This window comes from Microcaecilia unicolor, chromosome 1 (assembly GCF_901765095.1).
Source record: "Microcaecilia unicolor chromosome 1, aMicUni1.1, whole genome shotgun sequence".
Taxonomy (NCBI): Eukaryota; Metazoa; Chordata; class Amphibia; order Gymnophiona; family Siphonopidae; genus Microcaecilia; species Microcaecilia unicolor.
This window is the reverse complement of record NC_044031.1, coordinates 13617986-13722945: the sequence shown is the minus strand read 5'-3', so window position 1 is coordinate 13722945 and position 104960 is coordinate 13617986. Positions and strand designations below refer to the sequence as shown.

At 45.8% G+C, this 104960-nt stretch overlaps 1 protein-coding gene across 1 annotated transcript; it reads left to right on the top strand.

Annotated features, from left to right (window-relative positions):
• Window positions 1–18614: 18614 nt before the first annotated feature.
• LOC115466946 (zinc finger protein 260-like) lies at window positions 18615–85712 on the top strand (the record flags this gene model as incomplete). The annotated part of the gene is made up of 4 exons (XM_030198942.1): window positions 18615–18814; window positions 72933–73616; window positions 74640–76260; window positions 85709–85712. Coding segments are annotated over exons 1-4 (2436 nt in total), but the record flags the coding sequence as incomplete, so codon positions are not given.
• Window positions 85713–104960: the final 19248 nt, after the last annotated feature.

The following is a 104960-nucleotide window of genomic DNA, read 5'->3' as shown; positions in this document are numbered from 1 at the left end:
AAATCTTTAGGCATGCTCTGGCATAAAATAAAAACCAATTTTGCAGTTTCTTTTGAGAAGGACATAGATAACCTCACTTTGCCTAAGCAATGCGTAGAATCCTCTGGCCCTAATCCTTGGACCCATAATGTAACTGATGATATTTCCATCCCCTCTGATATTGAAACAAAATGTGATTTATATTCAATTAAGGAAGGGAGCAAGAGAGTTTCTGCATGCACTTGGTTAATGTGGACCATATATAAGAAAGCCTTAAAATAACATGCACAATTGAATGAGAAGTTACTAACCAAAGAGAGAGAATGCATGCAGGTAGACACAGAAAAGGATTTTCTAATCACAATGGCTAGTTGCTTAAATGATCAATTAGACGCCCTTAGAATACATGTGCAAAGGCAGGCAGCACAGGAGACTAAAATGAAAGCCCAAATTTTAGCTTTGGAAATGCAGGCCAGCCAGGTTCCAGACTTGAAGCATTTAATCAGAGAATTAATACTGCAAACGCCACATATAGATGAGAATATTGATCATGTACACTGTCACAAGGAGATAGGAACCTTAAGACAAAAATTACAGGATGCTCGAATGCAGGTCTCAGCCATTACGGGTCTCCCATGTGCCCCTCCAGACCCAAATACAGCTACAGCCATGCCTGTTTCAGCTATGGTAACAGTATCACAGTCCACACCCGTAGCAGGAGGTTCAACTAGAACCATTAGTTCCCAGGCCCCCTCACAGCATCCAAAACCTCAGCACATATATGCACAACCTGTTCTGCAGTCTAATTTAAATGCTCATGAAGCTAAGCCTCCAGTTAAAAGTTCAGCTCCTCAGCACACAGATGCACCACCTGGGCTGCATTCTGATCTAAGGTCCCATAGAAGGGAATCTCTAATAAAGGAATCAGCTCCTCAGTATGCAGCTACTGAAAACCGACAGCAAGCATGTGACATTTTTAAACCTCATGGGGAGAATATTTCATATGGGGAGAACAAACCCACCAGTGTCCTTACGGCAAGAGCATTGCAGATAGCTACCCAGAGCTTTTATAACAAGAGAAACTTGCCACCAGATAAACAGAAACTTATAACTGCAAGTCCTGCTGGACCAGAAACTGACATTCTGTCAGCCCTTCCTGCAATTTAATTCCTAGAAACATGAGGAGACGCATCCAGCCTGGACTGGACTTCTCCACAGCATGACCCACTCTGCAGATGGCAGGGAAATCCAGGTGCTAATTTTTAAAATAGGTTGGACAGGAAAATAGAAAAAGTTTTTGCTATAAACCTTTTGAACACTGTAAAGAATTTAAAATGTAGCTTCTATTGTTCTAAAGAATTTAAAATGTAGCTTCTATTGTGACTATAGTATGTTTGAGAAATAGATGTACCTATATAATATTGTTTAAGGATTCAGAAATGTCTTTTTTTCTGATGAGTGACTCCCACTGGAGTTGAAACTAAAATACTGGGTAAGAAGTTTTAAAAATGCCTCCTTATAATAGGTAACTCCCGCTGGAGCTGAAACTTAATATTGTGCTTTAATGTGAATTAACAAGATATGCTTATCTTTATAGAAAAGAAACTAAAGCTTAAGAAAATAAAGCCTGTCTGCACTGCTCGCTGCTCGCATACAATGGTCTAAGATTATGGGAAGGAACTGTGAACAAGAGAGGGATCCCCCCACCAGAACCAGCCATGTGACCTGCTAAAATTAATGTGAAAGTGTCTTTCTGTCTTTTTCAGAGTTCGAGTTCTACTTATGAGATATTAATATTTTTATGGCGCTAGTAATTAATACATACATGGCTATCTCAGATACTTTTCTAAATAAATAGATCTGATTCTGTTCTACTTACGAGATTAATATTTTTATGGTGCTAGGAATTGATATATATATGGCTATCTCAGATATATTTCTATATTTTAAAAATAAACAGATCTATGTTGTTCTACTTATGAGATAAAAACCATGTATAATTTTGCTAATTGTTGCTTATTTCTAAATGAATGAGACTGTGGTGGTAATCCAAATGGATGCCGCAGGTGCTGCTTTTTGTGCTTTATTAATTTTGCTAATTGTTGCTTATTTCTAAATGAATGAAAATGCTTTGGCAATCCAAGATGGATGCCGCGTACGTTGCTTTTGTGTTCTTGTGTTCTACTTGCAGGTTAAGCTCAATCCTGGATCTGGAATGGACGATCGGAGACCTAAAGGCCTAATAGAGTTCTTTGTTTGTATGTCATGTGGTCTCCATGTTACATGTTTGTTTTATGTTATGGGGCACCCAAGAAACTATACACGGACATTCATAGACCCTCCCTACTAACAGTCCCTCCATTAGTTCACATTGTCCAAAAAAAAAAAAAAAAAAAAGAGACCATTTTTCAGTGGCAGGCCAGCTACAGAAAAGATAAAGTTCTACCAATTGCTATCTAAGCTTATATATTCACATGTGTATATTTGAAATTATGAGCAAAGGTTTCTCTTTACATGATCTATCAGGTACAGTCAGTATAGTGAATGTTTCTGATCACAGCCAGTACGTGCAAAATGCTCTCTCTGGAATGAAATATTGGCTGTGTGCAAAGCACAATTAACATATCTTTTCTAAATTCTTTACAACATTAAACTCATGAGTATTGTCTATTAAAGTGCTACATTAAACACTGCTAAAGCAGATAAATATGGTAACCTTTTACCACACTCATTACCCATAAATAGTTTCTCTCTGAAAAAAAAAAGTTTCTCTCTGAAAAGTATTTAATGGCACTATACCATGACTCTGTTTTTGTTTATTTGGTCAAAATATTAATGCATAGGATTGATAGGAATAATTATTTTGTGTGTAATAGTAACCTAGGAAATTACTATGATAATTGCTTACATATGCCTTTCTTATTTCTAATGAAACAGTAGTATAATAGCTCCACATTTACACTCTTGCTTATGTATTAGAACTATCTGTCCTTTTATCACTGCTGTGAATACCTCAGTTAGCCTCTGAGATAGAGAATATAGGAAAACATTAACAGTGTCAGGATTTTCCTTGGAATGTCAAACGCTGAGAATAGTGACTGAATAGATTGGTCCATCCCATTGCGGTGGTAAATTGGTCAATTGCGCACTCTCATGCTATTGATTTGGCTAGCATACTGGGTAAGATATCCTGTGGCATAAACTTGGGAGCAGCCTATGCCCCTGAGCAGGTGACACAAAAAGAGGTGGTCTCTGGAAATAGAGCAAAATGGCACTTCTGTGGCTGAAGTCATATAAAGTGTACTTGCAATCCTATTTTAAACCAGAGCAAAGCCATACTCTGCCACCTGACTGAATGAAAGCCTAATGAAACTGACCACAGAAAACTTAACCCTAGCTACCTAAATGTAAGTCATGAGTAAACAAAGTAATAATGATGAGTCTTTTTGCTTATAACAGTCATATTCCAGCTAAGGACATATTCCAAGATTCATAGTAGATGACGGCAGGAAAAGACCTGCACGGTCCAGTCTGTTCAATGTCCATTATTAAAAGATTCACCTCTTCCAATACACATGCCCATGTAAACAGTTCAGTATCTTTGCTATTATTCTTTTGAATTATGCTACTGTATTAGGTTAGAGTTAAAGTTTTTTTTTTGTAGCCTTTATAGTTTATTTTTATGGTTCTTCGCTCCAAATTTTATGTTAATATTTGTCACTTAGAACCAAGAGAGGGAGTGTTATGGTATAAGCCAATCATCAGAATTAAATGTGTAGCATGATGTTGTGTTGGATCAGATACATATATATACACCAATATATTTGTGCAGCTTTTATATACTTGACACTGCAGCAGAGAAAATAGTTTCATTTCAAGCCCCTCTCTCCCTATCCCTTTTTCTGGGAACTTCTGATAGCAGGGATAGTTAATTACAAACACTTAACAAAGACAAAAGAGAGATATATAACTCTCTCTGCCCTCCCACCTAAAAAGACTGAACAAAAGCTTGACTAAGGTGGGTACCTGGACGCTCATCAGGACAGCTCTGAAAACCAAAGACCCAAGAGACAGAAAGGCTGGAGAAGCCATTGAAGACAAAGAACTCAGAGGAAAAGCATAAACAAGACATTTGCTTGTCAAAGGTATACCTGCCCCTCCCATCAGCTTTCAGACATGTGCAGAAAGGAAGGACTTATAATGTGGTCATGTGAACAGACTACATTAACCATAATGCCTTGCAAAATATCCAGGACATGCACACACCATGCTTCTCTGCTAACATTATAAAAGGCCTGGAAACAGCCCAGCTCGCTCTCTTGGGACCTGCCTCCTCTTGGGACCTGCTGCTCTCTTTGGGGTCCGCTGATGCCTTGCTCCTGAACATGTGCTCATCAATCAGCTGGACCACAGCATGCTTGTAACAAGGACTTGTAAGTTAACCTACCTGCTACTTTGTTCTATTTTATGCACAAATTCTCTGTTCTAAGATCCTTTTAAAAACCTACCTCTCGTGTGCAATTGTATATTAAATCAATCTTTTTGAAGCTAAAAATACGGTCTCTTTGTGTTCTAGAGTATATGGTATCTTTTATATATACTTAATTTATTTAATTTATTGCAATTATCACCTTTGGTAATTGGTGGAGAAATTAATATCCTAAAACTTATAAATACAGCACCTGCTCTTAAATTATAAATAGTAGCGAGTGCTGTAGAGCTCTTTCCCCCAAGACAAGGAAACACTCACAATGCATCATTCAGGAACCAAATCATTTCTATGCATTGACTGTGGCAAAAGTTTCAGGTTGAAGAAATACATGATAATGCGCCAGAGAATCCAGACAAGCCATTTGCATGTACTTAGCTAAAAGCTGCACTGAGAAGGGAACACTCACAAGACACTGGAGAATCCACACTGGTATGAAACCATTTACCTCCTCCGAGTGTAGTAAAAGGTCCCGTCAGAAGGTACTGTGGCACTGTATGGCACTGTATGGCACTACTTATGTACTTATGTACATGCCATACTGGGAAAGACCAAAGGTCCATCAAGCCCAGCATCCTGTTTCCAACAGTGGCCAATCCAGGTCACAAACACGCGGCAAGATCCCAAAAATGTACAAAACATTTTAAACTGCTTATCCCAGAAATAGTGGATTTTCCCCAAGTCCATATAATAACAATCTATGGACTTTTCCTTTAGGAAGCCGTCCAAACCTTTTTTAAACTCTGCTAAGCTAACCGCCTTTACTACATTCTCTGACAACGAATTCCAGAGTTTAATTACACGTTGAGTGAAGGAAAATTTTCTCCGATTCGTTTTAAATTTACTACATTGTAGCTTCATCGCATGCCCCTTAGTCCTAGTGTTTTTGGAAAGCGTAAACAGACGCTTCACATTTACCCGTTCATCTCCACTCATTATTTTATAGACCTCTATCATATCTCTCCTCAGCCGCCTTTTCTCCAAGCTGAAGAGCCCTAGCTGCTTTAGCCTTTCCTCATAGGGAAGTCGTCCCATCCCCTTTATCATGTTCGTCGCCCTTCTCTGCACCTTTTCTAATTCCACTATATCTTTTTTGAGATGCGGCAACCAGAATTAAACACAATATTCGAGGTGCGGTCGCACCATGGAGTGATACAAGGGCATTATAACATCCTCATGTTTGTTTTCCATTCCTTTCCTAATAATTCCTAACATTCTATTTTCTTTCTTAGCCGCAGCAGTACACTGAGCAGAAGGTTTCAACTATCATCAATGACAACACCTAGATCCCTTTCTTGGTCCTTGAAACCTAACATGGAACCTTGCATGACGTAGCTATAATTCGGGTTCCTCTTTCCCACATGCATCACTTTGCACTTGCTCACATTAAATGTCATCTGCCATTTAGACGCCCAGTCTCCCAGTCTCGTAAGGTCCTCTTGTAATTTTTCACAATCCTCCCGCGATTTAACGACTTTGAATAACTTTGTGTCATCAGCAAATTTAATTACCTCACTAGTTACTCCCATTTCTAGGTCATTTATAAATATGTTAAAAAGCAGCGGTCCCAGCACACACCCCTGGGGAACCCCACTAACTACCCTTCTCCATTGAGAACTGACAGTTTGAACTTCGTGGGTGTGGCTTGGATCTCTTTCAGGGAGAGAAAACTAACAACTTATAGCAGCAGCTTCAGAGAGCATTTTCCATCTCACAGATAGGCTGCAGAGAATACCTTCTCCTGCTTTAGACTTAGCCTGGCCTCAGAATGACATCCTATAGTATATCTCCTATCAAACTGAGCTCTCTTTTTCATCAAGCACTGCCATTTCCTCCCCTCACCCTCCCCACTGACAGTTTGAACTTCGTGGGTGTGGCTTGGATCTCTTTCAGGGAGAGAAAACTAACAACTTATAGCAGCAGCTTCAGAGAGCATTTTCCATCTCACAGATAGGCTGCAGAGAATACCTTCTCCTGCTTTAGACTTAATCCTACCCACCCTACCCCTCTACCCACCCACCCCTAGAGTGACATGTCTTATATAACCTCCCTATCAACCCACTCATTACTTTACCTCACCCATTTCTATTCTTCTATCACCTTCTCCCACTACTCCAACCAGAGTTACACCTAATCACACTGACCACCCTTCAACATCTTCTGTCCTTCTGTGACTGTTCTCTTGTGCTTGACTGCTTAAATATTTTAAATTTAAATGCTTTACTTTTTGTCTATTAGATTGTAAGCTCTTTGAGCAGGGACTGTCTTTCTTCTGTGTTTGTACAGCGCTGCGTACACTTTGTAGCGCTCTAGAAATGTTAAATAGTAGTAGTAGAGAATACTGACCATTTAACCCTACTCTCTGTTTTCTATCTTTTAACCAGTTTTTATTCCACAATAGAACACTACCTCCTATCCCATGACTCTCCAATTTCCTCTGGAGTCTTTCAGACGCCTTCTGAAAATCCAGATACACAATATCAACCAGCTCCCCTTTTTCCACATGTTTGTTCACCCCTTCAAAGAAATGTAGTAGATTGGTGAGGCAAGATTTCCCTTCACTAAATCCATGATGACTTTGTCTCATTAATCCATGCTTTTGAATATGCTCTGTAATTTTGTTCTTAATAATAGTCTCAAACATTTTGCCCGGCACCGACGTCAGACTCACTGGTCTATAATTTCCCGGATCTCCTCTGGAACCTTTTTTAAAAATCAGCATTACATTGGCCACCCTCCAATCTTCCGGTACCACGCTCGATTTTAAGGATAAATTACATATTTCTAACAATAGCTCCGCAAGCTAATTTTTCAGTTCTATCAGTACTCTGGGATGAATACCATCTGGTCCAGGAGATTTGCTACTGTTCAGTTTGTAGAACTGCCCCATTACATCCTCCAGGTTTACAGAGAATTCATTAAGTTTCTCCGACTCATCAGCTTCGAATACCATTTCTGGCACCGGTATCCCATCCAAATCTTCCTCGGTAAAGCCTGAAGCAAAGAATTCATTTAATCTTTCCGCTACAGCTTTGTCTTCCCTGATTGCCCCTTTTACTCCTCCGTCATGTAGCGGTCCAACTGATTCTTTTGCCGGCTTCCTGCTTTTAATATACCTAAAAAAAATTTCCTATGTGTTTTTGCCTCCAACGCAATCTTTTTTTCAAAGTCCCTCTTAGCTTTCCTTATCAGCGCTTTGCATTTGACTTGACATTCCTCATGCCGTTTCTTATTATTTTCAGTCGGTTCCTTCTTCCATTTTCTGAAGGATTTTCTTTTAGCTACTACTACTACTATTTACTACTATTTAGCATTTCTATAGCGCTACAAGGCATACACAGCGCTCACTATTTAACCACGCCGGCTGTCGTTTGGTCTTCCGTCCTCCTTTTTTAATACGCGGAATATATTTGGCCTGGGCTTCCAGGATGGTGTTTTTGAACAGCATCCACGCCTGATGTAAATTTTTGACCCTCGCAGTCGCTCCTCTAAGTTTTCTTTTCACCGTTCTTCTCATTTTACCATAGTCTCCTTTTTTAAAGTTAAACGCTAACATATTTGATTTCCTATGTATATTTACTTCAAAGCTAATATCAAATCCGATCATATTATGATCACTGTTGTCAAGCAGCCCCAGCACCATTACCTCCAGATCTTGGGCTCCACTAAGGACTAGGTCTAGAATTTTTCCTTCTCTCGTCGGTTCCTATACCAGCTGCTCCATAAAGCTGTCCTTGATTTCATCAAGGAATTTTACTTACCTAGCATGTTCCGATGTTACATTTACGCAGTCAATATCGAGGTAATTGAAATCACCCATTATTATTGTGTTGCCCAGTTTGTTTGCGTCCCTAATTTCCTTTAACATTTCTGCATCCGTCTGTTCATCCTGGCCAGGTTTTCCCCTTTATCCTTTTCCCCTTTACACATGGAATTTCAATCCACAGTGATTCCAAGAAGTGTTTTGTTTCTGCAGAATTTTCAATCTATTTGATTCAAGGCTCTCGTTAAAATACAATGCTACCTCTCCACTAATTCGATCCACCCTATCACTACGATATAATTTATACCCCGGTATGACAGTGTCCCACTGGTTATCCTCCTTCCACCAGGTCTCAGAGATTCCTATTATATCTAATTTTTCATTTAGTGCAATATATTTTAACTCTCCCATCTTATTTCTTAGGCTCCTGCCATTCGCATATAGACATTTCAAACTGTGTTTGTTGCTGCTATTTACATTATGCTTAGTACTTGACAATACTAATTTGCAACTCAGTACACCTCAAAAAACGCCAGAGAAGCCACATAGGCCCGAATCCATTTACATGTACTGAGTACAATAAAAGCTTCAGTTAGAAGGCAAACCTCAGAAAGCACCAAAGAATCCGCACAGGAAGGCATATATAAATATCTATTAGTGGAGAAAGAAACAACTGTAAAGCAGAAATTGTGGAGACAGAAAATCAGTAATCACTATTATAGGAGACTTCCTGTATTATCAAATAACTTTGTTATTGTAGAGTGGCCTCGTAAAGATCTTCAAAAACTAGATGTTTGAATGAGACAACTCCTCCATGCCCACAAGGTCTTCTGTAAGAATTTGTGCATCTGAGATTGTAAATTCCTAGATCTAAAAGAGGGTTTGTTATTATAGAACTCTGTTACACTGAGTTGGGAAGGTCACTCAGGTAAAGTCATTCTTTTGTTATTTATGAGCTTGCCGATTTCTGTCCCCAGAAATTTCTTTGTGAAATGAAGATCAAGCATCGTATGTTAAGTCTGGTATAAGAAAAGGCCCCTTGTCAAATCCCATCTACTTTTTACACCCAAGCAGCTCGGCAGTTTGGGCCTACCAAATCTGCCATGGTATTCTTGGTCTGCCTGTTTAAAAGCACTTCATTGTTGGATGAATCCCTTTGCTCAGTCGCATTGGGTCTGATTGGAGGAGTCTCTAACCTCTTCTTATACCCTTTTAGCCAACACACATAATTGGTCTCCATTGTTATGCCATCACCCCTTTATTTATCCAGGCACAGGTAAAGTCAATAGGAAGGCAGCAGGTCAAGAGAGTAATCCAGGAACAGGCAAAGTCAGTAGGCAAGCAGCAGGAAAGAGAGTAATCCAGGCACAGATAAAGTCAATAGGCAGGCAGCAGCAGGTCAAGAGAGTAATCCAGGCACAGGCAAAGTCAGTAGGCAGGCAGCAGGCAAGAGAGTAATCCAGGCACAGGTAAAGTCAATAGGCAGGCAGCCGGTCAAGAGAGTAATCCAGGTACAGGCAAAGTCAGTAGGCAGGCAGCAGGCAAGAGAGTAATCCAGGCACAGGTAAAGTGAGTAATCCAGGTACAGGCAAAGTCAGCAACGAGGGACAAAGTAGAGAAGAAGCAAACTACTGAGCAAGTAACACCTACCAAAGTAGAAGCCGAAGCATGGAGTCCAGGGAGAGCTCAGCTGATAAAATGCTGGCGTCTGACATCAGCAGGGACCAGCAGAGAGAAGGAGCACAGCCATAGGACAAGAGCAGGGGAAGGAGGAACCAGAAGACCAATAGGAGAGAAGCAAGGGAAGCCAGGCAGAGAGCCAGGTGCATGGAAGCAAAGCAATCAAGGAGCCTGCAGCCAGAGAAGAACTACACACACATGGCTCAGGGCTGTGCCAGTCAAATGTGCGTGTTGACGGGACCCTGCGCAACCTGAGGACGCTGCTTGCGTTGAGGTAGGGGACATGACAACTCATCTATATACAAACAGAGCTGGGAGGAAAAAAGATTTTTCTAAAAAGATTGCCTTTTACAACCACAAAGACTTGAAGAATAAATAAATATGTACAACAGAACTGAACAATGTTGGCACATTTAGACTGTCTTTGCTCAGAACTTCTGCATGAAGGAAGTGCTTCCTCATTATTCAATACCTGTCTTTGGTCCATCAAGCCCAGTATCCTGTTTCCAACAGTGGCCAATTCAGGTCACAAGTACCTGGCAGAAACCCAATTCTTAGCAGCATTCCATACTATCAATCCCGGGGCAAGCAGTGGCTTTCCCAAGTCTGTCTCAATAGCAAACTATGGACTTTTCCTCCAGGAACTTGTCCAAACCTTTTTTATACCCAGATACTCTAACCGCTACATCGTCCGACGAAGAGTTCCAGAGCTTAACTATTCATTGAGTGAAAAAATGTATTTCCGTTTAACTTCCTTGAGTGTCCCCTAGTTTTTGTACTTTTCAAACAAGTAAAAAATTGATTTACTTCTACTCATTCTACAGCACTCAGGATTTTGTAGACCTCAATCTTGTCTCCCTTAATCTGTCTCTTTTCCAAGCTGAAGAGCCCTAACCTCTTTAGCCTTTCCTCTTACGAGAGGAGTTCCATCCCCTTTATCAGTTTGGTCGCTCTTCCTTGAACCTTTTCTAATTCCGGTATATCTTTTTTGAGATACGGCGACCAGAACTGAACACAATACTCAATGTGTGGACGCACCATGCAGCGATACAAAGGCATTATAATATTTTCAGTCTTATTCACCATCCCTTTCCTAATAATTCCGCCACTGCACATTGAGCAGAAAATTTCAGCGTATTATCTACGATGACACCTAGATCTTTTTCTTGAGTGCTGATCCCCAAGGTGGACCCTGGCATTAGGTAACTATGATTTGGTTTATTCTTTCCAATGTGCATCACCTTTCATTTGTCCACATTAAATTTCATCTGCCATTTGGATGCCCAGTCTTCCAATTTCCTTAAGGCCTTCCTGCAATATTTCTCAGCCCGCAAACTGATCAAGTATAAGTGCTTTGTGTGGAAATAGAGATGAAGACAAGTGTTTTCTGTGAATATGAGGTTTTCTCCATCTTCTTCTGACAAACTGTCTTTTCCTGTGCAGCTTCCTCTTTCTGAATCTCCTAGAACAAAGACAGTTGATAGTGAGCACCAGAAAAGACAAGGGGAACTGTTGAGAAGTGGCTGCCTAGTATCACCAGACACTTCTGATCACTTGTGAACACAATTTGTAATTACAGATTACGACTTCAGCTTTTGAAGGAGAGTTTGAAGCCTCTCCAACCAAAGCTAGAAAGGCAAGGAAGACAGTGAAGAGTCAAGCCCTGGTGGGGGAGATGGTGTTTCAAAACAGGTGACGAGTTTAAAGAGATAAAGAGTACACTTGAACCGATGTCTGTATGTGGTATAATGGGGATGGAGGTGGGGAAATAGAAGACCAGACATGTTAACTTAGGGAAAGAAAGGAAGAGAATGAGTGGAATGAAAAAATATAATGCCAAGAGCTCACCTTGAGAAAGCCATGGGTACAGATGCTGACAACCAGATGTATTGCAGTAAGGAAGGTCATGAGGAGTATTGGGGGCACCCACAAGGTCAGGGGAAGAGATCTGACCTACAGAGTACGGTGGAGTGTGCTCACAGCTCCGGAGGTTACTTGAGAATGGTTGCTGAGAGCAACATCCTTCCTCTTTTATAAGATACAAGCAAAAAATGCCCGTTTCTCCAAAAATGAAACGGACCCTAGGAAGGCTCGCGTCTAAGCGATTCCTCATCTCTCCCCTGCCCTCCCTTCCATGTCCAGCGATTCTCCCCTGCCCTCCCATCCCATCCATGTCCAGCGGTTCTCCCCTCCTATCGCATCCCCTCCATGTCCCGCCCTCTGACGTAATTTCCTCTTTCTGCGAGGGCGGGACACTGAGAGGGAAGGCTGGAGGCGAGCCAATTACGTATACCTCATTTACATACTGTAGGGGTATTTACCTGAGATTACGGTTACGAACCCAGCCAGCCAGGCATCCAGGGATGCAGATTGACGAATTATTAGGAGATAGGTACTATGCTAAAACTGGAAATACAGTGAAACAGAATAATAGAATTCAGTAACATCCAAAACTTACTTTTATGATTTAATCATCTTTATTAAAAGCAAAACATTGTTGGTTGATAAGCTTTACACAGAACAAGAAAAAATAGTAAACCATCCAACTTGGCACATTAAAAACTTTTACTTTTACCCCAAGAACCCTTCCCCTCCCGTACTCCCCTCCCCCCCTATAAGCCCACCTGACTGTTTCCACCCGCCAAAATAACAACAGATGTACATATCAGTAGGATCCAAAGCAGTACAAAACAAGTCATAAATAAATTCACATAGCAGACAGCCAACAGATTTATTTTCCAAAATAATTAACTTTGTATGAACTTGGTGGCTAATTCTGTGCTGCTTGCCATTTTGTGCTATGGACGTCATCTACTTAGATTTCAGCAAAGCTTTTGACACGGTTCCCCACAGGAGGCTCTTGAATAAACTAGAAGGGCTGAAGATAGGACCCGAAGTGGTGAACTGGATTAGGAACTGGTTGACGGGCAGACGCCAGAGGGAGGTGGTGAATGGTGTTCGCTCGGAGGAGGGAAAGGTGAGTAGTGGAGTGCCTCAGGGATCGGTGCTGGGGCCGATTCTGTTCAATATATTTGTGAGTGACATTGCCGAAGGGTTACAAGGTAAAGTTTGCCTTTTTGCGGATGACACCAAGATTTGCAACAGAGTGGACACCCCGGAGGGAGTGGAAAACATGAAAAAAGATCTGAAGAAGCTAGAAGAATGGTCTAACGTTTGGCAATTAAAATTCAATGCGAAGAAATGCAAAGTGATGCACTTAGGGAGTAGAAATCCAAGGGAGGCGTATGTGTTAGGTGGGGAGAGCCTGACAGACACGGACGGGGAGAGGGATCTTGGGGTGATAGTATCTGAGGACCTGAAGGCGATGAAACAGTGCGACAAGGCGGTGGCCGTAGCGAGAAGGTTGCTAGGCTGTATAGAGAGAGCTGTGACCAGCAGAAGAAAGGAGGTTTTAATGCCCCTGTATAAGACGTTGGTGAGGCCCCACCTGGAGTATTGTGTTCAGTTTTGGAGGCCGTACCTTGCGAAGGATGTTAAAAAAATGGAAGCGGTACAAAGAAAAGCTACGAGGATGGTATGGGAGTTGCGTTCCAAGATGTATGAAGAGAGACTTGCTGACCTGAACATGTATACTCTGGAGGAAAGGAGGAACAGGGGTGATATGATACAGACGTTCAAATATTTGAAAGGTATTAATCCGCAAACGAATCTTTTCCGGAGATGGGAAGGCGGTAGAACGAGAGGACATGAAATGAGATTGAAGGGGGGCAGACTCAGGAAAGATGTCAGGAAGTATTTCTTCACGGAGAAGGTGGTGAACGCTTGGAATGCCCTCCTGCGGGAGGTGGTGGACATGAAAACGGTAACGGAATTCAAACATGCGTGGGATAGGCATAAAGGAATCCTGTGTAGAAGGAATGGATCCACAGAAGCTTAGCTGAAATTGGGTGGCGGGGGGGAAGAGGGGTTGGTGGTTGAGAGGCTAGGATAGGGGAGGGCAGACTTATACGGGGTCTGTGCCAGAGCCGCTGATAGGAGGCGGGACTGGTGGTTGGGAGGCAGGAAATACTGCTGGACAGACTTATATGGTCTGTGCCCTGAAAAAGACAGGTACAAATCAAGGTAAGGTAAGATATGAGTTTATCGTGGGCAGACTAGATGGACCGTGCAGGTCTTTTTCTGCCGTCATCTACTATGTTACTATGTATTTTGGCGGTGTATTGTTTGCCTAACGTAAGAGGCAGACATTGTCATATAATTAACATTTTAATTTTATTTGTATTTGGGTAATGACTGAGAAAAATACTATTAAAAATTTTATAATCGAAAGGGGCGCCCAAGTTTTGCTGAGGACGTCCTCGTAAAACGTCCCGGCGAAGGGGCGGGGAAACCCGTATTCTCAAAACAAGATGGGCGTCCATCTTTCGTTTCGATAATACGGTCAGGGACGCCCAAATCTCCACATTTAGATTGACCTTAGAGATGGTCGGCCCCATTTTTCGGCGATAATGGAACCTGAGGACGCCCATCTCAGAAACGACCAAATCCAAGCCCTTTGGTTGTGGGAGGAACCAGCATTCGTAGTGTACTGCTCCCCCTGACATGCCAGGACACCAACCGGGCACCCTAGGGGGCACTGCAGTGGAGTTCAGAAATTTCTTCCAGGTACATAGCTCCATTACCCTGTGTGCTGAGCCCCCCAAAACCCACTACCCACAACTGTACATAGCCCATATGTGTGAAGGGGGGCATCTAGATGTGGGTACAGTGGGTTTGTGGTGGGTTTTGGAGTGCTCACATTTTCCACAACAAGTGTAACAGGTAGGGGGGGATGGGCCTGAGTCCGCCTGCCTGAAGTGCACTGCACCCACTAAAACTGCTCCAGGTACCTGCATACTGCTGCGATGGACCCGAGTATGACATTTGAGGGTGGCACGACATATTTTTAAAGTTGTTTTTTGAAGGTGGGAGGGGGTTAGTGACCACTGGGGGAGTAGCGGGAGGTGATCCCCGATTCTCTCTGGTGGTCATCTGGTCAGTTTGGGCACCTTTTGGTGCCTTGGTCGTAAGAAAAACAGGACCAGGTAAAGTCGTCCAAATGCTTGTCAGGGATGTCCTTTTTTTTTCCATTATAGGTCGAGAATGTCCATGTGTTAGGCACGCCCAAGTCCTGCCTTCGCTATGCCTCTGACACGCCCCTGGGAACTTTGGTCATCCCCGCGACGGAAAGCAGTTGGAGATGCCAAAAATCGGCTTTTGATTATGCCGATTTAGGCGACCCTGTGAGAAGGACGCCCATCTTCCGATTTGTGTCGAAAGATGGGCGTCCTTCTCTTTTGAAAATAAGCCTGTTGGTTAACTTCTGCTGTATATCAACCAGTAGTAAATACTAGTAATAAACAATATTAAGTGTAGGGTTACCATATTTGCGGAGACAAAGAGGACAGAAAAAATAAAAATGGTTGCTATCTTTGCTAAAGAAATATTGAACTGTACTTAATGAACACACATCAAAGTGACTTACTTACAGTACAGCAGTAGACATTCTACGTTTCAAGAACTTCCGGAGTTGAGTTTGACCGAGTCTGAGCCTAAGCGTACTTATCATAAGAGTGTATATCCCTTCGGCTGGCTTCTGAGATACGTGTGAAAGTCTTTGCATGACATATGCTTAAAATCGGGCTGCAAGAACAAAATTCCTTTGACAGATTCAACCAGCAGGGGCGCAGAGAGGGGATCAGCAATGCCTTTTTCTCTCTTTAGCACCCCATGTGTCCAGACTGACTCAGTGGCGTTCCTGGGGGGGGGGGCGGTGGGTGCGGTCCGCCCTGGGTGCACGCCGCTGGGGGGGTGCCACGCGCCTGTCGGCGCCACTTGTTCCGTGCTCCCTCTGCCCTGGAACAGGTTACTTCCTGTTCCGGGGCAGAGGGAGCATGGAACGAGCGAAGCCGACAGGCGCGCAGCACCCCCCCCCCCCCCAGCAGGTAAAAATGCACCCGGGGGGGGGTGTCGTTTTGCCGGGGGGGGGGGAGATGTCATTTCGCCGGGGGAGGCGCTGCACCCTGGGGAGGGGGGGCGCATTGGCGATCCACCCCGGGTGTCAGCCGCCCTAGGAATGCCAGTGGACTGACTAATTAGCCAGAGATGGTTTCTAGTATTATGTGGGTAGGTGTGTTGGTCATAGGCACATAAAAGAAAAAGGACATTTCCCTAAAAATTAAAAATCCTGTACGACATATCTGAAGAGGACATGGCCTCTTAAAAGAGCACATATGGTAACCCTAATTAAGTGCATTTTTGTAATATACTACTGCATTCTTCAAAATAGAAGGAGCAAGTTCCCACAAACCATCTAGGCACAGGTAAAAAAAAAAAAAGCTTTCAAATGCTCCCAGGTTTCAACCTAATACATGTTAAATGTGGGATATGAATGTCATAAATAAATAAATAAATAGAAAGAAACTCTGAATGTTGAGCACCTGATTCTCATTAACATGATGTCTGTTTTAGTGGCCCATTACTAGGAGAAAATCTATGCACAAACGTAACACATGCTATGGTGTCCCTATAACCAGCCCCTCCCAATGACAGAGTGATTCCATTTATAATAAGTTACTACTCTACCTATGAAAAGTTATCCTCTGTGTACACCCGTGTGCTGCTGGCATGTTTGAAAATATATGTGAGATTAAATAAAAATGCTGCCAACAGTAAAGAATGACAACGTAGATGCAGCAGCTCATAGGTTTGCTTGCTTTGGTTTGAGTATATGTGGATGACGGCTGCGCGGGGAAGGGAAAACTCAGTCTAACCTAATTGGTTTCAGCGTTTTGACGTCACTTCATCGCCTGTCTATTAAACCTCCTTGCAAACTACTACTCTACCTATAAAAAGTTATTGTTATATTTCCTCTGTGTATATCCGTGCGCTGCACACGCTGAAATGTTTGAAAATATAAGTGAGATTAATTAAATTAAAATGCTACCAACAATAAATGGCTTCAATATCTTAACGTCTTCCTGTCTCGTCAACTAATTTTCCTGGCTGTAGCTGACTCCATGCCTTCCACTGATTGGTCACAAGACTCCTGAGGGCGGGGAGAGGAAGCCAAGCGATGGGAGGTTACGTTGAGAACTTCTTGCACTGATTGTCCACAAGAGTCTAGGAACAGCAGAGAACAGAAGGGGCGGAGAAAGAAGGAGGAGCTTCAGCTCTCTCTGGCACTGATTGGTCAGAATCTTCAGGGGTAACAATAGAGGGAGGAGTTTCAGCCCTCCTCCTCCCTATATCTTCCTGTTTCTTTTCCTCTTTTTATGTGCGGGAGCTGGAGGTGTGGGGAAGGGCAGGAGGATGGCTCTTGGGGTTTGTGCTGAGCAGGTAGGAGACTGGCAGGAGGTGGGCAGCAGGGGATGCAGTGCCTGGCAATGCCACACACACACAAGAAGAAATGAGCCTGGCACTGCTCAATCCATTCCCTGCTGTAGCCCCTCAGGCTCTTCTTCCTCATTCTCCTCCCCTCACTGGCAGGAGGTGGGCAGCAGGGGATGCAGTGTGACACACACACACACACACACACACACACACACACACACACCACACACCACACACACACACACACACACACCACACACCACACACCACACACCTTCTTTACCAGACTCTCACTTTCAGCTTTACATTCTCCCTCTCCCTCTGTCGCTTTCTGACATCTCTTTACCTTCTGCTTCCTCTCTCTCTCTCCCTCTGACTGTCGCTTTCCTGCCATCTCTTTACCTTCTGCTCTCTCTCTCACTGTCATTTTCTGCTTCCTGCCATCTCTTTATCTTCTGCTTCCTCTCTCTCTCTCTGACTTCTCCTCTTGCTCCTCCACCTGTGTAGAGCATCAGGGAAGGAGGGAAATGAGGGGTAATGAACAGGACAAGTTAGTCAGTGTAACAGGAAGGTGGGTGCATGCTGAGGGTGGAGGGAGAGTTTAGGGAGTGAGGAGAAAGGGCAAGCCGAGGAAGGGGCGCTACATGAGGGGAGTAAACTCTGAAAGTTTGGATGAGGGAGAAGGAAAGAAAGCTGGGGATGCGTCGGTGAAGCATGTGAGTGGGGTACCATGGCTGAATTTTGAGGATTCCATAGGGCGAAGGAGTTGGGTGTATGTATGTTCCGAGGGAAGGAGACAGAGAGCTGGGAAGATGTATTGACGGGATTCAGAAAGAGCTGTGGGGACACTGTGTGTGGGTGGGGGTGGGACAGCTATGATGCTGTGAATGTTGGGGAGGTTGAGAGAACTGTGGTGGGTTAGGGGGAGGGACATATTGTGAGAGCTGTGGAAATGTACTGGGGCAAGAGGGTTTTCAAAAAGAACTAATGAATGCAGTGGGATAGATATGAGAGAGAGAGAGCTCTGGTTGTTCATACTGGGGGGGGATCATATTGCCAGAGAGGTATGGGATGTGTGTGCTCTGGGAAGAATGGAGAACTGGCAGAGGAGGTGGGGTTGCTGGAATGAGAAAAAAGAAAGCTGGGAGAGCAGAGGGGGTATCGTCCTTCTTAGGGAGGGATTCATACTAGTTCTAGACTGAGAATGGTGGGGGGGGGGGGGGGAAATCAAGCCTGATCTGGGAGTCAGCTTAGGTGGAGTCAGTCCTGGAGCATAGAAGAGAGGGGTGTTTTTGTTGGGGAAATTCTACACAAAACAGAAAAAATGTGCACAGTGACAACCCGAAAACAAAGACATGAGGGTGATAATATGTCAGGAGCTGAAATCTAATGAATTCTGAGCACCTCCTTGTGTCCCTGAGTGTGTTTCTGGTTTGTGTTTCAGATGCGGGTGACGTTTGAGGACATTGCTGTCTCTTTCTCCCAGGAGGAGTTGGAGTATTTAGATGAAGGGCAGAAGGAGCTTCACAGGGAGGTGATGAAAGAGAATTATGAGATCCTGATGTCTCTAGGTAAGGATTTCCCATTATTCTTAAAATCTCTTCTCGGGCAGATTAAGGATTGACTGGCAGCAGGTGAGTCTCAGTCCAGGATACCCGAGTGACTGATAATGAGTGATGGTGAGATGACCCACTCTATATACAACGCAAGCAAGCAAGAGGGAATCAGCAACACAAACCAAAAAAACACAACAGAAAAAGTCCAGTGGACCATGGTTGGACCAGGGAGGCGAAGCCTTAGGCTGAAGGAAGTGAAGTTTTTTGAAAGACCCGAGACAGCCAGTGTTCTGGATGCATGCAGGTCCATTTGCTCAGTGCACCTGGCCAAATTTCCATGTCAAGGGTCATGAGTTCTCATTGTCCAGGGCATTACCCACATAGAACAATAAAAAATGAAAACTAGACTTGCACTGAGACTTAAATCTAAGTTTCCTAGGAGTGGCCTAGTGGTTAGGGTGGTGGACTTTGGTCCTGGGGAACTGAGGAACTGAGTTTGATTCCCACTTCAGGCACAGGCAGCTCCTTGTGACTCTGGGCAAGTCTCTTAACCCTCCATTGCCCCATGTAAGCCGCATTGAGCCTGCCATGAGTGGGAAAGCGCGGGGTACAAATGTAACAAAAAAAAAATGAGGCTCAATGATGTCACTGTGTTCCAGTGACGTCATCGATGCATTCCAGCTTCGTGAAAACGGGCACTGTAACAATGTGAGTAGATCTGGTTGCCAGGATGTCAGGAAATGATAAAAAATGGTCCAAAAGCCTGAAAAACCTAAAAATAGTGACTAAAAAATGTGTACTCAGTTACAAAAAAAGGTTGAATTGTGAAAAATAAAAAATTAAAAAACAGAAATTAAAAGTAAAGGTGAAAAAGCTATGTTACAACCATAGTGGTGTTAAAGGCATAAACACTGAAGATCAGATCATCCAAGGAGCCTTCTCTCCATGATCTGTTTGCCAGCACCAGAGAGGTGGCTGCAGTACAGAGAAGACACCGGTAAACTCCAGGAAGGGGGAGAAGCCAGACCGCGGCCGGTGTGGGGGTAGAAAGGAGCAATGACGCTCCATAAAAAGTGCCACCTGAGGTCCCATCCTCAGTTGGCCTAATGGTAGGGCTGCCACTGTTGTTCATGTAGATGTGCTTAACACCTACGCCTTACTGGACACATTGTCTAATCATGAACCTTCCATTCCTTTCTAAGATAGTAGGATATGTCATCCTGAACCATCTTACTACCTTTATTGACCATACCCATGTCCTTCATCCAAAGCAGACTGACTTTAATAGACTTTGTAATACTAAAATTGACATTATCGGTATTCTGAATATCATTTAGGCTACCTTGCACAGTGACCAGTCTGTCTTCTTCTTGTCTCTCAGTCGTCTTTGATCTGATAGACCATCAGCTGCTGTTAGATAGACTGAGAGATATAGGGATATCCGATAAGGCCAGGAAATGTTTTTTCTCGTACCTGTCTGATCGTATATATCTATTCTCATGGCAGGGAGATATTTCCATGCAGTGTACATCACCTGCAATCTATGTCAAGGCTTTCTTTGATCTCCGACTCTTTTTAACATATTCCTAACCCCATTAGCAACTCTCATACAAACGTAGGAGTTAATTCCTTTGTGTGGATGATATTCAGATTTTGGCCATTTTAGATCTTAGCTGGGCTCAGGACCTAACAATACTAGTTTCTAAACTGAAGACCATCTCGAAGTGGTTGCAGGTTAATAGGATGCAGTGTAATCTTAATAAGATTAAAGCAGTATTATTCTCTTGTAATATAAAGAACATATCTTTAGAATCTGTCACCCTCTGAGGAACACGGGTTAAGATAGCTGAGACCACAAGAATTGTGGTTGTAGTTATAGATTCCGATTTGAATTTCCACCCACGTTTCCTCAGTTGTTACAAAATGTTTTTTTGCCTGTGCCAGATTCGTTCAGTTCAGTCTCCTAGAGTTAGAAGCCCTTCATATGCTTGTGCACGCCATGGTACTCTCTTACCTAGACTACTGCAATGCTCTGTTCAAGGGACTTCGTCAAAGAGAATTCAAACACCTTCTGCTCATTCAAAATAAAGCTGTTAAGCTGATTACTGGGGGCCGTAAATATGATCACGTTATGTGAGTCCTAAAGGCAGAACACCGGCTGCCTGTTGAATTACATATCATCCATAAAATTCTGTTTTTAGTACATAGCATTCATCACTCAAGAGGACTACTTTTCCTTTCCTGCTATCTGATTCCCTACTCCAGCTTATAGACCCATCGCTCTATGCAGCAAAACCTCTTAGTATTCTAAGTCATCTTTAGGGACTTGATCTTCAGCATCACTGGCCCTACATTATGGAATAGCCTTCCTCTGTAGTTACATAGAGGGCATTTTTGACATGACGTCTAAATCCAACTTTGAATGTTTTTCAAAAAACGTCCAAAAATTGAGTAGTGACCATAATCATTTTCAGAATGTGTATCTTTTCTTTTTTTCGTTAATGGCCATTTCTTAGACGTGCTAACTGTGTCTATCTTATTGGTCTATTTTCGAAAAACAAAGTCCAACATACTACTACTACTACTACTACTACTACTACTACTACTACTACTTGACATTTCTAAAGCGCTACTAGGGTTATGCAGTGCTGTACAATTTAACATAGAAGGACAGTCCCTGCTCAAAGGAGCTTACAATCTAAAGGACAAATGTACAGTCAGTCAAATAGGGGCAGTCTACATTTCCTGAAAGGTATAAAGGTTAGGTGCTGAAAGCGACATTGAAGAGGTGGGCTTTGAGCAAGGATTTGAAGATGGGTAGGGAGGGGGCTTGGCGTAAGGGCTCAGGAAGTTCATTCCAAGCATAGGGTGAGGCGAGGCAGAATGAGCGGAGCCTGGAGTTGGCGGTGGTGGAGAAGGGTACTGAGAGGAGGGATTTGACCTGTGAGCGGAGGTTACGGGCAGAAACGTAAGGGGAAATGAGGGTAGAGAGGTAATGAGGGGCTGCAGACTGTGTGCATTTGTAGGTAAGAAGGAGAAGCTTGAACTGTTTGCGGTATCTGATTGGAAGCCAGTGAAGTGAACTGAGAAGAGGGGTGATATGAGTATATCAGTTCAGGCGGAATATAAGACGTGCAGCAGAGTTCTGAACAGATTGAAGGGGGGATAGATGGCTAAGTGGGAGGCCAGTAAGGAGTAGGTTGCAGTAGTCAAGGCGAGAGGTAATGAGAGCGTGGACGAGAGTACGGGTGGTGTGCTCAGAGAGGAAAGGGCGAATTTTGCTGATGTTAAAGAGAAAGAAGCGACAGGTCTTGGCTATCTGCTGGATATGCGCAGAGAAGGAGAGGGAGGAGTCGAAGATGACTCCGAGGTTGCAGGCAGATGAAACGGGGAGGATGAGGGTGCCATCAACTGAGATGGAGAGTGGAGGAAGAGGAGAAGAGGGTTTTGGTGGAAAGACGATAAGTTCGGTCTTGGACATGTTCAGTTTCAGGTGGCGGTTGGACATCCATGCAGCAATGTCGGATTAGCAGGCCGATACCTTGGCCTGGGTCTCCACGGTGATGTCTGGTGTGGAGAGATATAGCTGGGTGTCATCAGCATAAAGATGATACTGGAAACCATGAGATGAGATCAGTGAGCCCAAGGAAGAGGAGTAGATTGAAAAAAGAAGGGGTCCAAGGACAGATCCCTGGGGAGCTCCAACAGAGAGCGGGATGGGGGTGGAGGAAGATCCATGAGAGTGTACTCTAAAGGTGCGGTGGGAGAGATAGGAGGAGAACCAGGAGAGGACAGAACCCTGGAACCCAAATGAGGACAGTGTGGCAAGAAGTAAATCATGATTGACAGTATCAAAAGCAGCGGATAGATCAAGGAGGATGAGGATGGAGTAGTGGCCTCTGGATTTGGCAAGGAACAGGTCATTACAGACTTTAGAGAGTGCCGTTTCTGTCGAGTGTAGAGGGCGAAAACCGGATTGAAGCGGATCGAGGATGGCATGAGAGGAGAGAAAATCAAGGCAGCGGCTGTGAACAGCACGCTCAAGTATTTTGGAGAGGAAGGGTAGGAGGGAGATGGGGCGGTAGTTGGAGGGACTGGTAGGGTCAAGTGATGTTTTTTTGAGGAGAGGTGTGACTACGGCGTGCTTGAAGATGTCAGGGACAGTTGCAGTGGAGAGAGAGAGGTTGAGGATATGACAGATGGAGGGGGTGACAGTATGAGAGATGGTGTTAAGTAAGTTGGTGGGGATGGGATCAGACGAACAAGTGGTGCATTTCGAGGAGGAAAGAAGCCATTGGGATGTAGGAGAAGCTAGCATTCTTAGTAGACTGCCCACACAGACATTAAATTTCAAGTTTATCGTCAATACCAACTAAGCGGCTTACAGACTAAGAAAAGAAGAGAGGAGAAAACAATACAGAGAGAATAGGAAAAGGGGGAGAACTACAATAATTATGATATAAAACAAGGGTGGGTGAGCACATTAGGAAGGGAAGTAATTTCAGAGCCAAGAAATGCCAGGGCCTAGGAGAGAGGCAGCAAAGGGTAATGGAACGCCTCCAAAAAGAGGAAAGCTTTTAGGTCGGTCTTAAACCATTCCAAAGAAGATTGTGATCTAAGTCACTCCGGAAGGATGACATGGTTGTATTTCCGAGTGCTGTGAATACGTTTACTACTACTACTATAAATCATTTCTATAGCGCTACCAGTCGTACGCAGCGCTTCACAAGTGAACATGAAGAAAAGACAGTCCCTGCTCAAAAGAGCTTACAATCTAAATCAGGACAGACAGACAGGACCAAGGGTAGGACAGACAGAAGGACACATAGGGAAAGAGACTATTGAAGAGAGGAAGACAAGATAAAGGTTACGAGCAAGTGACAAGTTAGGAGTCAAAAGCAGCATCAAACAGGCCTTTAGCCCGGATTTGAAGGCGGCCAGGGATGGTCATGAATTATATTAGTGATCCTTGGACTTGCATTATTAAATCTAGGAATAAAATGGGTTCTGCTGCAGATAACTTGAGCTAAGCTTTAGTAAAAGACCTTCTATGTTAGTTGAATGTTCTAATGCATGCTTATTAGGTATATACTACTACTACTACTTAACATTTCTAGAGCGCTACTAGGGTTACGCAGTGCTGTACAGTTTAACAAAGAAGGACAGTCCCTGCTCAAAGGAGCTTACAATCTAAAGGACGAAATGTCAAGTTGCAGTATTATGAACCATCTTTAAACAGTGAAGATCCTTCAAAGTAAGTGATTTTTAGAGAGAGTAGACATACATATGCAGTTAACCCAAGGGAATGTATCGGAGTTAAGAGCAGTGCTAAGAAGATGTTAGACAGTAGAGGGGCCAATCAGGAGTGAGTCCCAAATATTCCCCTGCCTATCCAGCAGAATCATAACAAATCTGATTGGCTTGTCAGGGGCTGAGCCAGCAGACGTCAGAAGCCTGATCCATTTAAGCTGCCTTTCCTCTGCAATCATTGCTTTGGCGTTGATTGCTCTGATTGCTTGCTGAAGCCAGTTTGCGCTTGGTCGCTTGTGTTCACGTTGGAGTTTAGCCTTTCTCCTCGTGTTTGCTTATTCTGTGTGTGTGTGTGCTGGGTTCTCCCAGCATGAGCCTGATTGCCTCACTCCCCACACCTGGTTTGCTTTCTCCTTCTCTAGCGTAGTGCTGTCTAGGGTAAGCTTGTGCCTTGAGTTGTTTCAGTTTGTTTAACTTTCTCTCCCTCGGTGTTCCCTTTGTTGTGCTGAGCTTCTACTCTGCTCCCTGTGGTTCTGCCTTCCCCTGTCCTTGTATCTACCAGCATCTTCAATCCCATAAACTCGAGTTTCTAATTCGCCCAAGTGAGTGATAGTCTGAGACACAAAAGATTCCAAACGGCTTAATTGGCTAGTAATCGAGGGTGTAAAGGACCCGGGAACCCTGTAGAACTAGAGAGCACATCCTTTTTCCTCAAGGCATCACTTGGTCTCCCTAAGAAATTTTAATTAAACAACTCTATAATGCTAAGATACAGACAGCAGTCCAGCAGCAAGGGGGGTACTATCCAGTCATTTACATTGTGTCACATGTATGATGATCTCCCAGTTGGTGAGAGGTTAAATGTGTGTGCTCGTTGCAAAAGCTCCTAGCTCTCAGAGAACAAGTCCGTTCTTTTGAGGCTAGAGTAGCAGACTTGGAGGAGCTGACAGAGAGGTATATAGAAGAGGCGTACAGGGATGTTTCTGTTTCCACATACAGTTCAAACTCCCTTATTGACTTATAAGTGCATTCACTCTGCAGCTCAGTACCTCTCCACTCTCATCTCTCCCTACACTCCTCCCCAGGAACTCCGTTCACTGGGTAAATCTCTCTTATCTTCACCCTTCTCCTCCACCTCTAACTCCAGACTCCGTTCCTTTTATCTTGCTGCACCATATGCCTGGAATAAACTTCCTGAGCTGGTCCGTCAAGCCCCATCTCTGGCCGTCTTCAAATCTAGGTTAAAAGCCCACCTTTTTTATGCTACTTTTAACTCCTAACCCTTATTCACTTATTCAGTACCTTTATTTTATCATCCCCACCTTAGTAATTCCCTTATCTCTTATTTGTCCTGTTTGTCTGGACTAATTAGATTGTTAGCTCCGTCGAGCAGGGACTATCTCTTCATGTTCAAGTGTAAAGCGCTACTTACGTCTAGTAGCTCTATAGAAATGATAAGTAGTAGTAGTAGTAAGTCCCACCTCCAGTCTGGTATACATCCAAGGGTACTCAAAGAACTCGAGTATGACATTGCTGACTGCTGTTATTTATTTATTTATTTATTTGTTGCATTTGTATCCCACATTTTCCCACCTATTTGCAGACTCAATTTGGCTTACAATATTACATCATGGCAGGCGCCAATCAAGACTAGATAGACAATTGGTTACATACAAAGAAACTTGTGTAACATAATGGATATAATCAATTCAGTAAATCAGAAAACAGTCAAACTATCAAGTAAGTAGTGATACATTGGAGTTCCTATTATTGATTATTATGGTAAGCCTTGTTAAAGAGAAAAGTTTTTAGTGTTTTTCAAAAGTTGATTAAGTCGAGAATAGTTTTCAGATCGAGTGGTAATGCATTCCACAGCTGAGTGCCAATATAAGAAAAGCAGGTCTTGTTTTTGGTGGCAGTTACTTTATCTTGCCTCAGGCTTTAGTCACTGATCCACCTTAGACAAAGTTCTTCAACAATAGAGTTGCCATCATTACACTACACATCCTAAGTTCCTTCCTAGAAACATAAGAACATAAGAGTAGCCATACTGGGTCAGACCAGTGGTCCTTCTAGCCCAGTATCCTGTTTTCCAAACAGTGGCCAAGCCAGGTCACAAGTACCTGACACAACCCCAAAGAGCAGCAAGATTCTATTCAGAATCTCAAAGAGTAGCAACATTCCATGTAGAACCCCAAAGAATAGCAAGATTCTGGAATCCTAAAGAGTGACAAGATTCCATGCAGAACCCCAAAGAATAGCAAGATTCTGGAATCCTAAAGAGTGACAAGATTCCATGCAGAACCCCAAAGAATAGCAAGATTCTGGAATCCTAAAGAGTGACAAGATTCCATGCTTAATTGGGTAGTAATCAGATCAAATCAGGCTCGTTCTACTGCCACAGTTATTTGTTGAAGTTGTTATTGAGATGGACTTGGGGAAAATTCACTGCTTATTTCTAGGATAAGCAGCATAAAATGTATTGTACTGTTTCTTGCCAGGTACTTGTGACCTGGATTGGCCACTGTTGGAAGCAGGGCTTGATGAACCTTCGGTATGTCCCAGTTTGGCAACGCTTATTTTCTTATTCTTTGCATGTTGAAATATTTGGACTGTTTAAAAGGGACTCTTTATTAAAATATTTTTATAGCATTTACTTGTTTTTTTCCTCCTTAGTTTCTATTATACTTACTGTTGTAGACATTGTACATTCCGTGAGGATCTTACCCTTCTATTGCGCTTATCCTCAGATACTGAAAGATCCTTTGAGTCTCTTGATGCCTGTCATCTGAAGCACCTGACCTGGAAGGTCTTGTTTTTGGTGGCAGTTATTTTATCTTGCCTTAGTCACTGGCTTATCTTGGCTTATCTTGGCTTTAGTCACTGATCCACCTTAGACAAAGTTCTTAAACAATAGAGTTGTCATTATTTCACTACACATCCTAAGTTCTTTCCTAGAAACATAAGAACATAAGAGTAGCCATACTGGGTCAGACCAATGGTCCTTCTAGCCCAGTATCCTGTTTTCCAAACAGTGGCCAAGCCAGGTCACAAGTACCTGACACAACCCCAAAGAGCAGCAAGATTCTATTCAGAATCTCAAAGAGTAGCAACATTCCATGTAGAACCTCAAAGAATAGCAAGATTCTGGAATCCTAAAGAGTGACAAGATTCCATGCAGAACCCCAAAGAATAGCAAGATTCTGGAATCCTAAAGAGTGACAAGATTCCATGCAGAACCCCAAAGAATAGCAAAATTCTGGAATCCTAAAGAGTGACAAGATTCCATGCAGAACCCCAAAGAATAGCAAGATTCTGGAATCCTAAAGAGTGACAAGATTCCATGCAGAACCCCAAAGAATAGCAAGATTCTGGAATCCTAAAGAGTGACAAGATTCCATGCAGAACCCCAAAGAATAGCAAGATTCTGGAATCCTAAAGAGTGACAAGATTCCATGCTTAATTGGGTAGTAATCAGATCAAATCAGGCTCGTTCTACTTCCACAGTTATTTGTTGAAGCTGTTATTGAGATGGACTTGGGGAAAATTCACTGCTTATTTCTAGGATAAGCAGCATAAAATGTATTGTACTGTTTTGGGATCTTGCCAGGTACTTGTGACCTGGATTGGCCACTGTTGGAAGCAGGGCTTGATGGACCTTCGGTATGTCCCAGTTTGGCAACGCTTATTTTCTTATTCTTTGTATGTTGAAATATTTGGACTGTTTAAGAGGGACTCTTTATTAAAATATTTTTATAGCATTTACTTGTTTTTTTCCTCCTTAGTTTATATCATGCTTACTGTTGCAGACATTGTTCTGTTCATTCCGTGAGAATCTTATCTTTCTATTTACTGCTCTTTTGCTCTGATATTGAAAGATCCTTTGAGTCTCTTATTACCTGCCATTTGAAGCACCTGACCTGGAAGGTCTGGTTTTTGGAGGCAGGGTGACTGGATTCAGGCTTTAATAACTGATTCACCTTATACAAAGGTTTTGAGCCATACAGCTGTCATGTCTACACATCCTAAGTTCTGTGATGTTTGGGGTAGATTATAAAATAATATGAAGAAATATCAAACTATATAAATGAAAAGAAATCCATATTGCATTGTTTGAAAGTAATCTCTGAACTGACAGTCTGGGCCGAGTTAGGAAGTGTCCCCTTAATGTTCACCACACAAATAATTAGCATTTAAAGGAGGGTAACTGTTCACAGCACAAATAATTAGCACTTAAAGGAGGGTAATTTTATAAAAGGTTGACATTGGGAATGTGATAGAATTTAATAAAATCCTGAGTGGTGTGGAATAGTTGTTTAATTTCTCAAACAGTACAAAAACAAGAGGACACACCGTACAATTAAAGACCAACAGATTGAAAACAAATGATAGGAAGGTTGATTGTTGCGGTTGTCTGGGTTTTGCCGCTTCTGAATAAGTGAACCAACATTTCATCCAAGACCTGGATAACCACAACATCATAATGCCAGCTGCGGAAGCCTAAGGGAATGTTCACATGTAGAGCATAATTAAGGTGTGGACTTGGTTGCTGGAAAATGTGGATTCAAAAGAGATTTGAATGTTTCTGGACGAAAGTCCATAAAAACATTTTTAGTCAAGTAGACTTAAGAGAGCCATTGCTCGTCTCTGGAAAATGAACCATGAGAAATAGATCTACTTTTTGGGATCTGCCAGGCACTTGTGACCAGACTGGCCACTGTTGGAGACAGGATCAGGACTCGATGGCTATTCTTACGCCTATGTGGAAAGACCAAAAGGAGCTTTTGAATATCAACTTGAATGTGATCATATATTCTATCTCCATCTCTGGTAATGATCAGCAGCGAGGGGGGTGGCAGATTTACAAAGGGGTATTGTATTAATAAACTGGTTAAATCGTTCTACAATAATCTACAATGCTCTTTTATTTATTTTTTTATTTTTATATTTTACTAGGAAAAAAGGCCCGTTTCTGACACAAATGAAATGGGCGCTAGTAAGGTTTTCCTCGGAGTGTGTGTGTTCTACAGAGTGTGTATGAGAGTGAGCTTGTGATAGAGAGAGAGTGAATGTGTGAGTGTGTGTGACAGAGAGAGTGAGACTGCGTGCGAGAGTGTGTGTGTGAGAGTGAGAGTGTGTGCCAGGGGCCCCCTCCCTCCCTCCCAGTTTCAGGGTTTGCCTGCCCCCCTCCCTCCCAGTTTCAGGGTCCACCTGCCCCCCCTCCAAGTTCCAGGGTCCGCCCTCCCTCCCACCCACCCAGTTCCAGGGTCGTTTCCCCCCCCCCTCCCTCCCAGTTTCATGGTCACCCCCTCCCTCCCTCCCTCCCTCCCAGTTTCTGGGTCCGCCTGGCCCCCCTCCAAGTTCCAGGGTCTGCCCTTTCTCTAACCCAGCCAGTTCCATGGTCGTTGCCCCCCTCTCTCTTTCTCTCTCCTAGTTCCAGGATAGTTGCCCCCTCTCTTTCCCCCCCTTCCCCTCCAGCCACCCACCTGCAATGTTGTGAAGCTGACAATGTGGCTTCATTGAAGTGAAGGGTTCGTAAGGTTTGTCAGATTCGTCAGTCTGTCACCATCTCTTGGCCCCGCCCTCACGCCTCTGATAGGTCCACCGCCCTCAACGTCAAAACGTGATGACGTCGAGGACGTCAAAACGTGATGACGTCAAGGGCGGCAGACCTATCAGAGGCGCGAGGGCGGGGCAGAGAGAGATGGTTACAGAGCGACGAACCTAACGATCCTTATGAACCCTTCACTTCAGTGAAGCCACGGAGTCAGCTTCAGAACGTTGAAGGTGCCTTTTATTATAGTAGAGACAAGAAGATGATCCCAGAAACAGTAATACAAAGACGCATGACTGCAAGCTCAGTGAGAAGCCTGAAGGGGGAAAGATGTTCTCAGAAAGAGAGAAAGAGGAGACTCCTTCCTGTTCTGACTGGAGAGAAAAGGCAGAAAATCAAAATAAACAAAAGCATTCAACAGGAGGCTCAGCTCTGTGTGAACACAGTACTGGGGAAGAGGAGAGAAACCAGATGACAGATCAAAGCTGTTTATGTGATCTATGTGAGATGTTCCTCAGTGATCTTTTAACTATGAAATCACATCATAGACCTGATACTGAAGAGAGACCATCTACAATTACGAACTATGGGAGAAACGTCTGTCAAAAGAGAGAACTACAGGGACAACAGAAAATGTGCATAAAAGAGACACATTCTGTATGTTCCGAGTGTGGGAAAGATTTCAGTAGGAAGAAGGAGCTACCACAACATGAAAACATTCATAAAACTAGTACAGAATATGGTGAAAACTTTAGCAATAGAGAAAACATTACAAAATACCAGAAAAGCAACATTGATGAGAGATTATCTTCATGTCCTGGTTGTGACAAAAGCTTCAATGAGGAAGAAAACTTCATAAGAAGTGCAAAATTCTACCTATGAGAGACACTAGTTTCCAATACTGAATGTATGAAAAGCTTCAGTCATGGAGATAAAGATCAAACTGGTGAAAAATTAATCGCTTGTACTAAAGCTGAAAAAGTCTTTTGCAGGAAGGCAAACTACTTGCAAGACCAGAAACACAAGAAATTGTATACTTGTGCTGACACTGGTACAACCTCTTTTTGGAAAAGAAACCTCAAAATGCACAAGAGAATGCACAAAGGAGTGAAACCATTTAACTGTACTGAGTGTAATAAAAGCTTCAGGCGGAAGGCAAACCTCACAATACACCAGAGAATCCACATGGGTGTGAAGCCATTTGCATGTACTGAGTGTGGTAAACACTTTACTACGAAAGGAGCACTCAGAACACATTGGAGCATCCATACAAAACTGAAACCATTTTTCTGTACTGAGTGTAATAAAAGCTTCAGTCGGAAGGCAAACCTCACAATACACCAGAGAATCCACATGGGTGTGCAGCCACTTATATGTTCTGAGTGTGGTAAGAGCTTTACTGACAAGGAAATACTCACCATGCACCAGAAACTTCATTCAGGAGTAACATCATTTCTGTGCACTGAGTGTGGCAAAAGCTTCAGGTTGAAAAAATATGTGATAATACACCAGAGAAGCCACACAGGACTGAAACCCTTTCACTGCACTAAGTGTAATAAAAGCTTCACTCAGAAGGCAACCTCACCACACACCAGAGAATCCACACAGGAATAAAACCATTTATCTGTTGTGAGTGTAATAAAAGCTTCAGTTGGAAGATATACCTCACCATACACCAGAGAATCCACACAGGAGTGAAACCATTTAACTGTACTGAGTGTAATAAAAGCTTCAGACAGAAGTCAATCCTCACAATACACCAGAGAATCCACATGGGTGTGAAGCCATTTATATGTGCTGAGTGTGGTAAAAGCTTTATTGACAAGGAAACACTCACCATTCACCTGAAAATCCATTCAAGAGTTAAACCATTTCTATGCACTGAGTGTGGCAGAAGCTTCAGGTTGAAAAAATAGATGATAATGCACCAGAGAATCCACACAGGAGTGGAGCTATTTGCATGTTCTGAGTGTGGTAAAAGTTTCACTCAGAAGGGAGCACTCCAAAAACACTGGAGAATCCACACAGGAATGAAACCCTTTAACTGTACTGAGTGTAATAAAAGCTTCAGTTAGAAGGCACATCTCATAAGACACCAGAGAATTCACACAAGAGTGTAGCCATTTACAAGTACTGAGTGCGCTAAAAGCTTCACCAAGAAGGGAACATGCAGAATACACTGGAGAATCCAAACAGGAATGAAATCATTTATTTGTACTGAGTGTAATAAAAGCTTCAGTCATTAGACAAGCCTCAAAAGAGGCCAGAGAATCCATTCAGGAGTAAAACCATTTCTATGCATTGAGTATTGCAAAAGCTTATGGTTGAAAAAATAGATGATAATGCACCAGAGAATCCACACAGGAGTGGAGCTATTTGCATGTTCTGAGTGTGGTAAAAGTTTCACTCAGAAGGAAGCACTCCAAAAACACTGGAGTATCCACACAGGAATGAAACCGTTTACAGTTTACTGAGTGTAATAAAAGCTTCAGTCAGGGTCATGAGCACGGATGGCTGGCTGAATCCATAGCTCCGTGGCACCCCCGCTATTAGCGATATTAGCTCTCATCCACCTTGAAAGCGAATGCTACATACCTGTAGAAGGTATTCTCCGAGGACAGCAGGTGATTGTTCTCACTGATGATGGGTGACGTCCACGGCAGCCCCTCCAATCGGAAACTTCACTAGCAAAGGCCTTTGCTAGTCCTCGCGCGCTCATGCGCACCGCGCATGCGCGGCCGTCTTCCCACCCGAACCGGCTCGTGTTCGTCAGTCCCATAAGTAGCAAACAAAGTAAGGGAAGACACAACTCCAAAGGGGAGGTGGGCGGGTTTGTGAGAACAATCAGCCTGCTGTCCTCGGAGAATACCTTCTACAGGTATGTAGCATTCGCTTTTTCCGAGGACAAGCAGGCTGCTTGTTCTCACTGATGGGGTATCCCTAGCCCCCAGGCTCACTCAAAACAACAACCATGGTCAATTGGGCCTCGCAATGGCGAGGACATAACTGAGATTGACCTAAAAAAATTTACCAACTAACTGAGAGTGCAGCCTGGAACAGAACAAACAGGGCCCTCGGGGGGTGGAGTTGGATCCTAAAGCCCAAACAGGTTCTGAAGAACTGACTGCCCGAACCGACTGTCGCATCGGGTATCCTGCTGCAGGCAGTAATGAGATGTGAATGTGTGGACAGATGACCACGTCGCAGCTTTGCAAATTTCTTCAATAGAGGCTGACTTCAAGTGGGCTACCGACGCTGCCATGGCTCTAACATTATGAGCCGTGACATGACCCTCAAGAACCAGCCCAGCCTGGGCGTAAGTGAAGGAAATGCAATCTGCTAGCCAATTGGATATGGTGCGTTTCCCCACAGCCACTCCCCTCCTATTGGGATCAAAAGAAACAAACAATTGGGCGGACTGTCTGTTGGGCTGTGTCCGCTCCAGGTAGAAGGCCAATGCTCTCTTGCAGTCCAATGTGTGCAGCTGACGTTCAGCAGGGCAGGAATGAGGACGGGGAAAGAATGTTGGCAAGACAATTGACTGGTTCAGATGGAACTCCGACACAACCTTTGGCAAGAACTTAGGGTGAGTGCGGAGGACTACTCTGTTATGATGAAATTTGGTGTAAGGGGCCTGGGCTACCAGGGCCTGAAGCTCACTGACTCTACGAGCTGAAGTAACTGCCACCAAGAAAATGACCTTCCAGGTCAAGTACTTCAGATGGCAGGAATTCAGTGGCTCAAAAGGAGGTTTCATCAGCTGGGTGAGAACGACATTGAGATCCCATGACACTGTAGGAGGCTTGACAGGGGGCTTTGACAAAAGCAAACCTCTCATGAAGCGAACAACTAAAGGCTGTCCTGAGATCGGCTTACCTTCCACACGGTAATGGTATGCACTGATTGCACTAAGGTGAACCCTTACAGAGTTGGTCTTGAGACCAGACTCAGACAAGTGCAGAAGGTATTCAAGCAGGGTCTGTGTAGGACAAGAGCGAGGATCTAGGGCCTTGCTGTCACACCAGACGGCAAACCTCCTCCACAGAAAGAAGTAACTCCTCTTAGTGGAATCTTTCCTGGAAGCAAGCAAGATACGGGAGACACCCTGACAGACCCAAAGAGGCAAAGTCTACGCTCTCAACATCCAGGCCGTGAGAGCCAGGGACCGGAGGTTGGGATGCAGAAGCGCCCCTTCGTCCTGTGTGATGAGGGTCGGAAAACACTCCAATCTCCACGGTTCTTCGGAGGACAACTCCAGAAGAAGAGGGAACCAGATCTGACGCGGCCAAAAAGGAGCAATCAGAATCATGGTGCCTCGGTCTTGCTTGAGTTTCAACAAAGTCTTCCCCACCAGAGGTATGGGAGGATAAGCATACAGCAGACCCTCCCCCCAGTCCAGGAGGAAGGCATCCGATGCCAGTCTGCCGTGGGCCTGAAGCCTGGAACAGAACTGAGGGACTTTGTGGTTGGCTCGAGATGCAAAGAGATCTACCAAGGGGGTGCCCCACGCTTGGAAGATCTGGCGCACCACTCGGGAATTGAGCGACCATTCGTGAGGTTGCATAATCCTGCTCAACCTGTCGGCCAGACTGTTGTTTACGCCTGCCAGGTATGTGGCTTGGAGCACCATGCCGTGACGGCGAGCCCAGAGCCACATGCTGATGGCTTCCTGACACAGGGGGCGAGATCCGGTGCCCCCATGCTTCTTGACGTAATACATGGCAACCTGGTTGTCTGTCTGAATTTGGATAATTTGATGGGACAGCCGATCTCTGAAAGCCTTCAGAGCGTTCCAGATCGCTCGTAACTCCAGAAGATTGATCTGCAGATCGCGTTCCTGGAGGGACCAGCTTCCTTGGGTGTGAAGCCCCTCGACATGAGCTCCCCACCCCAGGACAGACGCATCCGTGGTCAGCACTTTTTGTGGCTGAGGAATTTGGAAAGGACGTCCCAGAGTCAAATTGGACCAAATCGTCCACCAATACAGGGATTTGAGAAAACTCGTGGACAGGTGGATCACGTCTTCTAGATCCCCAGCAGCCTGAAACCACTGGGAAGCTAGGGTCCATTGGGCAGATCTCATGTGAAGGCGGGCCATGGGAGTCACATGGACTGTGGAGGCCATGTGGCCCAGCAATCTCAACATCTGCCGAGCTGTGATCTGCTGTGACGCTCGCACCTGCGAGACGAGGGACAACAAGTTGTTGGCTTTCGCCTCTGGGAGATAGGCGCGAGCCGTCCGAGAATCCAGCAGAGCTCCTATGAATTCGAGTTTCTGCACTGGGAGAAGATGGGACTTTGGATAATTTATCACAAACCCCAGTAGCTCCAGGAGGCGAATAGTCATCTGCATGGACTGCAGGGCTCCTGCCTCGGATGTGTTCTTCACCAGCCAATCGTCGAGATATGGGAACACGTGCACCCCCAGCCTGCGAAGTGCCGCTGCTACTACAGCCAAGCACTTTGTGAACACCCAGGGCGCAGAGGCGAGCCCAAAGGGTAGCACACAGTACTGGAAGTGCCGTGTGCCCAGCTGAAATCGCAGATACTGTCTGTGAGCTGGCAGTATCGGGATGTGCGTATAGGCGTCCTTCAAGTCCAGAGAGCATAGCCAATCGTTTTGCTGAATCATGGGTAGAAGGGTGCCCAGGGAAAGCATCCTGAACTTTTCTTTGACCAGATATTTGTTCAGGGCCCTTAGGTCTAGGATGGGACGCATCCCCCCTGTTTTCTTTTCCACAAGGAAGTACCTGGAATAGAATCCCAGCCCTTCTTGCCCGGATGGCACGGGCTCGACCGCATTGGCGCTGAGAAGGGCGGAGAGTTCCTCTGCAAGTACCTGCTTGTGCTGGAAGCTGTAGGATTGAGCTCCCGGTGGACAATTTGGAGGTTTTGAAGCCAAATTGAGGGTGTACCCGTGCCGGACTATTTGAAGAACCCACTGATCGGAGGTTATGAGAGGCCACCTTTGGTGAAAAGCTTTTAACCTCCCCCCGACTGGTAGGTCGCCCGGCACTGATACTTGGATGTCGGCTATGCTCTGCTGGAGCCAGTCAAAAGCTCGTCCCTTGCTTTTGCTGGGGAGCCGATGGGCCTTGCTGAGGCGCACGCTGCTGACGAGAGCGAGCGCGCTGGGGCTTAGCCTGGGCCGCAGGCTGTCGAGAAGGAGGATTGTACCTACGCTTGCCAGAAGAGTAGGGAACAGTCTTCCTTCCCCCGAAAAATCTTCTACCTGTAGAGGTAGATGCTGAAGGCTGCCGGCGGGAGAACTTGTCGAATGCGGTGTCCCGCTGGTGGAGCTGCTTTACCACCTGTTCGACTTTCTCTCCAAAAATATTATCCGCACGGCAAGGCGAGTCTGCAATCCGCTGCTGGATTCTATTCTCCAGGTCGGAGGCACGCAGCCATGAGAGTCTGCGCATCACCACACCTTGAGCAGCGGCCCTGGACGCAACATCAAAGGTGTCATACACCCCTCTGGCCAGGAATTTTCTGCACGCCTTCAGCTGCCTGACCACCTCCTGAAAAGGCTTGGCTTGCTCAGGGGGGAGCGCATCCACCAAGCCCGCCAACTGCCGCACATTGTTCAGCATGTGTATGCTCGTGTAGAGCTGGTAGGACTGAATTTTGGCCACGAGCATAGAAGAATGGTAGGCCTTCCTCCCAAAGGAGTCTAAGGTTCTAGAGTCCTTGCCCGGGGGCGCCGAAGCATGCTCCCTAGAACTCTTAGCCTTCTTTAGGGCCAAATCCACAACTCCAGAGTCATGAGGCAACTGTGTGCGCATCAGCTCTGGGTCCCCATGGATCCGGTACTGGGACTCGATCTTCTTGGGAATGTGGGGATTAGTTAGAGGCTTGGTCCAGTTCGCCAGCAATGTCTTTTTTAGGACATGGTGCATGGGTACAGTGGACGCTTCCTTAGGTGGAGAAGGATAGTCCAGGAGCTCAAACATTTCAGCCCTGGGCTCGTCCTCCACAACCACCGGGAAAGGGATGGCCGTAGACATCTCCCGGACAAAGGAAGCGAAAGACAGACTCTCGGGGGGAGAAAGCTGTCTCTCAGGAGAGGGAGTGGGATCGGAAGGAAGACCCTCAGACTCCTCGTCAGAGAAATATCTGGTGTCTTCTTCCTCTTCCCACGAGGCCTCACCCTCGGTGTCAGACACAAGTTCACGGACCTGTGTCTGCAACCGTGCCCGACTCGACTCTGTGGAGCCACATCCACGATGGGGGCGTCGAGAGGTAGACTCCCTCGCCCGCATCGGCGAAGCTCCCTCCGCCGACGTAGTCGGGGAGCCCTCCTGGGAGGCGACGGCAGCCGGTACCGCATGCGGCACCGACGCCGGAGACCTCACCCCGGGCGATGGACCAGCCGGCGCCACGCTCGACGGTACCGGTGGCGCAAGCACCGCCGGTACCGGAGGGGTAGGGCACAACAGCTCTCCCAGAATCTCTGGGAGGACGGCCCGGAGGCTCTCGTTCAGAGCGGCTACAGAGAAAGGCATGGAGGTCGATGCAGGCGTCGACGTCAGAACCTGTTCCGGGCGTGGAGGCTGTTCCGGGCTGTCCAGAGTGGAGCGCATCGACACCTCCTGAACAGAGGGTGAGCGGTCCTCTCGGTGCCGATGCCTACTGGGTGCCGACTCCCTCGGCGACCCAGAGCTCTCGGTGCCGACACGGGAAGGAGACCGATGACGATGCTTCTTCGACTTCTTGGAACGAAGCATGTCACCGGAGCTTCCCGGCACCGATGAGGAGGACGTAGAATCCAGCCGTTGCTTCCTCGAGGCCGAAGGAGGTCGGTCTCGGGGGGGCTGTACCGCAAGAGCCCTCAGGGTAGGGGGGACCCACCCGAAGGCTCACCGCCACCAGCAGGGGAATGGACAGCCCTCACCTGCACTCCAGACGAAGCACCACCGTCCGACGACATCAGCAGACGAGGTCCCGGTACCACCGACGTCGACGCAGCTGTCCGATGTCTCAGCGCCGATGCAGAGGGCCGATGCCTCGATGCACTCGATGCACTGGCGGCCGAGGATGAAGGTCTGGACGCTGAAGACGTCGATGCACTCGATACCCCCGGTGCCGATGTCGACGAAGAGCCCGTGAACAGAACGTTCCACTGGGCCAATCTCGCTACCTGAGTCCGCTTTTGTAAAAGGGAACACAGACTACAGGCCTGCGGGCGGTGCCCAGTCCCCAAGCACTGAAGACACGACGCGTGCCTGTCAGTGAGCGAGATGACCTGGGCGCACTGGGTGCACTTCTTGAAGCCGCTGGGAGACTTCGATGTCATGGGCGGAAAAATCACGCTGGCGAGATCAAAAGTCGAAATGGCGGAAAAGGCACCACAAAAACAAGGGGAAGAAAACTTCGACCCGAGGCCTAAAAGTGGCCTACCCCGACGACGAAAGAAAACTTACCGGGGCGAAAAAGCTGGAAATATCGGGGGAAAAGAGACCGAAGAGTCCCTTTCCACACACAGAATGGTTTTTGTTTTTTTTTTTAACATGAAGAGAACGCGCGAGGTCGACTTTGCGGGGCACGACACGGCGAAAACACGACCGTACCGAGCGTGGACAAAAGAAGACTGACGAACATGAGCCGGTTCGGGCGGGAAGACGGCCGCGCATGCGCGGTGCGCATGAGCGCGCGAGGACTAGCAAAGGCCTTTGCTAGTGAAGTTTCCGATTGGAGGGGCTGCCGTGGACGTCACCCATCATCAGTGAGAACAAGCAGCCTGCTTGTCCTCGGAGAATCGTGGCTTTAACCCTGCCTGAGTTCTTTGTAGTATTACCTGTGTGGAATCGAGTGCTCGATCCGCTGTTATGTTGGCGCTACGTAAAGAGAGTTTGCGGCTGTCTAGCAAGTCGGCTGGAAAGGCTCCGAGGTGCCATGTTGCATTCGAGTGCATTTTGCGCTCCAACTCTGACTCGGCACTGTCCACAACCGAGGCGTGCTCTGGGAAGGCATCCCGAGGGTTGACAAAAGATTTAACCTATTGCCTTACCGGCATTAGAGATGAGATCAAGGCGTCCAAAGAAGAGATACTGGAGCGCATGGATGTCCTCTGTGCTGATTTGCGGGAACTAGGTGGCCATGTTGAGGAGCTTGAGGCACGTGTTGAGGCCCAGGATGAACACCTAAACGTGTCGGATGTCCGTTTTACTAGCTTAATGGCCTCATACGATGAACTACAACACAAACTGGATGATCTGGAGAACCGCAGGCGACGTAATAATCTCCGCCAGCGGGGGGGTCCCTGAATCGGGTGACAAAGAAGAAGTGCCTGTCATCGCCTGGCTGATCTGCGGGAAACTGCTGGGATCAGAGGATTTTTTTATAGAGAGAGCCCACAGATCGCTTGGTAAACTGGCTAATAATCGACCCCAAGACACTATAATTTGCTTTGGTTCATATGCTGTAAAGGAACAAGTGCTACAGCAGGCTCGCCAGCAGAACAGTGTGGAGTACAACGAGGCGAAAGTTACGGTGTTCCAGGACTTATCTCAATTTACTTTGATTCAACGGTATGCAATGAAACCTGCATTAGATGTTTTGCGCCAGAACAAGATCCCATATCGGTGGGCTTTCCCATTTGCTCTTTGTTTTACAGCTGGGGGGAAGCTGCACCGGCTTCGCCTTCTACCAGAGGTTTGGAAGATCTTAATGGAGACAGGTCTGCCGAAGGCTGAAGCGCCTCTGGTCGATATGAGTTCAACTGCAAGAGCCAAACTCCAACAATGGAAGAGAGTTGTCAGCAAGTCTATGAACACTTGAGTAGTTTCTGGCTCTCTATGCATAGTTTAGCAGTCTGTTTCTGTACAGGAGCTAATTGTACTGTTAAAGGGCTATTGATTATTTGCCATTTGGGAAGGTAGCAGGGGTATGAAAAGGGGGTGAGGATGATGCGAACGTGTGTGTGTGCTGGTGGGGCATTGTGCTTGGGGGTCAGGGTGGTTTAGAAAAAGGGGAGATGATTGTGCTGGGTGGGGGTGGGTAGGAGGTGGTTCGGGTGATGCTATGGTTGTGGTGGGCTTTCCTCTTGTTTTCCCAGACAGAGGTGTTGGGTTCCTGTCTGGTGGCTACTTGGTTGGTGGGGGAAGAAGATGGGAGGTGGGGGGGGGGGGTCTCTGCTCGGGGTTAGAAAGGGAGAGGGGGGTTTGGGGGGAGTCTTTTTCTCTGTCTATCTCTCACACTCAGCCGCTTTTTTTCTTTTTTTTTGAACTGGGCTTGTTACCTTGTTCCTTGTTCTTTAGCTTACTCGTATTGCTGAATAAATGAGTATGGATTTAAAATTTTTTACATATAATGTCAAGGGTCTAAACTCTAATTCTAAATATTAAAGCTTCCACCTGATACAAAATTACAATGGTGTATGGGGAAAAGCCTCAAAGAGCTCCCAGATCCAATATCAATCCGTCGGAGCTAAAATAGACCGTCAGGTCTTCTCTTCATCATAGGCAAAAAAAACCCTTTTAGGTGGCCCTCGATGAATTTCTATAGGCAAAAACCCATTATGAGCAGCCCTAAGTATATTTCTACTGGGTCTGCAGTAATTTATTCAAAATTTTTTGTTTCTCTAGAATAAGAATTTTTTAAGGAAAATAACATATTATGTTGCAATGCACTTAGCTTAATTGCTTGAGATTCAATGCTACTCCTGCTTCATGCTGTGTTGTTCCTTGTTGAATTACCCCGAGCCGACGTTGGCCAGCGTTTCGTTGCTTTTTCAAGGTCTCGGGTACTTACTGCGGGATACAAACACAAGAGTTAATATATTGCAACTTAAACTATTGAACAAAAATTCTTACTATGAAACCAACAGCATAGTACTTGGAACTCGTTGCACGGCATTTCGAATGTAGCTAGTCTGACCTAGAGAGACATCACTCAACTGGTATAAGTAAAATATCTGACGTCAGACGCTGACTACTCATTGTCCAATCAGGAATTTTGGAGAAATACTACCATTGGATATTCTAAAAGAAATAACACCAATCCAATCGAGAGTTTAGACCTCGCGGTTCTAAAGAGTGTAGTTTAAAGATCCATCGTTGTTCAGCTTGTAATAATTGTCTTTGATGATCGCCTCCTCGCGGGGATTTTAAAAGTTCTTGTAGGACTAAACATTTCAAATCTTTAAATTCATGTCTTAGATCAGTGCAATGTTTGACCAAAGGTAGACCTATTTTATGTAGACTTATGGCGCTTTTATATTCAATTATGCGCACACGTAAAGGTCTTGAAGTTTGTCCTACATATATCTTCTTGCATGGACAAAGTAGACAATATATTACTGAACTCGATCTACACGTGGTGTTTATCTTAAGTTCATAAATCTTCTGATCCACCGGGTTAATGAAAGTGGAAGTCTCTAACATAGTGGAGCATACAGAACAACTATTGCATTTAGTGTGACCTGTCCAAATAGGCGATGGGACTCTGTTCAATGTACAGCTGGACAAAGAAGCTCTTTTAAATTTCTATTCCTGCTATACGCTAATCGAAGCTGTGCATCTGCAAATTGCGGGTGAGTTTGGATGAGCTTCCAATGTTTCCTCAGAATAGCTGAAATACGAGGCGAAGTGGAATTAAACTGAGTAACATAAGTAAAAATTGATCGATCAAATTTTTCTCTCATTTCTGAGGGGTTCGCATTTATAAGATGTTCTCTATGATTATAGCGTGCTCTTCTATATGCATGTTTAATCACCGATTTGGGATAACCTCGAATTTTCAGTTTATTGAACAACGTTCTGGATTGATTTTTAAAGTCTGATTCTTCCGAGCATATCCGACGATATCTCAAAAATTGTGATAAAGGTAGACTATTTTTTAAAGCAATCGGATGACTGCTTTCGTAATCCAAGAACGTGTTTTTATCTGTAATTTTGTGGAACACGGTCGTAGCAAAACTGTTGCCTTCATTTCTAATTAATACATCTAGAAACGTAATTTCTGTTGTATGTATATGTGAAGTGAATTTTATATGCAGATGATACATGTTCAAATCGATTATAAATGAATCCAATTCTTGAACATTTCCAGTCCATAGCATAAAAACGTCATCTATGAACCTGGTCCATACGCCTATGTCCTTGTAATATCTTGATGGATACACAAATCTCTCCTCAAAAGCTCGCATAAAAAGATTTGCAATGGAGGGGGGGCCATCGTTTGCACCCATCGCTACTCCTGAGATTTGTTGGTAAATCTTATCTTCAAAAAGGAAAAAGTTTTTTTCATTGCTATTTTCGCTAAAGACACTAAAAAAGTAGTGGATACTCGAACCGTCTAACCTTGATTGTAGATAATGTTGCATCACTTCTAAAGCTTCCTCTTGTGGTATTACAGTATATAAAGATACCACATCTAGTGTGACCATTATTGAAGTACTGGCTAAATGATCTTTAGCTGTTAATAGACATAGAAATGTTGTAGGGGTCTTTAAGTAAGATCTACCCTGAACCACTAAAGGTTGCAAAAAGCAATCAACAAAAATGGATAGTGGTTCTAAAATGGACCCTCTACTGGAAATAATTGGTCTTCCTGGGGGGTCTATGGTTGATTTGTGAATTTTAGGCAATGTGTATAGAACAGGTATCATAGGTGTCTGTGAATTCAGAAAATGAAACTCTTTCTGAGTAATCATACCATTGGCATAAGCTCCACTGGTTAATCCAATCCAAAAATACATTCTTTTAACCCTGGTGTTGGATCCGTGGTTAATAGTTTGTAGTCAGTAACTTTATGCAGTTGTCTATTTATTTCTGATACATATTGTGTTTTATCTTGGATCACAATGGCACCCCCTTTATCGGCTCTTCTTATTATAATATTATTGTAGCCTGTAAGATTCAATAGCCCTTAAATTCGTTCTTGTTAGGTTTTTATTATTTCTATGTCTAGTTTTTTTCTAACTTTTCCAGATCTTTTAGAACTAGAAGACGAAAGATGCTACTAATGGATCTAAAGGGCCTGGGGGGGACCAGCTTGATTTAAGCTTAACCATAGATTATCTTGGAATTTCTCTCGCATCAGCAAAAAATAATTTAGATTAATTTTCTTATGAATTTTTCTAACTCAATACGTGTTTGGAATGGATCACATCTATTTGAAGGCACAAATGAAAGTCCTTTAGAGAGTAGCTTTAAGGGTCTAAACTCTCCACAAAATGTCAGAAACTATTTAAGGAACTAACGTTCCAAAAATCACATGTTGTATTCCTACAGGAGACTCATTTAAAGCGGGAACATGAAAAGTTATTAGCTCATCATCATTACCCACGTCTTTTGTGCCTCCGCTGCTGATGCATTGAGAAAGCGGGGGGTTGCTTTCCTAATTCATTCATCTTTACAGGTCCAAGTGGTTAACGTTCAGCGGGATCCTGCCAGTAGATTTTTATGTCTACAGGTTCTATTGAATAACCATGCTCTCTCTTTGATTGCTGTATATTGTGATAAGTTATGTGATAAGCAAGAGGCTGTCCTATCCGGGGTAGGCCACTAGAGGGCGCTAGTAGGAGAATATGTGGAGGTCGCTAGGACCGGGGAGAGCCCTGGGATGTCCACAGGTGTGGGAGGTTATGGGCTGGGTCCTGTGTAGCTAATTAACCACTTTATACCCCACCTGAGTGTGAAAGGAAGTGAAGTGAGCTGGCAGCAGAAGAAGAGAGATCCCCCTGGAAGATACTGGCTAACCTTATGGACTTGTGGTGGACTGTGTGTCCAAAGGAGAGAAGCAGGCTGAAAATCCTGGGGTAAGAAGTCCCTAAAGCATTTAGTGTTGGACTGTGTGTCCTCAGTACTTATAGGAACTGTGTGTTCAAAGAAGGAAGGACTGTGTGTCCAGGACTGTGTGTCCAAAGAAGGAAGGACTGTGTGTCCAAAGAAGGGGGGGGGACTGTGTGTCCCAGTACTGAGAGAAGCAGGCTGCAAAGCCTGGGGTTGGGAATCCCCAAAGTATTGAAGTTAGGACTGAGCCCGTGTGTCTGTGTGGGGAGGCTCAGTGTGAAGACCTATGAAAGTATAAAGTATTAAGCTAGAACAAGTGTGCCCAGGGGCTGGAATAAAGAGTTGCCTGAGAAATATGCTGTTGGTGAGACCTGTCTAATTTGCTTAGTGAGAACCAGGTCACCCTGAGCGAGAAGGGGTAGCACACTAATCTGCATATGATCTGCATATTGAGAACCAGGTCACCCTGAGTGAGAAGGGGGATATCACAATATGCACCCAACAAATCTCAAGGTATATTCTTTGCAAAGCTTGGTAAAGTTTTACAAGTCTGATCCCTATGGTAATTGGTCTTGGAGGTGACTTTTAATGCTTCCTTGACCCGTCCTTGAATAGGTCTGGAGGGGCGCGAAGTCTGATGTTATAAATTCTAAAGCCCTAGTGGAGGAGTGGCCTAGTGGTTAGGATGGTGGACTTTGGTCCTGAGGAACTGAGTTCGATTACCACTTTCAGGCACAGGCAGCTCCTTGTGACTCTGGGCAAGTCACTTAACCCTCCATTGCCCCATGTAAAGCCGCATTGAGCCTGCCATGAGTGGGAAAGCACGGGTACAAGGTAACAAAAACAAAACAAACTAGGAGATTTGGTAAAGACGCTAGCAGTGTGTGACTTGTGGAGACTGCAATACCCAAGGGTGCACGACTATTCCTTTTACTCACATCCACACGACTCCTATTCTCATATAATGAAGATACATACCTGTAGCAGGTATTCTCCGAGGACAGCAGGCTCAATATTCTTACACATGGGTCGTCGTCCGCGAAGGCCCAGGAGACGGAAGAAACTTCAAAAGTTGGAGAACCTTCCCGAATGTTCCGCCGCACATGTGTGGGCAGCTTCCCGCCCGTGATGCAAACATGCAGTGAATGATCAGTTTATAAAAAGCAAAACAATATAAGTGAAAACAACTCCAATTGTAAGAATATTGAGCCTGCTGTCTCAGAGAAATACCGGCTACAGGTATGTATCTTCATTTTCCTCCAAGACAAGGCAGCTCAAATATTCTTACACATGGGGTATCCCTAGCCCCCAGGCCCACTCAAAATAATAAAGATTGGTCAATTGGGCATCGCAACAGCGAGGACATAATATAGATTGACCTAAAAGAACACAACTAAGTGATGAGGCAGCCTGGAACGGAACATAAATTGGGCCTAGTAGGGGTAGAGTTGGATTCTAAACCCCGAACAAATTCTGCAGCACCGACTGCCCAAAACCGCTGTCGCGTCGGCTATCATGCAGAAGGCAGTAGTGAGATATGAATGTGGGACTGATGACCATGTTGCAGACTTGCAAATCCTTCAATGGAGGCTGACTTTCAGTGAGCCACTGACGCAGCCATGGCTCTAACATTGTGAGCCATGACATGGCCCTCCAGAGTCAGTCCAGCTTGGGCATAAGTGAAGTAAATGCAATCTGCTAGCCAGTTAGAACTGGTGCGTTTTCCGATGGCAACTCCCCTCCTGTTGGGATTGAAAGAAACAAACAATTGGGCTTGACTGTCTGTAGGGCTTTGTCCGCTCCATGTAAAAGGCCAATGCTCTCTTACATTCCAAGGTGTGCAAACTTGTCCTCACCGGGGCAGGTATGTGGACGGGGAAAAAATGTTGGCAAGACAATTGACTGGTTCAGATGGAACTCTGACACCACCTTCGGCAAGAACTTAGGGTGAGTGCGGAGGACTACTCTGTTGTGATGAAATTTAATATAAGGTGCATGCACTACCAGGGCTTGGAGCTCACTGATTCTACAAGCTGAAGTAACAGCCACAAAGAAAATGACCTTCCAGGTCAAGTACTTCAGATGGCAGGAATTCAGTGGCTCAAAAGGAGGTTTCATCAGCTGGGTGAGAACGACATTGAGATCCCATGACACTGGTGGAGGTTTGACAGGGGACCTTGACAAAAGCAAACCTTTCATGAAGTGAACAACTAAAGGCTGTCCAGAGATAGGCTGACCTTATACACGTTGATAATAAGCACTAATCGCACTAAGATGGACCCTTACTGAGTTGGTCTTGAGACCAGACTCTGACAAGTGTAGAAAGGTATTCAAGCAGGGTCTGTGTAGGACAAGAAAAGGGATCTAGGGCCTTGCTGTCACACCAGACGGCAAAACCTCCTCCATTTAAAAGAATAACACCTTTCGTGGAATCTTTCCTGGAAGCAACCAAGACTCGGGAGACACCCTCTGAAGCCTAAAGAGGCAACTTCTAAGTTCTCAACATCCAAGCCGTGAGAGCCAGAGACTGGAGGTTGGGATATAGAAGCCGACTCCTCGTTCTGGGTGATGAGAGTCGGAAAACACTCCATCTCCACGGTTCTTCAGAGGACAACTCCAGAAGAAGAGGGACCAGATCTGATGGGGCCAGAAAGGTGCAATCAGAATCATGGTTCCATGGTCTTGCTTGAGTTTCAGCAGAGTTTTCTCTACTAGAGGTATGAGGATACGCATACAGAAGGCCTGTCCCCCAATGTAGGAGAAAGGCATCTGACACTAGTCTGTCGTTGGCCTGACGTCTGGAACAGAATTGAGGGACTTTGTGATTGAAGTGAGTGGCAAAAAGGTCCACCGAGGGGGTGCCCCACACTCAGAGGATCTTGCGGATAACATCCATGTTGAGGGACCACTCGTGAGGTTGCATGATGCTGCTCAACCTGTCGGCCAGACTGTTGTTTACGCCTGCCAGATATGTGGCCTGGAGAAACATACAGTGATGGTGGGCCCAAAGCTACATTAGGACGGCTTCCTGACACAGAGGGCGAGATCTGGTGCCTCCCTGCTTATTGGTGTAATACATAGCAACCTGATTGTCTGTCTGAATTAGGATGATCTGGTTGGACAGCTGATCTCTGAAAGCCTTGAGAGCATTCCAGATCACTTGCAATTCCAGGAGGTTGATCTGAAGACCCTTTCCCTGAAAGGACCAAACCCCTTGAGTGTGAAGTCCATCTACATGAGCTCTCCACCCCACGAGGGATGCATCTGTCTTCAGCACTTTTTGTGGCTGAGGAATTTGGAATGGACATCCCAAGGTCAGATTGGATCGAATGGTCCACCACTGAAGGGATCTGCAAAACTCGGTGGAGAGATGGATTACATCCTCTAGATTCCCTGTGGCCTGGCACCACTGGGAAGCTAGGGTCCATTGAGCTGATCTCATATGTAGGCGTGCCATGGGAGTCACATGAACTGTGGAGGCCATGTGCCCTAAAAGTCTCAACATCTGCCGAGCTGTGATCTGTTGAGACGCTCGAGCCAGGACACTAGGGCCAGAAGATTGAGACGTCCGTGTATCCAACAGAGCTCCAATTAACTCCAATTTCTGCACTGGAACAGCATGGGACTTGGGATAATTTATTACAAACCCCAGAAGCTCCAGCAGTTGGATACTCATCTGCATGAACCGTAGAGCCCCTGCCTCCGAAGTGTTCTTCACCAGCCAATCGTCGAGATAAGGAAACACATGTACTCCCACTCTGCGTAGCAATGCTGCGACAACTGCCAAGCACTTTGTGAAGACCCTGGGCGCAGATGCTAGGCCAAAGGGCAGTACTGAAAGTGCTGAGTTCCCAGCTGAAATCGAAGGTACTTCCTGTGAGCTGGAAGTATCGAGATGTGAGTATAGGTATCCTTTAAGTCCAGAGAGCATAGCCAATCGTTTTCCTGAATCATGGGAAGAAGGGTGCCCAGGGAACCAATCCTGAACTTTTCTCGGACCAGGAATCTGTTCAGAGCCCTTAGGTCTAGGATGGGACGCATCCCCCCTGTTTTCTTTTTCACAAGGAAGTACCTGGAATAGAATCCCAGCCCTTCTTCCCCTGGTGAACGGGTTCGGACCGCATTGGCCTTTAGAAGGGCGGAGAGTTCCTCTGCAAGTACCTGCTTGTGCTGGGAACTGAAGGATTGAGCTCTTGGTGGGCAATTTGGAGGCTTGGATGCCAGATTGAGTGTGTATCCTAACCGGACTATTTGAAGAACCCACCTGTCGGAGGTTATAAGAGGCCACCTTTGGTGAAAAAATATCAACCACCCCCCGACAGGCAAGCCGCCCGGTACGGACACTTTTACTGCAGCTATTTATTTAATTATAGCATTTATATCCCACAATATTCCCACCCATGGGCAGGCTGAAAGTGGTGTACAACAGTCTACAAAAAGATACAATTCTGCAAACAAACAATCAATATCGTAAGAGAGAAAGGGAAAGAGCAAGGTGAGAAAAGGGGAAAGAGTAGCGGTGATCAGTATGTCGCTACGACAGTTGTAATTCAGAAGGAAGAGGACACCAGGCGGGTTGGAGCGTATGCTCTACCAAAAAAGGAAGGTCTGAGGCGCTTCTTGAAGATCCGGGTGATCAGGAGTACGTTTGACCAATTGAGGCAGCCCATTCCACAATTGAGTGCTAAGATAGGAGAAGGTGGATGCATAGGTGGTCTTATACTTGAGGCTACAAAAAACTGGGTAAGGGAGATTTAAGTACGACAGGCTGATTTGTGAGAGTTCCTAGGTGGCAGGTTAATTAGGGTGTCCATATAAGCAGGGGCTTCACCATAGATGATTTTGTGCACCAGAGTGCAAATTCTAAAAGCGATTCGGTCCTTCACAGGAAGCCAGTGCAGCTTCTCATGCAGTGGCCTTGAACTATCAAATCTCGATTTACCAAAGATGAGCTTGGCCGCTGTGTTCTGGGCAGTCTGTAGTTTTTTTAGGAGCATATCTGTGCACCCCCCATAAATTCCACTGCAGTAATCAAGGCGGCTTATGACTAGTGATTGAACTAAATTGCGGAATACTTCTCTAGGGAAATAAGGTTGTATACGTTTAAGTTTCCAAAGAGAGAAGACATTTGCCTGGCTGTAGAGTTCGCTTGTTGCTCCAGGGTTAAGGTTGTATCAACAATGACACCTAATATTTTTAGGGGACTCCGAGATTGGCAAAGAGTGGAGGAGTGGCCTAGTGGTTAGGGTGGTGAACTTTGGTCCTGGGGAACTGAGGAACTGAGTTTGATTCCCACTTCAGGCACAGGCAGCTCCATTGACTCTGGGCAAGTCACTTAAACCCTCCATTGCCCCATGTAAGCCGCATTGAGCCTGCCATGAGTGGGAAGCGCTGGGGTACAAATGTAACAAAAAAAAAAAAAGACAAGCCCAGGAGTGATTATGCTGGGGGCGTGAATTTGTTATAGAGAGAGGAGAGAATTAGACAATGAGTTTCCTCAGTATTGAGCTTGAATTTAAATGAGTTGACCCAGTCAAGCATGGTGTGTAATCCTAGTCATATTTCATTGGTAATTTCGCTTAGGTCTTTTTAAAAGGAATAAAGATAGTGATGTCATCTGCATAAATAAACGGGTTGAGCCCAAGTTTGGAAAGGGCCGTGGCCAAAGGAATCAACATTATGTTGAAGAGAGTTTGCGAAAGTGGAGAACCCTGTGGCACACCACAGTCTGCTTTCCAAAGAGGTGATAAGCTAGTGCTGGAGTTAACTTGGTAAGTTCTTGAGGTTAGAAAGCCTTTCAACTAGGCTAAAACATTTCCACTGGCTCCAAAGTAATCAATGAGCCGCAATAAGATGTTAATGGTTCACCATATCAAAGGCACTAGACATGTCGAACTGTAAAGCAAATTCTATTTCCAGCAGCTATTTCCCTCTTAAAGTTGGTCAGGAGAGTGACGAGTACGGACTCAGTACTATGGAGCGGACGGAATCCCAACTGTGAGTCATGCAAAATATTGAACTTGTCCAAATACTCTTTGAGTTGTTTATTCACCATGCTCTCCATCAGTTTCACAAAACGTGGAATAGATGCAATCGGCCGATAGTTGGACAGGTGATTGCTTTTTTTCTTGGCATCTTTGGGTACTGAGGTAAGCAAGATGTTTCCATAACTTACTGGGAACTTGCCATTACCAAGCATGAAGTTGAAATGTAGCATCAGGTCAGTTAGAAAGCAGGTAGGGGCACACTGGAGTAAGTAGTTTGGGCAAACATCCAGCTTGCAATATTTCCTGGAAAAATCTGCGGAACTCCGCCTTAACGGAATCTACAGAAAGAGGTGAGAAGCGTGAAAACGAACGGTCAGCTGGATGCTCACCGAATCCTGGATCTAGGCCACTAATAAAATCACTAATGCTGCACTGGAGCCAGTCAAAAGCCCGTCCCTTACTTTGCTGGAGAGCCCTAGGGGCCTTGGACGCACGGCATTGACAGGAAACATCCTTACTTCAATCGGTGGAGTAGGATCAGAGGGAAGCCCACAGGACTCTTCCTCCGAAAAGTACCTGGGGTCTTCCTCTTCTCCCCATGAGCGCTCCTCTTCGGTATCGGACAGAAGCTCCCTAACAGCAGCCCAAACCCGAGCCTGCCTCAACGCCGAGGATCAACGACCTCGTGGGGGGTGTCGAGAAGTCGACCCCTGCTGGACTCCGGTGAAGCTTCCTCCACCGACGTCGACGAGGGAGTCGACCGGGTGGCAACCCGCTCTGGTACATCAAGCAGCACCGAGGGCGGGACCTCCTCACAGGTGATGGCACAGATGCCATCTCTGCCCTCGGTACAGGAGCGCAAGCACCCCCGACACAAGCAGACTGACGAAGCAACCCTTCCAGAAGCTCTGGAAGAAGGGCCCGATGCATGCATCGAGAGCTGCCATCGGAAAAGGCTGTTGGGCCGGTGCAGGAGTCAGTGCCAGAATCTGAGGGGGCTCGAGAGCTGGGTACCAGGCTGCCAGACGACCGAAGCATCGGCACCTCCTGAATGGCGGTGAGCGATCCTCCCGGCGCCGACGCTTCTCGGGTGCCAACTCCCTCGGTTCCCCGGAGCTCTCGGTACCATGCCTGGAAGGAGATTGATGACGATGCTTCTTTGCCTTCGCTCGCGCCCGTCATCGAGACTCCTCGGTACCGATGAGGAGGACGTGGAATCCTCATGCCTTCTCGGGGCCGGGTCCAACGAAGGTCGGTCCCGGGGGGCCTGCCTAGCCGGGTGGAGACCCACTCAATGCCTCACTGCTCCCAGCTCGAAGCGGTCTTTCGGCAGCCATTACCTGGACTCTCGGTGTCGCTGCTTCCCTGACGCCGATGCCACCAACCTCGGTACCGATGTCGATGCCGACGTCGAAGGACCAGACCGATCAGAAAAAAGTCTCTCACGCTGAGCCTCTCGAGCCACCTGGGTCCTTTTCTCATTAACTACGCAGCTGAAGATGATCGGGCCCAAGACACTGGAGCACCACGCGTGGGGGTCAGTACCCGAGATGGTCCGGTGCAGCAAGTACAGCGTTTGAAGCCGCTGGGAGTCTTCGATGACATGGGCGGGAAAATAGCGTCCGCGAAATCAAAAGGCTGAATTGTGCCAATTAAAAAGGCCAAAAAAAGGTAAACAGACACAGCTGAGCAGCCTAAAGGGCGGCCGCAATGGAAAAGAAAGGAAACTTGAAAAAGTGAGAAAAAACTAAAAAAATAAGGGGAAAAGACTTTTTTTTTTTTAATTTTATTTGAGAAGGTGAAATAAAAGAAGAAAAAAGGGTGCGATAAACGTGAAAAAAATGGTTCTTCCTGGGCCAACAAAAACAAGGGAGTAGCGGCGAGCACAACTCTCTTGAAGCGCGGATGAAAAAGAACTGATCACTGCACGTTCGCATCGCGGGCGGGAAGCCGCCCACGCATGCGCGGTGGATTGACCCGTGCAGCGGAACGTTCGGGAAGGTTCTCCAACTTTTGAAGTTTCTTCTGTCTCCTGGGCCGTCACGGACGACGACCCATGTGTAAGAATATTTGAGCCTGCTTGTCCTCGGAAAATGATTATGTACTAATGGATGTATCATTGGCTCAGGGTAGTTGTCTTTCTGGAATTAGCCCATTACTGTCTCTCGGATCATCCCCGGTTTGGGTGCAGTTGTCATCTTTTGTGAGAAAGACCGGGATAGTAGGTGGACTTTGAATGTTTCTTTGTTAAGAGATGAGAGTGTTGTAGCTAATATCGCACACTTTTGAAGGAGTATTTAGACATGAATTTAGCCTCTGGCTCGTCTATGGAGATTGTTTGGGATGCGTTGAAGGCAGTCTCTCGGGGGGTTTTCTTACAACAGGCTGTGGTCGGGCTTGGGGCCCGGCGAAAGGAGATAGCTGACTGTATGTCTCAATTATCTTTCCCTGGAGAATACTCATAAGTCTATCCCTCGACGGCTATCCTGAGGAAGATTCAGGCTGTTCCGGCTGAGACTAGATAATATCTACACAGATCAATTGCAATTTTTCAGGGTCAACAGCAGCTTACTCAGTACTTTAAATCATAATAAACCGGGTCGTTTCAGTGGCCCTCAAGTTGAAGCAGCGTAGAGCTGATCGTACAATCTTAGCGAGGGCAAAAACACTATGTGTCCAAATCCTTTCGCGATCGCCAGAAGTTTCAGTCTTTCTACCAATCTTATACCTCGCTGACTCTACAAGTAGCCTAGATACTATTTGGTCCTTCTTATCCTCTCAGACGATCCTTCCTTGTCAGAGGAGCAGCGTTCTATGTGGATGTGCTATCCAAGTAGATGAAGTTGTTAAAGTTCTAAGGATTGCCACTGAAATTACCCCAGGCTTAGATGGTTTACCGAACGACTTTTATAAGATGTTTAGAGGGAGTTGGCCCCTTTTTTTGGTGGAAATTCTTAATGGTATTCGAGACGGCGAGAATCTCCGCCCATCTATGCTGGAAGCTTTGGATAGCTGTGATCTGAAACCTGGCAAAGACAAGACGGAATGCGCTTCCATACAGAACCCATTTCCATTCTCAATCGGATATAAAGATATTAGCTAAGGTCTTGGCAAATCGACTAGCCAAGGTCCTTCCTGGCTTAATACATCCCGACCAAGTTGGATTTGTTCCACAAAGGCAAGCAAAAGATAATGTACGTAGAATTTATTTATTTGTTGCATTTGTACCCCACATTTTCCCACCTATTGCAGGCTCAATGTGGCTTACATAGTACCGTCAAAGGCGTTTGCCCAGTCGGTGGATACAAATACAAAGTTGTATAGTGATCGTATGAGGTATAAGTGGAGGGTCAGAATGGATGAAGATTGCGTGATGTCCTGTTCAATCATAGTCATGCTGTGTTGGTAGGTGAAGAGGGTTACGTGGGGTCGTTGCGTTCACTACCAAGGCACCTCTTCCTCTTCAACCCTTCAACCCTCTCCCTCAACCAACCAACCCAGGCCTCTTTCGCCTCCTTTCCTGATATCACTGAGGAGGAAACCGCCCGCCTTCTTCCTCCTCGAAATGCACCACTTGTTCCTCTGATCCCATCCCCACCAACTTACTTAACACCATCTCTCATACTGTCCACCCCCTCCATCTGTCATATCCTCAACCTCTCTCTCTCCACTGCAACTGTCCCTGACACCTTCAAGCATGCCGTAGTCACACCTCTCCTCAAAAAAACATCACTTGACCCTACCAGTCCTCCAACTACCGCCCCATCTCCCTCCTACCCTTCCTCTCCAAAATACTTGAGCGTGCTGTTCATAGCCGCTGCCTTGAGTTTCTCTCCTCTCATGCCATCCTCGATCCACCTTCAATCCGGTTTTCGCCCTCTATACTCGACAGAAACGGCAACTCTCTAAAGTCTGTAATGACCTGTTCCTTGCCAAATCCAGAGGCCACTACTCATCCTCATCCTCCTTGATCTATCCGCTGCTTTTGATACTGTCAATCATGATTACTTCTTGCCACACTGTCCTCATTTGGGTTCCAGGGTTCGTCCTCTCCTGGTTCTCCCCTATCTCTCCCACCGCACCTTCAGAGTACACTCTCATGGATCTTCCTCCACCCCCATCCCGCTCTCTGTTGGAGTTCCCCAGGGATCTGTCCTTGGACCCCTTCTTTTTTCAATCTACTCCTCTTCCCTGGGCTCCTTGATCTCATCTCATGGTTTCCAGTATCATCTTTATGCTGATGACACCCAGCTATATCTCTCCACACCAGACATCACCGCAGAGACCCAGGCCAAGGTATCGGCCTGCTTATCCGACATTGCTGCATGGATGTCCAACCGCCACCTGAAACTGAACATGTCCAAGACCGAGCTTATCGTCTTTCCACTAAAACCCACTTCTCCTCTTCCTCCACTCTCCATCTCAGTTGATGGCACCCTCATCCTCCCTGTTTCATCTGCCCGCAACCTAGGAGTCATCTTCGACTCCTCCCTCTCCTTCTCTGCGCATATCCAGCAGATAGCCAAGACCTGTCGCTTCTTTCTCTTTAACATCAGCAAAATTCGCCCTTTCCTTCTGAGCACACCACCCGTACTCGTCCCACAGCTCTCATTACATCTCGCCTTGACTACTGCAACCTACTCCTTACTGGCCTCCCACTTAGCATCTATCCCCCCTTCAATCTGTTCAGAACTCTGCTGCACGTCTTATATTCCCGCCTGTAACTGATATACTCATATCACCCCTCTTCTCAGGTCACTTCACTGGCTTCCAATCAGATACCGCATACAGTTCAAGCTTCTCCTTCTTACCTACAAATGCACTCAGTCTGCAGCCCCTCATTACCTCTCTACCCTCATTTCCCTTACTTCCTGCCGTAACCTCCGCTCACAGGACAAATCCCTCCTCTCAGTACCCTTCTCCACCACCGCCAACTCCAGGCTCCGCTCATTCTGCCTCGCCTCACCCTACTGCTTGGAATGAACTTCTGAGCCCGTACGCCAAGCCCACCTCCTACCCATCTTCAAATCCTTGCTCAAAGCCCACCTCTTCCATGTATGCTTTCGGCACCTAACCTTTATACCTTTCAGGTAAATGTAGACCTGCCCCTATTGACTGACTGTACATTTTTCCTTAGATTGTAAGCTCCTTTGAGCTGGGACGTCCTTCTATGTTAAATTGTACCGCACTGCGTAACCCTAGTAGCGCTTTAGAAATGTCAAGAAGTAGTAGTAGTAGTAGTAGTAGGCCTTTTTGAAGAGGTAGGTTTTTAGTGAATTTCCTGAAGTTCAAGTGGTCGTGGATATTTTCACAGCTTTTGGGAGCCCATTCCATAGTTGTGCGCTTATGTAGGAGAAGCGGCTGCGTAAATTGCGTATTTCAGTCCTTTTGCAATTGGGTAGTGTAGGTTTAGGTAGGATCTTGACAATCTGACTTAACTGGTTAACTTACTCCATGTAGCTACAAATTCTAAAATCCCGATGTGCCTTTTGGGCCTCGATGTGGAGAAGGCTTTCGATCGTGTACATTGGCCCTTTATGTTCAGTGTCATGGAGCGAATGGGGTTTGGATCGGGGTTTAGGGGTTGGACCCAAGCAGTTTACAACTCTCCTAGAGTGTGTGTACGAATTAATGGTGGGACTTCTTCGATGTTCTCCTTGTTTAGGGGGACGAGGCAGGGTTGCCCTCTCTTGCCAATGCTGTTCGCTTTGGTTATGGAACCTCTTGCTATAGCAATTCGGTCTAACATTGATATTTGGGCGTTGAAGTGGGTGGTCAGGAGTATAAGCTAGCAATGTTTGCTGATGACATCTTGCTTTCTTTAACCAAACCGTTAATCTTTATGCCTAATTTGCTTAAGCTTCTGGCGGAATACTCAGCAGTGTCGGGTTTTAAGCTTAATATGGCTAAGTTGGAAGCTATGGCCATTGGTATTCCCCATCCAAATCTACAGGCCTTACAGCAAGCTTTTTCTTTCAGGTGGGTCACGCGAGGTATTAGGGGATTCTCCTTACTCAGAATTTCTCTGATTTATTTTCAGCTAATTACCTTTCTCTTTTATGGGAAATATATAAGGATTTAGAGACTTGGAGTTCTCTTGATTTGTCATGGTTTGGCAGGATTGCTTCGTTGAAAATTAACATGTTACCTCGTTTGTTGTACCTTTTTCAAGTTCTCCCTCTTCGTCTGTCGTGCAATTTCTTATTGGGTATCCAAGATCGCTTTTTCCGTTTCATCTGGGCAAATAAAAAGCCCCATCTCTCAAGATCTTTGCTATATAGGGATCAAAAAAAGGGGAGTTTAGGTGTCCCTAATTTACAGTGGTATTATAAGATGGCCCAGGCTTTGGCTGCAATAGAATGGTTTCATGCTAGTTCCTATAAACGATAGATCTGTCTGGAACAGAATTCGATAGGCTCATGCCCTCTGGGTTCTTTGATGTGGATTCCTCGCAGTAACCGTTCGTTGGGTCAGACCTTGTGTTCTTCTATTGTGTCCACACTTCATTACTGGGATAGTCTCTTTGTTAAGCCGGATTGGGTCTTTTCTGAGCTTAGTCTGATAACTAACAATCCCCTCTTTCCACTTGGCTCTGTCCCAGGGCCATTTCAGCACTGGTTTTCGGCTGGTCTAAAGACATGGGGTCAGTTTTTTGATGAAGATGTGATTATTCCTTTTAACGTATTGGCTAAAAAATATATGCTCTCTCCAGCACTTCATTGTTGGATAAATCCCTTTGCTCAGTCGCATTGGGTCCGATTGGAGGAGCCGTTATACCCTTATAGCTTATCTTTTTGCCAACACACATAATTGGTCTCCATTGTTATGCCATCACCCCTTTATTTCTTCTGTTCTTCTTAGCTGGAGGAAGGTTTGCTGTCTGAAATCTGTTTCACCTGCCTTGACTCCCCTTATGCCTCTCCTGGCTAACTCTCATATAAGGACTTTGTGCTTACCTAGTGATCTAGCTAATTTTCCTTTGGCCAAGTTATTCCTGCATGGTAATCTATGGACTATATCTGATATTTTCTGCACATTCCAAGTGATGCTTTCGTTCTTTCAGTATTTCCAAATTCGCCATTTCATTTCACTTACTGTTCCTAATTGAATGCATTACTCGTTCATTGTTATTTTTTGAAGAGGATCTCTTTCAACGTCTTTCTCTACAAAACTTTATATCACTCTTTTTTAAAAACACCTTTCTGACTCTTTCACTCTGCCATTTTCACTACATGGATCTTTGGGGAAAGCTGGTAGGAAAACAGTGTATCGAGACTCTCGTATGGTCTTATTCTTTCCACTCTTCTGTCTCACTGACACTAATACTCAACTGAGAATTCTCTATTTATCTCACTCTACATGGCATACATAAGTGGCAGATGCAGTCCTCTCCCTTATGCTTTAGGGGATGCCCCACCCAGGAAGATATGGTACATATGTGGTGGATATGTTCACATATTCAATCTTTTTGGAAAATGAAAATTACTTGCATTTCCAATTTACTTCAGATTTACATCATCCCACTGGACCCAGCTTTCATTCTCCTTGAAATGCCTCCACTCGATTTAGCTTTTCATAAACATTTAGATTTAATCAGATAGTTGTTGCTTGTTGCCAAAGTTTGCACAGAAATGGAAAAATTCAGCATTGCCATCCAAACATTTCTCTGATTAGGTAAAGTTTTGGAGAATTGCTGGATTGGAAGACTAGTCTGGCTACAGAAATGTAAACCCTGGAAAATACTCTCTTCTTGAACCCCTCTCTTTCGGGCTCCTACACTCGCTTAACTTAGTCCCTTGATGGCATCAACTGATAGGATTGAGTATATAAATGTTCTTCTTTACTACACCGCTAATGATAAATAGTAGTAGTAGTAGTACATGCTATATGTTTTAAAACATATACCTGTACTGTTTTGTGGCTTATGCTTCACTTCCTGACCTTCCTGGACTATATTTCTTCTATCTGCTCCTTCTTTTCTATTGGTTCCCATGTATACGGAATTGGTTATTGATTATATTTTGCAGCCTTTCTGAAAATGCTTATAATGTTCATTATTTTATGTATTTTTGATCTGCTGCATCATTATTATTCTGGCTATTCTGATAATAAATTATTTGAAAATAAAAGCAGAAATCTGTGACACTGGTCAATCTACTGTCATAGGTCCCCAGGCTTATTTAATGGCAGCATCAGATCCCAATAAACAAAAGGTATTGAAATATGTATGAAGACATCTAGAATCCTTCTGATGAGTAGAAGGAATGGGTGAAAATCTTACCAATACCAAAGGGGAAGAAGCAACAGAAAAAACATTTTCAAGCAATTGGATCAGCAGGGGAGAAACAACAAGTGACAAATGCATAAGTACAGCGGGAAATAAAAAGTGTTACTCCAGGAACTATTTGTGGATCAAACACGGACACATGAATGGTTAAAGAGAGATGAACTGAAACCTAAGGATGAGCAATTGATAGTTGCAGCTCAAGACAGTGGATTATAGACAAGATGGTTCACAGCAAGCATTGGAAAAAACTGATGCACCAGACGTTTGTAGATTCTGTAAGAAAGAGCTGGAAACTGTTACTTAAGCTAAGTGCCATAATATAATTTAAGGAATAATGCACCAAATGTCTGACCTAAAATAGTCTAGTGCTGGTATTTTGAGGGGAAAATTTTTGAGTAAAAATTTACTATAAAAACTCCAAAAATTAAAAAAGAACACAAAAAGAAACAACAGAAGAGAAAATTAGAACGTCTGCGAGAGGATTAAAGGAGGCTTTGACCAATGATATGACCACAGTCCAAGATGAGCTGAAATTAAGCTTGTTTGCTTGCCACCAGCTAAGGACATTTGAGGACATTTCCTCCCAGTAATAAAATAAGATAAAATAATATTATTTGACAGATTATCGCAGGGGGACTGTCAATATTATTATTATTATTTATTACATTTGTATCCCACATTTCCCCACCTTTTTGCAGGCTCAATGTGGCTTACATATAACCGTTAACGGCATTAGCCGATTCCGGTCTGAACAAATACATAGTATGAATGAGTACAAAGTGATATTGTGGTAGAATGAGGTACATGTATGGTAGGTACAATTGGGGGGAACTTAGGGAGGGAAAGGGGGAAGAAGAGTCAGGTAAAGAGTAGTTACTTACCTGTAACAGGTGTTCTCCGAAGACAGCAGGCTGCATATTCTCACAAGTGGGTTACGCCACGTCGGCCCCGGAGGATTTTAAAGCAAAATCTAAAAATCTCTTCTACGGCGTTCCGTCGCGCGAGCGATCACACTGCGCATGTGCGCACACCTCTTCCCGCTCGCCGTGCGGACACGCCCCTCAGTTAAATCCAAAAGATGGAGGAGACAACTCCAAAAGGGGAAGGTGGGAGGGTTTGTGAGAATATGCAGCCTGCTGTCTTCGGAGAACACCTGTTACAGGTAAGTAACTACTCTTTCTCCAAAGACAAGCAGGCTGATATTCTCACAAGTGGGGTATCCCTAGCTTCCAGGCTTACACAACAAACACAACAACACAACAAACAGTGGTCAATTGAGTCTCGCAACGGCGAGGCCAGAATAAAATTGACCTGAAAAGAAGAAACATCTAAATGAGTGTAGCCTGGAACAGAACAAAAATGGGCTTAGGAGGGTTGGAGTTGGATTCTAAACCCCAAAGAAGTTCTGCAGCCCCGACTGCCCAAACCGACTGACGAGTCGGTTATTGCTGAAGGCAGTAGTAAGATGTGAATGTGTGGACTGATGACCACGCCGCAGCTTTGCAGATCTCTTCAATAGTGACTGATCTTAGATGAGCCACCGACTCAGCCATGGCTCTAATTTTGTGAGCCGTGACATGGCCCTCTAGAGTCAGTCCAGCTTGGACAAAAATGAAGGAGATGCAATCTGCTAGCCAAGAAGAAATTATGCGGTTTCCGACAGCAACTGGCATTAAAAGAAATAAACAACTGGGCGGACCGTCCGAGGGAGCTCGTCTGCTCCACGCAAAAAGTGCGGAGCTTGCTTTCGCCAGGGCTTGTAAGATGAGGGAGAAAGAATGTTGGCAAGACAACTGACTGGATCAGCTGGTACTCTGATACCAGCGCCAGTAAGAACTTTGTCTGCATGCAGAGAACTACTCTGTTAAGATGAGAAGTAAGGTAAGGCGCTTGAGCTACTAGAGACCGAAGCTCACCGACCTTACGAGTTGAAGGAACAGCCACTAAGGAAAAGGACCTTCCAGGTCCAATACTTCAGATTGTTGGATTATTTGTAGTAAATAATTAGCAGATTTTAGTACACACAGCTTCAGCTTTAGAAATGTTAATTTCTTTCTTCATCTCTCTCTCATTCACCCCTGAATAATTCACTGCTGAGTCACTTTAAAGTTGAAGTAACAAAACATCTGTTTACTCACAGTTTGTAGTTAGATTATAATCAGACAGGCTTATATATACATATTACTATACATTTGTATTATCAGCTCCTTCCATGTGCTTAGATGGTAATGGATGCTCACACCACCATAGATCCTCTCAGGTTAGGAGAGATCATGAGCTCCATGTGCTCCATGTGCTGCATGTGCTGCATCTAACCCCCACAGGAAGTTGCATAGCTATGTGACCTCTCTAAGTAATTCACATCAGAGGTCACAGAGTAATCCAGAGAAATAATAGGTGACAGGCAATGCATGTAAATACAATTACATTCCAACAAACCCCTTCTCATGCATAACTGTCATGCAATTATTTATTCATACAAAGTCCAAGCTTTATACGCAGATTCACAAAATGTTCTCTGGGTAACGGTTTGGTCATGATGTCAGCTGTCATCTCACTGGTGTGACAATAGTGTAGACTGATGACCCCTTCTTTCGCCAACTCTCGCACGTTGTGGTATTTCGTTTCGATGTGCTTGGTGCGTGACTGAACCTTGTCATTCTGTGACAGTCGGATACAGCTCTGATTATCTTCCATTATCTGGATTGGTCTCTGTTCAGCTATTCCGAAATCCAGCATAAGTTTTTCAATCCACATCAGTTCTCTGCACGCTTCTGATACGGCCACATATTCAGCTTCTGTAGAAGACAAACTCACAATACTTTGTTTATGACTGGCCCATGAAATTTGTACATTTCCATACATAAACACATATCCACTTGTGGATTTATAATCAGAATGATCCCCTGCCCAATCTGAATCACAGTAACATATTAGTTTGGATTACTATTGGCTGAAATCTTTAATTTACAATCAATGGTACCCTTTAAATACCTTACCATCCTTTTAACTGCAGTCCAATCTGATTTGGTAGGTGAGCTGACCCTTCTGCTCAAAATTCCTACTGCATTTGCTATATCAGCCCTGTATGTGGTAGCTAGATATAAAGCTTACCTATGGCTGATCTATATTGGATGTTATCTGGTAAAGGTTCTCTTACTGTTTCATCCTTCAGAAAATCAGTGATCATGGGAGTGCTTACAACTTGGGCATCTTGCATACTTAAACTTTCAATAAGCTCATTTATTTTCTGCTTCTGGCTTAGAAGATAAGAACCATCATTTTGTTTCTCAATTTCTATACCAAGATAGTATGACACATTACCAAGTTCTTTTATCTCAACATTGTGGTTTAACATTTTACAATGTCCTTGTACTCTTGCTCACTTTTGCTTGCAATGAGCAGATCATCAACAAAAGCTAAAATGTATGCATATTGTCCATTTGTGCACCTAGTGTACAAACATTATCTGCTTCACCTTGCTTAAATCCTAAATTTGTCAATATTTCATGCAATTTTTCATTCCAACATTCTGCACTTTGCTTTAATCCATAAAGACCTTTGTTTAATTTACACACTAGCTGTCTTTGTTTTGTATTTATGAAACCTGTTGGCTGTTCCATGTACAAGTCTTCAGTTATATCTCCGTGAAGAAATGCTGTTTTCACATCAATGTGGTTGACCTTGCATGCCTTTTGAGACTGCAATGCTCAGAAGTGTTCTGATTGTCGTGTGTTTCACTACAGGTGCAAACACTTCATCAAAATCTTCTCCATATTTTTGAAGATATCCCTTTGCCACTAATCTGGCTTTTATACCTTTCCACTTTTCCTTGTGCATTTCCTTTTTAACTTGAATACCCATTTGCATCCTATAGCTTTCTTGCCAGGAGGTAATTTTGTAAGAATCCAAGTATTATTTTTATCCAATGCATCAATTTCTTCTTGTGCAGCTTTATGCCATTCAGCAGCTTCTTCTGCTGGCATTTTCATCAATCTCATCCCATGTTAAGGCTCTTGAGCTTCTGCTGACTTTGGTTAGGTAAGACAGTCTTGGGGGTGGAACACTTTGTTTTCCCCTGGATGAGCGTCTGACAACAGGTTGGTCTGACCATGTCGCCGCAGCCTCTAAATCTGAGAGTTCGTCATCCAATTGATTCCCCTTCTCCAACTGTAGCTGTCTTCTTCAATGATCCTTTCTGTGTCTGTTTCCTCTGCCTGTTCCTCGTTAGATACAGATGAGTTGCTTTCAGACATCTGCCTTGGTATGGCATTTATATACACTGGCATGTCTATTATGGTTCTAGTTTCATATTCTGGATGATAAGGCTCATCTGGGATAATCCAGCCTTTATCAACCCTCTTGCTTTCATCAAAATATGTAACATGTCTTATGCCAACAATACCAGTTTTCAGATTCAAAATTCTATATCCTTTGTGTCCTGGAGCATAGCCAACTAAAATGCCCCTTTCTGTTGTGGAATCCAGCTTATGCCTTCTTTGCTTTGGTTCATGAGCATATGCTGTACTCCCAAATGTTCTTATGTGTGACAGGTTTGGCTTCCTACCATGCCATGTCTCATGTGGTGTGCGCTCAGCGCCTTTAGTTGGCATTCTGTTTTGTAGGTACACTGCTGTGAGAATGGCTTCCCCCCATAGTCTTTTAGGGAGATTGCTATCTGACAGCATACATCTGGTCATTTCCACAAGTGACCTAAATTTTCTCTCTGCAACAGAATTTTGCTCTGGTGTATAAGCTACTGTTGTGATATGCTGAATGCCTTCTTGTTCTAGAAATGTGCGCATGCTTTGTGAAGTGAACTCACCACCATTGTCGGTCTGAAGAACCTTTGGTTTTCTTTCAAATTTATTGCTCACCATGGCTACGTATTTCTTCAGCATGTCTGTGACTTGACTTTTCTCTTTCAGCAAATAGGCCACACAATATCTAGAGAAATCATCCAAGAATATTAGCACAAATCTGTTATTTCCCAATGATGGGATATTAAACGGTCCACATAAGTCACTGTGTATTAAGTCCAGCACTTTATTACTCCTATTTCCTGTGTATGCAGGAAATGAGGGTCTCACACCTTTTTGAGTAACACAGTCTATGCATTTCTCCATTTTACCAGCATCTGCACTTATCTGAATGCCGGTGGCCAGTTGCTTACTGTAAAGATCCTGGATCACCTTAGAATCATGATGTCCCAGGCGGCGGTGCCAGATTTCCAGACTACATTTACCATCATTCTTCCTTACTTGCGCCATATGTGAGGCTTCACCTGAAATGTTCAGCTTATAAACATCATTATGCATAAAAGCTTCAGCATACACTTCATCATTTTTAGAGATTGTGCACTTACTGTTTTCAAAATGAATCACAAATCCCTTCTTATCTAATGTAGATACACTAAGCATATTACAAACTGCTTGGGGAATATACAAGACATCACTTACAGGAATTTCTTTAACTTCATTAGACACTTTGCATTTTAAGAATCCAATACCTTTTGCTTGGATCTTAGCAGTCCCTGCGTTTGCAGTTTTAAGAATTCCTTCTTCTGGACACATTTCCTGAAAGAAATCCTTACAATTGGTTAAATGGCATGTGCTCCCTGAATCCAAAATCCAAGTACTTTCATTTGAATTATTATTTACCATAGTCAAAGATTTTTCTGCCATTAGAAAGCCCTTGTGTTTATCTTTGTCCTTCATACATTTCCTGGTTTGAAAATTCTTTAGTTCCATTGGCTTAGGTGAGCTAGAGGGAGTGTTTTGTGTTTCCTTACACCATTTAGATACATGTCCCTCCTTTCCACATGAGTAGCAAATCAGCTTGCCCTTGGGTGGAGTTTTCCCATAGCTCCGCCTTCCTCTGTTCTTTGCCAAGAAATTTGTTTCATTTCTCTCTGACTGACTTTGAGAACACATCTCCTCAGAATCATTTATTATGCATTCCTGCCTTAGTTTTGATGTTGCCTGTTCAAAAGATTGCCCTTCAATGGCCTCATTTACAGACCTAAAAACATCAAACTTCTTTGATAGTGAGGTAAAAAGAAATGCTCTTTTCAATGCATCACACATGGGAATTCCAGAAAGTTCTAACTTTTGAAATGAAGACATAAGATGCATAATGTGATCATTACATTTACTTTTATCCCTTAATTTGGTTTCATTCAACTCTGCCAGCCAAATTGGTTGCTGCTTTGCATATGTAGTTGCATACATAGTTCTCAGTTTATATAAAATGTCCTTTGGTGTATCTTTTCCCTCCACTAATATGGCTTGTTTCTCTGAGAGAGCTTCCAAAAGCATGCACTTCACATAATAGTTTGCATTGTCCCATTCAGCCATATTTTCAGCTGTTCTGTCTTGGTCTAAGCATATATTTAATCTTTTTGCTCGAAGGAGACATATGAATCTTAGTTCCCACTGCCGATAATTAAACTCAGTTAATCTAGGCACCTTGAGAGAATAGAAAAATGGTGAATTTCTTCCCTCAGCCATTTTCTTAGCCTTCTGTCTGCTGTGTGGGGGGAGAGAGAGACAGACTGATTCTTTCCTTTAAAACTTAAGAGAAAAATGTGGCCTTTTTTTTCTGCCTGGTAATATTTCTCTTCTTTTCAATTCCTGGACCCTGGGCCCATAACCCTTTTGTTGGATTATTTGTAGTAAATAATTAGCAGATTTTAGTACACACAGCTTCAGCTTTAGAAATGTTAATTTCTTTCTTCATCTCTCTCTCATTCACCCCTGAATAATTCACTGCTGAGTCACTTTAAAGTTGAAGTAACAAAACATCTGTTTACTCACAGTTTGTAGTTAGATTATAATCAGACAGGCTTATATATACATATTACTATACATTTGTATTATCAGCTCCTTCCATGTGCTTAGATGGTAATGGATGCTCACACCACCATAGATCCTCTCAGGTTAGGAGAGATCATGAGCTCCATGTGCTCCATGTGCTGCATGTGCTGCATCTAACCCCCACAGGAAGTTGCATAGCTATGTGACCTCTCTAAGTAATTCACATCAGAGGTCACAGAGTAATCACAGAGAAATAATAGGTGACAGGCAATGCATGTAAAATACAATTACATTCCAACACAGATGGCAGGAATCCAGTGGCCCGAATTGAGCTTGCAGCAGCTGGATGAAAACGACATTGGGACCCCAAGATACTGGATAAGGAGTGATAGGAACTCTGACCGAAGCATAAGAGCCAACTGTCAAAATTATTGTGGGTGCTAAGCCCAACAGAAATAATCTCCCCTAGACACATAGAAGGAATTCTCTCAATATTGGGGGAGAAATAAACCTCTCGCGAAGTGGACAGCTAAAGGCTGACCTTTCACACGTTGATGATAAGCTCTATTGCACGAAGATGAATACTGACAGAGTTGGTCTTGAGACCAGACTCAGACAGGTGTAGAAAGAACTCAAGCAAGGTCTGTATAAGACAAGATGCAGGATCTAGGGCCTTGCTGTCACACTAGACGGCAAACCTCTTCCATGAAAAAGAATAACACCTCTTTGTGAAATCTTTTCTGAAAGCAAGCAAGAGTCGGGAGACACTCTGGAAAACTCAACGAAACCCCACTCTCAACATCCAGACCGTGTGAGCCAGAGATTGGAGGTTGGGATGTAGAAGTGCCCCCTCGTTCTGCGTAATGAGAGCTGGAAAACATTCCAACTCCAGAAGAAGAGGGAATCCTATCTGACGCAGCTAGAAAAGAGCAATCAGAATCATGGCTCCACAATCTTGCTTGAGAAACAGCAAAGTCTTTTCCACCAGATGTATGGGAGGATACGCATACAGAAAACCTGTCTCCCAAAGAAGGAGAAAGGCATCCGATGGTAGCCTGCCGTGAACCTGCAGCCTGGAACAGAACTGAGGGACTTTGCGATTGGACTAAGTAGCAAAAAGATCCACTGAGGGGTCTTTCGAACTATAGGCATGCTCAACTGTAGCATTATCCTGCTCAGCCTGTCGGCCAGACTGCTGCTCACACCAATTAGATAAGTGGCTTGGAGAAAACATGCCGCGTTGCGGGCCCACCGCTACATCTGCATGGCATCCTGACTCAGAGGGCAAGATCCAGTACTCCTTTGTTATCGAGTACATCACAACCCGATTGTTTGTTGAATTAAAATAATTTGGTTGGATAGCCAGGAGGGATGCAACCTTCGTCAGCAGCTTTTGACTGAGTAAGGTGCCTCAGAATCAAAATAGAGAGAATTAACCACCTCTGAGGGGAATTCCGAAGACTGGCGAACAGTTGGGTTACATCCTCTAGATACCCTAAACTTGATACCACTGGGAAGCTAGGAAGCAATGAGCGGATGTCATGTGCAAAAGTGCCATGGGAGTTACATGAACTGTGGAAGCCATGTGTCTAGAAGTCTCAATATGTACTGTGCTGTAATCTGTTGAGACGGGCAATCATCGTGTTAAGGGAACACATGCACTCCCAGTCCATGAAGATACGCTGCAACAACAGCCAGGCACTAGGAAAGAAACATACTCTGGATGCAAAGAGAGTATAAGTATCCTGTAAATCCAGAGAGCATAACCAATCGTTTTCCTGAAGTATGGGAAGAAGGATGCCCAGGGAAAGCATCCTGAACCAAATCCGTTTAGGCCCCTTATGTCTATGATGGGACGCAACCCACAAGGAAAAAGCTGGAATAGAATCTCAACCCTTCTTGCCCTGGTGGAACGGGCTCGACTGCATTGGCGCTGAGAAAAGCAGAGAGTTCCTCTGCAAGTACTCACTTTTGATGGAAGCTAAAGGATTAAGCTTCCAATGAACAATGTGGAGGGTTTGATTCCAGATTGAGAATGTATCCTAACCGGACTAGTTGAAAAAACCCCACTGGTTGGAGGATAAAAGAAGTCACCTTTGGTGGAGAAAATTTAAATTTCCCCCCCGACAGGCAGATTGGCCGGTACGGACATTTTTTTTATTTTTTATTTTTAGAAAAAAGAGAAGCTTATATGCTTTGTTTTCCTTTCAGGCACAGCCCCTTGTGACTCTGGCAACTACTTAACTTTTCCTTGCCCCAGGTACAAAAAAGTACCTGTATATATAAGCCACAATGAGCCTGCCATGAAAGGATCAAATGAAAAAAAATAAAATAAAAAAGAGATTTGACTCCGAGGACCTGAAGAAAACACGAAGCACTAACGAACTCCGTGTCTCCTCAGACGCGGAAAAAGAAAAACTGAGGGGCGTGTCCGCACGGCGAGCGGGAAGAGGTGTGCGCACATGCGCAGTGCGATCGCTTGCGCGACGGAACGCCGTAGAAGAGATTTTTAGATTTTGCTTTAAAATCCTCCGGGGCCGACGTAGCGTCACCCACTTGTGAGAATATCAGCCTGCTTGTCTTTGGAGAATGTCCGTTACGGTCTTTGGTTACATTGTGTCGCAAGTGTCCAGGTATTTGGGTCGGTGGGGTATGCTCTTCTGAACAGGTCTGTCTTTAGTGCTTTCCGAAAATTTAGGTGGTTGAGCGTAGTTTTTACTGCTTTTGGTAATGCGTTCCATAATTGTACGCTTAGATAGGAAAGGCTGGATGCATAGTTGGATTTGTATTTGAGTCCTTTGCTGCTTGGGTAGTGGAGGTTTAGGTATGATCGTGCAGATTTTGTTGTGTTTCTGGTTGGCAGGTCGATAAGGTCTGTCATGTATCCCGGTGCCTCACCATAGATAATTTTATGGACAATAGTGGTTCTTCAGCTTGTTATAGAGTCTTAGGTAGCGATATCGCTGAAGTGAGTCTATGATATTAATAAAATACTTCCTGACATTACTCCTGAGTCTGCCTCCCTTCAACCTCAATTCATGTCCTCTAGTTCTGCCACTTTCCCGTCTCCGGAAAAGGTTTGTTTGCGAATTAAATCCTTTGAAATATTTGAATGTCTGTATCATGTCACCCCGTTTCTCCTTTCCTCCAAGGTAGGTCGGCAAGTCTCTCGTCATACGGTTTGCAACGCAAATCCCATACCATTTTTGTAGCTTTTCTTTGCACCGCTTCCAGTCTTTTATATCTTTAGCAAGATACGGCCTCCAAAACTGAACACAATACTCCAAGTGCTGCCTGAATGGTTTGAATATGTGGAAATCCACAGAAATTTAAAGGTAGCTATAAGTGGTTTTGAGGGAAAGGTAACAACAGCAGTTTCCACTAAACTACTTATGCAGATTTGCCAATTGCCCGTGAGGGAACGTTCTGTTTTAATTTTACTTAACAAAGAATATATAATTGGAATTGACCCTTTGAAGTGGTTGGTTTTAAATTGAAGAGATGGGCAATATTCATTTGGGAGACCACAACATATACTTGCTCAACCCATAATAGTGGGTAAATTACAAATGTCTTCAGTTCAGCTGCCAATTGTAACTAAAATTATTTGGATAGAACAATATGGAATACCTGGGGGACATCATGAAATACAGAATACTCTTCAAGATTTGTTGGAAGCTGGGGAATTAAGATACTCCACTTCCCCATATAATAATCCAGTCTGGCTGTAGAAAACAATGAGATGGTAATTGGGGTATGACAATGGATTATAGAGAATTGAACAAGTACACTCCTCTTTTGACTGCTGCTGTACCAGATGTGATTGTACTGATAGAACGAATTCAAACACGTGGCAGGAAATAGTATGTGATAAATGATTTAACTAATGCATGTTTTTACCATACCGATTAAAGACTAAAATCATGACCAATTGCTTTTTCCTGGGGGAGGGGGGAAGGGAAGAGACAATATACCCTTACCAGGTTAGCACAGGATTATCTGCATAGTACTACAGTCTGCCACCAAATTGTGGCAGAATATTTAGATGAAGTATGTTTACCTGCCCACATGCAAATATCTTATTAAGTAGATCATATGATTCAGAGAGAGAATGAAGACATTCATAAGGAATTAGAAAAAGTGACTGAAATAATAAAGAATCATGGTTAGGAAATTAACCCTGACAACATACAAGGACCGCCCAAACAGTGAAATTTTTAGGAATAAATTGGAATGCGGGGAGGGGGGGGGAGTGCAGGAAATCACTCTGAAAGCAAAAAAAAAAAAAAATATTAGATTTTTCAATTCCTACCACCAAAAATGAAACACAACGTATTGGTCTGTGAGTTTTTCTGTATTCCAAGAACGCCAACTCTTTAGCCTTTATTTTCTCAGCCACTTGCTTGGACAACCATATCGGTTTCCCTTTTCTCTTGTTTTTATTTACTCTCCTTACATAAAGGTTTGTAGCCATATTTATAACTTCTTTCAGCCTGGACCACTGCCTTTCCACTTCTCGTATATCCTCCCAGCCCATCAGCTCTTTCTTCAGGAATTTCCCCATTTTACTAAAGTCAGCATGTTTGAAATCCAGGACTTTAAGTCTCAGTGAGTCAGCCAAATCCTCTGTCAAAAAAGTTCTCTGGGAGGGGCTAGCAATGACACAGTTTGATAAAAACAATTAAATTCAGGTAGAAACTAACTTTTCTCCTTTAAATCTAAGTATTCCCAAGAATTATAGCAGTTTCATCAATGGAAATGCAAATTAAACCAGTTGTAAAACTAAATCTGCTTTTTTACCTGGGACTAACAATGGAAAGTAAACCTGGCAGAGCTAGTCCTCAGTATTGTAGCAAAGTTAGAATACTTCAGCAAGAGTTAACAGGGGGAAAGATAAGAAGCAGTTTGAAAAGCCTAGAGAAAGGTTTGTTTGGGGTTCTTTTGTCTTTTTTTTATACAGTCTGGGTTAGAAGACAGAGAAGTACACCACAATACGGATTCATTAAACAATAAGCAATAAAGTCTAGGGAATAGATATATCAGGTAGCTAAGCCTGTAGCCAAGAAGTTGAGAAATTAAGAATGAAATAACATAAAACACTTAGCAGTATTATGGGTCAGATCCAGCACATGGAATGCTTCAAAGTAGTCTGTTTCCCTGTCTATACTAAGTCCTCCTGGAAAATGGTACCAAAATAAAAAATGACCCTTTGTTCCATCCTGAAGAACAGGTCATCCAAGGAGCCTTCTCTCCATGATCTCTTTACCAGCACCAGAGAGGTGGCTGCAGTACAGAGAAAAAGCCGGTAAACTCAGGGAAGTGGGTTGAGGAAGGGGGAGAAGCCAAACCACAGCCGGCGTAGGGGGTGGAAAGGAGCAATGCTGCTCCATAAAGAGTGCCACCTGAGGCCCCTGCCTCAGTTGGCCTAATGGTAGGGCCGCTACTGTTGATCATGTAGATGTGCTCAACACGTGCACCTTACTGGAGACAGTGTCTCATTATTGTCTAATCATGAGCCTTCCATTCCTTTCTAAGATAGGACATGTCATCCTGAATCATCTTACTACCTTTATTGATCATACCCATGTCCTTTATCCCAAGCAGACTGGCTTTAATAGACTTCGTAATATTAAAATTGACCCTGTCAGTATGCTGAATATCATTTACGCTTCCTTGGACAGTGATCAGTCTGTCTTCTTCTTGTCTGTCTGCCATCTGTGATATCATAGACCGTCAGCCGCTGTTAGACAGAGATATAGGGATATCCAATAAGGCCAGGGAATGGTTTTTCTCGTACCTATCTGATCGTATATATTCAGTCTCATGGCAGGGAGATATTTCCATTCGGTGTACCTCACATACGATGTATCTGAAGGCTCTCTTGGAGCTCTGACTGTTTCTAACATATTCCTAGCCCCATTACCAAGTCTCATACAAACGATGGAGTTAACAAGACAGGAGCTGAACTCTGGAAACCAAGATGGCACTGAATGTACTCCTGCTAAAGCCCCTCATGAGCTTGGAATGGACTCCGGAAATAATCTGTGAAGTGAAAGCAGCTGTAGATGCTGCTATTGATAAAAAAAATTACGACAGTTCTTTGACAAAATTGATAATGCTCATGAGTGCTGAGATAGTTTGGGCCTGGAACTTGAGGCGGACTCTCTGCATCGGGTGGAGACTAGGCAAGACACCATGGAAAAACAAGGCCCTGGTAGACAAAATCGAAGATCTGGAAAACCGGGCTAGACGTAATAACCTGCACCTGGTAGGCATTCCGGAGAGTTTCCAAGAGGGAGATTTGTTGCACTATCTGGAGACTTGGTTATTGCATTGTCTGCACTTAAGTGCATACCACGGACCATTCCGGATTGTGCAAGCTCATCATCTGGGTGCCCGTGTTGTGATCTTAAGGGTCCTGAACTTTGCCCACCAGGTGGAAATTTTGCGGGTGCTATGGGCTGGCAAAACTTTGCAAGTGGACAATCGTAAGATTTTGTGCTTTCAAGACTATTCAGTCGCGGTTGCATCCAGCCGTTGTAAATTCGGTGTAATATGCACAGCATTGTTTAAGTGCCAGATCCGCTTCACACTTCTTTATCCAGCCCATCTCCGGGTGATCCACAAGGGCCATACAGTTTTCCATGACACCCCTGTGGAGACACGGGCCTTTTTGGATTTGATTTACATCGGAATCAGGAGCCTGATTTTATAGCTCGGATTAATCACTTTCTCTCTAGTCTCTATCAGAGGCTTGTTGCATGTGGTCTAGCTATTTCAGCGTCCCTACAGTGTGGACGCTATCCGAGAAACTTAATGAGGGAGTAATTTTGTTGGCTTGGGATCTGTTGTTTTGTGATCTCCAGTCTTGCTTTGGGTTTGACTGCTGAGTTGAGCATCCCTCAAACATACCATCCCCAAACCTAGTGAAGAGCTAGGTTTGGGGGATGATTTATGTGTAAGAGCTTGGATTAGAGGGGGGGGAGATTGGTTCACAGGGGAGTCTTTCTCTGGATATGTGTAAGACTGGGTTAAGGGTTTTGGGGGGAGGTTGGGTGGGAAGGTTGTTTTGGGGGTTAGAAGTTGTACTACAGGTTTGCTTGTGTGGATGGCTGCAAGTAAGGTGTGTTTTGTTAATGGTCTGTGTTATGATGTGGGGGGGAACCTGGGCACTGGGAGTCCCTGGGAAAATCTGTTCTTTTTGTGCTGGATGAGTCTTGAGAGTTTGTTCTTGGAATGTTGCAGGTATTAATTTGCCCATTAAGAGGACAAAGATCTTACAGGAGCGAATGGAAAAGCCTATCTTCAGGAAACCCACCTAAATGATGAGGAACATCAAAAATTGAAGCGTAGTTGCGTGGGGGTAGTACATTATTCATCTGGTACTAACCATAGTGCAGGGGTGGTACTCATGATCAGTATATCAATACCATAGCAGATTCATAAGGTGCTGGTGGGACGGGAGGTGCATTGGACTGTTCAGAGCTGATTCTTAATATCTGTGTCCCTAATGTTTTCGCTCTCTCCTTCTTTCAAACACTGATTAAAGTTGTGACGCCATATCTACATTTCCCTCTTTTAGTTCTGAGGGGCCTTAATATTGCAGTGGATCCTTCTGTGGATAGGAAGGGCGGAGGGAGCCTTGTTGATCTTAGAACCAGTCGGGGCCTTCAGTAGTTATGAGTGATCAGCTGCGTTTGCTCATGCAACACCTGAAGCGTCTTATACGTTACATTTCCCCCGATTGGGCCTTTCTGGCTCAAATGGTGGCAACGGCAGAATGCCCATGTTGTACAGCTGAGCCGGCTACATTAGTGCTTCTGCTCTGGGCCTGCTCCTTAATAAAACTTTTCTGGGTGTGGGTGGAGATGCATCTTTCAGTAATACTGGGTAGACGCGTGCCTCTCTGGGTGGACATTCAGTTCTTGAAATTTTGTTTCCTTGGGTCTGTGATCGGGCCCTAATTGTCTGCTGCATAAGGCTTATTTTTTAATCCAGATAGAATATTTGGATGTGTTGGAGACAGGCTGCTTGGAGGAATGAACTTGTCGATCTAATGAAGACTGGACACCAGTCAGCTGCCTCCTGGAGCCTGGAAGTCTTTTCAACAAATGTGGTCCTCAGGGTGGGATCGCTTGCCACATCATGCTCATAGCTACTTGCTGAACCTACACCTTGAAGTATGGACTTTAGGAAAGGGTGGAGGGTGGTAAGGTTTTGCTCTATTATTTGCGGATCAGACTGCCGTGAAGAAACAACATGTGCGGTCTGATCCCTTGCAGTGAATGTGTGTGGGGGGATGAAACTTGAAAAATTACCACTCTATACTGTTATACCTCTTCTTACAGATATTATTGTTCTTACCATTGTTTGATTCTATTACAAAAAAGAAATATCAACTTGATTGTGGGGGCGGGGGGGACAGATTTACGAAGTGTTTTTGTATTACTAAACTGTTCTCCTACAATAATCTGCAATGCTCTTATATATTTATTTATTTATAGAAAAAGATGATCCCAGAAGGAGTAATACAAAGACTCATGACTGGAAGCTCAGTGAGAAACCTGAAAGGGAAAATATGTTACCAGAAAGAGAGAAAGCGGAGACTCCTTCCTGTTCTGACTGGGGAAAAAATGTAAATAAACAAAACCATTCAACAGAAGGCTCAGCTCCGTGTGAACACAGTACCAGTAATATCATACAGATGAGAGATCAAAGATGTTTATGTGATGCATGTGAGATATTCCTCAGCGATCATTTCACTCTGAAATCACATCCTAGATCCGATAATGAAGAGAGACCATCTACATGTACGAACTATGGGAAAAACGTCTGTCAAAAGACAGAACTACACGGACAACAGAAAACGTGCATAAAAGAAACATATTCTACATCTTCTGAGTGTGGAAAAGGTTTTAGTAGGAAGAAAGAGCTAGTGCAACATGAAATTATTCATAAAACTAGAATGTATAAAAGTACAGAATATGGGAAAAGCTTTCCCAATAGAGAAAACATTACAAAATACCAGAAAAACAACACTAATGAGACACTAGCTTCATATCCTGGTTTAAGTTTTAGTGTTCTCAGTCTCCCTCTGCTGGTAGGAGAGACACTAGTTTCCAGTACTGAATGTATGAAAAGTTTCAGTCATGGAAATACTTTCACAGATTATAATAAAGTGCAAAATGGTGAGAAATTGATCACTTCTACTACACCTGAAAAAGTCTTTTGCAGGAAGGCAAACTTCTTGAAAGACCAGAAAAAGAAGAGATTGTATACTTGTGTTGATAGTGGTACAAGCGCTTGTTGGAAAACAAACCTCACAATGCACAAGAGAAGCAACATAGGAGTGAAACCATTTAACTGTACTGAGTGTAATAAAAGCTTCACTCAGAAGGCATACCTCAGAAAACACCACAGAAGCCACATGGGAGTGAAACCATTTTCCTGTTCCAATTGTGGTAAAAGCTTTACTGAGAAGGAAACACTCCGAAGGCACTGGCAAATCCACACAGGAATGAAACCCTTTCACTGCACTGAGTGTAACAAATGCTTCAGTCAGAAGTCAACCCTCATACTACACCAAAGTGTCCACACAGGAATGAAGCCCTTTAACTGTACTGAGTGTAATAAAAGCTTCAATCGGAAGTCAAAGTTAACAATACACCAGAGAATCCACTTGGGTGTGAAGCCATTCACATGTACTGACTGTGGTAAAAATTTCACTGAGAAGGGAAACCTCCAAATACACCAGAGAATCCACACAGGAATTAAACCTTTTCACTGCACTGAGTGTAATAAATGCTTCAGTCAGAAGTCAACCCTCATACAACACCAGAGTGTCCACACAGGAATGAAGCCCTTTAACTGTACTGAGTGTAATAAAAGCTTCAATCGGAAGTCAAAGTTAACAGTACACCAGAGAATCCACTTGGGTGTGAAGCCATTCATATGTGCTGACTGTGGTAAACGTTTCACTGAGAAGGCAAACCTCAGTATACACCAGAAAATCCACACAGGATTGAAACCCTTTCACTGCACTGAGTGTAATAAAAGCTTTAGTCAGAAGGCATACCTCAAAATACACCAGAGAATCCACACAGGAATGAAACTCTTTCACTGCACTGAATGTAATAAAAGATTCAGTCAGAAGGCATACCTCACAAGACACCAGAGAAGACACACAGGAATGAAACCCTTTCACTGCACAGAGTGTAATAAATGCTTCAGTCAGAAGTCAACCCTCATACTACACCAGAGTGTCCACACAGGAATAAAGCCTTTTAACTGTATTGAGTGTAATAAAAGCTTCAATCGGAAGTCAAAGTTAACAGTACACCAGAGAATCCACTTGGATGTGAAGCCATTCATATTTGCTGACTGTGGTAAAAGTCTCACTGAGAAGGGAAACCTCAATATACACCAGAGAATCCACACAGGAATGAAACCCTTTCACTGCACTGAGTGTAATAAAAGATTCAGTCAGAAGGCATACCTCACAATACACCAGAGAATCCACACAGGAATGAAACCCTTTCACTGCACTGAGTGTAATAAAAGATTCAGTCAGAAGGCATACCTCACAAGACACCAGAGAAGACACACAGGAATTAAACCCTTTCACTGCACTGAGTGTAACAAATGCTTCAGTCAGAAGTCAACCCTCATACTACACCAGAGTGTCCACACAGGAATGAAGCCTTTTAACTGTACTGAGTGTAATAAATGCTTCAGTCAGAAGTCAACCCTCATACAACACCAGAGTGTCCACACAGGAATGAAGCCCTTTAACTGTACTGAGTGTAATAAAACCTTCAATCGGAAGTCAAAGTTAACAATACACCAGAGAATCCACGCAGGATTGAAACCTTTTCACTGCACTGAGTGTAATAAAAGCTTCAGTCAGAAGTCAACCCTCACAAAACACCAGAGAAGACACACAGGAATGAAACCCTTTCACTGCACTGAGTGTAATAAAAGATTCAGTCAGAAGGCATACCTCACAATACACCAGAGAATCCACACAGGAATGAAACCCTTTCACTGCACTGAGTGTAACAAATGCTTCAGTCAGAAGTCAACACTCATACTACACCAGAGTGTCCACACAGGAATGAAGCCTTTTAACTGTACTGAGTGTAATAAAAGCTTCAATCGGAACTCAGAGTTAACAGTACACCAAAGAATCCACTTGGGTGTGAAGCCATTCATATGTGCTGACTGTGGTAAAAGTTTCACTGAGAAGGGAAACCTCAATATACACCAGAAAATCCACACAGGATTGAAACCCTTTCACTGCACTGAGTGTAATAAAAGCTTTAGTCAGAAGTCAACCCTCACAAAACACCACAGTGTCCACACAGGAATGAAACCCTTTCACTGCACTGAGTGTAATAAAAGATTCAGTCAGAAGGCATACCTCACAATACACCAGAGAATCCACACAGGAATGAAACCCTTTCACTGCACTGAGTGTAATAAAAGATTCATTCAGAAGGCATACCTCACAAGACACCAGAGAATCCACACAGAACTGAAACCCTTTCACTGCACTGAGTGTAATAAAAGCTTCAAGTGGAAGGAAGCCCTCAAAATACACCAGAGAATCCACTTGGGTGTGAAGCCATTCATATGTGCTGACTGTGGTAAAAGTTTCACTGAGAAGTCAACCCTCACAAAACACAAGAGAATCCACACAGGAATGAAACCCTTTCAGTGCACTAAGTGTAACAAATGCTTCAGTCAGAAATCAACCCTCATACAACACCAGAGTGTCCACACAGGAATGAAGCCCTTTAACTGTACTGAGTGTAATAAAAGCTTCAATCGGAAGTCAAAGTTAACAATACACCAGAGAATCCACACGGGATTGAAACCCTTTCACTGCACTGAGTGTAATAAAAGATTCTGTCAGAAGGCATACCTCACAAGACACCAGAGAAGACACACAGGAATGAAACCCTTTCACTGCACTGAGTGTAACAAATGCTTCAGTCAGAAGTCAACCCTCATACTACACCAGAGTGTCCACACAGGAATGAAGCCTTTTAACTGTACAGAGTGTAATAAAAGCTTCAATCGGAAGTCAAAGTTAACAATACACCAGAGAATCCACTTGGGTGTGAAGCCATTCATATGTGCTGACTGTGGTAAAAGTTTCACTGAGAAGGGAAACCTCCAAATACACCAGAGAATCCACACAGGAATGAAACCCTTTCACTGCACTGAGTGTAATAAATGCTTCAGTCAGAAGTCAACCCTCATACAACACCAGAGTGTCCACACAGGAATGAAGCCCTTTCACTGTACTGAGTGTAATAAAAGCTTCAATCGGAAGTCAAAGTTAACAATACACCAGAGAATCCACACAGGATTGGAACCCTTTCACTGCACTGAGTGTAATAAAAGGGTCAGTCAGAAGTCAACCCTCATAAAACACCAGAGAAGACACACAGAAATGAAACCCTTTCACTGCACTGAGTGTAATAAAAGATTCAGTCAGAAGGCATAGCTCACAATTCACCAGAGAATCCACACAGGATTGAAACCCTTTCACTGCACTGATTGTAATAAAAGCTTCAAGCGGAAGGCAGCCCTCACAAAACACCAGGGAAGACACACAGGAATGAAACCCATTCACTGCACTGAGTGTAATAAAAGCTTCAGTCAGAAGTCAACCCTCACAAAACACCAGAGAGTCCACACAGGAATGAAATCCTTTAACTGTTCTGAGTGTAATAACAGCTTCAGTCAGAAGTCAACCCTCACAAAACACCAGAGAGTCCACACAGGAATGAAACCCTTTAACTGTTCTGAGTGTAATAAAAGCTTCAGTGGGAAGGGAAACCTCAACATACACCAGAAAATCCACACAGGAATGAAACCTTTTCACTACACTGAGTGTAATACAAGTTTCAGTTGGAAGACAAAGTTCACACACCAGAGAATCCACACAGGAATGAAACCCTTTCACCTCACTGAGTGTAATAAAAGCTTTTGTCTGAAGGGAAACCTCAAAATACACCAGAGAAAATGAAACCCTTTCACTGCACTGAGTGTAATAAAAGCTTTTGTCTGAAGGGAAACCTCAAAATACACCAGAGAAAATGAAACCCTTTCACTGCACTGAGTGTAATAAATGCTTCAGTCAGAAGTCAAACCTCAGAATACACCAGAGAATCTCCATGGGTGTGAAGCCATTCAAATGTACTGAGTGTGGTAAAAGTTTCACTGAGAAGGGAACACTGGGAAGACATTAGAGAATCCACACAGGAATGAAACCCTTTCACTGCACTGAGTGTAATAGATGCTTCAGTCAGAAGTCAACAATCAACACCAGAAAATCACACAAGAATTAAACCAGTGGCGTAGCCAAACCTGACATTTTGGGTGGGCCCAGAGCTAATATGGGTGGGCACTATGTATATATAGGTGTGAGTAGTTTTTTGGGGGGATCCTAAATAATTTTGAATAAACAGTCTGCCCAACAGCTGTCCTACAGCAACATAAACCACATACATATTCGGAACCTATGTTGCAAACCTTAAAACCACCATACCGAGAATACAAAACACTCAGGACCTATAGAGCAATTCCACCATACCATAAGCAGTCATTTCTACGAGTCACACAAGGAAAAGGAAAGCATCTTAAACACTCCAGTGAGCACTAGAACATCAATTCACCTATTGTAAAATGAAACCAGACAGAATAGTACAGATCGTCGATCCTGCACAGTCAATGCCAACCGAAAGCCATGTTTTTTTCACAAATACACCCTAATCCACTATAAAATAAGTAATCATAAACTTTCTATTTAGACAAAAATTAAACTGAACCCCCAAGATGCCAGACTCTGCATACAATGCAACACCACAGAAACAGAAAATGTCCCCTAGTACTGTGCAAAATATAAAGACAGCAGATGTGAATTTGAAAAAACTAACAAATACCAATCACCACTTTACAAATTAACAAACAGAAATAAAACAAATATAGAAAATAAGGTAAAATTATGTATCATACCTGATAATTTTCTTTCCATTAATCATAGCTGATCAATCCATAGACTGGTGGGTTGTGTCCATCTACCAGCAGGTGGAGATAGAGAGCAATCCTTTTGCCTCCCTATATGTGGTCATGTGCTGCCGGAAACTCCTCAATATGTCGATATCAAAGCTCCATCCGCAGGACTCAGCACTTAGAGAATTACACCCACAAAGGGACACTCTGCCCAGCTCACCACCGCCGAAACTGGGGAGGGGAATTAACCCAGCTCATCCCCACACAAGTGGGGGAGGGGAATCCGTCCAGCTCATCCCCGCGGAGCGGGGGAGGGACACCACCCCGCCGATGCGGGGGGATCTGGCTTATCCTGCAACCGCAACCGCGGGAGGAGCTGACTGACCCTAACACCGCCGAAGCGGGAGGGGTACAAAGCTGCCCTACAGCCGCACGAAGCGGGAGGGAGTGCCGGCAGAATTTAGGTCTCAATCCAGCCCCGAAAAAGGAGGGGAGAGGAATACAGCAGCTCACTGTAACACAAAATCGTCTCAACTCCTGAAGAATCCAATTGAAAAAACTTGAACACGAAGTCCTCCTGAACAGGAACTGAAGACTAAACTTGAACCTGAAATGCAACCAGAATAAAAACAGTACAGATATCTGGGAGGGGCTATGGATTGATCAGCTATGATTAATGGAAAGAAAATTATCAGGTATGATACATAATTTTACCTTCCATATCATCATGATGATCAATCCATAGACTGGTGGGATGTACCGAAGCAGTACTCACCCAGGGCGGGACATAGAAATCCCTGACCGCAACACTGACGCTCCAAACCGGCCCGAGCAGCCACAGTCAAGCGGTAATGCCTGGAGAAGGTATGAGCCGATGCCCAAGTTGCCGCCTTGCAAATCTCTTCCAAGGAGACGGACCCGGCCTCCGCCATCGAGGCCGCCTGAGCTCTAGTGGAGTGAGCCTTCAGCCGGATAGGCGGCACCTTCCCTGCGGCCACATAAGCCGCTTCAATGGCTTCCTTGACCCATACTTCCAAGTATCTGATGATGACTCGTCTCACATCTAGATATTTGAGAGCAGAGTACTCCTCTGGGTAGTCCTCCCTACGAAAGGATGGGAGACAGAGCTGCTGATTCACATGGAAGCGAGAAACAATCTTGGGCAGGAAGGAAGGCACTGTGCGAATAGACACTCCTGCCTCAGTGAACTGCAGAAAGGGCTCTCGACATGATAGCGCCTGGAGCTCGGAAACTCTTCTGGCTGAAGTGATAGCCACCAAAAAGACTGCTTTCAATGTCAGGTCTTTCAGAGATGCCCTCGACAAGGGTTCAAAAGGTGGCTTCTGCAAGGCTCTTAGCACTAGATTGAGATTCCATGCAGGTACCACTGAGTGCAGAGGAGGGCGCAGGTGATTAACTCCCTTGAGAAAGCGCACCACATCTGGCTGCGAAGCCAGGGAAGCACCCTTCAGGCGGCCCCTGAAGCAAGCCAGAGCCGCTACCTGGACTTTAAGGGAACTGAGCGACAGGCCTTTCTCCAGACCTTCTTGCAGGAACGCCAACACTGAAGAAATTGGAGCAGTGAAGGGAGAAAGGGAGCCTGCCTCACACCACGATGCAAAGGTACGCCAAACCCTGGCATAAGCAGTAGAAGTAGAGCGCTTCCTCGCTCTCAGCATAGTGGCGATGACCTTGTCTGAGAAGCCTTTCTTCCTCAGACGCTGCCGCTCAATAGCCAGGCCGTAAGACCAAAGGGGGAGGGACCCTCCATCACCACGGGACCCTGATGCAACAGGCCCTGCTCCGCTGGCAGTTGCAGAGGTCCGTCCACTGAGAGCATGATCAAGTCCGCATACCAGGGACGTCTGGGCCAGTCCGGACCCACCAGGATTACCCGGCCCGGATGCTTTGCCACCCGGTCTAGTACCCTGCCCAACATGGGCCAGGGCGGGAACACATAGAGAAGCTCCTGTGTCGGCCACTGTTGGAGAAGAGCATCTACTCCCAGAGATCGAGGGTCCAATCCTCTGCTGAAAAAGTGCGGCACTTGGCAATTGGCCGATGACGCCATCAGGTCTAGGCTCGGCTGGCCCCAGCGCTTCGTGATGTCCAAGAACGCCTGAGCCGATAGCTGCCACTCTCCGGGATCCAAGGTATGGCGACTGAGAAAGTCCGTCTTGACATTCATGACTCCAGCAATGTGGGCCGCCGACAGCTGTTCCAGGTTCGCTTCCGCCCACTGGCATAGATTCATGGCCTCCTTGGCTAGAGGGGCACTCTTGGTACCTCCCTGGCGTTTGACATAGGCCACAGCCGTGGCATTGTCCGACAGGACCCGTACTGGCTTCAACGCCAGTACCGGGAGAAACTCCAAAAGCGCCAACCGAATGGCTCTGAGTTCCAGGAGGTTGATAGACCACTTTGCCTCTGCAGGAGACCAGAGCCCCTGCGCTGTCCTTCCCAAGCAATGGGCTCCCCAGCCCGTCAAAGAGGCGTCCGTCGTGACGACAACCCACTCCGGGGTCAAAAGAGGCATTCCTGTGGACAACTTGTCTGTCCTCAGCCACCAGCTCAGCGCCTTGCGCACCGCTAGGTCCAAGGGAAGGCGCACAGCGTAATCCTCCGACACTGGAGTCCAGCGCTGCAGCAGAGAGCGTTGTAGTGGTCTCATATGAGCCCTGGCCCAGGGCACTACTTCCATCGTGGCTGTCATAGAGCCCAACAGCTGCACATAGTCCCAAGCCCGAAGAGGAGAGGCTACTAGGAACTGGTCCACCTGAGCCTGAAGCTTGACAATCCGATTGTCCGGCAGGAACACTCTGCCCACTTGGGTGTCGAAACGAACTCCCAGATACTCCAGGGACTGAGTCGGGCGCAACTGGCTTTTCTCCCAGTTGATGATCCACCCCAGGGAGCTCAAAAGAGCAATCACCCGGTCTACAGCTCTGCCGCACTCTGCATAAGAGGGGGCTCGGATCAACCAGTCGTCCAGATAAGGATGGACTTGTACTCCTTCCTTTCGTAGGAAGGCCGCGATGACCACCATTACTTTGGAGAAGGTCCGCGGAGCAGTAGCCAACCCGAACGGGAGGGCTCTGAACTGGAAGTGTCGGCCCAGGACTGCAAAACGCAGAAAGCGTTGATGAGGAGGCCAGATGGGAATATACAGGTAAGCTTCCTTGATATCCAAGGATGCCAGGAACTCCCCTGCCTTCACTGCCGCTATAACAGAGCGGAGAGTCTCCATTCGGAAGTGCCGAACTTTCAAGGCCCGATTGACCCCTTTGAGGTCGAGGATAGGCCGTACAGAACCTCCTTTCTTTGGTACCACAAAGTAAATGGAGTATCATCCCTTGCCAAGCTGATCTTCTGGCACCGGAACGACCGCACCCAGGCGGATCAGATTGTCCAAAGTCTGCTGCACTGCCACAGCTTTGACCGGAGACTTGCAGGGAGAGTGTACAAACCCGTCTCTTAAGGGTTGGCAGAACTCTAGCTTGTAGCCGTCTCTGATGACTTCCAGCACCCAAGCGTCTGAAGTTACCCTGGTCCACTCGCCCAGAAACGAGGACAGGCGTCCTCCAATCTGCACTGGGCCATGGACCAGGGCCCCGTCATTGGGTACGAGACCCTGGGGGAGGACCGGAGGAAGCACCTCCAGGACGGCGGTCTCTGCAAAAGGAATGCTGCTTGGGGGAGAAGTTCCTCTTGAAGGAAGAGGGGGCAGAGGAGCCCGACTTCCCTGGGCGATACTGACGGGCTTCCTGAAACCGTCCTTTGGAGTTACCGGGGCGAGCACTGGCCCGAGCCCTGACCTCTGGTAACCTCTTGCCCTTAGACGTGCCGAGATCGGTCACAATTTTGTCCAGCTCAACCCCAAAAAGCAGCTTGCCTTTAAAAGGCAACTTAGCCAGGCGAGACTTAGAGGCGTGGTCCGCAGACCAATGCTTCAGCCAAAGCCACCGCCGCGCAGAGACTGTCTGAGCCATACCTTTAGCTGAGGCTCTCAAGACATCATACAGCAAGTCTGCCAAATAAGCCAAGCCCGATTCCAGGGCCGGCCAATCAGCCCTCAAGGAAGGATCCGAGGGGGAAGCCCGCTGCACAATCGTCAGGCACGCCCTGGCCAAATAGGAGCCGCAAACTGAGGCCTGCAAACTTAAAGCAGCCGCCTCGAAGGACGACCTTAAAGCCGCCTCCAATCTTCTGTCTTGGGCGTCCTTTAGGGCCGTGCCACCTTCCACCGGCAACGCCGTTTTCTTAGTCACCGCAGTGATTAAAGAATCCACGGTAGGCCAAAGAAAGGCCTCCCGTTCACCTTCAGGCAGAGGATAGAGGCGGGACATAGCCCTAGCCACTTTGAGGCTCGCTTCTGGGACATCCCATTGAGCCGAAATCAAGGTGCGCATGGCCTCATGCACGTGGAAGGTTCTAGGCGGGCGCTTCGTCCCCAGCATAATGGCGGAGCCAACAGAGGCTGAGGGAGAGAGGTCCTCCGGAGAGGAAATCTTCAAAATGCTCATGGCCTGCACTAACAGGTTGGGCAAATCCTCTGAGTGAAAGATCCGCGCTGCAGAGGGGTCATCCGCTCCATCCGAGCGGGAATCCATCTCCTCCAAGGAATCCCCAAAGGACCGTTGGGAGAACTCAGATACGCTGCCCTCATCTACATCAGAGCAGACAGAGTCCTCTAGGGCCTGGAAATCCACCCGAAGGCATTTGCTTCCGGAGGCCTCAACCCCTTTATCAGACAGGGGTGCAGGGGCAGCGTTTTGCATAAGAAAAGCCTGATGCAGCAGCAAAATGAACTCGGGAGAATCCCCCCGAACAGTGCACTTCTGCAGCTTGGGCCACGGCCCTAGCCGCACCCTCAACCGGCGCTCGCAAGAGCGGGGGAGAAACGTGCTGCGCATCCAAAATGGCATCCGGCGCGAAACTCTGAGAAGGAGCCGCGCGGGAAGAATGGCGCTTAACTTTGGCCGCTTTCTTACCATCGCCCGAATCAAGGGCGACCATAGTATTAACGTCTCCCAGCTCGATGGCGGCCCAAGAAGAAGCCATCCGAGCAGAGTGGCCAGCCAACATGGAGTGGGCGAGCAGCGGGGGATGGGTGCTTATGGCGGGAAAAACCGCCGCACCAGAGGAAGAACCGGGACACTGACCGGCCTCCAAACTGATGCTTAACAAAGGCGATTCAGGTTTTGAAATCCCCGCTAGACGCACCCACGCGGTCCAGGGAGCGAATCCTCGCGCCCTTGCCCTCCGACGCCATAAGCCACGTGGAGACCGAACGGGGAACCCCCTGCCCGCTATAAAAAGGTAAATTACCTGCCTTCTCGCTCCGAGCTGTAACGAACTGGTGTCCCAGTGAGCAGCTGCAATAAACGTTGAAATAAACGTTGAAATAAACGCCCCTAAAGACGTCCAAAAATTTTTTTTTTAACGGAGCCAGCGGGAGGGGGGAGAAAAGGAGGGACCTGGCACCACCAGGTTTGCACTTGCTCAAGAAGAGCCCTCAACCCCAGGTACTCAACAAAACCTAAAAATTAGGCTTGGAGACCTAGTCAGAGCTGCTGCTGTGTGTGACCACCACCTGCTGAGATAGAGAACATACTGAGGAGTTTCCGGCAGCACATGACCACATATAGGGAGGCAAAAGGTTTGCTCTCTATCTCCACCTGCTGGTAGATGGACACAACCCACCAATCTATGGATTGATCAGCATGATGATATGGAAAATCTATCATCTCTAGTCTTGATTATTGTAACCTGCTTCTCACCGGCCTCCCTCTTAGCCATCTCTCTCCTCTTCAATCAGTCCAAAACTCTGCTGCGTGACTCATTTTCCACCAAAGTTGCTATGCTCACATTAGCCCCTCCTTAATTCACTTCACTGGCTCCCTATCTGTTTCCATATTCAGTTCAAGCTTCTCTTATTGACCTATAAGTGTATTCATTCTGCCACTCCACAGTACCTCTCCACTCTCGCCTCTCCCTACGCCCCTCCTCGGGTACTCCGTTCTGTAGATAAAGGTAAAATTATGTATCATACCTGATAATTTTCTTTCCATTAATCATAGCTGATCATCCATAGACTGGTGGGTTGTGTCCATCTACCAGCAGGTGGAGATAGAGAGCAATCCTTTTGCCTCCCTATATGTGGTCATGTGCTGCCGGAAACTCCTCAGTATGTCGATATCCAAGCTCCATCCGCAGGACTCAGCACTTAGAGAATTACACCCACAAAGGGACACTCTGCCCAGCTCACCCACCGCCGAAACGGGGGAGGGGAATTAACCCAGCTCATCCCCACACAAGTGGGGGAGGGGAATCCGTCCAGCTCATCCCCGCGGAGCGGGGGAGGGACACCACCCCGCCGATGCGGGGGGATCTGCTTATCCTGCAACCGCAACCGCGGGAGAGCTGACTGACCCTAACACCGCCGAAGCAGGAGGGGTACAAAGCTGCCCTACTGCCGCACGAAGCGGGAGGGAGCGCCGGCAGAATTTAAGTCTCAATCCAGCCCCGTAAAACGGAGGGGAGAGGAATGCAGCAGCTCACTGTAACACAAATTCGTCTCAACTCTTGAAGAATCCATTGAAAAACTTGAACACGAAGTCCTCCTGAACAGGAACTGAAGACTAAACTTGAACCTGAAATGCAACCAGAATATAACCAATACAGATATCTGGAGGGACTATGGATTGATCAGCTATGATTAATGGAAAGAAAATTATCAGGTATGATACATAATTTTACCTTCCATATCATCATGCTGATCAATCCATAGACTGGTGGGATTGTACCGAAAGGCAGTACTCACCCAGGGCGGGACCTTGAAATCCCTGACCGCAACACTGAAGCTCCAAACCGGGCCTCCGCCCGAGCAGCCACAGCCAGCGGTAATGCCTGGAGAAGGTATGGGCCGATGCCCAAGTTGCCGCCTTGCAAATCTCTTCCAAGGAGACGGACCCGGCCTCTGCCATCGAGGCCGCCTGAGCTCTAGTGGAGTGAGCTTTCAGCTGGATAGGCGGCCACCTTCCCCCGCGGCCACATAAGCCGCTGCAATGGCTTCCTGACCCATCTTGCCACTGTAGGCTTAGAGCCTGCAGACCCTTACGAGGACCTGCAAACAGGACAAACAGATGATCCGATTTCCGGAAATCATTGGTCCACTTCCAAGTATCTGATGATGACTCGTCTCACATCCAGATATTTGAGAACAGAGTATTCCTCTGGGTAGTCCTCCCTACGAAAGGAAGGGAGACAGAGCTGCTGATTCACATGGAAGCGAGAAACATCTTGGGCAGGAAGGAAGGCACTGTGCGAATAGACACTCCTGCCTCAGAGAACTGCAGAAAAGGCTCTCGACATGAGAGTGCCTGGAGCTCGGAAACTCTTCTGGCTGAAGTGATAGCCACCAAAAAGACTGCTTATCAACGTCAGGTCTTTCAGAGATGCCCTAGACAAGGGTTCAAAAGGCGGCTTCTGCAAGGCTCTTAGCACCAGGTTGAGATTCCACGCAGGCACCACTGAGTGCAGAGGAGGGCGCAGGTGATTAACTCCCTCTGGCTGCGAAGCCAGGGAAGCACCCTTCAGGCGGCCTCTGAAGCAAGCCAGAGCTGCTACCTGGACTTTAAGGGAACTGAGCGACAGGCCTTTCTCCAGACCTTCTTGCAGGAACGCCAACACTGAAGAAATTGGAGCAGTGAAGGGAGAAAGTGAGCCTGCTTCACACCACGCTGCAAAGGTACGCCAAACCCTGGCGTAAGCAGTAGAAGTAGAGCGCTTCCTCGCTCTCAGCATAGTGGCGATGACCTTGTTTGAGAAGCCCTTCTTTCTCAGACGCTGCTGCTCAATAGCCAGGCCGTAAGACCAAAGGGGGAGGGATCCTCCATCACCACGGGACCCTGATGTAACAGGCCCTGCTCCACTGGCAGCCGCAGAGGATCGTCGACTGAGAGCCTGATCAAGTCCGCATACCAGGGACATCTGGGCCAGTCCGGACCCACCAGGATTATCCGGCATGGATGCTTTGCCACCCGGTCTAGTACCCTGCCCAACATGGGCCAGGGCGGGAACACATAGAGAAGCTCTTGTGTCGGCCACTGTTGGAGAAGAGCATCTACTCCCAGAGATCGAGGGTCCCGTCCTCTGCTGAAAAAGCGCGGCACTTGGCAATTGGCCGATGACGCCATCAGATCTAGGCTCGGCTGGCCCCAGCGCTTCGTGATGTCCAAGAACGCCTGAGCAGATAGCTGCCACTCTCCAGGCTTCAAGGTATGGCGACTGAGAAAGTCCGCCTTGACATTCATGGCTCCGGCAATGTGGGCCGCTGACAGCTGTTCCAGGTTCGCTTCCGCCCACTGGCATAGATTCATGGCCTCCTTGGCTAGAGGGTCGCTCTTGGTACCTCCCTGGCGGTTGACATAGGCCACAGCCGTGGCACTGTCCGACAGGACCCGTACTGGCTTCAACGCCAGTACCGGATGAACTTCAAAAGCGCCAACCGAATGGCTCTGAGTTCCAGGAGGTTGATAGACCACTTTGCCTCTGCAGGAGACCAGAGCCCCTGCGCTGTCCTTCCCAAGCAGTGGGCTCCTCAGCCCGACAAAGAGGCGTCCGTCGTGACGACAATCCACTCCGGGGTCACCAGAGGCATTCCTGCAGACAACTTGTCTGTCTGCATCCACCAGCTCAGCGCCTTGCGCACTGCCGGGACCAAGGGAAGCGCACAGCATAATCCTCCGACATCGGAGTCCAGCGCTGCAGCAGAGAGAGTTTGTAGTGGTCTCATATGAGCCCTGGCCCAGGGCACTACTTCCATCGTGGCCGTCATAGAGCCCAACAGCTGCACATAGTCCCAAGCCCGAAGAGGAGAGTCTACTAGGAACTGGTCCACCTGAGCCTGAAGTTTGACAATCCGATTGTCTGGCAGGAACACTCTGCCCACTTGGGTGTCGAATCGAACTCCCAGATACTCCAGGGACTGAGTCGGGCGCAGCTGGCTCTTCTCCCAGTTGATGATCCACCCCAGGAGCTCAAAAGAGCAACTACCCCGGTCCACAGCTTTGCCGCACTCTGCATAAGATGGGCTCGTATCACCAGTCCGTCCAGATAAGGATGGACTTGTACTCCTTCCTTTCGCAGGAAGGCCGCGATGACCACCATTACTTTGGAGAAGGTCCGCGGAGCAGTAGCCAACCCGAAAGGGAGGGCTCTGAACTGGAAGTGACGTCCCAGGACTGCAAAACGCAGAAAGCGTTGATGAGGAGGCCAGATGGGAATATGCAGGTACGCTTCCTTGATGTCCAAGGAAGCCAAGAACTCTCCTGCCTTCACTGCCGCTATAACAGAGCGGAGAGTCTCCATGCGAAAGTGCCGCACTTTCAAGGCCCGATTGACCCCTTTGAGGTCGAGGATAGGCCGGACAGAACCTCCTTCTTGGTACCACAAAGTAAATGGAGTAACGTCCCTTGCCAAGCTGATTTTCTGGCACCGGAACGACCGCACCCAGGCGTATCAGGTTGTCCAAGGTCTGCTGCACTGCCACAGCTTTGACCGGAGACTTGCAGGGAGAGATTACAAACCCGTCTCTTAAGGGTCGGCAGAACTCTAACTTGTAGCCATCTCTGAGGACTTCCAGCACCCAAGCGTCTGAAGTTACTCTGGTCCACTCGCCCAGAAACGAGGACAGGCGTCCTCCAATCTGCACTGGGCCATGGACCAGGACCCCGTCATTGGGTACGAGACCCTGGGGGAGGACCGGAGAGCGTACCTCCGGGACGGCGGTCTCTGCGAAAGGAATGCTGCTTGGGGGAGAAGTTCCTTTGAAGGAAGAGGGGGCAGAGGAGCCCGACTTGCCCGGCGGTAACCGACGGGCTTCCTGAAACCGTCCTCTGGAGATACCGGGGCGAGCACTGGCCCGAGCCCTGACCTCTGGTAACCTCTTGCCCTTAGACGTGCCGAGATCGGTCCACGATTTTGTCCAGCTCGACCCCAAAGAGCAGCTTGCCTTTAAAAGGCAACTTAGCCAGGCGGGACTTAGAGGCGTGGTCCGCAGACCAATGCTTCAGCCAAAGCCAGCGCCGCGCAGAGACTGTCTGAGCCATGCCTTTAGCCGAGGCTCTCAAGACATCATACAGTAAGTCTGCCAAATAAGCCAAGCCCGATTCCAGGGCCGGCCAGTCAGCCCTCAAGGAAGGATCCGAGGGGGAAGCCCGCTGCACCAACGTCAGGCATGCCCTGGCCACGTAGGAGCCGCACACTGAGGCCTGCAAACTTAAGGCAGTCGCCTCGAAGGACGACCTTAAAGCCGCTTCCAATCTTCTGTCTTGGGCGTCCTTTAGTGCCGTGCCACCTTCCACCGGCAACGCCGTTTTCTTAGTCACCGCAGTGATTAAAGAATCCACGGTAGGCCAAACAAAGGCCTCACGCTCACTTTCAGGCAAAGGATAGAGGCGGGACATAGCCCTAGCCACTTTGAGGCTCGCTTCCGGGACATCCCATTGAGCCGAAATTAAGGTGTGCATGGCCTCATGCACGTGGAAGGTTCTAGGCGGGCGCTTCGTCCCCAGCATAATGGCGGAGCCAACAGGGGCTGAGGGAGAGACGTCCTCTGGAGAGGAAATCTTCAAAATGCTCATGGCCTGCATTAACAGGTTGGGCAAATCCTGAGCGAAAGATCCGTGCTGCAGAGGGGTCATCCGCTCCATCCGAGCGGGAATCCGTCTCCTCCAAGGAATCCCCAAAGGACCGTTGGGAGAACTCAGATACGCTGCCCTCATCTACATCAGAGGAAACAGCGTCCTCTAAGGCTTGGGCATCCACCCGAGGGCGTTTACTTCCGGGGGCCTCAACCCCTTTATCGGACAAGGGAGAAGGGGCAGCGTTCTGCATAAGGAAGGCCTGATGCAGCAGCAAAATAAACTCGGGGGAGAAACCCCCCCAAACTGTGCAATTCAGCAGCCTGGGCCACAGCCATAGATGCACCCTCAACCGGCGCTCGCAAGAGCGGGGGAGAACCATGCTGCGCATCCAAAATGGCGTCCGGCGCGACACTCCGTGAAGGAGCCGCGCGGGAAGAACGGCGCTTAACTTTAGCCGGTTTTTTGCCGTCGCCCAAATCAAGGGCGGCCATGGCATGAACGTCTCCCAGCTCAAGGGCGGCCCAAGAAGAAGCCGTCCGAGCAGAGTGGCCGGCCAAGATGGCGGAGGCGAGCAGCGGGGGATGGGCGTTTATGGCGGGAAAAAACGCCGCGCTGGAGGAAGACCCGAGACACTGACCGGCCTCCAAACTGACACCCAACAAGGGCGAATCAGACTTTAAAACCCCCGCATCCCCACTAGAAGCGCACACGCGGTCCGGGGAGCGATTCTTCGCGCCCTCGCCCTCCAACGCCATAGGCCACGTGGAGATCAATCGGGGAACCCCCTGCCCGCTATAAAAAGGTAAAAATTACCTGCTTCTCGCTCCGAGCTGTAACGACCTGGTGTCCCAGTGAGTAGCTGCAATAAACGGAGCCAGCGGGAGGGGGGAGAAAAGGAGGGACCTGGCACCACCAGGTTTGCACTTGCTCAAGAAGAGCCCTCAACCCCAGGCACTCAACAAAACCTAAAAATTAGGCTTGGAGGCCTAGCCAGAGCTGCTGCTGTGTGTGACCACCACCTGCTGAGATAGAGAACATACTGAGGAGTTTCCGGCAGCACATGACCACATATAGGGAGGCAAAAGGATTGCTCTCTATCTCCACCTGCTGGTAGATGGACACAACCCACCAGTCTATGGATTGATCAGCATGATGATATGGAATCTCTCTTATCCGTCCCCTTCTCCTCTACTGCTAATTCTAGACTCCATTCCTTTTGTCATGCTGCACCTCACGCTTGGAATAGACTTCCCGAGCCTGTGCGTCTAGCCCCGTCTTTGGCCGTTTTCAAGTCCAAACTTAAAGCCCACCTCTTTACCACTGCTTTTGACTCCTAACCACTACTCACTTGCCCTGTCCTTTAACCTCACCTATTTATCCCCTTACCCTTAATTGTTCTGTCTGTTTACCTGTCTCATCTAGATTGTAAGCTCTTTGAGAAGGGACTGTCTTTTTTGTGTATGGTGTACAGCGCTGCGTATGCCTTGTAGCGCTATAGAAATGATAAATAGTAGTAGTACTGCATGCTATATGTTTTAAAACATATATCTGTACTGTTTTGTGGCTTATGCTTCCCTTCCTGATCTTCTTAGACTATATTTCTTCTATCTGCTCTTTCTTTTCTATCTGTTACTATTGTTCCTAAATATATGGAATTGGTTATTGATTATATTTTGCAGCCTTTCTGAAAATGCCTGTACAATTTATAATGTTCATTATTTGTTGTATTTTTGATCTGCTGCATTGTTATTATTATGGTTTTTATTATGATAATAAATAAAGTTATTTGAAAATTAAAAAAAAGAAATCTGTTACACTGATCAAACTACTGTCATAGGCCTCCAGGCTTATTTAATGGCAGCATCAGATCCCAATAAACAAAAGGTATTGAAATATTAATAAAGACTTCTAGAATCCTTCCGATGAGTAGAAGGAATAGGTGAAAATCTATCTGTCTGCCTATCCAGCTAAGTCAGTGGGTGGCGGTAAGGTCTGAGACTCAAAATGGATGCGCACAAATTTTCATTTTGCTGCCTGTCCATTTTCGGTCAAAATAAAAAAAGGCATTGTTACAGGTGCGCTGAGAAATGATTCTGCACGCATCCAATACATGTGGCTACACTACCACAGGCCATTTTTCAGCACATCTTAGTAAAAGGACCTCGAAAGGAATTGTGGAAAACCCAAGAGATTATGATAACCTGGGGCATCCTCATCCTGATGGATGATAAGCTGGATGCAAGGAAACTGGACATATTGGTAAAAGAGAAAAACACCAGACTGGTAATAATCATAGAACTGTCAGTCCCAAGTGATTACTCTGTGAATCGTGAGACGATCCTTAAGTACCAAGAAATGCAGTCTGAAGATTTCCCATCGCTTTGGGAGCCACAGGCTTGAAAAAAATATTCAAACACAACTGCATAGGTTGACTATGTAATATTTTATGAGGCTGGCAGGACATATTTTTAAAGATGTTTTTCTGAGTGTGGGAGGGGGTTAGTGACCACTGGGGGAGTAACGGGGAGGTCATCCATGATTCCCTCCAGTGGCCATCTGGTCATTTTGGGCACCTTTTTGTGCCTTAGTCGTACGAAAAACATGACCAGGTAAAAACGTCCAAGTGTTCGTCAAGGACGTCCTTGTTTTTTTCGATTATGGGTGAAGGACATCCAAGTGTTAGGCACGCCCAAGTCCTGCCTTCGCTATGCCTCCAACACGCCCCCTTGAACTTTGGCCATCCTTGCGACGGAGTGCAGTTGATGACGTCCTAAATCAAGCGATTTTGACGTTTCTGTGGAAAAGACGTTCATCTCCCGATTTATGTTGGAAGATGGACTTCTTTCTCTTTCGAAAATAAGCTCCTAAGTCTCTCCTTGTATGTCTTGTAACGCAAATCCCATACCATTTTTGTAGCTTTTTTTTGCACCACTTCAAGTCTTTTTACATCTTTAGCAAGATATGGCCTCCAAAATTGAACACATTACTCCAGGTGGGGCCTCATCAAAGAATTGTACAGGGACATCAATACCTCCTTTCCTCTGCTGGTTAAACCTCTCTATATACAGCCTAGCATCCTTCTGGCTATAGCCACTGCCTTGTCACACTGTTTTGTTGTGTTCAGATCCTCAGATACTATCACTCCAAGATCCCTCTCCCTGTCTGTGCATATCAGACTCTCACCGCCTAACACATAGGTCTCTTGTACGTCACTTTGCACTTCTTTGCTTTGAATTTTAATTGCCAAGCATTAGACCATTCTTCTAGCTTCTGCAGATCGTTTTTCATGTTTTCCACTCCCTCCTGGGTGTCCACTTTGTTACAAATCTTGGTATCATCCGCAAAAAGGCAAACTCTACCGTCTAACCCTTTGGCAATCTCATTCACAAATATATTGAACAGAATCGGCCCCATCACCGATCCTTGAGGCACTCCACTACTCACCTTTCCCTCCTCCAAGTGAATTCCATTACCCACCACCCTCTGGCGTCTGTCCGTCAACCAGTTTCTAATCCAGTTCACCACGATGGGTACTATCTTCAGTCTGTCAAGTTTATTCAAGAGCCTCCTATGAGAAACCATGTCAAAGGCTTTGCTGAAATCTAAGTAGATTACATCTATCACATATCCTTGATTCAATTCTCTGGTCACCCAGTCAAAGAATTCAATGAGATTCATTTGACACAATTTACCTTTGGTAAAACTACGTTGTCTCTGATCTTCTAACTTATTGGATTCCAAGAAATTCACTGTCCTTTCCTTTAGCATCGCCTCCAATAATTTTCCAATAACTGAAGTGAGGCCTACCGGCCTGTAGTTCCGATATTCTTCTCTGTCACCACTTTTGTGAAGAGGGACCACATCCACTCTTCTCCAATCCCACGGAACCTCCCCTGTCTCCAAGGATTTATTAAACAAATCTTTACGAGGACCCGCCAGACCTCTCTGAGCTCCCTCAATATCCTGGATGGATCCTGTCCAGTCCCATGGCTTTGTCCACCTTTAGATTTCCAAGTTGTTCATAAACACTCTCTTCCGTGAACGGTGCTATATCCACTCGTTCTCATATGTACTTTTGCCAGTCAATCATGGTCCTTCTCCAGGATTTGCTTTTTCTTCATCATTTTCCACATAGTGGTTCGCAGCATCTTTCAGTCTCACAATTCCATTTTTAGTCTTCCTCCTTTCACTAATATATCTTCTTGTATTTCTAGCCATTTGTTCTTCCACTTGTGCTTTCGCCAGACGTATCTCTCTCTTGGCTTCTTTCAGTTTCATCAGGTATTCCTCTCTGTGTTTCTCTTCTGTATTTCATGAACGCAAACTCTTTAGCCTTTATTTTCTCAGCCACTTGCTTGGAGAACCAGTTTGGTTTCTTTTTTTCTCTTGCTTTTATTTACTCTCCTTACATAAAGGTTTGTAGCCATATTTATAGCTTCTTTCAGCCTGGACCATTGCCTTACCACTTCTCGTATGTCCTCGTAGCCCATCAGCTCTTTCTTCAGGTATTCCCCCATTTTACTACAGTCAGCATGTTTGAAATCCAGAACTTTGAGTTTTGAGTGACTGCCTTCCACTTCAGCTGTTATATCAAACCAAACTGTTTGATGGTCACTGCTGCCCAGGTGGGCACCCACTCGGACATTTGACACACTTTCCCCATTTGTGAGCACCATATCAAGCGTCGCTCCCTCCCTCGTGGGTTCCATCACTATTTATCTAAGCAGAGCACTTTGAAAAGCATCCACGATCTCTCTACTTCTTTCCGATTCCGCAGATAGAACTTTCCAATCCACATCCGGCAGATTGAAATCTCCCAGCAACAGCACCTCTCTTTTTTCCCCAAGGTTTGGATATCTGTAACCAGATCTTTAACTAGTTCAGGGGTTTTCAACCCAGTCCTCAGGGCACACCCAGCCAGTCAGGGTTTTCAAGATATCCCCATTGAGTTCAATAGGGATATCCTGAAAGCTTCACATCTGTCCGCTCCACCCCACTCATTATTTTGTAGACCTCTATCATATCACTCCTCAGCTGCCTTTTCTCCAGGCTAAAGAGTCCTAGCCGTCTTAACCTCTCCTCATAGGGTAGTTGTCCCATCCCTTTTATCATTTTTGTTGCCCTTCTCTGCACCTTCTCCAATTCCTTTATATCTTTTTTGAGATGAGGGGACCAGAACTGAGCACAATACTCCAGGTATGGTCGCACCATGGAGCGATATAACGGTATTATAACATCCTCATGCTTGTTTTCCATCCCTTTTCTAATAATACTCAACATACTGTTCGCCTTCTTAGCCGCCGCAGCACATTGAGCTGAAGATTTCAACCTCCTATCAACGATGACTCCCAGATCCCTTTTTTGGTCCGTAACTCCTAAAGCGGAACCTTGCATGACATAGCTGTAATTAGGGTTCCTCTTTCCCACATGCATCACTTTGCACTTGTCAACGTTGAACTTCATCTTTCATTTGGACGCCCAATCCCCCAGTATCATGAGGTCTTCTTGTAATCTTTCACACTCCTCCTGCAATGAGACGACCCTTGATAACTTTGTGTCATCTGCGAATTTAATTACCTCACTAGTTACTCCCATCTCAAGGTCATTTATAAATATGTTAAAAAGCAGCGGTCCCAGCACAGACCCCTGAGGGACCCCACTAACTACCCTTCTCCATCGAGAATAATGACCATTCAACCTTACTCTCTGCTTCCTATCTTTTAACCAGCTCTTAATCCATAATAATACACTGCCTCTGATCCCATCTCTCCAGTTTCCTTTGGAGTCTTTCATGAGGCACTTTGTCAAATGCCTTTTGAAAATCTAGATATACAATATCAACCGGCTTCCCTTTGTCCACATGTTTGTTCACCCCCTCAAAAAAATGCAGTAGATTTGTGAGGTAAGACTTCCCTTCACTAAATCCATGCTGACTTTGTCTCAGTAGCCCATGCTTTTGTATGTACTCTGTAATTTTATTCTTAATAATAGCCTCCACCATTTTTCCCAGCACCGACGTCAGACTCACTGGTCTATAATTTCCCGGATCTCCTCTGGAACCCTTTTTAAAAATCGGTGTTACATTGGCCACCCTCCAATCTTCCAGTACCACACCCGATTTTAGGGATAAATTACATATTACTAACAGTAGCTCCACAAGTTCATTTTTCAGCTTTATTAATACTCTGGTATGAATACCATCCGGTCCTGGTGATTTACTACTTTTCAGTTTGCAGAACTGCCCCATTACATCCTCCAAGTTTACAGAGAAATCATTTAGAGCTAGATGCATCAACCAAACGTTAAAAAATCAAAAACGTAAAAGTCCTTAACGAATTTAAAAAACGAACAATGCACCAAAAAAACAAGTCGCACATGTTCGGTGCGGTATTGTAAAGTACAATGCATCAAACTGGTGTAATCCCTGTCGGTAATCGGCCCCTAAAGCATGCGCAGAGCAGCCAAGCGTTATGCTTGCTGCTCTGCACATGCCACAAATGTAAAAAAAAAACCCAAAAAAACCCCCAAAATACAAACACGTGGATCAGGAGGGGGCGTCCTGTATGGATGGCCTTGCCCCGTGCCCGAGGTCGCCGCTGCTCCCTGCTTCCCCCCTGCATTAAATAAAAAAACAAAACAAAATTCAAAACTTTAGCAGCCCCGGGCCCCCCTCCCTTTCAACTCTTTCTCCCCACAGCTCCACCTCTGCCTTCCGCCATCCTCCGCACCCGTGCCCCGCCGCCACCCCTGAGGTCATCGCTGCCGCTTTCCCCCTCCACCGGGAGAGAGGACAGTTGCTGGGTATGGATGCAGGGGAGGGAGGAGAATTGCTGGACATGGATGGGGGAGAGGGCAGGGGAGAGAGGACAGTTGCTGGACATGGATGGAGGGGAGGGCAGGGGAGAGAGGACAGTTGCTGGACATGGATGCAGGGGAGGGCAGGGGAGAGAGGAGAGTTGCTGGATATGGATGGAGGGGAGGGCAGGGGAGAGAGGAAAGTTGCTGGATATGGATGCAGGGCAGGGGAGAGAGAATTGCTGGACATGGATGCAGGTGAGGGCAGGGGAGAGGGGACAGTTGCTGGACATGAATGCAGGTGAGGGCAGTGGAGAGTTGCTGGACATGGATGCAGGGGAGGGCAGGAGAAATTCTGGATGGATGGAGGAAAAGGAAGGCAGGAAGGAGATGCACATGGATGGAGGGGAGAGAGGAGAAATGCTGGACATGGATGGAGGGGAGGGAAAACATAGGAAGGATATGAACATGGATGGAGGGGAGAGAGGAGAAATGCTGGACATGGATGGAGGGGAGGGAATAGAGGAATTGATATGCACATGGATGGAGGGGAGGGAAGAGAAGAAGTGAGATGAACATGGATGGTGGGGCGGAGAGAGAGGAAAAATGGTGGACATGGATGGAGGAGAGGGAAGAGAGAGAGGAAGGAGATGCATATGGATTGAACTCTCTCCTCAAGGTGCCCCCTCCCCCAACTCCCCCTTCATTATCTCCTCAGACCCTTGCTGAATTCTTTCACAACAAGGTTCAAAAGATAAACCTTGCTTTCTCTACCTCACCACCTCTCCCTCCACTAGTCCGTCCCCTTCTCTCTCCTTCCCCTCATTCCCTTTCCTCCTTTCCTGAAGTTACTATTGAGAAAACTACACTTCTCCTTTCTTCCTCAAAATGTACCACCTGTTCCTCTGATCCCATTCCCACCCACCTTCTTAATGCCATCTCTCCTACTCTTATTCCTTTTATCTGTCACATTCTCAACCTCTCACTTTCCACTGCAACTGTCCCTGCTGCCTTTAAACATGCTGTGGTCACACCTCTCCTTAAGAAGCCTTCACGCGACCCTACTTGTCCCTCTAATTACCGACCCATCTCCCTCCTTCCTTTTCTCTCCAAATTACTTGAGCGTGCTGTTCACCGCCGCTGCCTTGATTTTCTCTCCTCACATGCTATTCTTGACCCATTACAATCTGGTTTTCGCCCTCTCCACTCAACCGAAACTGCGCTTACTAAAGTCTCCAATGACCTATTACTGGCTAAATCCAGAGGTCAATATTCCATCCTCATTCTTCTTGATCTTTCCGCTGCTTTTGACACTGTCAATCACAGCATACTTCTCGATACCCTGTCCTCACTTGGATTCCAGGGCTCTGTCCTTTCCTGGTTCTCTTCCTACCTCTCCCTCCGCACCTTTAGTGTTCACTCTGGTGGATCCTCTTCTACTTCTATCCCTCTGCCTGTCGGCGTACCTCAGGGTTCTGTTCTTGGTCCCCTCCTCTTTTCTATCTACACTTCTTCCCTTGGTTCATTAATCTCATCCCATGGCTTTTCCTACCATCTCTATGCTGATGACTCCCAAATCTACCTTTCTACCCCTGATATCTCACCTTGCATCCAAACCAAAGTTTCAGCGTGCTTGTCTGACATTGCTGTCTGGATGTCTCAACGCCACGTGAAATTAAATATGACCAAAACCGAGCTTCTCATTTTCCCCCCCAAACCCACCTCCCCGCTCCCCCCCATTTTCTATTTCTGTTGATGGCTCTCTCATTCTCCCTGTCTCCTCAGCTCGAAACCTTGGGGTCATCTTTGACTCTTCTCTCTCCTTCTCTGCTCATATCCAGCAGACCGCCAAGACCTGTCGTTTCTTTCTTTACAACATCCGTAAAATCCGCCCCTTTCTTTCCGAGCACTCTACCAAAACCCTCATCCACACCCTTGTCACCTCTCGTTTAGACTACTGCAATCTGCTTCTTGCTGGCCTCCCACTTAGTCACCTCTCCCCTCTCCAGTCGGTTCAAAACTCTGCTGCCGGTCTCATCTTCCGCCAGGGTCGCTTTACTCATACTACCCCTCTCCTCAAGACCCTTCACTGGCTCCCTATCCGTTTTCGCATCCTGTTCAAACTTCTTCTACTAACCTATAAATGTATTCACTCTGCTGCTCCCCAGTATCTCTCCACACTCGTCCTTCCCTACACCCCTTCCCGTGCACTCCGCTCCATGGATAAATCCTTCTTATCTGTTCCCTTCTCCACTACTGCCAACTCCAGACTTCGCGCCTTCTGTCTCGCTGCACCCTACGCCTGGAATAAGCTTCCTGAGCCCCTACGTCTTGCCCCATCCGTGGCCACCTTTAAATCTAGACTGAAAGCCCACCTCTTTAACATTGCTTTTGACTCGTAACCACTTGTAACCACTCGCCTCCACCTACCCTCCTCTCTTCCTTCCCGTTCACATTAATTGATTTGATTTGCTTACTTTATTTATTTTTTGTCTATTAGATTGTAAGCTCTTTGAGCAGGGACTGTCTTTCTTCTATGTTTGTGCAGCGCTGCGTATGCCTTGTAGCGCTATAGAAATGCTAAATAGTAGTAGTAGTAGTAGTAGGGGAGTGAAGAAAGAGGAAAGAGATGCATACTGACAGAGATGAGGGAAAGGGAAAAGAGCAGAAAAACTACACATGCATGGAGAAAATAAATGCTGGATGGAAAGGGGGGGGCAGATGCTGGATGGAAAGGGGGAAGAGAGGGGGCAGATGCTGGAAGGAAAGGGGAGAGAGAGAGGGGGTAGACGCTGGATGGAAAGAGGGGGAGAGTTAAGATTGAGGAAAGAAGAAACAAGAGACTGGGACCAACAAAATTAGAGCTGTAAACAGCCAGACCACAAAGGTAGGAAAAAATGAATTTTATTTTTAGTTTAGGATAAAGTAGTGTGGTAGCCGTGTTAATAAATACAGAAAATGCAGGCGTGGAACTTGGAGAGAAGAGGGGGGGGGCAATAACTTGGAGGGGAGGAGAGAGAGAGAGGGAGGAGAGGGAGGGGGGGGCCTGGAACTCGGAGGGGAGGAGAGGGGAGGAGGGACACACTCTCTGTCTATCACACTCTATCTCTGTCACACACACACACACTCTCACACACACACACAGAGGGGCATAATCGAACGCGAACGCCCATCTCCATGGGCGTCTATGTCCGAAAACGGGTATGTGAAGAGGCGGGACAGACCGTATTATCAAAAAAGATGGGCGTCCATCTTTCATTTCAAAAATACGGTTTGGACGGACCAAATGCCATGGATTTGGTCCCTTCTGAGCGTTTTTTTTTTTTTTAGCGATAATGGAAACTAAAAACGCCCAGCTCAGAAACGTCCCAATCCAAGCCATTTGGTTGTGGGAGGGACAAATGTACAACACTACCATAGCTCTTAGGGGTGAAGGGGGCAACTACATGTGGGTACAGTGGGTTTTAGAGGCCTCCCATTTACCACCACAAGTGTTATAGGTGGGGGGGGGGGGTATGGGCCTGGGTCTGCCTGCCTGAAGTGCACTGCAGTACCCACTAAAGGTGCTCCAGTGACAGGATTTGTTGCTGGTGTATAACCTTGGCACAGCAGTTGACACCTGAAGACTAATCTCGCTGAAAACGTCCTTTATTTGAATAAGCACGTTTACTTAGTTAACTGCAGCTCAGAGGTTGTGCCCCACTGGCAACAAGTCTTGCTGGTACTGAGATGAGCAGTAGGTCTGAGCTGGCAGAATGGTGTACAATGCCCTCTTTCAGCAACATTCAAGGTAAGAACTAAGTGCTGTAACGTGGCTAACACATGAAAGGGATCTAAAACTGGCTTACACAAATGGCCACTACCTCATGGACTACCGGAAACGAAACAGGGCACATTCTGACCCAGTAAGCAGAGGGAAAAGCGCAATGGGAGTAGAACCTACCAACTATCAACACAGTGAGCATTTAACACAAGCTAGTGGAATCACGGAGCCCAATACCCTACACCCACCACAATGCATTGCTGATGTGACTCTGTAGTGCCCTTAACAGAAAAGGTGTCACACTCACCCGAGACCCACATCAGAACCAGGGAAAGGCTGTCAGAGGATAGAACACATTCTGCTGTCATGGAGGTGGGTACGGCATTTGAGGCTGGCATACAGCCTGGCAAAAAAAGTTTGTAAAGTGGGGGTTTTTTTGGTGGGAGGGGGTTAGTGACCACTGGGGGAGTCAGGGGAGGTGCTCCCCGATTCCCTCCGATGGTCATCTGGTCAGTTGGGGCACTTTTTTGGGACTTGGACCTGAAAAAAAGGGTCCAAATAAAGCGGACCAAATTCTCGTCAAAAACGCCCTTCTTGTTTCGATTATAAGCTAAAGATGCCTATCTCTCCTCGGCCGATAACCATGCCCCGGTCCCGCCTTCGCCACGCCCCCGTAATCTTTGTTCAACTCCGAGATGGACTGCAGTTGAGGACGCCAAAAATCGGGTTTTGATTATACCGATTTGGGCGCCCACGGGAAATGGACGCCCATCTCCCGATTTGGGTCGAAATATGGGCGTCTTTCTCTTTCGAAAATAAGGCAGACAGTCTCTCTGTCTCTCTCTCTGTCTCACACACACACTTTCTCTCTCACACACACACACTCTCACATACACACTCTCTCTCAAACATACACACTCCGAACAAAACTTTGCTAGCGCCCATTTCATTTGTGTCAGAAACGGGCCTTTTTTACTAGTTAACTAATAAAATGCTTCCCATTCCATAGGTGCATTGAGATTATTTGGAGTTGCAGTTTGTAACCGAAAATTCCATCTCTGCTCATGTTGATGAAGAACTTTTGAAATATCTCCTCTTCTTCCATTATTTCTAATTTCGTTGATAGCCGTACACTTCATTTCCTCAAAAGTGTGCTGAAATTCTTGACAGTGTTTAACTAAAGGCGCTTCAAGTTTCCTTGTCGATATACAATCTTTGGGTTTGATCAATCTGGTTTTTAACATCCATTTAGTTTGTTCTACATGCTTTAAATTACACAGACAAATGTTCTTGTATATCACAGCTTTTGAAGTGCATGAAGTTGAGCATCATAATTTTATCAAAAGAATGATCATTCACTCCAAAAGTGGAGAAGCTTCCATGGTCACTGTACAAATCACACATTTATCACACTTCTGATACCTGGCTTGAATATCATTATACTTTGTCCAAATGTCCAAACGGCATAACATCATATCAGATAGATTAGTGCTATGGGAATATGCTACCATGCAATGTGCTTTTTCAAATATATCATGAACTGAAAGCACTTGCCAATGTTTTATTTTTTAAATGTTTTTATTAACAAGAGAAATACACTGATTACACAATACAAACACCACTGATGCATAAATGTGGCATAAGATACGGATAATTATTACAACAAAATATGAACAAACCAGTACAGTCTGTTACTGTATACTATACCCAGCACTCAGATTCCCAGAGACCCATAGCCTTGCCCTTTGCTTCTAGTAAGATACACATTATGCAGAATTTTGATTTGAATTTCATGGAGCCCACATTGGGAATGATCTGAAATGCCAAGAGAAAACAACGAGAGAGCTTCTGCTCCGTTACCGCCATCCCCAAATGTGTACTCCACTGCCCCCACTAAGTGTGACAAAAAAGGGGAAGGGCGCCATGCCTTGCCTAAATAGTAACACTTAGAGAGTTGGTTATGCTCGGTAGGCATCTGCATAAAATCTGCATCCAGAGCAGTAAAAGAGGAGTACTGTCTGTCAGGACTTTTCAGAGCATGGAGACGATGCCGAAGTTGTATATAAGAGTAGAAAGGGAGTTGCCTGATAGCTTGACAAGTAGAGAAAGAAGGGTACTGGCCCCTGCCCGCAGCAATCTGGCCTACATATCGGCACTCCTTCTGATTCCACAATGTAAAAGGGACCTACCCTATCCTGCGGGGAATCCCGGATTATTCTGTACTTTCCAGAAAGGGAGACGGCCAGTCACTCCCCCCAACTGGGTACGCCACCAATCCCAGGCCAGCTTAAGCAGTCGCAAAAGCGGGGACAATTTGACCCAAGACCCCTGGAAGTGAATTGCATTAAATGCTGAGAAGGGGGAGGCAGCGACCTCCCATACATGTGGAGGGGCAAATGTAAAGTTCCCCAATTGAAGCTCGTGAATCCAGCGTAGAACAGCCGCAACATTGTAGAGTCTTGTACTAGGCTGTGCATTTGGTTTGCTATTCTCTAAACATCTTACAAAATATTATAGAAAAAATTGTACATGTATCAGAGAGAAAAGTCTTTTATTCTTACTCACCAAGCACAGCATCAGATATCCAAATCCAACATCAGTGCCTCTGGTAATTATAAGTATCTAGGAAAAAAGGCCCGTTTCTGACACAAATTAAACGGACGCTAGCAAGGTTTTCCTCGGAGTGTGTGTGTTTTACAGTATGTGAGAGTGAGTGATACAGAAAGAATGAATGTGTGAGTGTGTGTGACAGAGCGAGAGTGAATGTGTGTGTGTGAGAGAGTGAGACTGTGTGCGAGAGTGTGTGTGTGTGTGAGAATGAGGTGTGTTGCCAGGGGCCCCTCCCACCCAGTTTCAGGGTCCACCTGCGCCCCCTCCCTCCCAGTTTCAGGGTCCGCTCTCCCTCTCTCCACCAGTCCCGAGCTTCAGCCCCAGCCAGTTCTCCCTGTCCTTTAAAGCCCCCAGTCCCCACAGTTTCAGCCCCTGCCCCTTTTCAGCCCCCAGTTCCAGTACTACCCCCCTTATCTCAACTACCCTCCTTTTCAGTCCCCAGTTCCAGCCCCCTTCATCCACCACATGCCTTGCATCCCCCCTTTTCAGCCCCAGACCCATTCTCCCACCCTGCCCCAGGCATGGACCCATTTTCCCTCCTGTCCCCCTTGTCAGACCCCAGTTCCAGCTTCAGACCCTTTCTCCCCTCTGAACACTCCCCTCCCCAGGTCCCCTTCTCACCTCTGAGCACCCCCACCCCTCCCCAATCCCCTTCTCCCCTCTGAGCACCCCCACCCTCCCCAATCCCCTTCTCCCCTCTGAGCACCCCTCTGAACTCCCCCACCCTCCCCAATCCCTTTTCCTCCCCTCTGAGCACCCCTCTGAGCTCCCCACCCCTCCACAATCCCCTTCTCCCCTCTAGCACCCCTCTGAGCTTCCCCACCCTCCCCAATCCCCTTCTCCCCCCCACTGAGCTCACCTCCTCTCCCATCTGAGCACCCTCTGAGCTCCCCACCCCTCCCCTATCCCCTTCTCCCCTCTGAGCTGCCCCTCTCCCATCTGAGCCCCCCCCGCAGATCCCGTCCCCAACCCCCCCCTCCGTCGAGGGCGACAGAGCCCTCTTCTCCTGCCACCACCCTGCTTAAAAAAAAAATCCATGCAGTGACGCAGGCAGCGCCTCGCATCTGCCCTGTGGTGTGTGCTGTGAAAGCAGGAAAATCGCCTCGCTGGTGTTGGGCCTTCCCTCGCTATGTCCGCCCTTGAGGAAATAGGAAGTTACCTCAGAAGAGGGCGGGACATAGCGAGGGAAGGCCCGGACGCCATCGAGGCGATTTCCTGCTTTTACAGCACATGCAGGGCAGACGCGAGGCGCTGTCTGCATCGCTGCATGAATTTTTTTTTAAACAGGCAGGGTGGTGGCAGGAGACGAGAGCTGTCGGCTCTTGACGGAGCACACCCCACCCATTGACACCCGGGATGGACCGCCCCCACTGCCCCGCCCTTGCTACGCCACTGCAACCTATGCATCAAGTTTCTCCTATATAAGCGCATAAATATGGAACGCACTCCCAAAAGCTGTGAAAACAATCCACGACCACCTAAACTTCAGAAAATCACTAAAAACCAACCTCTTCAAAACGGCCTACAATACAGATCCAATGTAAATCCTCACATCCGGTCACACAACTAAACCAAAGACCGTACTGGACAATATACAACCTCCCTCCTTTCGAATCTAATTGGAGCTTGGATACATCTACCTTATTCGAACACAACATAACCTTGTATCTGTTCTCTACCGGATTTGGCAAACGCCTTACGGTACTGTGTAAGCCACATTGAGCCTGCAAATAGGTGGGAAAATGTGGGGTACAAATGCAATAAATAAATAAATAAATAAAAAGAAGGAAAGAAAGAGTTTATTCCCCATACACAGAAAGAAAGAAAGAAAGAAAGAAAGAAAGAAAGAAAGAAAGAAAGAAAGAAAGAAAGAAAGAAAGGTTCTTAGATATAGAGAATTAGTTTCTATTAAGGGGGGAGAGCAACCCCTTCAGGAAAAAATAGGCCATTGGACGGATCTGAAACTCTCTCCAAGCCTAGTTTTTCAGAGTTCCTTTGTCCGCAGCGTAGTTTTATAGGCTGTTGTGAGCATCCACCTCTCTACCCTGGACCAATCATAGGTGCTTCATATATGCTGGAGACTTGTAACTGGGACTTTCATATGTGCTGGAGGCTTGCAATTGGTGTCCTTGCAATACTTCGTCTCAGTAAATTACATTTGTAACAAGATATACCAGGTAGCTGAGTTGCCTTAGCAACAGTGACCAGCCAGAAATTCCTGCATGTGGCTGATAGGAAAAGATGGGGGATGGGAAATAGTGCAGCATACCTGAAGTACAACTTTATAGCTTATAGCTAAAATTATAGGACAGTCTAAAATCAGGCAAGTTGACTCCCCATTCAGTTCTATCCTGAATAAGTCTGTTATAGCCAATTCTCACCCAACGTCATTTACCGACCCCCCAATAAGTCCCTTTCTTCTTTCCTCACTGACTTCGATGCCTGGCTCTCTGTTTTTCTTGAACCTTCATCTCCATCCCTCATTCTTGGTGACTTCAACATCCATGCTAACGACCCATCCGACTCGTACACTTCTCAATTCCTCACTCTGACATCCTCCTTCAATCTCCAGCTGAGCTCCACCACCCCTATTCACCAGAATGGTCACTGTCTTGATCTTGTCCTCTCCTCTATCTGCTCACCCTCCAGCTTCTGCGCCTCAGCTCTTCCTCTCTCCGACCACCATCTGATCA